The 116,617-nt window shown below is 50.9% G+C and overlaps 9 protein-coding genes, 2 long non-coding RNA genes and 1 pseudogene across 26 annotated transcripts; 7 read left to right on the top strand and 5 right to left on the bottom strand.

Moving 5' to 3' along the window:
- Nucleotides 1-5,762: 5,762 nt before the first annotated feature.
- On the bottom strand, nt 5,763-7,884 carry LOC118355068 (uncharacterized). Its single transcript, XR_004816752.1, has 2 exons — nt 7,573-7,884; nt 5,763-5,944 (listed from the first exon to the last, which is right to left on the bottom strand). It is a non-coding gene; the product is annotated as an uncharacterized LOC118355068 (long non-coding RNA).
- Nucleotides 7,885-15,306: 7,422 nt separating this feature from the next.
- Nucleotides 15,307-24,836, top strand: SLC12A9 (solute carrier family 12 member 9). 5 transcript variants are annotated; one of them, XM_049111102.1, is made up of 14 exons: nt 15,307-15,442; nt 16,183-16,402; nt 16,628-16,762; nt 17,218-17,349; nt 17,795-18,103; nt 18,748-18,855; nt 18,988-19,099; nt 19,642-19,799; nt 19,924-20,006; nt 20,175-20,299; nt 20,432-20,624; nt 20,793-20,967; nt 21,182-21,328; nt 23,539-24,836. In XM_049111102.1, exons 2-14 carry the CDS (start codon nt 16,222-16,224, stop codon nt 24,429-24,431), a joined length of 2,751 nt encoding a protein of 916 aa, XP_048967059.1. In that variant the 5' UTR covers nt 15,307-15,442; nt 16,183-16,221; the 3' UTR covers nt 24,432-24,836. The 5 variants fall into 5 exon arrangements, with proteins under 5 accessions (XP_048967059.1, XP_025281741.3, XP_048967061.1 ...); XM_025425956.3 differs by having other exon boundaries at nt 15,313-15,446; XM_049111103.1 differs by lacking the exon at nt 16,183-16,402 and having other exon boundaries at nt 15,319-15,446.
- A 142-nt stretch (nt 24,837-24,978) lies between these two features.
- Nucleotides 24,979-28,981, top strand: TRIP6 (thyroid hormone receptor interactor 6). Of its 2 annotated transcripts, none has more exons than XM_025425972.3 (9): nt 24,979-25,387; nt 25,645-25,772; nt 25,859-25,984; nt 26,268-26,645; nt 26,938-27,031; nt 27,141-27,310; nt 28,036-28,214; nt 28,479-28,599; nt 28,711-28,981. In XM_025425972.3, the coding sequence occupies exons 1-9, from the start codon at nt 25,279-25,281 to the stop codon at nt 28,840-28,842; spliced, it is 1,437 nt and encodes a 478-aa protein (XP_025281757.1). In that variant the 5' UTR covers nt 24,979-25,278; the 3' UTR covers nt 28,843-28,981. The 2 variants fall into 2 exon arrangements, with proteins under 2 accessions (XP_025281757.1, XP_025281758.1); XM_025425973.3 differs by having other exon boundaries at nt 24,984-25,387; nt 25,695-25,772.
- On the bottom strand, nt 28,709-29,810 carry LOC125755235 (uncharacterized). The gene is made up of 2 exons (XR_007411126.1): nt 29,736-29,810; nt 28,709-29,324 (listed from the first exon to the last, which is right to left on the bottom strand). It is a non-coding gene; the product is annotated as an uncharacterized LOC125755235 (long non-coding RNA).
- A 39-nt stretch (nt 29,811-29,849) lies between these two features.
- SRRT (serrate, RNA effector molecule) lies at nt 29,850-42,407 on the top strand. 5 transcript variants are annotated; one of them, XM_025425964.3, is made up of 20 exons: nt 29,850-30,157; nt 30,425-30,564; nt 34,499-34,627; nt 34,879-35,025; nt 35,283-35,471; nt 37,367-37,536; nt 37,669-37,853; nt 38,042-38,140; nt 38,225-38,342; nt 38,526-38,683; nt 39,366-39,427; nt 39,530-39,608; nt 39,866-40,054; nt 40,373-40,546; nt 40,637-40,790; nt 41,075-41,268; nt 41,433-41,589; nt 41,784-41,873; nt 41,991-42,114; nt 42,215-42,407. In XM_025425964.3, exons 2-20 carry the CDS (start codon nt 30,443-30,445, stop codon nt 42,288-42,290), a joined length of 2,616 nt encoding a protein of 871 aa, XP_025281749.1. In that variant the 5' UTR covers nt 29,850-30,157; nt 30,425-30,442; the 3' UTR covers nt 42,291-42,407. The 5 variants fall into 5 exon arrangements, with proteins under 5 accessions (XP_025281749.1, XP_025281748.1, XP_025281747.1 ...); XM_025425963.3 differs by having other exon boundaries at nt 41,772-41,873; XM_025425962.3 differs by having other exon boundaries at nt 29,895-30,157; nt 35,259-35,471.
- A 48-nt stretch (nt 42,408-42,455) lies between these two features.
- UFSP1 (UFM1 specific peptidase 1 (inactive)) lies at nt 42,456-43,304 on the bottom strand. The gene has a single exon (XM_049111107.1). It carries the CDS (start codon nt 43,302-43,304, stop codon nt 42,504-42,506), a length of 801 nt encoding a protein of 266 aa, XP_048967064.1. The 3' UTR covers nt 42,456-42,503.
- On the bottom strand, nt 42,456-49,536 carry ACHE (acetylcholinesterase (Cartwright blood group)). Of its 4 annotated transcripts, none has more exons than XM_025425969.3 (6): nt 49,420-49,536; nt 48,094-48,294; nt 46,710-47,793; nt 45,838-46,322; nt 44,895-45,064; nt 42,456-44,003 (listed from the first exon to the last, which is right to left on the bottom strand). In XM_025425969.3, exons 3-6 carry the CDS (start codon nt 47,766-47,768, stop codon nt 43,882-43,884), a joined length of 1,836 nt encoding a protein of 611 aa, XP_025281754.2. In that variant the 5' UTR covers nt 47,769-47,793; nt 48,094-48,294; nt 49,420-49,536; the 3' UTR covers nt 42,456-43,881. The 4 variants fall into 4 exon arrangements, with proteins under 4 accessions (XP_025281754.2, XP_035573545.2, XP_025281751.2 ...); XM_035717652.2 differs by having other exon boundaries at nt 46,710-47,790; XM_025425966.3 differs by lacking the exon at nt 48,094-48,294 and having other exon boundaries at nt 46,710-47,790; nt 49,420-49,531.
- Nucleotides 49,537-64,200: 14,664 nt separating this feature from the next.
- Nucleotides 64,201-69,776, top strand: LOC118354967 (mucin-3A-like). Its single transcript, XM_035717524.2, has one exon. The coding sequence runs from the start codon at nt 66,258-66,260 to the stop codon at nt 69,738-69,740; it is 3,483 nt and encodes a 1,160-aa protein (XP_035573417.2). The 5' UTR covers nt 64,201-66,257; the 3' UTR covers nt 69,741-69,776.
- LOC118354968 (mucin-3B-like) lies at nt 69,768-72,592 on the top strand. Its single transcript, XM_049111098.1, has 4 exons — nt 69,768-70,066; nt 71,074-71,189; nt 71,303-71,361; nt 71,980-72,592. The coding sequence occupies exons 1-4, from the start codon at nt 69,904-69,906 to the stop codon at nt 72,419-72,421; spliced, it is 780 nt and encodes a 259-aa protein (XP_048967055.1). The 5' UTR covers nt 69,768-69,903; the 3' UTR covers nt 72,422-72,592.
- Nucleotides 72,593-72,609: 17 nt separating this feature from the next.
- LOC112646054 (mucin-3B-like) lies at nt 72,610-75,292 on the top strand. 4 transcript variants are annotated; one of them, XM_035717528.2, is made up of 5 exons: nt 72,616-73,123; nt 73,328-73,506; nt 73,592-73,683; nt 73,974-74,026; nt 74,202-75,292. In XM_035717528.2, the coding sequence occupies exons 1-5, from the start codon at nt 72,992-72,994 to the stop codon at nt 74,241-74,243; spliced, it is 498 nt and encodes a 165-aa protein (XP_035573421.2). In that variant the 5' UTR covers nt 72,616-72,991; the 3' UTR covers nt 74,244-75,292. The 4 variants fall into 4 exon arrangements, with proteins under 4 accessions (XP_048967058.1, XP_048967056.1, XP_035573421.2 ...); XM_049111100.1 differs by having other exon boundaries at nt 72,618-73,123; nt 73,587-73,683; XM_049111101.1 differs by lacking the exon at nt 73,974-74,026 and having other exon boundaries at nt 72,610-73,123.
- Nucleotides 75,293-86,883: 11,591 nt separating this feature from the next.
- On the top strand, nt 86,884-103,111 carry MUC12 (mucin 12, cell surface associated). The gene is made up of 13 exons (XM_049111097.1): nt 86,884-89,307; nt 90,268-91,227; nt 92,187-92,343; nt 94,292-94,393; nt 95,040-95,167; nt 95,478-95,542; nt 98,099-98,250; nt 98,565-98,642; nt 98,754-98,916; nt 99,980-100,141; nt 100,758-100,834; nt 102,497-102,585; nt 102,776-103,111. The coding sequence occupies exons 1-13, from the start codon at nt 87,526-87,528 to the stop codon at nt 102,815-102,817; spliced, it is 3,957 nt and encodes a 1,318-aa protein (XP_048967054.1). The 5' UTR covers nt 86,884-87,525; the 3' UTR covers nt 102,818-103,111.
- A 9,349-nt stretch (nt 103,112-112,460) lies between these two features.
- LOC125755200 (dynein light chain Tctex-type 3-like) lies at nt 112,461-112,811 on the bottom strand (annotated as a pseudogene).
- Between the last annotated feature and the right edge of the window lie 3,806 nt (nt 112,812-116,617).

Genomic DNA, 116,617 nt, shown 5'->3' with positions numbered 1-116,617 from the left:
GGGACTCCAGGATCACTCCCTGGGCCGAAGGCAGGTGCCAAACCGCTGAGCAACCCAGGGATCCCCAAACTTAAAAAAAAATTAAAAAGTAAAAGAATGAGGGCCCCTGGGTGGCTCAATCAGTTAAGCATCTGCCTTCGGCTCAGGTCATGACCTCAGGGTTCTGGGATTGAGCCCTGCATCTAGCTCCCTGCTTAGCCTGCTTAGCGGGGAGTCTGCTTGTCCCTCTCCTTTTGCCCCTCCCCCTGTTCTCTCTGTCTGTCTCTGTTTCTCAAATAAATTTTAAAAATCTTTAAAAAAAAGAACCAAAAGAATTAATAAGATAAACCCTTTATTAAGTATCTGCTATGTGCCAAGTGATCACTGTGCTAGTTTGAAGATTTGTAAAGCATGGCTCCTGGTCTCAAAGATCTATATATAATGGAGCAGAAATCCCATTAGTTCCCCTTTTCATGGAGAAGACATCTGAGATTTGCACTCCAATGCTCAGAAGTGTCTATCCTGTGGGTGTGAGGTCATTTCCTCTACCCTCCAACCACCCAGGACCACTTTCCTAGAAAAGCTAATTCAGTATCCACTGTATTACATTACATAGATGAGCAGCCATGCCACTATCTGGATGGATGCTTGTCCCATAGACCCGAACAAATTCTCAGGCCCCCCCTTTCCTCATTATTAGAGCACTTTCACTATCCACCCACCTCGATATTAGGTGATCACCCAGTTCCCTGCCCGTGATCAGTATGCTGCAATCACTGATCCCCATGGCAGCACCTGTGTGGAGCACCACCCCCCTCCAACAGCTGTTTGGGCTTTTAGTTTTGTTTTTTTTTAGATTTTTTATTTTTAAGTAATCTGTACTCCCAATGTGGGGCTTGAATTTACAACCCCAAGATCAAAATCTCATGCTCTACTGACAGAGCCAGCCAGGGGTCCTAGGCTTTCTTTTTGCTATCTACACCCCGACAGTTAATTTGGAGCAGAATTGGAGTTAGGACTTTTCCTATATGTAGTGAACAACAAATCATCCCCTTTCACCATAAATTACAGAAGCTGTCACTCCTCTTCCCATATTCCAGCACCCTTTTGGGCTGGCCTCACCCTGTCACATCTGGAGTTAGGTTTACTGGAAGCCCATTAGGTTTAAGCTTTTGTACCCCTCATCCACCTGGCTCCTCCCACTGCCCTGGTTAATGAGTGCCATCTATTTAAACAGTTGTTAGGTGAATCCCAGCACAGAAATGTTTGAAGTGGCCTGAAATCTGGCTCTTACACAAAAGGAATTTGGTAGAGGTTTCCACACTGTCAAGAATGAGCTGTAAAGCACAGTGAAAACTTTGAGTAATGAAAGAAAAAAATTTCAACCAGCCATACTAGAAGGAAGACAGAAATAGAAAAGTAGGAAATATTACAAAGTCACTATCATATGAAGACGTAGTTCTGAGTACACCCCCAAGAAAAAGGTAGGACATGAATCTATTATACACGGATGTTGAGCAATTATTTACTATACCTATCCTGTTTTTCTAGATTTGACACTATTTATAGTATTTGTCACCCTAATTTTAGCAAACTGGCTGTGGTTTCTACATTTAAATAAACATTAATTTTTTAAAAGATGTTATTTATTTATTCATGAGAGACACAGAGACAGGGAGAGAGGCAGAGACACAGGCAGAGGGAGAAGCAGGCTCCGTGCAGGGAGCCCGACGCGGGACTCGATCCCGGGTCTCCACTATCACGCCCTGGGCTGAAGGCGGCACTAAAGCGCTGAGCCACCCGGGCTGCCCTAAACAGTAATTTTTTTTTCTAAACAGTAATTTTTATAACTAATTTTATGTTCATAATTTTGTTTTTATGGGCAGCCTGGGTGGCTCAGCGCTTTAGCGCCGCCTTCAGCCCAGGGCGTGGTCCTGGAGACCCGGGATCGAGTCCCGCGTCGGGCTCCTTGCGTGGAGCCTGCTTCTCCCTCTGCCTGTGTCTCTGCCTCTCTCCCTGTCTCTGTGTCTCTCATGAATAAATAAATAACATCTTTTTAAAAATTACTTTGTATTTATTTTCTTAGGATGGGCTCCCCAAGGGGTACCCGAGTGGCTCAGTCAGTTAACTGTCTGCCGTCGGCTCAGGTCATGATCCCAGGGTCCTGGGATGGAGCCCCATGTTGGGCTCCCTGCTCAGTGAGGAGTCTGCTTCTCCCTCTGCTCCTTGCCCTACTCGTGCTCTTGCTTTCTCTCTTTCAAATACATAAATAAGGAAAATCTTAAAGAGAAAAGAAAGAGTTCCCCAATCATATAAACTTCAGGGCTCACAAAACCTGAATCCATTCCTTGTCTGACCGCCACAAATCTTCCTGAACTCCTCATATGTGAAGTTGTAATAGACACATATGTCAAAGATCTCATTAATTAATTAGTGATTGTATTTTGATTGTGGCTCTGAGTTTCATGAAAGCAGGTACAACATACGTTGTGCTTGCTGCTAAATCCAGTGCAGGTCTGGCCCATAATTCATACTCAGTAAATGTATATTAACTATTTATTCCTTTAAATACTTTTTTAAAAGATCTTAGTTATTTTGACAGAAAGAGAGAGAGAGAGAGAGAGCGCGCGCGCGTGCACGCACAGGGGGAGGGGAAAGAGAAGCAGACTTCCTGCTCAGCAAGAATCTGATGTGGGGCTCCCAGGACCCTGGGATCATGACTGAACTGAAGGCAGCCACTTAACAACTGAGATGCCCAAGCACCCTTAAATCCTTATTCTTTAATTCACTTGGCAATTCTTTTTTTTTTTTTTTTTTTTAAGTTTTTATTTATGCCTGGTGGCTCAGCAGTTAAGCGTCTGCCTTTTGGCTCAGGGCATGATCCTGGAATCCCAAGATGGGATCGAGTCCCACAACGGGCTCCCTGCATGGAGTGTACTTCTCCCTCTGCCTGTGTCTCTGCCTCTCTCAGTGTGTGTCTCATTCATAAATAAAATTTTAACAAAATAAAAATTAAAAAAATTTTATTTACTTATTTGGGAGTGAGAGAGAATGAGTAGTGGGGAGGGACAGAGGGAGAGAGAAGAGAAGCAGACTCCTCACTGAGCAGGGAGCCTGACACGGGCTCGATTCCAGGACTCTGGGATCATGACCTAAGCCCAAGGCAGATGCATAACCAACTGAGCCACCCAGACACCCAGCGATTCTTTTTAAAAATGATTTATTTATTTTAGAGAGAGAGAGTGGGCGGAAGGACAGGGGGAGAGGGAGAGAGAACCCCAAGCATACTCCCCACTGAGCAAGAGCCACACACAGGGCTCAATCTCATCACCCATGAGATCATGACCTGAGCTGAAATCACAAGTCAGACACTCAACCACCTGAGCCACCCAGGTGCTCCTCCCTTATTGAGGTTTTGCTATGGACCAGGACTGGGGATCCAAAGTCATCCTTGACAGCCCAGGGAAAGAAATAGCCATGAAACTTCAACAGAACACAGGAGGCTGGGGCACCTGGGTGGCTCAGTTGGATGAGCATCTGAGTCTTAATTTTGGCTCAGGTCATGATCTTAGGGTTGTGAGATGAGCCCCATGTCAGGCTCCGTGCTGGGCATGGAGCCTGCTTAAGATTCTCTTTCTCTGCCCCTCCCCTCCCAGTGTGTGCACTCTCTCTCTCTCAAAAAAAAAAAAAAAAAAAAAGGCAGAAGGAATAGCAAATATAAGACTGTGGACATGGTGAGATTGCCCCTGAGCTGCCAGAGTTGAGGACATTAGGGTGTATATTTCAAGGACAGTGACAATGGATGAGCTGGAGAGCTGAGCAAGGACCAGTCTCTGCCATCACAGGACATTTCAGGAATGTAGGTTTGTCTTAATCACCTTGGGAACCACTGAAGGGTTTTAGGCAAAGAAGCAATCCCACTGGATTTGTATAGAAAGATCCTACTTGTGCCAATGGTTTGGGGTGCTTGGGTGGTTCAGTCCGTTAAGCAACTGCCTTTGGTTCAGGTCATGATCCCAGAGTCCTGGGATCCAGCCCTGCATCCCATCAGGCTCCCTGCTCATCGGGGAGTCTGCTCCTCCCTCTTCCTCTGCCTCCCCCTCCCCTTGTGCTCTCTCTCAAATAAAATAAATACAATTGAAAGAAAGAAAGAATAAGGGGACGTCTGGGTGGCTCAGCGGTTAAGTGTCTACCTTCGGCTCAGGGCATGATCCTGGAGTCTTGGGATCAAGTCCCACATCAGGCTCCCTACATGAATCCTGCTTCTCCCTCTGCGTCTCTGCCTCTCTTTGTGTGTCTCTCCTGAATAAATAAATAAAATCTTAAAAAAAAAAAAATCCCAGGACGCCTGGGTGGCTCAGCGGTTAAGCATCTGCCTTTGGCTCAGGGTGTGATCCTGGAGTTTCAGGATCGAGTCCCACATCGGGCTCCCTGCATGGAGCCTGCTTCTCCCTCTGCCTGTGTCTCTGCCTCTCTCTCTCTCTCTCTCTCTCATGGATAAATAAAATCTATTTTAAAAAATTCCATTTGGGGATCCCTGGGTGGCGCAGCGGTTTGGCGCCTGCCTTTGGCCCAGGGCGCGATCCTGGAGACCCGGGATCGAATCCCACATCGGGCTCCCGGTGCATGGAGCCTGCTTCTCCCTCTGCCTGTGTCTCTGCCTCTCTCTCTCTCTCTCTGTGTGACTATCATAAAGAAATAAAAATTAAAAAATAAATAAATAAATAAAAAATTCCATTTGTACAACTTCAGAGAAAAGATTGAAAGGGATCAAGACTGAAGGCAGAGAAATCACATGTAGTTCTCCAAATGACAAGACAGAAGTGTGTGTGGGCACACTAGAGCAGCTAGGTAGGAGTGAGGGAACCAGGGGAGGAAGATACGGGCAGGCTGAATTTGAGACCATGGTGTACCATCCAGACAGCAGGTCCAGCAGACAACCAAAATTGAGCTCCATTGGTCTGGAGCTCAGGGGCAGCTTTTTGGCTGAAGATACAGGTTCAGGAGTTACTAGTATTCGATGGTGATGGAGGCTGCCCAGTGTGAGGGGGGTTGGAGGAGACTATAGATCGGTAAGGCTGAGGAAAGCCTTACACTTCACCTTTTATTTATTTATAAAAGCAAAGATTATCATATTTAATTCATCATAAGAATTCTGTTAGAGAAAAAAAAAAAAGAATTCTGTTAGGGGCGCCTGGGTGGGTCAGATGGTTAAAAGTCTGCCATCAGTTCAGGTCATGATTTCAGGGTCCTGGGATTGAGCAGGGCGTCTCCTTCTCCTTCTCCCTCTGCTCCTCCCCCTGCACATGTGCTCAATCTCTCTTTCTCTCTCATAAATAAAATAAAATTTTTTTAAAAAGCTCTTTTTTTTTTAGATTTATTTATTTATTTGATAGAGAGGGAGAGTACAAGTAGGCAGAGTGACAGGCAGATGGAAAGGGAGAAGCAGGCCCTCCACTGAGCAGGGAGCCCAATGGGGGACTTTCAATCTTTTCTCCAAAGTTGTACAAGTGGGATTTTTAAAAAATATATTTTAATTAATTAATTAATTAATTATTCACAAGAGACACAGAGAGAGGGGGAGAGGCAGAGACACAGGCAGAGGGATCAGGACCTGAGCCAAAGGCAGATGCTTAACTGACTGAGTAACCCAGGCACCCCAATAAAATAAAATAAAATAAAATAAATAAAATAAAATAAAATAAAATAAGATAAAATAAAATAAAATAAAATAAAAATAATAAAATAAAATAAAATAAGAACTTTGTTAGAGAGGCAGGATGCACGTTATTCTGACATCCGCTTTATTTTTAAAGATTGATTTATTTGAGGGATGCCTGGGTGGCTCTGTGGTTGAGCGTCCAGCTTTGGCTCTGTATGTGATCCTGGAGTCCCAGGATGGAGTCCCACATCAGGCTGGAGCTTGCTTCTGCCTCTGCCTGTGTCTCTGCCTCTCTCCCTGTATCTGTCATGAATAAATAAATAAAATCTTTAAAAAATATATTTATTTATTTGAGAGAGAGCGTGGGGAGGGGTAGAGGGAGGGAGAGAATCCTCAAGCTGACTCCCCCTGCTGAGCGATGCAGGGCTCCATCCCAGGACGCTGAGATCAGGACCTGGGTTGAAATCAAGAGTTAGCCACTCAACTGACTGACCCCCCCCACAGGCACCCCCTTGACATCCACTTTAAAGATGAGACAGGCTCGGGTTAAGTGACTTGCTCGGGTTAAGTGACTTGTTCAGTGCACTCAGGATACAGACGGGCCTTCCAGCCCCGCCCCCAAGGACCTGTAGGACATTGCATGTCCTTTTCCTCCTTCATCCCTCACCCAGGCCAGCAGCCAGAAGGCATTTCCCTGCCTTGGCCCCTTTCTCCTGTGTAGTCCCTAGCTTGAAAGGGGGTGATTTCCATTCACTAGAGTTTTGCCCCCCACCCCACCCCCCGCCCCCAATCTTGGCTCTGGTGATAGAAGGGACAGAATTGCAGGGGACTGAAACAGCTAGGACTGGGAGCAAGCTAATAGGAAGGTGGGAAGGAGACCAGCACAGCTCACAGCAGAAGCCAAGGTACCAGAACTGTACAAGTTGGAGAGAAGGGACGTAAAAGAGCTGAAACCCAGCGCTAAACAGGAGAGGTGGAGGAGTGGGAGTAGGGGAGGAGAGGTATCGGGAGGTTCATTGTCCCAGCAGGGGGAAGTCTTTTGTTTCCTCTCTTCCCTTGGCAGCCTGACAGGATATGAGGCCAAGCCCCCCCTCCATGCCAGCATCCCCCCACCCACTGGATGTGGCCCTTCCCTTACCATTGTGTCCTCGACCCGGATGGGGGCAGGGGCATTGGCTCTAGGAGGGAATGTAAGGACTATTCGTGGCTGGGGGTTAGACTACCAGAGTCCAGAAGGGACCAGAAGACCCCGGGCGGCTGGTTCGTGGTTTAGCCGAAAAAGCTTTGTGCCTGGGGAGGAGCAGGAAGGCAGGCCTGGGTGGGGCCAGCACAGAGGGTACAGGTCGGGCCAGGGGGAGGTAGGCTGGGCCCCAGAGGAGATGACGCAGGGCTTCAGGCTTTTCCCAGCCCCCACCATTCCAGCCTGGGGGCCTGAGAGCTCACCTGAACCCGTGTCCCCGCCCCCCCCCCCCACGCCCTCCATTCCCCAAAGTTGACATCAACCCCACCGGGGCAGTTGGCATCTGGCAGAGCGCAGCAAACTCGGATGTCCTGTCTGGGCCCTCCACCTCCACTTTGCTGGAATCCCTCCCTCCGCGGGATCCAGGAGTCTGGCCTCCCACTCTGGTCCTCCAGGAATCCTGGAATCCCCTCCCTCCTGGACCATTTTGCTCCATCAGCTGTTCCTGCAGGAAGGGAGCCCGGCTCAGACTCGCCTCTCTTCCCGAGCCTTTTGTTTGCTGGGTCTGCAGGAAATTGCAGGGGCGGTGGCCCAGGGCTCATCTGCCCCTGGGGCCTGGGGGAGGAGGTCCGGATCCACCAGACTTAATCCTGGGGAGCACGCGGCGGGGGTGGGGAGGGTGGGTCGCCAGGGAATTCCCATTGAGGGCCTGAAATCGGAGTGGGACCCCTGCGGGCTGCATTGGACGTACTCGTTCCCAAGGGGCGGTTCCAGGGTGTTCGGAGGTGCCCAGACCTGGAGGCTGGACCGACACTCTGAGGTCACTTAATAGGCTGACCCCGGAGGCTGCACGAGAGGAGAAAAACCCTCATGTTGAATCCCAGAACCTCGTCCTACACGCCTCGGATGCCGGGGATCCCGCGGCGGAGACGCAGCAAGCAGGTCACACCAAGCACCCCCGAGAATGAACGAATTCCTTTCTCCTTAAAAAATGGTGGGGAGGAGGACCCGCACGTAGCCCCAGAATTCGCGCCATCCCAGGACGCAACCGCAGAGCTAGGCTAGGCGGGGACGCTCTAGCGGGCCGGCGCCCTCTCGTTGGTTGCCCTCTCTCTGAGGCCACCCCGGGCGCAGCCATCTTCCCTTCCCGGCGGGCGGGGCGGGGCCGCTGCAGTCACGTGAGGAGCACCGCCCCCCCCCCCCCCCCCCGCGCCCCTACCCTCCCGCCCTCTCCGAGCCGGGGAATGTAGAAGCCGCTGAGCTCCAGCGGCGAGGAAAAGCAGTTCTTGTTTCGTGGAGCTTAAGTTTCTTCTGGGACTAGGCAGTGAACGAGATAAACAACTGTATGACATAGATGGTGTCAACCCTATGGAGAAAAAAGAATATGGAAGGGGCAGGGGGTGGAGGGTGTGGTTCCGTTGAAATGGGACCGGTGGAGGAGATTTCACTAAGTCAATATTTGCGTCGAGCACACAACGGAAGCTCATGCTTTGTGGGCCACAGCCCGTTACTGGAGGAGGTTGGGGCAAGGAGATGAGGAGGGGTGAGGGTGGGATGCAGATTGGGGCTGGGCGGGGTGGGGGGGGGCGGGAGGAGTAGAGCGGCCCTGTGATGTATAGACAACCCTGGGTCCCCTCGGAGCAAAGGAAACCCTGTCAACAGTTGAACTCAGGCAACCTCAGGCAACAGGCATAAACTGTCTTCTGTAGTTGGGACTGTAGTTGAGGAATCATGAGATAACTGTAGTCATCCTAATTACTGAGGGTTTTTGGCTTTTCCAATGAAAAAATGGGAAGCTGTTGAAGAGTTTTTCTTTCTTAAAGATTTTACTTATTTATTCATGAGAGACATAGAGAGAGAGAGGCAGAGACACAGGCAGAGGGAGAAGCAGGCTCCATGCAGGGACTCGATCCTGGGACTTCAGGATCACGCCCGGGGCTGAAGGCGGTGCTAAACCGCTGAGCCACCAGGGCTGCCCTGTTGGAGAGTTTTGAAAAGAGAAACATCATGAACTGATTCTTGCTTTAATAGCATCATTTTTAACATTTTATTATTTATTTGTATTTTAGAGAGGGAGAGGTGGGGAGGGGCAGAGGGGAAAGGGAGAGAGAGAATCCCAAGTAAGCTCCAAGCCTAGTGTAGCGTACCAACATGGGGCTCAGTCCCACAACCCTGAGATCATGACCTGAGCTGAAATCAAGAGTCTGAGCTTAACCAACTGAGCCACCAAGGTGCCTCAAGACTTTAAGTAATCTGGGAAGCCCTGGTGGCTCGGTGGTTTAGTGCTGCCTTCAGCCCACGTTGTGATCCTGGTGACCCAGGATCGAGTCCCGCGTTGGGCTCCCTGCATGGAGCCTGCTTCTCCCTCTGCCTGTGTCTCTGCCTCTCTCTCTGTGTCTGTCATGAATAAATAAATAAGCTCTTTAAAAAAAAAGATTTTAGGTAATCTCACACTGATGTGGAGCTCAAACTTAACCCTGAGATCAAGAGTCACATGCTGTACTGACTGGCACCAGGCACCCCTTAATAGCATCCTTTTAACTCCTCTATTGAGGGTAGACTTCAGGGACAAAGGCAGAAGCAGGAAACCAGTTAAGGGGCTGTTGCCATAATGCAGGCAAGAGACAGTGGTAGCTTGGACTAGGGTGATAAGATGTGGTTAGACACTGACATATATATATATATATATATAATTTATTCATGAGAGGCACACAGAGAAAGGCAGGGGCATAGGCAGAGGGAAGCAGGCTCTCTGAGGAGAACCCGATGTGGGACTTGATCCCAGGACCCCGGGATCACAACCTGAACCAAAGGCAGACACTTCACCACTGAGCCACCCAGATGCCCAGACACTGCCTATATTTTAAAAGGAGCAAAAAGAATTGCTAATGGGTTGGATGTGGGGTGCAAGAGAGGGTATTTCATGCATAACTCCAAGGTTTTTTTTACCTAAGGAAAGGAAAAGGTAGGAAGACCACCAAAGGAGTAGATTGCAGGAGTAGGTTTAGGTGTTTGATTTTGGACATACTAACTTTGAGCTGCCTGTTTGAAGTCTAAGCAGAGATGTTAATATGTTGTTGGACATACAGTGTGGAGCTCAGATCTGGGCTGGAGATACACCCTTGGGGCACCATCATAGAGATGGTGTTTAAGACTATGAGATTGGGAGAGATCACCAAGGGAGTGGGTGTAAATGGTGAAAAGAAGTGTAAGGACTGGGGCGACCAGATGACTCAGTTGGTTGTCTGCCTTGGGCTCAGGTCATGATCCTGGGATCCTGGGATTGAGCCCTGCATCAGGCTCCCTAATCAGCGGGGTGGGATGTCTGCTTCTTCCCCTTGCTCTGCCCCTCTACCTCTCAAATAAATAAAATCTTAAAAAAAAGAAAAAAGAAGTCTAAGGACTGATCTTCCAGTCTTCTGTGGAGCCTCCAGTCCACAGTGGCATCTTGGCTGTTTCTCCAACATCTAGGGGTGCTTCATAGTTAAGACGAGAGATGTGAAAGCAAAAGAGACTGAGAAGGAGGAAATCCATGAGTGTGGTCTCCTAGAAGACGTGCAGAAAGTGGTGGAGGAAAAAGTAGTAATGCAGGCATTCTTCAAAGATATCACAGGTTTAGTTCCAGACTACCACGATAAAGTGAATATTGCAATAAAACCTGTCAAATGAATTTTTTGGTTCCCACTGCACATAAAAGTCATGTATACACTGTACTATAGTCTATTTTTTATTTTTTATTTTTATTTTTTAAAGATTTTATTTATTCATGAGAGACACACAGAGAGAGGCAGAGACACAGGCAGAGGGAGAAGCAGTCTCCACACAGGGAGCCCGATGTGGGACTCGATCCCAGGACTCCAACATGACGCCCCGGGCTGAAGGCAGGCACCAAACCGCTGAGCCACCCAGAGATCCCCTCTATTTTTTTTTTAAGATTTTATTTATTTATTCATGAGAGACACAGAGAGAGGCAGAGACACAGGTAGAGAGAGAAACAGGCTCCATGCAGGGAGCCCGATGTGGGACTCGATCCCAGGACTCCAGGATCATGTCTGGGCTGAAGGCAGATGCTCAACCGCTGAGCCACTCAGGCATCCCTATAGTCTATTAAGTGTACAACATCATTATGTCTAAAAACCATATACATACCTTTATCAAAAAATACTTTATTGTTTAAAAATGCTAACTGCCTGGGATGCCTGGGTGGTTCAGTCGGTTAAGTATCTGACTTCAGCTCAGGTCATGATTTCGGGATTCTGGGATCTAGACTAGGTCAGTCTCCAGGCTCAGCAGGGAATCTGCTTCTTCTTTGCCCTTGCTCCCCCCCACCCCCGCCTTGTGCATCCTCTCTTCCTCCCCTCAAATAAATAAAATCTTTAAAAAAAATGCTAACCATCTGGACTTTCAGTGAGTTTTAATCACTAATCACAGATCACCATAACAAATATAAAAATGGAAAAGTTTGAAATACTGCGAGAATTATCAATATGTGACAAACACAAAGTGAGCAGATACTGTTGGGAAAAATGGTGCCAATAGACTTGCTCAATGCAGGGCTGCCACAAACCTTCAATGTATTAAAAAAAAAAAAAGCAGTATCTGTGAAATGCAATCAAGTTAAGGGCATTAAAATACATCACATGATGTTGGTTTAGTAAAGTGAGGACTAAGCATCAACCCTTGGATTGACTGAATGGAAGTCACTGGTGACTTGATGAGAAGTTTCATTTTTGCTGAGAGGCAAAAGCCTAAGTGTAGTTACTTAAGAAAGAAATGAGAGGAGGACTGGAAACAGCTAGTATACACAACTAGTATACGAAATTTTGCTATAAAAAAAAAAAAAAGTTTTGCTATAGGGACACCTGGGTGGCTCAGTGGTTAAGTGTCTGCCTTCAGCTCAGGGCATGATCCCGGAGTCCTGGGATCAATTCCTGCATCAGGCTCCCCACCGGCAGCCTGCTTTTCCCTCTGCCTGTGTCTCTGCCTCTCTCTCTGTGTCTCTCATAAATAAATAAATAAAATATTAAAATGAAGTTTTGCTATAAAGAACCACAAAGAGGGCAGCCTGGGTGGCTCAGCGGTTTAGTGCCACCTTCAGCCCAGGGCCTGATCCTGGAGACCGGGGATCGAGTCCCACGTTGAGCTCCCTGCATGGAGCCTGCTTCTCCCTCTGCCTATGTCTCTGCCTCTCTCTCTGTGTGTGTCTCTCATGAATAAATAAATAAAATCTTAAAAAAAAAAAAAAAAAAGAACCACAAAGAGGGGCACCTAGGTGGCTTGGTGGGTTAAGTATCCAACTCTTTACTTCAGCTCAGGTTATGATCTCAGGATTGTGAGATAAAGCCCTGGGTCAGGTTCCACAAGGAGCCTGTGTAAGATTTATTCTCTCTCTTTTCCTCCCTCCCTCCACTGGGTTCCTGATTGCTCACGCTCTCTCTCAAAACAAAGAAATGAAGCAATAATGGGAGGAGTATAGTGTATTCAAAAAATCTTTTATTTTTTCCTCCTTTTTAAGACAAGGAGGGGGAAAAGCATGTTTGTATTCTGATGGTAATGATCCAATGAAAAAGGAAAACCAGATGAAATGCGAAGTATTAGCAGGTTGGCCTTAGCTGGGAGCATGGTCAATTCATCACTAATAAGAAGAGGGCACAACCAACAGTAGGTGGGGGGATAGGAGCTTTTAGTTCCTTCTGATGGTTTCTGTTTTCTCACAGAATTGGGAAGTGAGATGGTGGGCTGAGAGTGAGAAGGAAACACAGAGGGTTGAACAGAGAGGTGAGAATTTCGGTCATCTAGGAGTGCAGGAGAGTGAATGGATTAGAGAAATCTCTGAATGCTGGACAGCATTAGGGCCTACTTGAGGTTCGTAAATTTGAGAGGAGCTCCTGTAGGTGGGTGTTTTCTTCAGCCACATTTAGCTGCTTTGGGCTGGCTAAGGGTAGACCAGGAGTTGCATTTACCGGGGCTGTGGTTCTGTCAGGAGGCTAATAAAGTGAGAGAGGGACAAGGGAGTGCTTTTCACTGACTGTGAACTTTAAGCTGGGTAAGAAGGGAAGTGAGGGCAGCTTGTGTGGCTCAGCGGTTTAGCGCCGCCTTCAGCCCAGAGTCCCATGTTGGGCTCCCTGCACGGAACCTGCTTCTCCCTCTGCCTGTGTTTCTGCCTCTGTCTGTGTCTCTCATGAACAAATAAAATCTTTTTTTATTTATTTATTTATTTTTTTAAATTTATTTATTTATTTATTTATGATAGTCACACAGAGAGAGAGAGAGGCAGAGACACAGGCAGAGGGAGAAGCAGGCTCCATGCACCGGGAGCCCGACGTGGGATTCGATCCCGGGTCTCCAGGATCGCGCCCTGGGCCAAAGGCAGGCGCCAAACCGCTGCGCCACCCAGGGATCCCTAAAATCTTTTTTTAAAAAAGAAATCTATAGAAGGGAAGTGAGTGGGGGACAGTGGAAAGAGGGCAGATCAATGGATTGGGATCCAGTTCGGTGGAGGATTGTTGGGGTCAGGGCAACTTTCCTTGACCAAACTTCAGTGAGGCTTCTCTGAGCCCTCTTTGGACTTGGCCTTAACCTTGGCCCACATCCTTGTTGGGCCTGCCTAGCCCGGTTTAGGGAGAACTTTCCCTACCCTTGATATCTGATCACCCTGGCCTAACTTCAGCAAGAATTCTGTCTGTTTAGTCTTGATGTTTCCTCTTAATAATTTCCCATCACTGACTCTCATTATGCTCATTGGCTATAAATCCCCAGGTTCCTTTGTTGTATTTGGAGTAGAGTCCCATCTCTCCCCCCTATTGGAATAGTCCTGAATAAAGTCTTCCTTACTATTTGAACAAGTGTCAGATTAATTTTTTTTCCCTTGGAAGGCATACCAGAAAAAGGGAACAGAAAGAGGAGCTGCAGTCATTTACTGGCAAGGACAGAGTCTGGGCATAACTATTGGGTACTGCGGAGGATAAGATCTGTGCCGATCTGTTCAAGCGAGTTCAAGCAACTGCTACACCAGGATATTGGATATTGAAATGGTATATAGATATTGACATCATCAAAAACTGTGACAGGATGGTGTGGGAAATATCCATGAGCCAAACTCTGTCGTGGGCAGCACAGATGACCACTGAAAATGCCACAGTTCAACTGCTCAAGAGACTTCTGCTTGGCAAAGCCACATTTGGGCTGCTTTGAGGCCATTTCTCTCCTAGGGGAATGTTGCAGATAATCTGACAGCCAAAGACCAGTGATAGTAAAAGCAGTGTTCATTTCCTAAGGCTCAAGTGACAGTGTAGCCATAAAGGACTATATTACAGTTAGAGCAAATAACTTACCGTATGTTTCAGCATTGTTTTTTCTTTTTTTTAAAGATTTTATTTATTCATCACACACACACACACACACACACACACACACACACACAGAGGCAGAGACACAGGCAGAGGAAGGAGCAGGCTCCATGCAGGGAGCCTGACGTGGGACTCGATCTCGGGGCCCCAGGATCAGGCCCCAGGCTGAAGGCAGTGCTAAACTGCTGAGCCACCAGGCTGCCCCTGTTTTCTTTTTTAAAAATATTTTATTTATTTATTCATGAGAGACACAGAGAGAGAAAGAGAGTCGCAGGGACACAGGCAGAGGGAGAGGCAGGCTCCCTGCGGGATTTGATCCTGGGACCAGGATCACGCCCTGGGCCGAAGGCAGGCGCTAAACCACTAAGCCACCCAGGGATCCCCCAGCGTTGTGTTCAAGCGCCAGTTAGTTCATGGAACCCTCTCATAGCAACCTTTTGCAGGGTTAATCCCCATTAACCATGAGGAAACGTTGCCAGGTGGTGCTAATGTTGGTGGTACCTATAAAGAGTGAGAAGGGGAATCCCATCTCCCGAAGTTCACAAGTCCTGTCATCTCTGCTAGAGGGGACAACGCCACGCAGGGAGGCCCGAAGGCAGCGGGAGGACACTGCGGCCCGACGGTGGCCTGCGCAGTCCGGGCTCGCCGGGATCAGCGGCCGATGGCTCCCTCCGATGGCGGACGCCGAGAGCGCAGCCGGTGCACGGGACCGGGCGTGAGGGGCGGGCCTCCGTGGTGAGAGGGCTGAGGGCTGAGGCCGGTACCCTAGAGACATTCCCGGGTTCGAGAGGCTGGAGGAATAGGATTCCGGAAGGCGCCGAGCGACGTGGCTCCATGTTCCCGGCGACGCACCTGGGCCAGGTGTCACGGCCCCGCCCACCTGCCGTTGCCTTCTGCGGTCGCCGCACGTCCCTTTCAGTGGCGGCTCCTCCCGAGCTCGGGAGCTTGTTGCCACCGGGGTGATGGGCCCCTTAGGAGCCGTGGCCTACACGGTGGGCTCAGGGGCGACCCAGGGGCGCATCCCCGGCGCACGTGGAGCGGGAGCCCGAGCCGCCTCGGCCCGGGGAGCCCAAACTGGGAGGAGCTTCCTGGGCGCGCCCACGGGGCGGGGCTGGGCCCGGGGACCAATGGGGCGCGTGGGCTGGGGGGGGCGGACTCCGGGCCTGGCATCCCGGTAGCTGCAGCTGGCTTTTCCGGCACCCGCGCCCCCTCGGCAGATAGCGGACCCCCTCCGGCTCTCGGGGATCGCCCCCGGGCGGCTGAGTCCTCTGGGTGGGTGAGTGAGCGCCCTGCCGCACCCGGGCTGTGGGGATGCGCCTGGCCGGAGAGAAGCGGATCTCGGCCCCCTCCAACCCGCCCCGGGAGAAAGTGGGCAGGCACCGGTGGGGAGGGGGGAGGACCCACCTTGTGTTGCTGGCCTGTGTCTTTGTTTTAGTAGTCGAGGGGTGTGTTTGGGTTGGTCGAGATTGGAGGGCGTCTCGTGTGAGTGGGAGGAATCTGGTGAGGCTGGGGGGAGAGGGGCTGGTTTGAAATGGACTGAGGGAGAGGATTGATGGAGGGCAGGGCTTTGGAAGATTTGGAAATTTCGCGTTGCCTTGGGTGAGGTGATCGCTTGGGGGAGGTGGGAAGGGGACAGCTCAGGACTCTGGAGGAGGAGGTGAGGAGGGTTTCCTGCCCGGAACTCACTTCCCTTTTTGGGGGATTTGTTTTCCTCTTGCAGGGCTAGTTGAAAAGGAAGAGTATCTTTGCCTCTTCCGAAAGCCATTGCCATCCCTAGTCGCAGGGACATGGGGGGATGGGGTGGTCCCCAGGAGCTGGGAGGGAGACTTGGTACCCAAATGCTAAGAGTGTGGAGTCTGTCATGGTCCAGGGAAGTGGCAAGGACCAGTCTGTCCCTCAGGAACTCTCTGAGTTGCAGCTCTCCCTTTTGGGGAAGTTTTCAGGTGTTTGGTTAGAGATGTTTTGAGAGGCTCCATGGAGATGCTTTCCATTAAGCAAAGTGTCTTCTGCAGGCCTCAAGACCCATTCGTGGCTTCTGCGTGCTCTCTGCCATGGCCAGCGAGAACTCTCCCCTGCTGGCCTACCGGCTCCTGGGAGATGAAGGGGTTGCCTTCTCTGCCAATGGGGGCGGGGGCGCTGGAGGGGCATCGGCCCGGAAGCTCTCCACCTTCCTGGGTGTGGTGGTGCCCACTGTCCTGTCCATGTTCAGTATAGTTGTCTTTTTGAGGATTGGTGAGTGGGGTGGTGGAGCTTCCTCAGGGGTACAGTGGAGTGGGGGAGGGGTGGGACTGGGATGAGGTGGGGGAAGGGTCCTGGGAGAAATGGGTGGATGAAGGGCTTGGGGAGAGGGCTCCCCATGGCCTTGTGTTTAGCTCTGGCCCTGCAGGTAGCTGATGACCAGTGTGGTGCAGGGATGCATGAGCCACCCTCTGACCTGCTTTGCCACTCCTGTCCCAGGGTTCGTGGTGGGCCATGCTGGGCTGCTACAGGCTTTGGCCATGCTCCTGGTTGCCTACTTCATCCTGGCGCTCACCGTCCTCTCTGTTTGTGCCATCGCCACCAACGGAGCTGTGCGGGGGGGTGGAGCCTACTGTATCCTCCAACACTGATGGACTGGGGTCTGGGCTCTTCTGCCTGGTAGGGAGGAGGAGGGGCAGGGGCAGGGCAGAGGGAGGCAAGTTCTAATGAATGTTCAGCAGGCAGGCTGATATGAGGAAGGTGACCAACTTGGCCTTACGTTTGTTAGTGCTAGTCTCCTGTCCACCAGGTGTCTTCCCAGCTGTCATTTTGGTTCTCCCAACAGTCTTGTCAGTTAGGTAGTTCATTTTAACAGAAGAGGAACCTGGAGCTCAAGAGTATTCGTGACTTGTGTAGAGCCACGTGGTTTGGGAACAGCTGTGCTCGGCCAGCTTGACACGGGGGACAGTCCTGATGAATTCCTCTCCCTGGGGGAGACAGGGCTGCAGAGTGCTTTGTGCCCAAACCCTTTGTCCTGCTCCATTTCACTCTCTTTTCCCTTAACACTCACCCCCTGCTTCCACTTGTAGTCATGATCAGCCGGACCCTGGGGCCTGAGGTTGGGGGCAGCATCGGCCTCATGTTCTACCTGGCTAACGTCTGTGGCTGTGCCGTCTCCCTGCTGGGGCTGGTGGAAGCTGTGCTCGATGTCTTCGGGGCTGGTCTGTGCTCCAGGCGGCTCTGCGGGTTTGCAGGGTCCAGGGATTCTGGGATCATGAGGGAGAGAGCCCTCTTTAGAAGAAAGGCAAAGTGGTCCATGAGCTTTCTTGAGTTCCTCCTGTGATTCCAGTCTCATGTGGACATCTGAAAAGATTGTCCTGGCTCAGAGGCAGCTTACCATCTGGTTGGGGAGGCCACACTAAGACGCCTAAAGTCAACAGAGCGAGATTGGTGGTATCCACCAGGGAGGGGTAGGATGCTGGGGGTACAGTGGAGTTGGGGAGTGGGAGAGATAGCCTCTGAGGACAGTGGGGCCAAAGAGGGGGTTTGTTCCTGCTTTGATTCATGGTTGGGATCCCTCCAGGGGGTCTAGTCTTTTTTTGGGGGGGTCTGGTCTTTTTTTTGGGGGGGGTCTGGTCTTCTAAGTCTCTTCCTTCTTCTTTGTAGACTCCTCACCGTCCAGTGGGCTTCAGGTCCTGCCTCAGGGCTACGGTTGGAGCCTGCTCTACGGCTCCCTGCTGCTGGGCCTTGTGGGTGGGGTCTGCACACTGGGGGCTGGACTCTATGCCCGTGCCTCCTTCCTCACATTCCTGCTGGTTTCTGGATCCCTGGCCTCGGTGCTGGTCAGCTTTGTGGCTGTGGGGCCCAGGAGCATCCCCTTGGCCCCTCGGCCTAGCCCCAATGGCTCCTCCCCACAGCCCCAGGTCGGCCACTTCACTGGCTTCAACAGCAGCACTCTGAAGGCCAACTTGGGTGGTGAGCTGGGCACAGGGGTGACAGGGTTCTTGGGGTAAGGGGTAAGCCTGTGTGTGGGCCAGGCCCTTGGGATCCCCAGATGAGAACAGATATCAGAGAGAATCAGGGGCAGAAGGTCAGATCTCAGAACAGTGCAGGTTATTTAAGATCTGGATAGTGTGTTTGGCCCAGTAGAGTGCCAGAGTGACCACGAGACGGTTCCTGCCTTAGAGGAACTTTTTTAGCTGGAGAGATAAAACGGACATTCAGGAAATAATTAAATAGCACAATAAGACCGAGAATGATGCAAGTGGATGAGAATCAGGCGAGGAGTTGGGAGGAGGGAGGTCTCCAGTATGTGCTGGAGGTGGTTGGAGGTGGGTTGGGGAATTCAAATAGGAGTGAGAGGGAAGGTATCTCAGGTAGGAGCAAGGGTGAAAGCTGGGAGGGAAGAATAAAGAGAATGAGAGCTAGAGGGGGGCGGAGAAGGAGGTGATGAGGCCAGCTGAGCCAGGGCCAGTGGTGGGTTGGAGCCAGGGTCTTGGGGAGGGCAGTGGGGGATGCATGGGGGTTTGGGGCATATGAGGACAGGGTGGCAGGGCCAAGATTGCTGAATCCCTATGAGTGATACCAATGCCCTCTCCTCCTTGGGAACTATCCCTCAGCTGGCTACGCCAAGGACTACACCACGGGGGCCATGATGACCTTTGCCAGCGTCTTTGCTGTTCTCTTTAATGGCTGCACAGGCATCATGGCGGGGGCGAACATGTCAGGTGAGAGTCCCTGCCTGACGATGCCTGGGCCTGTGGGGTGGCCACCCCGTGCCCCTGTGGGAGTGCTCAGAGCTCCAGGATGTAGGGGATGGTGGGGGGCTGACATCTGCCCTTCTGTTCCTCTCCCTCCAGGGGAGCTGAAGGACCCCAGCCGGGCCATTCCTCTGGGCACCATTATCGCCGTCACCTACACCTTCTTCATCTACACCCTGCTTTTCTTCCTCTCCAGCTTCACCTGTGACAGGTGCCTGGGGAGGGGCCAGCCAGGTGCTCGAGGGGGTGGAGTGGGGCGGCAGAATGAGGCCGCCACACTTGAATCACCTAGGGCAGCAAAACCTGGGGGGCAGGCACCCCAATTGTCAGGGTGCAGACTGTTTTTCCCACTGGGAGAGAGAAGGAGCGGCCACCGCCACTGATGGGGACAGCTGCCTAAATGCTGGTAGCAGGCCCGTGGCCAGTATTTGCTGTGTCCCTCGGACTGTTGTAAGTGCTTGGCTTGGGGGTGGGGGATGGCTCTCTAATCATTCGGCATTTCCATAAATATTTGGTTTCTTGTGCTGATACTGTTAGGAACGTCCACCACGTGATTAAACCCAAAGTAGCCCAATGATAACCAGCAAATACCATGTCTTTCCCTCTGGGCACACATGATGTGGTACAATGGGCTTTGAGATCGGGGCTGGGTCAGTTGAGAATACCCAGCTCTTCACGTAGAGTCAGCACTTCTCTCACAGAGGCCCTGGGATGGATGCACATGTTATCCTGTCCTCCTCTCCCTCCCTCCAGGACTTTGCTGCAGGAGGACTACGGGTTCTTTCGTGCCATCAGCCTGTGGCCTCCACTGGTGCTGATCGGTATCTATGCCACATCGCTCTCAGCCTCCATGAGCTCCCTCATCGGGGCCTCCCGCATCCTCCACGCTCTGGCTCAGGATGACCTCTTTGGTACGCTGTCACTTCCTCCTTCACCTGCTCTGAGCTCCCACGTGTGCTACCCCACCCCCCCCATGTCTGTCTCAGTTTCCATTTGGTCCAGGCTGATGTGTCTGTCACATTTCTATTTGCACAGGAGTAATCTTGGCACCGGCCAAGGTTGTGTCTCGGACAGGGAACCCGTGGGGGGCTGTGCTCTATTCCTGGGGCCTGGTACAGGTAAGCCTTCCTTTCAAGCTGTCCTTCTCCTTCCTCTAAGCCCCTCCTGGTTCTGCTCCCAGGACCAGGAGGGGCTTGGGGGTGGGCTGGGAGAATGAACGAAGAGGCAGGACGCATTGGCCTTGGGGAGGGGATGCATGAATGCCCAGACTCTTGGTCCACGTCTAGCTGGTACTCTTGGCTGGGAAGCTGAATACACTGGCTGCTGTGGTCACTGTCTTCTACTTGGTGGCCTACGCTGCGGTGGACCTGTCCTGCCTAAGCCTGGAGTGGGCCTCGGCCCCCAACTTCCGGTGAGAGGAGAAGATGCCTGTGTCCCTGCAGACAGAGGGAGGAGTGGGATGGACTCTGTCCAGGGGGTGGAGGTTGGAGATAGAGTGGAGTGGCAGGCCCTGAGCACCCTTCCTTCTCTCCCCCTCCCCCAGCCCCACCTTCAGCCTGTTCTCCTGGCACACCTGCTTGCTGGGGGTGGCCTCCTGTCTGCTCATGATGTTTCTCATCAGCCCTGGGGCTGCCGGCGGCTCCCTGCTTCTCATGGGCCTGCTTTCTGCCCTGCTCACAGCTCGAGGAGGCCCCAGCAGCTGGGGCTACGTCAGCCAGGCCTTGCTTTTCCACCAGGTTGGGAGCCTTGGGAAAGGGAGTGGGGAGGAGCCAGTTTGGGAACACCCCTCTCCCCCAAGTAGGCCTCCTTTTGCCGTGGCTAGAGTCAGGGTTTTTGTATGAGAGGTAGTGAGTGGGGGCTGCCCCCTTGAGCCCTTCCTTTCCATGCCTCACCCCTGCCCTCAGGTGCGAAAGTACCTGCTCCGGCTGGATGTCCGGAAGGAGCATGTGAAGTTCTGGAGGCCCCAGCTGCTGCTTCTGGTGGGGAACCCCCGGGGTGCCCTGCCTCTGCTGCGGCTGGCCAACCAGCTCAAGAAAGGGGGCCTCTATGTACTGGGCCATGTCACCCTGGGAGACCTTGGTGAGTCCCCCTCTGTCCTCCCACCACCCCCAGCTTCCTTTGTCTTTCATCTCAGATGCTCTTGGTATTTATTCTTTGGGTCCAGAAGCCTCATGTTTCTTCCCCAGTGATGCTTCCAATCTTCCCAGACCTTTTTCTTTGGCCCGTTTGGGATTTGGATTCCAGGAGATAGTACATGGGTTTGGCTTACATCTGCTGCATCCTGTCTCTGCAGACTGCCTGCCCTCAGACCCTGTGCAGCCCCAGTATGGGGCATGGCTGAGCCTGGTGGACAGAGCCCAAGTAAAGGCCTTTGTGGACCTCACCCTCTCACCATCTGTACGCCAGGGGGCTCAGCATCTGTTGCGGATCTCTGGCCTTGGTGAGCTACTCCTCCCTGGGTCCCCTTGGCCCGCTCTGTGGCCCCTTTCAATCTCTGGTACCATCCCCCTGGAGAGTAAACCACAGATTGGAAAGCCCAAAAGGAACTCGGGGTCTAGTGCAGATAAGATGCTGTGCTCAAGTTCAAAGATAACAGATAGTGTGTGATAGTCTTGGAGGAGATGCTTAAGGACTGGAGATGGGTGCCATGGAGACTGTTTTTTTTTTTTTTTTTTTTCCTGACCCCAAAATTAGAGTATAAGCTCTGAAGAGCATGTTGTATTTCTGGGGACAATGGAGAATTATTTGAGGCTCGGGGGTTGCTCTATCACATCTAGGGCAGATAATTTCTAGCCATCCGACTTCAAGACCACTATGCACTGATGTGGCTCTTGACAAGATGGTATCTCAGCTGGGGCTTGGAAAGGGCAGAGAAGGAAGGCGTGGTATGACATGGCCTCCGGAGACCGCAGAGGATGCAGAGGGTTTGTGGGGCCAATACTTTCTGAGTGAGTGGGATTCCCTGCCTTATTACTCTGCCTCAGTGCCAAGGCCTCCAGCCTCAAACCCCAGCCTCCTGCAAATCCGTGCTGGGCTGCCACCTTCTTTCTCAGTCCCAGGCAGGTGACAGTTTCCTCCCTGAGTGCGTGATTCCTTCTCTGTTCAGATCTGGCTAAGGTTCAAGTGTTGGACAATATTCTGTTCAGAGTAAACCAGAACCCTGGATGATGCTCAGGAAGGGGTGACTAGTTTAATTTGCAAGATCTGCTGGAGTTCCCACCTGCAGGGGTGTTCTAATAAGTCAGGCATTATTAGATAGACTCTGAAGCATCTGAGACCCCTGGTCTCTTCTCAGACCCACCTTTTGTGGGGGAAGCTGTGCCAAGAGACCACGACTTCAAAAAAAAAAAAAAAAAGAGACCACGACTTCTACCATATTTATCCCGAGGAAAAATGATTCAAATGAAAGGAAAGGATTTCCTCTAAATAGTAAGTCTTCTTGGAGTGCAGAACTTGATTTATTGGTGGATTTTGAGCAACCCATTCGTTTTACGAGAAAAAGCCTTAGGCAGGATCTCAGAGTCTTTCTGTAAACTCAGCCCTGTTAAAGTGAGCCTGGGGGGCCAGTTATCCAATTTCACAATCAAAAATTTAAAAACCAGGGATCCCTGGGTGGCGCAGCGGTTTGGCGCCTGCCTTTGGCCCAGGGCGCGATCCTGGAGACCCGGGATCGAATCCCACGTCGGGCTCCCGGTGCATGGAGCCTGCTTCTCCCTCTGCCTATGTCTCTGCCTCTCTCTCTCTCTCTCTCTCTGTGACTATCATAAATAAATAAAAATTAAAAAAAAAAATTTAAAAACCAGGAGCTGTCAGCAGGGACTTGGGGCACTGTGTTTGCTACACACACACACACACAGGTTCAGAGGCTCAGAGAATGGGCTCTGGTGATGGGCACACTGTGTATACCTGTGGATCCCAGTATCTACCAGCTATGAGCCTTGGGGCAAGTGACTTCACTGCTTTGTGCTTCAGGTTGCTCATCCGTGAAAGGGGTGAGTAAAGAGTGTCTACCTCACAGTGTTGCTTTAAGGATCAGATGAGTTAAAACACAGTGCTTTCAGCAGGACCTAGCTCTTGGTTAGTGTGCAGACCGTAGCTGTTTCTTCCCCAGGGACCATGCTTTGGACCCGCCATCATTAGGGCCCTGCAGTGGTAAGAACAGACCAGGCCAGTTCTCATCCTCCCCCCAGCGGAGTCTGGGGTGCTGTTTCCCTGGGGGATGAGGCCACAAGCTTGACTATTGCTTGCTCAGGGGGTCTGGTCTACCAGTGGAGTCAGACCCTCATCTCCCATCATGAAAAAGAAAGGTGTGCTGCGAGAAGCTTGGGGTGGAGGCATCCTACTGCCATGGTCCAGAAGTGCTCATTAGTTAAGAAGAATTGCTCCTAAGGCAAACTTTGCGTTACGTTTAAGTGGGGGAACATTAGTCATGCAGTTACAACAAATAAAAGTATACAAAAGCATTAAGGAAAACTAAAAGTCATTATGCAAACGTGCAGCCTGGAGAGCCCAAGCACTGTACAAATGCCATACCTGATGGCTGACGTGTGTCGCTGTCAGCGTGTGCAAGTGGGTGCGTATTCGTGTGGTGTAAACTCAGCCTGTGAGTCTGATTCCTGTCTCTTCCCACCTCCCCCTCTCTGCTCCCAGGTGGCATGAAGCCCAACACTTTGGTCCTAGGTTTCTATGATGATGCTGCACCCCAGGACCACTTCCTGACAGACCCGGCTTTCTCCGAGGCTACTGATGGCACCCAGGAGGGTGGGTCCCCAGCCCTGAGCACTCTGTTTCCTCCACCCCGGGCTCCTGGGAGCCCCCGGGCTCTCAGCCCCCAGGACTATGTGGCCACAGTGGCAGACGCCCTCAAGATGAACAAGAATGTGGTTCTGGCCCGGGCCTGTGGGGCCCTGCCCCCGGAGCGGCTGAGCCGGGGTTCAGGGGGTACCTCTCAGCCACATCACGTGGATGTGTGGCCTCTCAACCTGCTGCGGCCCCGGGGTGGGCCTGGCTACGTGGATGTGTGTGGCCTTTTCCTGCTGCAGATGGCAACCATCTTGGGCATGGTGCCTGCTTGGCATAGCGCCCGGCTCCGGATCTTCTTGTGCCTGGGGCCTCGAGAGGCCCCCGGGGCGGCTGAGGGGCGGCTCCGGGCACTGCTGAGCCAGCTGAGGATCAGAGCCGAAGTACAGGAGGTGGTGTGGGGTGAGGGGGCTGGGGCTGGGGAGCCGGAGGAGGAGGAGGAGGAAGGAGACTTTGTGAATGGCAGGCGGGGAGATGCTGAGGCAGAGGCCCTGGCATGCAGTGCTAACGCCCTGGTTCGGGCCCAGCAGGGGCGCGGCAGAGGAGGCGGGCCCGGTGGGCCTGAGGGTGCGGATGGCGAAGGTGGGCCTGCCACAGCCCTCACTTTCCTATACCTGCCTCGGCCGCCCGCCGATCCTGCCCGCTACACTCGCTACCTGGCGCTCCTGGAGACTCTGACCCATGATCTGGGCCCCACGCTACTCATTCACGGAGTCACCCCAGTCACTTGCACTGATCTCTGATGCCCGGGGCCTGGAGCAGAGGGTGCCCAGGTCCGGTGACCTGCTTTGATCAGTGGATGCAGAAGGGAAGGGCAGCCTCCCGCCTGCTCCACGTGTGGGGTGTGGAGCCCTGTGGAAGTACTAGGGGATCCTGGGCTGGGGCACCCCTCTGTCCCTGTGAGAGGGGCTTTAGTGCACTAATGCAGGGCAGCTGTGTCCCCACCACGCTGGGGGAGAAAGGCAGCAGCCCTCCCCACTGGCCTCCCTTCCTTCACTGGTGCCTTGATGGAGGCTGGGTCTCTGCTTTGACTCTCGGCTACCTCAGTCTCCCCTTGCCCAACAGACTCGCAGACCCCTGAGGTTGTGATGTTTTTGTTCTGTTTTATTTTTCTAACCGCTGAACGTGAATAAAAGACCAAAACACTATGGGCTGGCCTGGCTGAGCACTGCTAGGGGCGGTAGGTGGGGCGGGAAGAGAGAGATCTGGTTGGGGGAGTGTGGGAAAGAGCCGCGCTGGAGCGCGTCCCAGCGGCGAGGTGGCCACGTGCGGGACTTGGGGCGCCAGTCTGGGGGAACGAGTGAAACGGAGGCAGCCTTGGAAAGCTCTCCCTGCTCGGCGGGAGGGGGCCGACTGGGGGAGGGACGGCAGTTTAGGGCCTAGGGGGCCACGTGACCCTCCCCCAGGAATGTGGTGACGTCACCGGGGGCGTGGCTGTCCCCAAAATTGGGGAGGAAGGGGAAAAAAAAGGCCAGAAAAAGTTTCTTTCCTGGAGTTCCAAACGAGGTGTGGGACAGAAGAAGGGGCCAAGACCAGAGTCTTGGGGCTACGTGGGGCCTGACCGCTGTCTAGAGTCTCCTGATCCCGGCCATGTCGGGGCCCACCTGGCTCCCCCCAAGGCAGCTGGAGCCTGCAAGAGCCCCTCAGGGGAGAGCACTCCCCCGAGGTGCCCCGGGGCCGCCGCCAGCCCATGGAGCAGGTAAGGCAGCCCCAGTGCCGCCAAGGAGGCCACTGGCCATTCTGAGCTCACCTTCGCCTTCTGGTTCCTGCCTCCTGCCCCTGGCTTGTCCCTGCCACCCCTTCCCTGAAGCCCTTCCGGCTTCCTGCTCCTGCTCTGTTCTGGGACTCCAAGTGTGGGGGGGAGGGGAGAAGAGTGACCCATGAGGGCGGCCTCCATAAGTGTCACCCTCCCCTCCTTCCCCATCCCCACCTTGGCTCTCTTTTCCCTCACCCTAGCACATCAGCCCCACCCCAGGGTCAATTTTTGCCCCCTCCCATCTGAGCAGTGTTACCAGGCCCCCGGGGGACCAGATGATCGGGGGTTCCCCTGGGTGGGGTGCCATGGAGCACCCCAGCGCTCACAGGTGAGAATTGGAATTGGGAGTGGGTGGGAGGTGGGGGCACCCGGGGCAAGTGACTTGAATTCTCCCTGCTTTTTCTTCATCTCCAGGGGCTCCCCCCAGACAGGGGGGCCTTGCGTCCAGGAAGTCTGGATGCCGAGATAGATTCGCTGACCAGCATGCTGGCTGAGTTGGATGGAGGTCGTGGTCATGCCCCACGGCGGTCAGACCGGCAGGTGACTTCCCTGTCCCACCCCTGTTCCTTGTCTCCTGCCCTCTTCCACACTCCCCATCCTGGTCCTTTCCCTAGATTCTCAACCTGGTACCCTTCACCCTTGCCCCCATGTGTGATACATGCAGGAGTATCACATCTTACTAGATTGTCAGCCTCTTGAGTGCTTGTCAAAGACCAGCACTACCTTGGGGACACACACACACACACACACACACACACGTGGGAGGGCCCACAAGTGTGTGTCCTGGAATGGGCCTTCTCACTCCTGGTCTGTTTCTCCCCAGGCTTATGAGCCCCCTCAGCCCCATGCCTACCGCACAGGCTCAGGCTCCCTGAAGCCGAATGGAGGGGGTGTTCCTATTCCTCCCCAACAGCTCTCAGCGTCTCCCTATGGGGGCCCCACTCCAGCCTCCTATGCTACAGCCAGCACCCCCGCTGGCCCTGCCTTCCCTGTGCAAGTGAAGGTGGCACAACCAGTGAGAGGCTGTGGCCCTCCCAGGCGGGGGGCCTCTCAGGCCTCCGGGGCCCTCCCGGGCCCTCACTTTCCTCTCCCAGGCCAAGGTGAAGTCTGGGGGGCTGGCTATAGGAGCCACCATGAGCCAGGGCCAGGGGTTAAAGAGGAGGCTGCAGGAGGAGGAAGAGGAGGCGCGTATGGGCCCCAGGTAAGCCCTAAGTATTGGGATGTGGGGTCCTCATGGACAACTGGACACTGATTGGGTGGGGTGGGGAGTCCTGGGGTGTTGGAGTTCTGGGTCCCAGGGATGTGGCGCTGGTCAGGAAATAGAAGAGGGAGGTGCTGGAGCTGTACACTGGCTCCTGGAGGTGCACCCCTGGGCCCCGGGCTGAGACCTCGTCAGATGAGCTTTCTGCTTGGAACTGCCTGGTCCCCTTCAGGAAAGTCTGACAGCATAGGGAGCTGGAGGTAGGGCTGAACCCCTGACTCCCCCCTTTCAGGTCCCCCTGAACCAGCCTCCTGAGGAAGAGCTTGAGAGGCTGACGAAGAAACTGGTGCATGACATGAACCATCCTCCCACCGGGGAGTACTTTGGTGAGCTGACCTGAGGTGGGAAGGGGGGCAGGGGACTGGGGAGTCAAGGGGACAGCGAATCCACCTTCCATTCTGCATGCTTATTGACCCTGTCCCTCCCTGTCCCCAGGGCGGTGCGGCGGCTGTGGGGAAGATGTGGTTGGGGATGGGGCTGGCGTTGTGGCCCTGGACCGGGTCTTTCACGTTGGCTGCTTCGTGTGCTCTACATGCCGGGCCCAGCTTCGGGGCCAACATTTCTATGCTGTGGAGAGGAGGGCGTACTGTGAGAGCTGCTATGTGGTGAGTGGGTGTGCTGGGGGTGGCCTGGGTGCTGGAGTCTGTAGCAGGAGGCAGGAGGCTTCCATCTAAGGTAGCAGGAGGCAGGAGGCTTCCATCTAAGGTGGAAACTAGATGTCTAAGCACATGAGAGGGACAGAATTCAAAGGTGGGGGATGCCTGGGTGGCCCAGTGGTTGAGCATCTGCTTTCGGCTCAGGTGGTGATCCTGGAGCCCTGGATTGAGTCCCGTATTGGGTTCCCCCCAGGGAGCCTGCTTCTCCCTCTGCCTATGTCTCTACTTCTCTCTCCGTGTCTCTCATGAATAAATAAATAAAGTCTTAAAGGAAAAAAGAACTCCAAGCTGGGGGACTAAACTGATGTGTAAGAAGGAAGGAATTGGGAAAGTAGTGAAATTACTGGCTGCTGGAGGGAAAGGACAATAGTTCCTTACAAATGTGAGAGGAGGAGGAAGAAGAGGAGGAGACCAGACTTATCTTGAGTTAAGGGAATATGTTAAATTTCCACACTGCTGCCCCTGTGAAGCAGCTGGTACTACTGTAGGAAACGGAAGTTGAGACTGGATCACTTCTGTAGGAAGCTACAGTGCTGGGACTTAGATCTGTTCAGGGCCACTTTTCACTGAATCCCTTGCAGGCTATAAAAACAGGTGGGTAGGCCAGCAGGGTGCCTGCCAGCCACGGACCTCCTCAGCCCTGAACTTGCCACCCTTCCTTTCTAATTCGCTAGGCCACCCTGGAGAAGTGCTCCACATGCTCCCAACCCATCCTGGACCGGATCCTGCGGGCCATGGGGAAAGCCTACCACCCTAGCTGCTTTACCTGTGTGGTGTGCCACCGTGGCCTCGACGGCATCCCTTTCACAGTGGATGCCACCAGCCAGATCCACTGCATTGAGGACTTCCACAGGTCAGACTGGGTCTCCCATCTTTCTCGAGACATCTGACCTTCCCCATCTTCTTCATTTCTCCTTTATGTCCCAGTACCAGCTTCTCCAGTTTCCTACCCCGGACTTTGTCTTTCTTGTTACCGTCACTCTCTCTTGTGAGAGCCAAGACCATCCATCCCTCTGGCCTCTCCCGTACCCTTGCATAGCCCACCTTCTCTGGGCTGCACTGTTAGTCCCCTCCAACCCAGGGGCTTGACAGCCTCCGTTGTTCCCTTCCACCCCAGGAAGTTTGCCCCACGGTGCTCAGTGTGTGGTGGGGCCATCATGCCTGAGCCAGGGCAGGAGGAGACGGTACGAATCGTTGCTCTGGATCGCAGTTTTCACATTGGCTGTTACAAGTGCGAGGTCAGGGGGCCCCGGCAAGGGGAATGGGAGATTCTTGGGGTCTGGGGTGCTGGGAATGGTAGAACCCAGGGCTCTGGCCCTGATAGAAAGCTCTTGCTTCTGTCTTAACAGGAGTGTGGGCTGCTCCTCTCCTCCGAGGGCGAGTGTCAGGGCTGCTACCCGCTGGATGGGCACATCTTGTGCAAGGCGTGCAGTGCCTGGCGCATCCAGGAGCTCTCAGCCACTGTCACGACCGACTGCTGAGCCTTCCCAGAACCACCTGTTACGTTTCCCCTTCCCATCAACTACCCTCCCTGACATCTATCCTGACAACTGTGTCACCAAGTACTGTCTCTTCTTCCTCCAATCATGAAATAATAATCCCTCAAGAGTTTACAAAACACTTAAGTGTATTGTCTCATCTGATTCTCACAGCAGCCTAATGCAAACACATTTGTGGTGACTGCGTTTTTACAGAAGCGATCTCAGGTTGCATGGTTTCCTAATGCAGTACCAAGATCAGAACCCGGGTCTCCCTAGACCTAGATTTTTGCAACTCCATTCTACACTCTTGCAAACGTGGTGTAAAGACACCCTTCCTCTCCGTGCTTGGAGTGAGGCTGCAGCATACTCCAAGGAGGCGGCCTTCCCTGTTCTTCAGCCTGGACACTCCACTCCCTGATCAAGGACTTGGTGTTCTCTCCGGGGGTGGTGGTGCGTTTTCTCTGGCGCAAGCCGGTCTCCGCCTGTTGATCAAGACCTCAACCTATAAGCTATCCCAACCAACTACTGGTTGGGGATAAGACAGACCTGCCGCCTTCGCCTCTTACGAAGAACAGCAGTAACAGGGTTTTGCAGGTGGTTAAATACCGAGGCGGCAATAAAGCTTGGGTCTCTGGCGCAGCACAAAATGGTGGGAGATGCTTTAAAATGGTTGCTCTATCCCGCTAAACGCCTGCATTCCCCAGCTCCCTGCCCTGCGCCAGAAGCAGGGGAAAGCAGCCCCACATGAGGGCAGGAGGCGCCCCGAGCTGGGTGGTCGGGGGGCAACAACGGGACACGAACTGGCTCAGATCCCCAGATCCCGGACACATCAAGCCAGAGGACGACCTTCGACCTCCGCGGGAGAAAGTTCTTTATACGCCCAGGGGCCCTACCGCCCTTCCGCGGCCTCGTTGGGTCCGTCTAGGCTTCCGTAATCCCTCCCGTCGGCGCAGTTTTCGTCCCTGAAAGCGCGCGAGACTTCCGAGTCCCCGCCCCCCTTCCCATCATCCCCCAGGGCTACCAGCCTCTCGCCCTGCCTGCGCTTTAAGTTCCAGTTCAGGCCGCGGGGGAGTAGCTTGTGGTTGGGGCCTCGTTCCGCCGGTGACGCAGGCGCTGCGCGAGCGGCGCGCGCCTACCGCCCATCCTCGGCTGTCCCACTTTCTCTTCGTCTCCTTGGCCTCCTCGCTGAGAGCCCCGCGTCTCCCTCTCGCCGTCCGCGCCGCCCTCACCGCGCGCGCGAAGCAAGAGGCAGGCCCAAGTCTCCTGGAAAACTAGCCTGCGGGAGCGCGAGGCTAACGGCCGCGACCGCTCCCAGGTGGGGGAGGGGCGGGGCCTGGAGAGCCGGGGCTGCGGCGGCAGGGCGGGAGCGGGTTCGGGCGGCCGGCGGGCGTGGGCTGGGAGACCCCGGGCGCCAGTGGAGTGCGGGGGCGGTCCTCCTGTGCGGGCGGCGAGCTCAGCATGGCGCGGACAGCGGAAGGCTGGCCTTTGCGGGGGGCGGCGGGCGTGCTGCTCCTGAGCGGCTCCGGAGCCTTTCTCCCCTCGTCATTGTTCCGCACCCTGACCACCCATGTCCGGGCTCCAGGTCCCCTCAGAGCGCGCCATGGGTGACAGCGATGACGAGTATGACCGAAGGCGCAGGGACAAGTTCAGAAGGGAGCGCAGCGACTACGACCGTTCTCGGGAAAGAGATGAAAGACGTCGAGGGGACGATTGGAATGACCGGTGAGACTTTTTCTCGGTTTTGCCCCCTTGCCCCGTTCTGTGGCTCTCCATTCTCATTGCATCATCGCCTTTATTAGTTTTATAGGGCGAACCGCATGCAGTCGTTTATACTGGACCGTTGCGCTGTTGGTAAAGAGCTAGACGGGGCTCCATTTTTGAAATGTTCACAAGGTCAAAGCAATAGACCTAACAGAGTTCGGGAAAAAGTAATATTTATATTTGTATTTAAGATGCATGCGTTTTATTGTTTGTAAGTTACACATCTAAAAGGTTGATTCAGAGAAAGTAATGTCTTAGAGTTGACTCCACTGGAGAGATTGTCAGACCAGACCTGTTTCCCGGCAGAATACGGTTGTATTTCTTGTGGTTGTCTTCTGTAAAGTCAGAAAGTGTTTGTTGGACAGGTAAGGTTTAGTTAATTGATTAGGTTTGACTCAGCTAGTCGTTAGCTTTCTGGGATGTTCTTGAGTTAAATATCATTAAGGTATTTCCGATGAACTAATCAAGATCAGAAAAACTGGAAGATTTTTTTTTTTAATTGAAAAGACATCACAAATACCAGCAATATCAGTGCTGATGGCACTTGATTTGGAAACATTACAGAATATTTTGAAAAATGAGTTCAGTAAAGCATTCAATCTGTATAGCCAATGTATTTCTTCACTGCGGAGATTATGTGGCACTTTTTTCCCTTGATGTTTTCTTTTTTTTTTTTTTTTTTAATTTTTATTTATTTATGATAGTCACACAGAGAGAGAGAGAGAGGCAGAGACACAGGCAGAGGGAGAAGCAGGCTCCATGCACCGGGAGCCTGACGTGGGATTTGATCCTGGGTCTCCAGGATTGCACCCTGGGCCAAAGGCAGGCGCCAAACCGCTGCGCCACCCAGGGATCCCCCTTGATGTTTTCTAAGAGAGAAAAAAAATCAAAAGTGTTCTGAATTGTGAAGATGGGTAAGAAGTGGTTATCGTGATTAAATAATTTATAGTTTAGGGCTTGGAGTGGGGGGAAAAATGGCCTTGGGTGTGCTGCAGTTGAGTATGTATGAGAGATCATCATAAAGATGGTTAAGTGTTGAAGGAGTAAATCTAAGGGAGGGAAGTAGTGGTGGAGGTGATATGTCAAAGAGCATGAGAGGAAGGTGACACTTGGAAAGATGACTAGGAATTCCCCCAGGCACAGTGGAGTGAACACTTTGGATTTGGGGACATAATATTGTGTGCAGAAAGGAGCCAATATTCTAATTTTTATTTATTTACTTTTTTTTGGTAGTGGTTCTCAGCCCCCCCGCCCCCCGTGGCTCAGTCAGTTAAGCATCAGACTGTTTATTTTGGCTCAGGTCATGATCTCAGTGTTAGAATGAGCACTGGGCTCCATGTTGTTCTTGGAGCCTGCTTAAGATTCTCTCCCTCTCTCATTGCCCCTTCCTTCTCCAAAGAAAAAGTAATTAAGTACGAAAACTTAAAACCATGATAGTACCAAATGCCAGCAAAATGGAGCATTTGGAACTCTCATACACAGAAGTGTGGTCCACAGACTAAAGATCTGCGATGTTAGAACTGATTTTTTTTTTTTAAAGGTTTTATTTATTCATTAGAGAAACAGAGAGAGGCAGAGACCTAGGCAGAGGGAGAAGCTGGCTCCCTGTGGGGAGCCTGATGCCGGACTCATCCCAGGACCCTGGGATTACAACCTGAGCCAAAGGCAGATGCACAACCACTGAGCCAGCCAGGTGCCTCTAGAACTATTTTTATAGCAGCTTTAAGGTAGTATTTTTTTCACTGTGTTGACATTTGCATTGTTGATGTCATAGTATTGGTGGGAAAACTGCTGGTGTCTTAGTACAAATTAAGGCAGTGACACAAGCAGTTTAAAAAGAAAAAAAAGCTGGTTTCACTTAATGTCCTTAATGAAGCAGTACAATTTTTAAATTTTATTAAGTTGGATACACACGATGAATAGGAAGTATGCATAGAGCACTTATATCACATTTGGGAGTACAGTGTTTTTTTTTTTTTTTTTTTAAGATTTTATTTGTTTATTCATGAGAGAGACACAGAGAGGCAGAAACACAGGCAGAGGGAGAAGCAGGCTCCATGCAGGGAGCACGATGTGGGACTCTATCCCAGGACTCTGGGACCACCCCTTTTTTTTGGGGGGGGGGGACCACCCGTTGAGCTGAAGGCAGGCACTCAACCCTTAAGCCACCCAGGTGTCCCCAAACTGTTAATTCTATATGGGTATTCGATATTTTCTTGGAAACAGACTAAGACTCTATTACTCCAAAGAAAATTGTTAGTTTTGTTGCTAGTGAGGAAGTGGAACTTTCCAGTGAAAACTAGAATTTTGGAAAACTTGTACCTGTGATTTTGACAACTGCTTATTACTTTAAGACTCTTTTGATGAGATAGGTAGTGATATTAACGAATATATTTTGATACTGTATAATGAGAAATGTCAAGAGCCACTCAAAGAGCAAGGTTAGAACAATGGATTTAAATGTAGTGGAGCACAGAACGTTCACTGATACTCAGATTCAGTGCTGCAATTTGCCTTTAAGAAACTTGTTGGGAAGCCTGGGTGGCGCAGTGGTTGAGCATCTGCCTTTGGCTCAGGTCATGATCCTGGGGTCCTGGGATGAGTCCGGCATCAAGCACCCTGCCGGGAGCCTGCTTCTCCATCTGCCTATGTCTCAGCCTCTCTCTCTCTCTGCATGTCTCTCATGAATACATAATATCTTTAAAAAAAAAAAAAAAAAAAAAAAAACCTCTCGTCATATCTTGGGTAGTATCAAAGAATATCCCCAGGTACCTCAAAAGACTGTTGATGAAAATATATCCTTTTCCAGTTGTGTATCTGTGAGGCTAGATTTTCAAACAACATATTACAACAGATGAATGTAGAATATGAAAATTCAGCTGTTTGTATTAAGTCAGGCCTTAAGAGGATTTGATAAATGTAAAAAACAATGTCACTTTTCTCATTAAAAGAAAGTTTTTTTGGAAATAGATATTTTTTTATAGAAAAGATGTAATTTGTGTTGATATAGAAGTTTAAAATTAGTAGGTTTTTTAAAAAAAATTATTCATGAGGGACACAGAGGCAGAGACATAGGCAGAGGGAGAAGCAGGCTCCCTCTGGGGGAGCCTGATGCGCGGGACTCATCCCAGGACTCCAGGATCATGGCCTGAGCCAGAGGCAGATGGTCAACCACTGAGCCACCCAGGCGCCCTACAGTAATTTTAAAGGATGTGAGGTGGGGGTGGCAGTCTCAAGACCCGAAGTTTGAAAACCATTGGGCTATAGTAAAGGATGTTTTTTATTTGGTTAAGGTTGGAATGGTGGTGGCTGGTAACTGGTGGAGGGACTGGAATGACAGCAGGAACCAAGGTTTTGAACAGTGTTGTATACTGGTATTTAGCAAGGAAGGGACATGGCATGATGATATTTGTGTTTGAAAACGATCACTTTGACAGAAGTGGTAGGGACCATAGATGAGTACACCAGATGCTATAGTTAAAGGAGAAATGACTAGGGTCAGGGCACCCAGATGGGGGCAGTTTGTGGACAGGGCAAGTAAGAGAACAGCTTAGATAGGCTCTGAGGCAGAGGATTAGCAAGCCAATAGCCCACATGAATAGTGAGAGTGACACTTGATAAGTTAGATATCTGGTTATGGTTGATGTCCTCGCTCTTGGGGAAACCAGAGGAGGGAAGCAAGCTTGGGCTCGAAGTGGTAGAAGTAGTAGCTCTGTTCTAAGATGTTGAATTTGAGGTGGCCATGGCTGGCTAGTTGGGGATTGTAAGGGTCTTTTTCTGTTTAGAGAATAATTTTGTAATTGTAAGCTTTTAGTTTGGTGTCTCAAGAGAGGAAGGGCCTGTGCAGGAGCATGACCAGCTTTATCTTCTTACTGTTACTCATTCTTATTGCCAGAGAGTGGGACCGTGGCCGGGAGCGCCGCAGTCGGGGTGAATATCGGGACTATGACCGGAATCGGCGAGAGCGCTTTTCTCCTCCGCGCCATGAGCTCAGTCCCCCACAGAAGCGCATGAGGCGAGACTGGTGAGGTGGCAACAGTTTCTCTGGCTTCTCTCCTTAGCCTCAGTTCCACCTGCCTGGCTCTCTTTCTTCACTTCCGTTGAGGACTTTGTCATTTCCTTTTCTCGGACTTCCTGTAAACCCATCTTTTTTTGATCTTTAAACCCTTGGGTGAGAGACCACATTGCATATTCCCCTTCCTCTGCCCCATCCTCCTTCGTGCTCTGGAGACATGATTCCCTTCTCTGTCTGACTTTTGTGTCCCTCACCCTCAGGGATGAGCACAGCTCTGACCCATACCACAGTGGCTATGAGATGCCCTATGCTGGGGGGGGTGGGGGCCCTACTTATGGCCCCCCTCAGCCCTGGGGCCACCCAGACGTCCACATCATGCAGCACCATGTTCTGCCTATCCAGGCCAGGTAAAGACCTGGGTTCTGGGGTTCTTGGGAAAAGGGAGATGTTCGGTTTGGGGGATGGATTGGGGTTGCCAAAGACCGTGGCTGGAGCCAGGGAGTGGGTTAGGTACAGAAAGGAGTGCCTATGTAGGGGGGTGGCAGTTGGTGCTGGGGGTGGTGTCCATGGTGAGCAAAGGAAGGGGGCAGCTGGCTACCTTGGCCCCCCCATCCCCCCACCCTCTTCCCCCACAACCAAGACTTCCTGACCGGGCCCCCCCCAGGCTGGGCAGCATCGCAGAGATTGACTTGGGTGTGCCACCACCGGTGATGAAGACCTTCAAGGAATTTCTTCTGTCATTGGATGACTCTGTGGATGAGACAGAGGCTGTAAAGCGCTATAATGACTATAAGCTGGATTTTCGAAGGCAGCAGATGCAGGATTTCTTTTTGGCTCATAAAGATGAGGAGTGGTGAGTGCCCCTATTTTCCTGCTGTCTGTTGCCTAGCATGTTTTCCCTGGCCCCGCCAGTGGAGCCTGCAGCCCTGTCCTCTTCCCATTTTCCCCAATCCAGAACTTCCTGGGGGTGGGGGATGGGAAGTACAACAGCATTTGCTGATGGGTTCTCCTCCTCACTTCAACGTCTGCCACGGCCTCCCACCCCACCTTGCTTCCCCTCTGTCCTCAGTGAGTGGGACACCTCCAGGCAGCTGGCCAGAGCCACCTGTTCCCTTGGGGCAGCAGACAGACTGCTTCCCACTTGCTGGTATTGGGTCATTGTCATCCCTGATCGCCGGGACCCTGTGTGGCTGTGGTGTTCTCCCAAAAGCAACGAGTGAATCCAGACAAGAAAAAGCAAAGATCTCAGGGTCGTTTGACAGAAAAAGAATTTTAGTTTTTTTCCTTTTGTGGATGTTTTAATTTTAATCAACCATCTTTTCCCCCCTTCCTGCTCCTCCTCCTCCTCATCCTCTTTCTGCTCCTCCTCCTTGAAAAGAGCCAGAACTGGGAACTACACCCGCTCATCGACGGAGCTCGGAGCAAACCCACCTCCACCCCCACCATACCCAGCCCATACATGAGCCCCCTGGGCTGAGCTGCGCTGCCCCGGCCAGGCAGACAGGCAGGGCACTGCTGTGCACAATGCAGCGGTTTAGCTGAATGTGATTGCTCAGGCAGCTAGTCAGTCAGGGCCCCCACCGCGGAGTCCCGCGGGGGTGGGTCATCTGGGCCGGGACGCCCCAGCCAGGAGCCAGCCGGTGGCCCACCTGCCAGCATGGGCCCTGGGCGCGGCTAGTTAAATCTTGAGCTCTGTTTGACCAAGCAGCCAAGGTAAAGATCCTGGAGGTGATGCCTGCGGCTTTCCTTTCCTCTCACGCTCAACTTGTGGTTCTGTTTTGTCTGTCACTGTCCTCTCTTTCTTCTTTCTCTGTGTCTTGGTCTCGTTCTCTCATGTACCTTTCATTCTTTCTTGGTCCCTGTACTTGCTCTTTGCCTAACACTTGTTTCCTCTGTTTTTTTTTTTTTTTTTCCCCCATTTTCTTTGGCCTTTAGTTTTTCCCTTTGTTTTCAATTTCTGGGACTTTGTCACACTTTCCCTTTCTGTTTTTCTCATACTCTTCATTTTTTTTGTTTTTACCCCCTCAAGGTCCTATTTTAAATGTTTCCTTTCCATGCTCCACCCTAATCCTGCACCTCTTTTCTCTCTCTCTCTCTCTCTCTCTCTCCCTCTCTCTCTCTTTCTCTCTCTCTCTCCCTGTGGGCAGTACCTGAGGTTATAAGGGCACTTCAGTTTCTCCCTTTGATCTTTCCCTGTCCCTTCACCATCTGCTTTTCTTCCCAAGGGGGGAGAAAACTCTCTGCCTTTTTTGGCTTTTCCTATCAGTGCATTTCAGGTTTCCCTCTGTCTTCCACCTAGGGATGGAGGGAGTTGGTGGGAGCAGTCCTGTTAATGACTAGCTCTTGGGTTGGCAAGGAGAGGGAGGTTCTCTGGGATCTACTATTTCCTTAGCCTTCCTCTTGGAAGCTTTGGGAAACTACAGTTTTTTAAGTTAGTGTTTCCCAGAGACACAGGGCAATCATTCTGCCTCTCTAACCCTGGCCTTCCCCTTTAGTTATGGCTTTTCCCAAATCCAGAGCTCTTAGTTCCTGGCTCTCCCACAAATCTTCTCAGAGCATAACCTCTGGTTCCTTTTGGGGGTATTGGGTGGTTCTAGTGTACCCTTCTCCCCAGTCTTTCTGCTTTCATGGTTTTTTGTGGGTGTGAGAGGATGGGGGCTAAGCCCTGACTTGCCTGGGCCCCTCCCCATGTCCTGGCCCTGGCATCCAGTGACTATTTTGTCTCTTCCCTCCCCACTTCCTTCCCAGGTTTCGGTCTAAGTACCACCCAGATGAGGTGGGGAAGCGTCGGCAGGAGGCCCGGGGGGCCCTGCAAAACCGACTGAGGGTATTCCTGTCCCTTATGGAGAGTGGCTGGTTTGATAATCTTCTCCTGGACATAGACAAAGCTGATGCCATCGTCAAGATGCTGGATGCAGGTATGTGGATTTGGGAGGGGAAGAGGGTGTCTGGTGACCCAAGATCTTGGTTTGGAAATAGAAGTCAGTTGATAAGCAAGAGGCTGAAGGCCAGGACCCTAGGATTGTGACCTCTGCTCCCTTTGTTGGTAGCTGTGATTAAGATGGAAGGAGGGACAGAGAATGATCTGCGCATCCTGGAGCAGGAGGAGGAGGAGGAGCAGGCAGGAAAGCCTGGAGAGCCCAGTAAGAAAGAGGAAGGCCGGGCTGGACCAGGCCTGGGGGATGGAGAGCGCAAGGCCAATGATAAGGATGACAAGAAAGAAGACGGCAAACAGGTCAGAGTGCTGGGCTCATTGGGTGCTGCCTCTGAGTTCCTAGGAGGAGGAAGGTGCAACTTCAGTGGTCAGGGGGCCTGGTGGGTTGTGTGCTGGGTCCAGGAGAGGTGGAGGGCTAGGGAGGGGGCCCTCTGATAAAGGTTGAAGGGGAGATGGACATGCCCGGGATTGTCTGTACCTACCTGCAGGCTGAAAATGACAGTTCTAATGATGACAAAACTAAGAAATCTGAGGGTGATGGGGACAAGGAAGAGAAGAAAGATGACTCTGAGAAAGATGCCAAAAAGGTAGGGTATCTCTTGCCAGGCGGTCATTGTCAGATCTGGGGTCCTGGTTATCTGACTCCCCTCCTCTTGCTGTGGCTCTCACAGACTAGCAAGAAGCGGAACAGGAAGCACAGTGGTGATGACAGCTTTGATGAAGGCAGCGTGTCAGAGTCCGAGTCAGAGTCAGAGAGTGGCCAAGCTGAGGAAGAGAAGGAGGAGTCTGGTAGGTTTTATCTTCTTTTAGTCCATTCTCTTCCTATTGAATAGGGGTAGGGGAGGTGGGAGTGGGCAAAATTGATAAGGGCCGGCCTTTGGGACATGGGGGTGGGGGGGAGTTGCACCACTTCTTTCTTTCCCTCCAAAATCAACAATAAATATTCACCAACTTCCAACACTTCCTGCATAGAAGAGGCACTAAAAGAAAAGGAGAAGCCCAAAGAAGAAGACAGAGAGAAGCCTAAGGACACTCCTGGGTTGGAATGTAAACCTCGGCCCCTCCATAAGACTTGCTCCCTCTTTATGCGCAACATCGCACCCAACATCTCTCGAGCCGAGATCATTTCTGTGAGTGGGAAAAAGTGGTACTGGCTGCAGGAATGGCATATTTGGTAGCAGGGAAGGGGAGCTGGTGAGGCGGGGGTAAGATAATATGGTTCTGCTTCTAACATATACCCATTTCTCTAACAGGGAAGCCTCTTCTCGTGGGCCCTTTGTGGGCTGGCCCTCGATTATACCATTTGCTTCTAAGTGCTTTTACTCTTTAAAAATTTATTCATGAGAGACAGGCAGAAGATAGAGGGAGAAGCAGGCTTCCTGCAGGGAGCCAGATGTGGGACTTGATCCCAGAACCCCGGGATCACACCCTGAGCTGAAGGCAGATGCCCAACTGCAGAGTCACACAGGCGTCCCTTAAGTGCTTTTATGATTATTATTTTTTTAAAGATTTTATTTATTCATGAGAAAGAGAGAGAGGCAGAGACACAGGCAGAGCGAGAAGCAGGCTCCCCACAAGGAGGCAGATATGGGACTCAGTCCCGGATCCTGGGATCACACGCTGAGCCAAAGGCAGGTGCTCAACTGCTGAGCCACCCAGGCATCCCAAGTGCTTTTATTATTAAGCCCTTTATTGGTTTTTCCTTACTTGAAAGATTCACAGGCATTTCTCAGGGTTCTTAGGACACAGGGATTGGAAGAAGTGAGAAACGCTGAATTACTCATTGGGGTTTCTGTTCCTCTGTTTTTCCAGCTTTGTAAAAGATACCCAGGCTTCATGCGTGTGGCACTGTCAGAGCCCCAGCCTGAGAGGAGGTGAGGAATGGAGACGAGAGTGACCCTGTATACCTTGGAAATAGGTACAGGGGGAGGCTAATGGCCAGTATCCCAGGGTTATGCTGACCGTTTCTTCTGTAGGTTTTTCCGCCGTGGCTGGGTCACCTTTGACCGCAGTGTTAACATCAAAGAGATTTGTTGGAACTTGCAGAATATCCGAGTAAGTGCTGGGACTGGGTTCTCTGTAATGTACGTCACCCGATTCTTATTTGATTCATTGGTTGTGCTCCCACCCATCTGTTCAGTCTGCTCACATTAACTGTCTACTGGTGTCTGGCCTAGGTGCTGTCCCTGATAAGACCCTCCTGGTGCATGTTCTTGGGGAGCTCATGTTCTAGTCACTGGTCTTGTCACTAGGGCTAGTCCCTTGAGCTGCTGCTTCTCGGGCACATTTGGTGAGCTCTGTGTTCTCTCTAGCTCCGGGAGTGTGAGCTGAGCCCTGGTGTGAACAGAGACCTGACCCGTCGAGTCCGCAACATCAATGGCATCACCCAGCACAAGCAGATAGTGCGCAACGACATCAAACTGGCCGCCAAGCTGATCCACACGCTGGATGACAGGACCCAGCTCTGGGCCTCTGAACCTGGGACACCTCCTCTGCCAACAGTCAGTGACTCCCATGGAACTTTTTAAAAAGCAGCCAATACCATATCGTCTATGATAGGCACCTCTGGTCTTGTCAATGTCTTGTAGCATTGACCCCCAGTTCTTATACTCTGTGTCTGCGCAGATACTCCAGCTTCCAACAGAATGGACTGACATTAGTTATGGTTTATTGGCTAGGATAGAATAAATAAAAGATAAATAATGAAGCAGTATTAACAGGCCAAGTGAACCCTGGATTCCTTTCTGCTTTAGCTTCCTGGGCTACCTGCCTCAAGAGTTTTCTCTGCTTCACTTGCCATTCTTCTTTCTCTCTACCAGAGTCTGCCCTCCCAGAACCCAATCTTGAAGAATATCACTGACTATCTGATTGAAGAAGTGAGTGCGGAGGAGGAGGAGCTGCTGGGGAGCAGTGGGGGGGCTCCCCCTGAGGAACCCCCTAAGGAAGGGAACCCAGCAGAGATCAATGTGGAGCGAGATGAAAAACTGATCAAGGTGCCAGCAAGAGCAGGCGGGCAGGGCCCTGGCTTGGGGCAGCAAGGGGGTTAGAAGAGTATGGTGAACTCAGATTTTTATTTCCCTCAGGTTTTGGACAAACTCCTTCTCTATTTGCGCATTGTGCATTCCTTGGATTATTATAACACTTGCGAATACCCCAATGAGGATGAAATGCCCAACCGATGTGGCATCATCCATGTTCGGGGGCCTATGCCGCCCAACCGCATCAGTCATGGAGAAGGTGGGCTCCCAGCTTCCCCATTTCTGATTCCCTTTGGTTTCCCTTTCTTCTCAGCTGCCTCTGGTCTTAGATCTGTTCTGGTAACGGTGCCTTAACCACCCTCTCTTTTTTTTTTCCTTAGAATTTAAAGTAATCTTTATAACCCAAGGTGGGGCTAAAACTCACAATCCTGAGATCAAGAGTCACATGCTCTGACTGAGCCAGCCAGGCACCCCTTATCCCTTCCTTGTTTCTTGCTTCTAATTCCCTTCTCCACTCCACTGTTCTGTGTTCCCAAACCACAGTGCTAGAGTGGCAGAAGACGTTTGAGGAGAAGCTGACTCCATTGCTGAGTGTACGGGAATCTCTTTCCGAGGAAGAGGCTCAGAAGATGGGTCGCAAAGACCCTGAGCAGGAAGTGGAAAAGTTTGTCACCTCTAACACCCAGGAACTGGGCAAGGATAAGTGGCTATGCCCTCTCAGTGGCAAGAAATTCAAGGTCTGGGATGTTAGGGAGTTCTGTGTTAGAAGTGTGGGTGGAGGGGGTTGAGCCAGGAAGCCTCCTCAGGCCTGGGGTCAAATTGGCTCTGGAAATGGTGGGCTGGGAGGTTAATTATCCCTTCCACATTGGTTGCTCTGCTCTGACCCTCTTTCTTTACCCAGGGCCCTGAGTTTGTACGCAAACATATCTTCAACAAGCATGCAGAGAAGATTGAGGAAGTGAAGAAGGAAGTGGCATTTTTTAACAACTTTCTCACTGATGCCAAGCGCCCAGCTCTGCCTGAGATCAAGCCAGCCCAGCCACCTGGCCCTGCCCAGAGTAAGATACGATCCATGAGGGTCTGCCACATTCCCTCTCCTTTGACTATTGAAGGACTCCTGGTTCTTATATCCTGGGATTCTCTGAAAACTTTCTATCCCACTCTCAGGAAGTGTTTCTAAAAGCCAGTTGTCATTCCCCATCTCCCCCTCCCGCAGTAATTCATGTTCCTGTCCATGTTGTACTCCCCCCAGGCCTGACCCCGGGACTCCCCTACCCGCACCAGACTCCCCAGGGCCTGATGCCCTATGGTCAGCCCCGGCCCCCCATCTTGGGGTATGGAGGTAAGTATAGGGGAGATGTGAAAGGGCTTAGTAGTGACTGAGGGCTGGGAGAAAGGAAGCTGAACCCAGGTAGAATTGAGGTCACAGGTTTCAGCTCAACACTGATCTCTTTCATAGCTGGTGCTGTACGCCCTGCAGTCCCCACGGGAGGGCCTCCATACCCTCATGCCCCCTATGGTGCTGGCCGAGGGAACTATGATGCCTTCCGAGGTCAAGGTTATCCTGGGAAGCCTCGGAATAGGTGAGAATGAGCTAAGATGTTCAGACTTCCTTGCCCCCTTCAGGCTCCCATTCAGAGAGCCTTAACTCTCCTCCCATCTTAACTCTTTTGTATCTCACAGGATGGTCCGAGGAGACCCACGGGCCATCGTGGAATACCGTGACCTGGATGCTCCAGATGATGTGGACTTCTTTTGAGCCATTTACTTTTCCTCACTCCTGGTATCGTCTAGAATTGTGACTGCCTCATCCCATCCAGCTGAGAATTTTTTTGTACGTCCAACCCTACTGCCAATAAAAGCACTTCCATAGTGATTGATTTATACCTCCCCAAATTCTCCCAAAGATTGGCTGGGGCCATGATTATGAGCTTCACCACTTTATTGATTCCAAGGGCCCAGGCAAGCTTTTTTATCTTTGAGAAAAGGGGATAGGTGAGTGTGTTCGGGGCCAGAGACTATCTCTGTTCTGGGATCCTAGTCTCAGTCCAGGGCATGCCTGTTGATGTTGGGAGTTGCGGCTCGTCAAACACAGGTTGTAGAAGGAGTTGGGGTCAAAGGCTGTGCCCACTTCTCTCCATCCCACCCAGCCACCCGCCTGTAGTTCACTGGGATTTTTTGGATCACCCCAGAAGTGAGGGTCCAATACCAGAACATAGGCTTCCGTGCCTGGTCCCAGGCAGACTCCCAGCAAGGCCTTGGATTGTGCATCTGCATCTCCCCCAACCATCACAGGCCCCCCACCCCCTGCGAAGTGGGAGTAGAGCTTCTCCAGTTCTCCCTGAAGCCCTGCTCCACGGGGTATGTGACACAGGCGCCCCTGGGGCCCTCCGAAGTAGTCGAGGCAGAGGCTGGCTTCTACACAACCGATCCAGCTCTGGGAACCCCGGAACCCGGGGGACTTGTCGCCCATGTCCTCCAGGGCCGCCTGCACGGCGGCCAGCCCGGGCACGCGCGCGGACCAGCCCTCTGGCCACGAGCACAGCGTCTGCAGAGTGCGGTAGCCGCAGCCCCAGCCCCGGTCATCCAGGCCATCGCAGCCGTAATGATAGTAAAGGTAGTGGCCCGAGAGGAGGGCCAGGCGAGCGGGCCCGCGGTCCGGCGGGGCTAGGCCCAGGTGGACGTCCTTCAGGGGCTTCAGGGCAGGCGGCGGGGAGGGAGGCCGAACGGACGCGTCGTCCTGGCGGCTCGGACGGGACTCCGGCTCCCGCATTTCGTCTCGACTCGGGGTCTTGAGCTAGCCGCAGGCAGGACCGGCGCGCGGGCTCCGGGGACGCTCGCCGGGTCTCCAGCAGCCACAGAAGTGCGAGCCGCGGCCTCGTGGAAGACGCCACCCTCCAGGCTCCCACAATGCACGCCGCGCCTCCGTCGCTACTGCGCTGGCGCGAGCTCCGCCTCCTGAGCGGAGTGTGAGTGGCAGGGCCCGGCCGGGGCTGGGTGGTGGGAGCCGCACGCTCCGCCCGGCTACAGAGATCGGCAAGTTTGGCTGGCTCTCGCGCCCGCCCCTCCGTCTACTCAGCCCCGAGGTTGCGGCCCGCTCCTCGCTCCCTAGTCGCGCATACTGCTGTGGCTGTAACAGTTTATTGGCGGCCCAGAGGGGCGAAGGCACCGCGGGGGAGGGGCTCGGCCCGAGACATGCAGAGGACGGGGAGCCTCCGGGGATAGTCGGTGGGGAGGGTGGACAGGGTCTAGGGCTCCTCTGTGTTATATCCCGGCCCTTAGATGAGTATATACAGCTAGGGGGCCGGGCGGGGCGAGCAGGGCGGTAAGACGTGGGGGTCCCGTCTGGGTCACAGGTCTGAGCAGCGATCCTGCTTGCTGTAATGGTCAAACTGGTTCTTCCAGTGCACCATGTAGGAGCTCCAGCGGTGGAACTCGGCCTTCCACTGGCGCTCCGCCTCGTCCAGCGTGTCTGCGGCCAGGGCGCCCAGCAAGTGGGTTGGAGGAGGACAAGGGGAAGAGCGGGGAACGTACATGGTGGGGGACGTCAGTGCAGGAGGATACAAGGAGAATGCAGGAGGGGTACCGAGGATGGTGGAAATAGGATCGGAGAAAACGCGAAAGACGAAAGACCAGAGGAGGGATGAGAGTGCGGGCGGGGCCAGAGAAGGATGGCGGGAAGGAAGGTGGGGGGAGGAGGAAATGAGCGGAAGACAGGGGGACAGAAAGGATCAGAAGGCGGAGGATCCGTGGATTGGTGGGGAAAAGAAGAGACAGAAATGGTTGGCTGTTACAGCTCCACTAGGGGGTGCTATCTAGCTCCCGGCCCTTCCTCTACCCCCCCCCCAACACCAGGCTCAAGCTCCAAATAATTTTATAAAAAAGAAAATTGGCTTTTTCGTTTCCATTTCAACAACAAAGGCGTGTGGGTCCCTGAGACGAGTCATAGATCACCACCCCCTCCCAGCCCTGGCCAATTTGAGTTTCTTGGTTTGAGGAGGGAGGGTGCTTCGGGTCGGAGATCCCTGAGTAGAGCCCTTGCCCACTGTCCGACCACTCATTAGAGGAGGGGCCCCTGAGGCCGGAGGGGTAAGTGGCCATGGTCACAGCCGCAGGAGCCCGGAGAGGTGGAAGAAGAGGAGAAGGGGCAGGGGAAGGCCGGGCCTGGACCTCCGGGATGCCTCCCCGTGGGCGGGGCCTGAGCAGGTGCTGGGAGCCTTCGAGGCTGACGGCGGGGGGTGGGGGGGAGGTTTTGGGAAAAGAGGGGTTACACCCGGCCAGCTCCCACTCCCCTCTGTTTGCGCCCCTTTTCTGCCCTCCGCCCGTCCTGCCCGCTGGCCCCTGCCCGCTGGCCCCTGCCTACCGGTGGCGCTGAGCAATTTGGGTAGGAAGCGGTTCCAGAAGGCGCAGGCTTGGGCGCGCAGCCCCCGGCGCACCTCCAGCGGCCGGAGGTTCAAGCTCACGTACTGCTGCGCTCCCGCCGTGTACGGTGGCCACTGCGGGACTTTGGGGTCCCGGGGGTCATTGGGGTCCCTTCGAAAGGAAAGGGAAGGCTTAGCCTCCAGCAAGCCGGCCCCGCCCTCCCTTGGGACTGTGGACTGGAGATGGAGAGCAGGAAAGAGGCAGGCTGTTTCTTGACCCGTGCCCTCTTAGGCTCTCGGGAGAACGCATCCCTTGCTTCCCACCTCGTTAACCCCTCTTTCTGGTCTCCGGGATCCCCCATCGTCTGGAGCCATCCCCTTCCTCTTGCTCTCCCTCTTTCTGCCTGTCCCTGGGCTTTACTGCTCCACCTTTGTCTTTGTTTCTCCCATCTAAAGCATCACTAGGATTTATGATCCCTTACTCTGTAAGCGGGCTCAGTTCTAGCTCTACAAACATCTTGTTTGCATCTGACAACACCCACGTGATGTCGGATTTATGGTCCCCTTCTTCGGACAGGTAAACTGGTGTGTGAATACGTATATATGCATGTGTGCATGTCATGCCTAATAAAATCACCACTGGCCCAACCAGACCCAGCTCTCTACAGTTTAAGCCCCAAAGTACTGTGATAACTCCTTTGTCTCCCTGTCTCTCTTTGCTCCGCTTCCCTCCCTTTCTGTCCTCGTCTCTTCTGGACTTGCCATCCTGCTTTCCTCTCCAATATCTCTTGGTCATTCTGTCTCCCTCTTTGTCTCCTTTCTTTTGTGAATGTTTCCATCCCTCTCTGGCCCCTTCTGTCTGCCTGTTTGTCTTCCTCTCTCTCTGTCCCCTCTGCTCTTGCTTCTCTGGCTCCTGGAGGCCCTCCTCCCCTCAGTACTGCTGACCCTGTGCGGGCGAAGTTGGCCCAGTATCTCATCAGTCGCTGGGCAAAGGTTCTCTCTTCAGCGGTATAGTTTAGCGAGGGTTCCAGAGGGAGCCCAAAGATGAACTCGATCTCGTAGCCGTGGGGCACCCCCATCCAGAGGGGCCAGGTGAGCGTGGACGAGCGATGTTCAAAGACGTAGGCATAGACCCGAGCCCCCTGGGCAGCCAGGCGTCCAGCCAGCTGGGCCACGGGGCACACGACGTTGTGGTCACCCACCACATCACTCATGGCCTCTCTCAGGCGTGCCGGGTCCTCAGGGTGCAGCCAGTCTGTGTAATGCAGGACCACAGCCTCGGCAGCTAGGTCACTCGCCTGGGGGACCCCGACCCGCACCCCAGCCAGGAACTGGGCCCGGCTGATGAGAGATTCGTTGTCTTTGCTGAAGCCTGGGGCCCCGTAAACCAGAAAATAGGAGCCCTCATCCTTCACCACACCCACCAGCACCTGGGAGGACAGGATAGAGAGATGGGGGGGGGGGGGCACAGACAGACAGGCAGACAGAAACAGATGAACAAAGAGCCAGAGAGATCAATAGTTATAGACCCCAGCACCACGGAGGAAGAGAGTATGAGGTTGGGGAAGGGACAGAGAGAAAGAAAATGTACCCACGTTTCCTTTTCTCTCTGCCCCACTGGCCACCCTGGGATCTGAGCTCTCAGGGAGGAGGGGGCGGCCATGAGGCCAGGAGCCCTGGCCTTTGGGATTTGGATCTCAAGAAGCCTTTTTGCCTGGGCCTGGGTCCCGGGGTGGGGGTGGGGGAGTAGGGGTTGGGCTGTGTGGGGGAGAACAAGCCTAGAGGAACCAGCTTCACCCCTTCCAGCCACTAGTCACCTGCAGCCCGTGGAAGTCTCCAGCACTGATGAGGGCCTCCGGGGTGTCACTGAGGAAGTCACCATCCACCACAGGCACGAAAGAGAAGCGGAAGACACTTTCCTGAGGCAGCACATGCCACTCGTGGTCCACCAGGTCCTGAGCTGGCCGTGTCCTCAGGCAGGCGACCAGCTCTGTGTCATTGCCACCGGCCCCCCCTGGGGGACAGCCCACCAGGCGTGCCAGCAGTGTGGCCCTGCGGCGGGCCTCTCCCACACCCACTGTGGCCCAAGGGCCGTTGGGTGCTCCACTCTGCAGCACAGCCCTGTGGAACAGGCCCCGGCTGGGAGGGGACAGCAGGTGCATGCCCACTGAGGCCGCACCAGCGCTTTCCCCGAACACAGTCACTGCCCTTGGGTCGCCCCCGAAGGTGGCCACATTCTCCTGCACCCACTGCAGTGCCAGCCTCTGATCCAGTAGACCCACGTTGCCTGGGGCCTCCCGGCTCCCTGGCAGGGCCAAGAAGCCAAAGGCTCCCACCCGGTAGTTCATGGACACCAGCACGGTCCCCTCAGCCTGGGCCAGGAAGCGGCCATCATATACGTCCAGGGAGGAGGCGCCACTGTAGAAGCCACCCCCATAGATCCATACGAGGACAGGGGTGGGTGATGCAGGCCGGGGGTATGGTGTCCACACATTGAGGTAGAGGCAGTCTTCACTCAGCTCACGGTTGGGGTTCCACATCTCAGTGCCCTCAAAGCCAGGGTATAAGGTGTCCACATATTGGTAGCAGACGCTTTGGAAGGCTGTGGCGTCCAGCACCCCTGACCAGGGCCGCTTGGGCTCTGGTGGCAGAAAGCGACGGGGGCCCACAGGTGGCTCTGCGAAGGGGATGCCCAGAAAAGCAGAGACAGGGCCCCCGGGGGCCATTAGGCGGATGCCCCGCAGCCGGCCCCCACGCACTGTTACCAGCAGCTCTGGGTCCTCAGCCTCTGCCCCTCCTCCCAAGAGGAAGAGGAGGAGGAGAAGGATTGGGGAAGCCGGGGAGGGCGTGTGCAGGGGACACCAGGGGGGCCTCATGGCTGCCAGGGCAGGCAGGCGTCTGCTGGAGAAAGAAAGGCAGAGGGTGAAGGCCTGAGGCTGCCAGGAGGGAGATTAGGTAACACTCTTGACCAGGGGTTATCACTGAGCTGCAGAGGAGGTGGGGCAGGTTGGGAGAGGGGAGAGAAATGGAGGGAGGGAGACGGGCAGAGACAAGGACACAGGGAGACAGGGAGAAGCAAGAAGGGACAGAGATCCAGCACACACACACCACCCAGACAGGGAGTGAGAGAACGAAGGGAAGAGAGGCGAGGCCTGCCAGGTGATCCCTTCCCCTGCCTCACAGAGGGCCCATCACTCTCACCTCCTAAGCTCCAGCTGGGTGGACTGGGTTGGGCCCAGCCAGAGCAGTGCGGCCACCGCACCAGAGGCCGCAATCCACACACAAGCTACCCGTCAGGGGCGGGGCCCTCACTGACGGAGGCGCCGATGGGGAAGCTCGCGGTGGCGTGAAGGCGCAGCCTCTCCTGAGTTGGCCGGGTCGGGGTGGGGGAATGGGGGGGCCCTAGAGAGTGGGTTGGGCATTCAAGGGTGTGGGAGCTACAGGCCCCGGCGCACCCCAAATCCTGCTTACTGCACACTCTGCCCCACCCTGCCTCTCCTCCTCCACTGTCTGGCATGGGGCGCCGGTGCCCGTGGGTACTGGTTAGCTACGCACTCGCCTTGCCTAGTCTTAGAGGTTAGGCTCGCCAGCCCCAGTCCCCCAGGACTCGAGTCCCCCATCCATCCGATGCTGCCGGGGCACGCTGCCGCCAGTGGGGGGCAGTAGAGACCGAGAAAAGGAAGGCGCTCCCCGCCCCGAGTCCGGGAGCCGGGAACTCGGGGCGGGGGTCTGGAGGCTCGCGGGCATTGCGGAGGGGTCTGGAGGGCGAACCGAGACGCCTGCGTCCTCCGAGCTCAGGAGATCCCCGGCCGCAGGGGCGAGGGCGCTATTTTGGGGCAGCAGCTGCTGCGGTTCCGGCGTCTCCAGCCAAGGGATCAAAATTCCCCGGGTCGGAACTCCCCCCTCGCGCGGCGGTCACCTCTCACCCAGCCAACCCGCCGCCCTGAGGCTGGGGTGGTGGTGGTGGTGGTGGTGGTGGTGGTGGTGGGGATTAACTAGGAAACCCGAGTGCGGCTAATTATAACTCGGGGCTTCCGCTGAGCCTCCCCTTTCCCCAAAATAGGGACGGAGTCCCCGTGGGAGGGGGACGCCTGGGCCTCCGAGGGGGCTTCGGCTGGGCGCCACGCAGGGGCGCTGGGGGTGCGGGATCCGCAGGGAGGGGAGCCAGCCTGGCGCCAGCAACCTGCGCAGCTCGGGTTCCGCCCCGAGCAGGGGGCGTCTTCCAGTGGCCCCGGACTTGGGGGCGGGCGGGGGAAGGGGCACTCGGGGGTCCCCACAGGAATTCGAGAGCAGAGGCTCTCGATGGCCCCGCAGGGTGCCGGCTCCCGCGCAGGCGACCGTTAAGTATGCGGCGGCGAGGCAAGAGTTAAGGATGAGTGTGGGGCGGCGGGGGGCGTCGCTGGGCAGGCCCGGGGGCGCGGTGGGCGTCCCGTTTGGGGGCCCGGATCCCTGCAGGAGCGCACATTTTCCCGGACGCGGAGTGGGCGGCGGGCCGGGGGAGGGTCCCGGCCGGGGCGGGAGACTCACCTGAGGCGGCCGAGCCGGGCCGGGCCGCGCCGGGAGCTGGAGGCGGCCGATGTTCCCCGGCGCAGGCTGAGCCGACTCTGACAGCCGCCGCCTCCGGCCCCCCGCACACACCCCTCCGGGCCGCGGCGCCCCCGCCCGCCCCCGCCCCCGCCCCCGCCCACTGTCTCCGCCCCCGCCCCTCCCCGCCTCCCCGGGCTGCCACCTCCCCTCCCTCTCCCTCCGTCCGAGCCGAGACCCAGAGACCCCGGGCCCGGACGGACTCCGGTGACAGACGCCGACTGAAGGACAGACACGGTGACACGACCGAAAGACCCGCAGCGCAGAGCAGACAGAGTGACAGACGGACAGAAGCCGCGGAGACAGACACGCAGACGGCCAGTCGCGGGCAAGTGACAGCTCCAGACAAACGGTGACCGACACTCACAGACGGACGGACACACGCACTGGGACACCCTGACAGCCTCAGTCAGGACCAGGGGCCCAATAAATGAACATCCTTGGCCACGACACAGCGAGGGTGGCATGGGAGGACCGGCACGTGAAAGTGAGGCTGAGGACCCCGCGGGGGTCCGAGTGGTACTGGCGGAGAAAAGGTGACGTGGGGCACTCCTGGGGGATGAGGGCACACCTGTGGGAATGAAGACGAGAACGTGAGATCACTAATGGACATGAAGGAGGGCCCCACGGAAGAAGACCCCCGGGGCAAGGGAGAGGTGACTCGGGGACATCCCAGAAGGCAAGACGTGGTGGCACGCGCAAGGCTCCGGGGTGAGGCCGCACTCCGCTGCCGCAGTGGAAACTTCCGGAACCCCCGCGGGTGGGTTTGCTCTGGTTCCCTGACGGGTGAGCTGGGACTTTCGTCACCAGGGTCCGGTCGGGGCATGACATCACCAGACCAGGCTCTCATTGGCCGCTGCGGCCGGCAGGTGGGAGCGGCCTGGCCCGGGAAGCCCCCAGCCTGTTCCGAGGGGCCTGGGCCGCACGGACCCCCACGACCCGCCCTCCAGGGGTCACCCATGGGAACAGTGCGACCGTGGCGGCGTCCCCACGCCCGAGGTGAGAGTGGAAAAGCGTGCAGCGGTGTGCCCGCACGAGTACGCCCCTCGGAACGGCCTTCCACTCCGGGAACCCGGGGCTCGGGCGCCCGCAGCCCGCTGCGTGGGAGACCGGCCTGCGCGGGCGAGCCTCGGGGCGTGCGTGCGCGCGCGCGGCGGTGCGGGATGCTGCGTGGGGCGTGCGGGCGCGCGCACGTTGACTCGGGCGCCCCGCGGCCGCCGCCGGTGGGCTGCAGCTAGAGGCCGGCGTCCCCGGGTCTCCTCGGGTCCCGGCGGGGGTCGTGCGGTCCGCCCGAATCCAGAGAGCTTCCGCGCCCCGTTCCGCGCGGTCCCGGCTCCCCACGCTGGGCGCCCCCAGCCCTCCCGCTCCGCGGGAACTGGCCCCCACAGGCCCGTGGACCCGCGCTGGGTCCACTCTCCGCTCGCGCGCGACGGCCGCCAGGTGGCGCCGAAGGGAGCCGCTTCGGGCGTCAGAGACGGGGACCGGGTTGGGGCTGGCGGAGACGAGCCTCACACGGTCTGTGCCCACCGTTTCCGCCCTTCCGGCTTCAGGCAACCCGGATGCCCCGCGAGGACACCGAGGCTCCCTGCATCCGGATTTCAAGGTCCTGGACCCACTGGTGGAGAGCTCCCCACTGATCAGACCCGTCTCCAGCTCCACTCCCTCAAGAGCAGGCATAAGGGCTGTGGGTTTGGGTGGGGGACAGAAAAGTGAACAGTCGGTGTTGCTGCGGGAGAAAAGGACCTGAGGCAGGTTTCTGCGCATGGTCATTATGAATTATTAGAATAATGAAAACAAACTGAATGAATGAGCAGAGGCCTGCTCCAGGCCCGAGGTGGTAGGGATTTGGGGCCTGTAAAAGGCCCTGGTAGTGATGGGGGCTTGTTTCCTTGTCACTTTCCAAAACAGGCGGTGCCACGCAAGTGGCTTTTTAAATCATGAGGTCCTAGGGAGGACAGGGACAGCTTGTAGCCCAAGTAGTTACGAACTAGTATACCTTACTGGCTTTGAAAGTCAAAGGACAAAGCATGTTGTAGGAGCTGGCCCAGCAGAGACCTCCTTGGAGAGGTCAGTGCTGACCTCAGACTGGACCTGCTTTTGAGTCAAGGACAGGATACCCAGGATGGGCTGGAAGCTCCCAGGAAAAAAGACCCTATATTTAGCTGGGTGGGAGTAAATGGATTTCACCAACAGAAAAGGTGCCCAAAAGCATCTGCAGGGGCTGGACTTGACAGCAAGGACCAGGGGAGTTCCTGCCTCCTTGGGCATGGCAACAGTGGGGCAGTACTTGAGGGGTTACCAATGGGAGGTAAGGGCAAAGCAGGTTGTGCAGTGTTCTGAAGTCAGAACTTTATTCTTTCCAGGAGCAGGAGTGGGCTATGGAAGTTCAGTCAGTAGGAGAGGGAGGAGGAAGTGGCATCTGAGGATGCTTGAGAATCTGGGGCAGGAAGAGATGCAGCCATTTATGTCAACACTGTCCTTCCTATTCTCCAGGTGCTGGGAGGGCAGGGCACGGCTGCACAGGGAGATGGGAGGAAAAGCAGGCAGGTCTGGCAGGTCTGATAGGGGGTAGGTTGGGATCCCAGGAGGGTGTCCTGCTCCTGGAGAGCCCCTGATGTGTCTCCCTAGGCCCTGGCTCAGGGAGGGGTCAGTTGAATGTCCAGCTGCAAGTCTGCATGGAGTTCTAGGGCATGCAGGTCCTGTTCCCACTTAAGCAGGTGTACCCAGGGCTCTGCAGCTGTAAGCAAATCTGAGAAATGTGCTGAGGGGCCACAGATGTGTCCTCAGCCTCAGTTTGTCCCAGGATTGTGAGGATGGGAGGAGACAATGCAGATTGTGTCCCACCTCAGTCTTTTTTTTTTTAAGATTTTATTTATTCATGAGAGACACACACAGAGAGCCAGAGACACTGGTAGAGGGAGAAGCAGGCTCCCTGCCGTGGGCCGTATCCGGGACTTGATCCCAGGACCCTGGGATCACGACCTGAGCCAAAGGCAGACGCTCAACTACTAAGCCATCCAGGTGCCCCTCAGACAGTCTTTAAATTAGCAAGGGAACCACCCAAGAGCGCCAGGACAGAGGATCCACATGGCATTGGAGTTAACCCTGGACTGGAATTCCTGATTACTGGGTTCTTGCTCAGTGCTCTGCTGTCAGTGAGACTTCTGAGAGTCCCATGCCTTTCCTGGGCCTCAGTTTCCCCATGTGTAAAATGGTGGGTTGGACTTGAGTGTACGTAAAAATCATGGAGTCCACTAGAGGGACTGATCCATCTGGTGTTGGATGGAGTCCTTAAAGTATGTAGATTCAGCAAGTCGTTAGGGCAGTCCCATGAGGTGGTCTGAAGATGGATCACATGAGGAACAATGCTGGACTAGGCTTCCCCACATTCAGTCCAAATTGGCTTGAGACCATGTGGATCAGAAGAAGGTGCTGTGGGTGCAAGAACTAACAGGGGCACCTCTGGCCACGAAGGGAGATGGTCAAGGATTTGAACCTCTTCTTAAAAAAGGATAGAAATTTCAGGAACAGTCCTCTTCTTACCTTGAGCTTTACCCTAACTTTTGTTAACACAGGGGACCACGACTTCTATTACATCCTTGCTCCACCTCTGCCAACAAAGAGGATTCTTTATCTCCTCTGTTTTTTGGTTAGGATTTAGTTCAGTTATATGAGACAGAAAACCAAACAATAATGGCATGAATGAAATACAATGAGGATACATTTCTCTCTTACGTAAAGGAGACCCAGAAGTACACCATGCAGGATTGACAGAGGACCCTTAAATGTCAGAGACCAGGTTCCTTTGCACAGAATTTTGTTACTTAAACATCTTTAGCAGATAGCTCCACTATATGGTGTAATATGGCTGCTGATGCATCAGTCATCACATCTGCATTCCAGCCAGCAGGCAGGAGGAAGGACTGATGAAGAGCATCACTTCTCCCTTTAAGGACATTGCTTGGAAATCGTACAGCACTTCGGTTTATATTGCATTGGCCACACCCTGGGATTTTTTTGTGACCTTTGACACCGCTGCCCCTCCCCGCCACCAGCTGCTTCTCCAAGGAAACGCAGTTTCTAGGGCCATCCGCTGGAGGGCGCTAGGGTGAAGACCTGGCGGGGCCGCGCCTCTGCTACTGGTGCTGCCGCAGGTGGTGGCGCTGAGCGTCTACGTGGCGAGCTGCCAGAGGAGCGGCGGTCAAGGTGAGCGCGCAGGAGTGGGGGTGAGGGCGGCCCGGCTCTGGCTCAGGCGGCGCAGCGCCCGGACCAGGGCCCTCCCACCATCCCTGCGTGCAAGCAAGGCGGAGGCGTTGGTTCCAGATGTCCTCAGGGGATGCCCGCTGCTTATGGCTGGAGGCGCCTGGTGAAGCCACTGCCCCTATCCCCAATAAGCGGGGTCGTTGACCTGAAGAACTGGGAACAGCAGCCATGCAAGAAACTCTCCTTCCCTCTCTTCACCCAATCCTCTGACCCGTTCTGCACCTTGGCCTAAAATTCACACTTGATCAAAGTTACATCGTTATGCATGAGTCCTGCTGGGAATCAACTATCCATCCTATTTATACCCTTTCCCCCTTTTTTGCTGGTTTTGAGCATTTCACACAACTTTTAGCCTGTCTCTGGATAGACTCATTTTAGTTTCACAATTCTGTTGAATATCTAACCGGTTTACAGTATTCCCCATGCAGTTCATCAAACATCCTTTGGTTTATCCTCACCCTTTCTCTGGCTGGGGGGAAGGTCAAGTGGGAGTGTCATACCCTTGTGCCCCAACTGATTCGTTACAGACATCAGGGGGCACCTGGGTGGCTCAGACAGTTGAGCATCTGACTTTGATTTTGGTTCAGGTCATGATCTCAGGGTTATGAGATCGAGCCCCACATTGGGCTCTGCCCTAGACATGGAGCCTGCTTAAGAGTCTCTCTGCCCTCTCCTCCCTCTTTAAACAAGTAAATGTTGAATCAACAAAAAAATTGCAGACATCAGCACAATTCTCGGGTTGGTCTCCACCCATGAGCCGTAATGGTCCAAAAGGAGTGAAACGTATCCTGTAATTCACCAGGAGTGTGTTTACCCTCATGCTTACCATTTTTTTAAAAAAAGATTTTATTTATTTACTCATGAGAGACACAGAAAGAGGCAGAGACATAGAGAGAGAAGCAGGTTCCCCATGGGGAGCCTAATGTGGGACTTGATCCCAGGACCCCAGGATCATGACCTGAGCCGAAGGCAGATGCTCAACCACTGAGCCACCCAGGTGCCCCTAAACACTTGGTTTTATTGTAGGAAACACTCTGCCTGCATAAAACAAACAAGGAGAGAGACACACACACAGAGGATTCATGGGAAAAATTTCATATGGAATAAACTTCACATGGAAACAGAGTTTCAAAAAATATGTTGAAAGACATTTTGCCCATGATGTTCCTATATCATAGACATACTACAGACATACAGATGACTGCAAAGTATATGTAAAGATGCTCAATATCACCCAGCATCAGGGAAATGCAAATCAAAACTGCAATGAGATCTTAACTTGCACCTGTTAGAATGGCTATCCTCAGAAAGACAAGAAATAACAAGAGTTGGTGAGGATGTGGAGAAAAAGGAATGCTTGTGTAATGTTGGGGGTGTGAACTGGCACTATGGAAACAGTATAGTTCCCTCAAAAAGTAAAAATCAAACTACCATATGATCCAGCAATCCCACTTCTGGGGGTTTATCAAAGGAAACAAAAACAAAAACTTAAAAAGATATCTGCAACCCCATGTTCACTTGGCTATTTACAGTAGCCAAGACATGGAAACAACCCATGTCCATTGATGGATGAATGGATAAAGAAAATCTCTCTCTCTCTCTCTCTCTCTCTCTCACACACACACACACACACACACACAAACACAAACAAGGTATTCGGCCATAGAAAGGAAGGAAATCCTGCCATTTGCAACAACACGCATAAACCTTCTGGCCATTATGCCAAATGAAATAGAGAAAGATAGGTACCATATGATCTCACATATATGTAGAATCTAAAAAACCTCAATAAAACAAAACTGATCTCATTGATACAGGGAACAGATTGGTGGTTGCCAGAAGTGGGGGTTGCCAGGTGGGTGAAATGAGTGGAGTGGGTCAAAAGGTACAAACTTCCAGTTACAAAATAAGTAAGTCCTGAGGATGTGACTATGTGACATGGTGACTATGGTTAACAATGCTGTACTTCATATCTGAAAGTTACTAAGAAGGGATCCCTGGGTGACTCATCGGTTTAGCGCCTGCCTTTGGCCCAGGGCGTGATCCTGGAGACCTGGGATCGAGTCCCACATTGGGCTTCCTGCATGGAGCCTGCTTCTCCCTCTGCCTGTGTCTCTGCGTCTCTCTCTCTCTCTCTGTCTCTCAGGAATAAATAAATGAAATCTTAAAAAAAAAAAAAAAAGAAAGTTTCTAGGAGAATAGACCTTAAAAGTTCTCATCACAAGAACAAAATCTGTTTAACTATGTGTAGTGATAGATATTAACTACACTTATTGTGGTAATCATTTCACTATATATATATATTTATATAAAAATATATTTATTTATTTTATGGGAGAAGCAGCCAATGCAATGGTTAGTCTTTATTGGAAAGAAGAAACTTTACAGCACATTTTGAGTAAGTTAGTGCTAAGGCTCAGTGGGTCAGCTGGTGGGGCACCAGCTTGTCATGGGTTCCATAGCTAGGGCATGGCTGAGTCTCAACGTTGTGCAGCCAGAAGCAGATGGTGGCAGTATTGTCCTCATGGTTGCAGACCACTATTCACTTATTGGTGATAGATGGGGACTAAGGGTCTCCCATGGTGCCTGAAGCTGCCTTTGGGGCTAGCATCTTGTATGGGTCCAGTCCCTTCTGTGCAGCCATCATAACCTCCCTCTCCAGCCCAGTTGTCTGCCCATCATCAGTAGGAACACCATCTCCAGATGCCATGGAGCAGTGGCTCCATTAAGACTGCGGTCCCTGAGATCCTGTGCATTAGTGTTCCAACTCTGTGAAGCAACCTTGAAGCCATCATGCCCACTACAAACAGCAGCACTTCCAGTATATACATATACTGAATCATTATGGTGTACACTTGAAACTAATATAATGTATGTCAATTATGTCTCAATTACAAAACAAAACAAAAATGTACTACAGAACATTTAAATAATGAACAAAAAGCATACTGTTAATCCTGAAAGTATCTTTGGAGACATTAAATATACAGTGCCCATGCGGATAGGGTTGAGCAATTTGTGTTTTATTAAGAATATTTATTTATTTATTTGAAAGAGAGAGAAAGAGAGAGAGAGAGAGAGAGAGAGCAGGAGGGGCAGGGGAAGAAAGAGGATCACAAAGCAGATTCCTCGTTGAGCCCAGAGCCTAGAGGAGGACTTGCTCACAGGACCTTGAGATCGTGACCTGAGCCCGAATCAAGAGTCTGCTGCTTAACTGTCTGAGCCACCCAGGGGCCTCCAATATGTGTTTTTAATTTTTATTTATTTATTTTTAAAAAGATTTTATTTATTTATTCATGAGACACACACACACACACACAGAGACACAGGCAGAGGGAGATGCAGGCTCCACTCAGGGAGCTTGACGTGGAACTCAATCCTGGGACTCCACCATCATGCCCTGGGCCAAAGGCAGGCACTCAACCGCTGAACCACCCAGAGATCTCCAATATGTGTTTTTTAAATATAAATTTGTAAATGCTTTTAAAAAATATTTTATTTGTTTATTCGCGAAAGACACACAGAGAGAGTCAGAGACATAGTCAGAGGGAGAAGCAGGCTCCCTGCCGGGCACCCAATGTGGGACTTGATCCCAGGAGCCCAGGATGAAGGTTGAGCTGAGGCAGATGCTCAACCACTGAGCCACCAGGTGCCCCTGTAAATGCTTTTTGTATATTACAGATACTAACCTATTATCTGTCATCCACATTGCAAAAGTTTTCCCCAATGTATTCTTTTTCTACTTTGTATTGTTTTAATATCTTTCCCTCATAAAAAAAAATGTTGCTTTTTTATGTAGTAGAAAAGTGGAATTTTACTTTTGTAGTAGAAAAGTGGAATTTTGAAATGGGGTTTCTCATTTAAAATACTTTCCTTACACTGGGTGTTATTCTGTATGTTGGTAAATTGAACACCAATAAAAAATTAATTTATTAAAAAAAACAACAAAAAAATAAATAAAATATTTTCCTCAGCTCTCAAGTTATATGAAGAGCCTCTTAGATTTTTCTCTAGAAAGTTTATTTTTTTCTTATATTTTTGATTGAGCTTGCCTTTTATTTTATTTTATTTTATTTTATTTATTCATGAGAGACACACACAGAGAGAGAGGCAGAGACACAGGCAGAGGGAGAGGCAGGCTCCATGCAGGGAGCCCCATGTGGGACTCGATCCTGGGTCTCCAGGATCACACCCCAGGCTGAAGGCAGCGCTAAACCACTGAGCCACCGGGGCTGCCCTATTGCTCATTCTTATCATAACATTATACTGTTTGGATTGCAGTCATTTTATGATATGCTTTTAAAACTTAAAATATGCTTTTTGGGTTTTGTTTTAACTTTTTGGTTTTGTTTTTTCTTGTCATAAATTTTAATATATGATGAGGCAAGCCTCCTTACAATTATTTTTCACAATTTTCCAGTATATCCTTAGACATTTATTCACCTACATGGGCTTTAAGGTAATTGTGTCCATGAAGAAAATTCAACCCTGTTGGGATCTTCATTAAAATTGCATTGAATGTATACATTAATTTTAGGAGACTCAACATATTTTTGTTGTAAAAATCTTTTATTTATTTATTAAAAAAAAAAAAAAAAAAACCTAGGGATGCCTGGGTGGCTCAAAGATTGGGCATCTGTCTTTGGCTCAGGACGTGATCCCAGGATCCGGGATCTAGTCCCACATCAAGCTCCCTGTGAGGAGCCTGTTTCTTCCTCTGCTTGTGTCTCTGCCTTGCTCTTTCTGCGTCTCTCATGAATAAATAAATAAATCTTAAAAAAAAATCTCTACACCCTGGGGCACCTTGGCGCCTCAGTGGTTGAGCGTCTACCTTCTGCTCAGGTCATGATCCTAGGGTCCCAGGACGGAGTCCCTCACTGGGTTTCTGCAGGGAGCCTACTTCTCCCTCTGCCTATGTCTCTGCCTCTCTCTGTCTCTCATGAATAAATAAGTAAAATCTTTAGAAAAAATTTAAAAATATCATTTAGATTAGCCTTTAAAAATTTGCATTATGGAGTCAAATTATATATATTCTTCTGTGAATTGATTGTTATCCTCAATATTAACCTATTTTAAGATGTGAAATATCATGTTCTACCCGTGAAAGATCAGTACTAAAATTCTTTCCATTGCTGTCTTATCTCTTCTACAGAATGTCCAGAAGTGATGCTAGGTGCTACCATCTCGGCTTCTCACACCATTTTCTGTATTGGCACAGGACCCAGTGTTGAAAGTACCTCCTTCCCATTTTTTAAAAAGATTTTATTTATTTATCCATTAGAGACACACACAGGGAAAGAAGCGGAGACACAGGCAGAGGGAGAAGCAGGCTCCATGCAGGGAGCCCGATGTGGGACTTGGTCCCAGGACTCCAGGATCAGGCCCTGGGCCGAAGGCAGACGCTTAACTGCTGAGCCACCCAGGGATCCCCTCCTTCCCATCGATAGTATTCAATTCTGGTGCTTCTATGAGCACATTGTCAAATCTCCTCAGTTCTGGGAGGTCCCTCCCTCTCCCCACTTTTCAAGCATAACTTTTCCATTATAGTACTTTCTTCTCCTTCACTATGGGTGGTTCTGCCATAACCCTGACTACTGGGTTGAGCCCACCAGAACCCTTAATTCTATCATCTCCATTAACACTGCTTTAAGAAGCACACAAAGACCTGCTGCAGGGGGTGGGTACCTGGGTGGCTCAGTTGATTAAGCGTCTTCCTTCCACTCAGGTCATGATCTGGAGGTCCTGAGATGGAGCCCTGCATCAGGCTCCCTGCTAGTGGGGAGCTTGCTTCTCCCTCTTCCTCTGATCTTCCCTCCACTCATTCTCTGTCTCTCTGTCTCTCTCTCTCAAATAAACAAAATCTAAAAAAAAAAAAAAAAAAAAAAAAAAAAAAAGACACATCAGAGGTTTGATCCTGTATGCCAATGTCGCTGATGGCTCTTTAAAAAAAAATTTTTTTTTTTTTGAGAGAGGGACAAGGTAGGTGGGTGGGGCAGAGGGAGAAGGAGAGAGGAAATCTTAAGCAGACTCCACACTCAGTGCGGAGTCAGTGCAGAGCTCAATCTCACAACCCTGAGATCATGACCTGAGTTGGACGCTTAACTGAGCCACCCAGGCGCCCCACTGATGACTCTTGATTAGCATAAACCATGGCTACTGCCAGGATCCCAGCGGTGGCAGGTTGTGTTATTGTTCAGTATATTTGCTTTCCCTCCCTGGGGTGGATGATAGCTTCCGGAGTCACTGATAGCAGGCTTGGCATCAGATGTGTGGTGCCTCTCCCTGATGAAGGATTTTACATTCTTGTCCATCAGACTCAGGGCAACCATACGACTTGCTTTAGCCAACAGAATGTGGGTGGAAGGTGTGTGATGTCATGTCTGGAAAGAAGCTTTAGGAGGCAGCTCATGATTTTGTCATCTGTCATTTCCCACCACTATGGGACTGGCAGTGTCCCAGATAGGGGCTGCTCCATCAGTCTGGGTCCCTGAATGAACAGCACAGATGTTAGGATGGGCAAGTAGCGTAAGTGAGAAAGAAGCGTCTGCTGTTGGAAGATACCGAGTCTTTAGGATTGTTTATCCAGCATTTCCTGATCTTTCCTAATATGCCAACCATCACTGCCTTTCACTTGTCACAAAGCCAATATCAGCTTTTTATTTGCCTTCATGCAAATCGATGCCCCCTCCCCCACCTATCATGACTTCAGAGATAACTCTGGTCTGCACCTTGACTCCTATCCCCTGACACCATCCATGATAATTGCTATCATAATTCAGATTATGACACAGTGGAGGGGATGGTGAGCACACATATCTTAACCTTTTCAGCAAGCTTGACTCATTCATGAGGAGAAAAGGAGTGACCTGCTCCTGGCCTTATCTTTACACTTTGTCCCTAAACCTTGGCTTTTGAAGGACAGTCCCAGCCTGTATTTTCCTGGATTTATATCTCTCCCCAAGTACCTGTGACAATGGTGGGACCTTGGAGAAAGACCCGTACCCCTCGTCATTCTTCAGCTTTTTTAAAAATTATTTTTAAAATATTTTATTTATTTATTCATGAAAGACACACAGAGAGAGGCAGAGACACAGGCAGAGGAAGAAGCAGGCTCCATGCGGGGAGCCCGATGTGGGACTTGATCCCAGGACTTCAGGAAGGATCATGCCCTGAGCTGACGGCAGATGCCCAACTGCTGAGCCACCCAGGCGTCCCTGCTTTCCTGTTTCTTTGTATGCCTTGTGATTTGTTGTTGTTGTTGTTGTTGTTAGACACAGAATATTTGAATCTAATGGTGTGGTTAACTCTGGAACTCAGGTTCTCCTTCTTCCTCAGAGTTTTCTATTATTGTTTTTGTTGGTTATTGTGTGTCTCTGTGCTTGGGCAGAAGGTATACACTAAGATCTTCTTAGATTTGTTCTAATTCTTTTCCTGAGCACATGGTCATTTTCTAATTTTCCCCACATATGCAATTGTTTCTGAATGTCCTAGTCTTTAATGTGCAACTCCCAAAGAGGGAAAAAGCAAAGACTGAAGTGGGGGGGGGGGGAAGGTCAGTTTTTTAAATCCCTTGGAACTAATTTCAAATGGTGGGGAGGGGCTTGTAAAAATGGCTGTTTGCCTCTGTCTATACCTTTGTTATCAGAAGCTGTAATCAGTGATCAAAGTGTTACATCAGATAGATTGTGCCAGTGCCATTGCAGTTGTTACCTAGGTGGGGAGATGGAGTCCTGGTTCCTGATCCAAGTCTCCAGAATCCTCCCCCTCCTCCTCCCCCTCCTCTCCCCCTCCTCCCTCTCTCTTCCCTCTCTCTCCCTTCCCTCCCCTTCCCCCTCTCCTCCTCCTCCTCTTCCTCCTTCCTCCTTCCTCCTCCCTCCTCCTTCTTCCTCTTTTTCTTCTTCTTCTTCTTCTTCTTCTTCTTCTTCTTCTTCTTCTTCTTCTTCTTCTTCTTCTTCTTCTTCTTCTTTTTCTTCTTCTTCTTCTTCTTCTTCTTCTTCTTCTTCTTGATTTATTTATTTATTTGAGAGAGAGAGAGAGAGCATGAATGGGAGGAGTGGGAGGGAGGGAATCTCAAAGCAGACTCTCCACTGAGTGGGGAGCCAGATGCTGGGCTTGATCTCAAGACCCCAAGGTCATGACCTGAGCTGAAATCGAGAGTGGGACACTCAACCGGCTGAGCCACCGAGGTGCTCCCAGAATCCTCTTCTAAATTATTTTTACATTACTCTCAAAAGCATAATATCATATTCAAGTTGTCAAGGATAAACTAAGCCAGACCCTAGTTAAAGTGGTAAGGACAGATTTTAACCAGTAACATACTTTTGCAATAGGAAAGAGTCCAGCATGAACCGAACTCCAGTTTGCACAGAGGTCACTGGATGATTTAAGGGAGAGTGAGGGAGGTGGGGAGGGAGGGAGTGCAGCTCAGGTGACTGTGGGAGTGAACAATTACAAGAAGAGTAGGGGATGTCTCCTCAGCTTCCTCTGGATAATCAGGGCCTCTTTTTTTTAAGATTTTATTTTATTTTTTTAAAGATTTTATTTATTTATTCATGAAAGACACACACACACAGAGAGAGACAGAGACAGAGACAGAGACAGAGACACAGGCAGAGGGAGAAGCAGGCTCCATGCAGGGAGCCCACAAGGGACTCAATCCCGTGTCTCCAGGATCAGGCCCTGGACCTAAGATGGCGCTAAACTGCTAAACTGCTGAGCCACCCAGGCTGCTCAATGTGGTCCATTTGAAACCCATCTGGGTTTGCTAACTGGTGCTTAACAAAGTTAGGCTATTACCCTTTCCCAGAGGCTGGGAGGCAGGGGCCCTATCTTCGGGTGTTGGCTGGGACAAACAGTAAATTCTTCTGGTGGCCTTGAGTTTTCTCAGGCAGGCACTTTAAGGGAGAATGGGGTCAGCCTAGGGATGTGACCTTGAGCCCTTAGAACAGGGTTAGTGATGGTTCAAGTCTTTATAGGTCAGGGTTGAGGCTTAGTTGGGAAGAGGGCTCAGGGGAGCCTGGTTAGAGTTTGCTCAAGGAGAGAATCTTCGTCAAAGTAAAAATTGAAAACTATAGATAGAGCTAATGTTCTCTGTGTTCTCTGATTATCATTTGAATCTTAGTTCCTTCTCTCTTCTCTGAATTAATTTTAACCCTGTTATTGGGGCAGGTGAGCTTTTTTTTTCTTCAAATTTTGAATGCACTTACCTGTGTGTTTGTATATGTGTGTGTATTCATAGGAAATACATATGTGTGTGGGTTTTAACAGAACTGTGTCCGTTGGTTTCACTGAACAAGCCAATCTGAGAATCTGTCCCTTAGGGTACTATTCTTTCTGATTCAAGCATGGTAGTCTATAGTGTGACTATTTCATAGTCATTCTAGATTCCTATTGAGGGATGTGTAGGTTGTTTCCAGTTTCTATTGGAATCTCAATAAACTGGATGGCATCCTTGTGAATGCCTCTTTGAAGTACTTCTTTTTTTTTTTTTTAAGATTTTACTTATTCATTCATGAGAGACACAGAGAGAGAGAGAGAGAGAGGCAGAGACACAGGCAGAGGGAGAAGCAGGCTCCATGCCGGGAGCCCGACGTGGGACTTGATCTGGGTCTCCAGGATCACGCCCTGGGCTGAAGGTGGCACTAAACCGCTGAGCCACCAGGGCTGCCCTGTGAAGTACTTCTTGAACACAGAGATAGCATGGTGGAATTACTGGGTCCTTGAGCATGCATTTAAAATTTTAATAGATGTCACCAAATTGCCTTTTTAGAGTAGGCCGACACATTTACACTCCCACCCACTGAGTAAGAGTATTCTTCACAAGTTTCCCAACACTGAGTGGACTCAAACTTCCTAGTAGTTGCTAATCTTCTGGGTCAAAACATCCTTTTGTTTGATTATTTCCACTGGCCATCTGTATTTTTTTTTTCTGGGACCTGGCCCAGATCCTCAGATATTAAAATGACTTAAAAATATTTTATTTATTTATTTGACAGAGAGAGAGAGAGAAAGAGAGCGAGAGAGAGAGAGAACACGCAGGGAGAGTAGCAGAGGGAGAGGGAGAAGCAGTCTCTCTGCTGAGCAGGGAGCCCAATACAGGGTTCAATCCCAGGACCCTGGTATCATCACCTGAGCTAAAGGCAGACGCTTAACAGACTGAGTCACCCAGGTGCCTCTAAAATGACTTCTGATTGAATGCTGCATTGTTCCCATAGCTTTGGTTATAGGGTCTCAGCCCAAGTCATGCTAAGGGCAGGATGGAGAGAGGGAAGAGCAAGGGGCAGAGGGAGTGAGAACAAGTTTTCACCTCCCTCTCCTGAAGCTGGGACTGAAACTAAGGAGAGACAGTGAGAGCCAGCCCCAGACTCCAGAGTCCAAGGTCTTGACCAAGTGTATTCTTCATCCAGTTTTGCTGGTTCTTGGTGGGGGGTAAGGGAGGGAAAAGGCAGGGTCTTAGGAACTGCTCTGAATGGGTCAGGTCAGCTAGGGGTTGGACCACCAGCAATGCTCCCTGTATGACACCTCTTGGGCTAGTCCAAGTTTCTTGGTGTCCTTCCCACAGCAATGAAGTCAGAGACAGGGGGAAGAGAAGTGAGGTGGGTGGTGCAAAGGTGAACCTATGCTTAGCCCCCACGTCAAGCAGAGCAGATAACCACTCCTTTCAGTTCCATCTGGGTGCTTCTGTGTACATAGTGGCTGCCTCCTGTAGCTATCCCCAGTGCTGGCGCCTGCTCTACCCCCTGCACCAGGCCCATGCAGCTGCTCAGTCTCCTTAGCTTCCTCTGGATGCTCAGGGCCTCCACGGGGGCCAGAGGTGAGAGGGCAGGTGAGAAAAAGGCTGGAGAGACCCTCCTAATGTTCTAGAGTGGAGGTGTGTGGGGAAGTGGCTCTGAGGCCGAAGGGGAGACTGAGGAGGGATTCCTCAGAGCTTTGGGTGCAGGAAGCATTAAGGAGAAAGGAAGCTGGTTTGAGCCGGTGCTGCTTTCAACCCAGGACCAAGCAGGTTGCAGGGATTGGTGCTTGCATTGGGAGGGTGGGCATAACCTTTTTCCAGAGGAGTGTTCTTCCCTTTGATTTGGTTTTCTGAGCCCCCATTTCTCTTCTGTCCTTCCCCCCACCAACTCCAGTGCTCCTTCTACTCTGGACTCTTCCTTCACTTCCCGTGGTGCTCTCTCCATGACAGTTCCACCTCTTCCTGGGGTTCTCTCCTCTCTCTGGAACTTCTCCACCTTTGGTCCCCTTCTCCAGCTCTGCCTCTATCTCTCCCTGCCCCCACCTAGCCCATGTTTCTGGGCACAACTGTCATTGGCAAGGCTGGGCTGGGGAGATCCTGAATGCTCCCAAAGGGTGGGTGTGTACCACCCAGTGTGGGGCCCAGGGCTTTTTCTTTTCTATCCCTTAGAGAGCCCACAATTCCTCTGTATTTCTCTTCCCTCTGTTTCCTGGTGTCTGTTCCTGACCCCCAGTCCTATACCTTCCCAACCTAGAGGCCCATGGACCACCCTTTTGCTTACCTCTAGGGCTATCTCCTGGCTCTAAGTGTTCCAACTCAGGAATCTTCATAATCCCTCCTCATACCTCCTTCACACACTAGTTAGGGCTGAGAAATGAAATTTCAGCTCTCAGAATGAAGATATCCTGGGTCCAAAGTTAGGAGGAGGCTAATGCTGAGTGGGCAGGAGGTCTGGGTCCTTTTTGCTTGCAAATGCTGTGGCTTCAGAAATCTCCCACCACTCATCCCCAGCAGTATGAGATCTCTGACCCTCACTCTTACCCCCTGTAAAATGGGGTTGATGATATCTATAGAGTGAGAGGTTCATGTTTGTAAACTAATTAGCCCAGTGGCCAGAACAGAGTGGCTGAAAACATGTCTGTTTTTATTAACAGTCAATGCTAAACATTAAGGTCTTTGGAACTCATGCCTACCTTCTGAGTTAATACTTTCTGGAAGTTTCTTTCTCTGTCCTGTTCCTCATCCTGTCAGTGTGGTCCTCTCTTCCTGTCCCTCAATCTCAATAGAATCTGAGCCTGAATCTATGGTTTTCCCTTTGCTGTTCTCTATGCAAAGTTCCCCTCTGACCCAATGGCTCTAGTGTCCATGATGTATCCCTACCCCCAGCCCAGGCTTGGCTGGGTTCTCCTTGGAGGAGAGTCAGCCCAAGAACAGTGTGTCATAGGGAGAAGGAGAGAGGAAAGCCAAAGGGTGGGGACTTTGGGCAGCAGGTGAGGGAAGAGTAAGGAAAACATGTATGTATGGAGAAAGGGGAGGGGAGGGAGGACCCACAGCTGAACCTGCATGCTCAGTGTAGCTCAGAAGAGGAGGGCAAAGGACTGAGGGTACCCCCTTCAGAACCTGAAAGGCTCTAGCTCCAAATTGCTCTGATGGAGGGATAAGCAATGAAATGTCCTATATTCTGTGATACTATCTGGAAAATAGGGTAGTGAATAATCTATGTGGTGTTTGTGGTGACAAAGTGATCTGCAAATGAATCCTTCTGTTCTATACAGGCACTTTCCCCATGACCGCATCCACCTCTACTGAGCTTTTTCCCAGAGCAGAAACAGCTCACTTTGTTCTCAGCAATTCCCCACACTCCAAAGACACAGCAAGGTGGCCTCTCAGCATCCCTAACAGGACCCCTCCAGCTCCCGACAGTAGGGAACACACATTTACAACTCTTCCCACCTCCCCCCACTTTAAACCTATCTCTGAGGCATCACTGAAAACTGCAATCAAGTCCAACACCTCAACAATTCCAATGTCCAAGTTTGTCATCAAGGTTGAAACCACTCCACCCACCCTCATTGTCTACATGAGCACCACAAAGTGCATCAATCCCATGAGCCTTATAATCACCACTTCCTACCCCACCACCTGCATGACCCTGACTACCACTGAGAAAGTTACCTCAGCCGTGACCTCTCTTCCCACTACCACAACCACTCTGGGTAAAACTCCCACAACCATGGCCTTACTCTTTTCCTCTGTCCCAACCACACACACAACCTCCCATACTCTGATACCCTCTACAACTGATACCACAGAAAGGGCTGGCCTGACTATGGCAAGCATTCATACAACCAGGTCTCTTACCCCATTAATCACTTCTACATCTATTACCCCTTCTCTAACTGCCATGAACATCTCAGCAACAGTAACTGATAACAACTCTTCACCTACCACCAGTAGCACCTTGATTACTGCCACAACTTCATTTCCTAACACCAGCAGTACATTCAAAACAGCAACTGCCACCATTCATGATCCCACATCAACAAATCTATTAACAACACTTACAACACAAAGTATATCTACTTCTACTGAAGCAACCACTACACTGATTACACCAACAACAATTACTTTGAAAACAATGAGTTCCATGAAAATAAAATGTACTCTGAGGAGAGACAGCCCTAGAGAAACTCCCAAAACAGGAATTACTTGGACTTCTCCAATCACATCATCAATCACTTCAACAAATACAATGGCTTCCACTGCATCTACCACCTCTGAAACCACCCTGGAACCCACTAACACCAATATTAACATGACATTCACAACCACAGAACCACACTCCTCCACTGCAGCAGCTACACACACAGGCAAGATGACCATCACATCTTCTCATGCCATACCTACCTGGAAAGCTACACTTATTCCTACAAAAGATGCTTCCACAGTGTCTCTCATGACAAAAATTACTTCTCCCACAATGACATCATTAATTACACTCAGGAATACAGTCAATTCTACAACATCAGTCTCTTCTATTCCAGTGACTGTGAATACCTTGACATCAGCCACTAGTATGCATCTGTCTTCTCTACCTGCTCCATCCACAAAATCAGTCTCCAATTGGACCACAAACACTACCCACTTGTCCACCTTGATTACTACACTCCTTACAGCCCACGTTACGTCCACCCCTATACTTTCCACTAGTACTGGGCCCACGGCCACAACTGCAATCACCACTCCTACCAGGATTTCAACCATTGCCACCTTGAACACAGCCTCTTTGCCCACTTTCTCCACTCCAGAAACTACTACCACAATTGTAACAACACCCACCCCTACAACACCACACAGCACCCCGGGTGTTACTTCTTCAAACATGTACCCTACAGGATGCACAACCACATCAGCAATAACCTCAACTCCCTCTACCACTGGTACCCCGAGGATAACCACCACCATAAACTCATCCTCTGTTAGTAGAGGCATGCCTACCTCAAGACTGACAACCATTATCCCTATATCCAGTGGTACCACTGGTTCACTGACTACCATTACTGACCTCACCTCCACACTCACTGCTTCCAGCATTTTGGCAACCCCCACATATATCATCCCATCTATCCCCACTGTACAAAATACAGGCATACCATCCAGTGTCATCACAACCTCTACCACAGTGCCTACTATGGCATCCATGCTCACAAGTACCCATAGCACCTCATCTCCCATCCTTGCCATACACATTCCAGGTACTTCTGCAGGCTCCTCTTCCACATCTACAAGCAGTACCAGAATCACACAGACAGAGAATACCACTTCATATGCAACAAGCACAAATACATGGCACACAAACACTGACACACACACAACATCTCCAACTGGACTATCCTCCTCTACTACATTTACTACATATACACGCAGGATGACTGTCACACCCTCTCATGCCACATCCACCTGGAAAACCACACTAACTCCTACTGGGGATGTTTGGATGCAGTTTCTCACCACAGAGATTACTTCTCCTCTTGCAACTACATCATCAATCACTCTCACGAATATAGTCTATTCTCAAACATTTACCACCCCTACTCCAGTGACAGTGACCACCAATACCTTCACATCACCCATGAGTATGCCTCTGTCTTCTCCACCTGTTCCAATCACAGAATCAGTCTCCACTTTGACCACAAACACTAGCCCTTTGTCCACCTTGATCACTACACTCCCTGGTACCAATGCTGCGTCCATTCCTATAGCCGCCATGGATACAACTGACATCACCACTCCCACCAACACTTCAATCTCTGCTACCTCTATCACAGCCACTTCACCCACTCCCTCTATCCCAGAAACAGCCACGAGTGTTGTTACTACACTGTTGGTAACAACACCCACCCCCACAGTACCACACAGTACTTGTGTTTCTCCAGCATTATCTTTCCCTAGTCTGAGTACATCTACAAATGCAATAACTACTTCTTTTGGTACTATTATCTCTTCTTCAATATCCACAGCAATAATGTCCTCTTCTCTTTCCTCCAGCAGTATAAATTCAATGCTCACTACCACCACTAACTCTCTTTCTACATCCTCATTTCTCTCTAGTATGGAAAATACAGGGTTCTCTCTCACTGCTTTCATTACTTCTTTTTCATCTGAAACTACAAGAACATCTCCAAACACATCTTCTCTAAATATCTTTGCTACTGAAACAACTACCATCTGTTTTATTTCTTCCACTACCTCTTGTCCAGAATCTATATCAGTTACAATAGTGCCTGCCTTTCCCACTACTTCATGTATGGAAATGGGTCCAAGTAGTGAAGTTACTTCTATGCCCACCATCCCACTGTCAGTGTTTACCTCTACTACTGAGATGGCCACTTCTAGTTCCATTAGTATGACAACTGTGTTTCCTATGCACATGGACACTTCTACTGTTCTGGAAACTCATCCTACCAACAGCATAACAGATGCTTTTAGTTATATCAGTACTGGGACTGCCCCCAGTTACACAGTTTTGACAAGCACTCAAAGACCTACGAGTGGATCCTGGATGAGCACCAATTCTGTAACCATCCCACATATGCCTGGATTCACTAGCCTCCCATTGACCACAAAACTAAGTAGCAGCTTTCCAACCACCATGGTGACTTCAATCAAGTTGACTCACTCCACCCTACTTCAGAAATACCGGTGGTCACCCCTCAGACTACCACCACCCTTACATCACCCAGGACAACTTCGACTTCTACTCAGATGAGCACACAGTCTAGGTTGACCGCCACCCCAGGTTAGACCTCCTGCTTCCCTGTTCCCTCTTTTCTCTCCTCTGCTAAATTTCTGTGTCATCAAGGGCAAACCCTATTCTAAACTTCTCTTTCTTCCTATGCTGCCCAGGTACCTGTGACAATGGTGGCACCTGGATGCAGGGCCTCTGCCACTGTCCCTTGGGGTTCTCTGGGGACCACTGTGAGCTCCAGGAGATCAGGTGCCAGAATGGGGATAAATGGGATGGCCTCAAGTGCCACTGTCCTAGCACCATCTATGGGTCCCGTTGTGAGTTTGCGGTGGAACAGGTGGATCTGGGTGAGTTGCCAGAGCCTTGCCTCTGCATTTTCTCCTGGGAGGTGCCACTGACTCTCCCTGGGCCCAGTCCTATGGTTCACTTGTTAGCACTCATGTCATTTTGCCTAATTCCTCCATCCCTGCCTTCTCTCCCATGCTTTCCTCTACTCTATGTCATGCTTCCTTTCCACCCTCACCTTCAGGAGGTGGTTGGGACCACACTCCTTCCTCTGGTCTCCTTCCCAGTCTGGCCTGCTAAGAGCTGTATTAGCTTCTAATTGCTGCTGTAACAAATTATCACAAAATTAGCAGCTGAAATAATGCAAATTTATTATCTTACAATTCTGTAGATAGGAGTTTGACATGGGTCTTGCTGGGCTAATATCAAGGTGTTGCCAGGCCTGTGTTCCTTCCTGGAGGCTTTAGAGGAGAATCCATTTTTTTTTTTTTTTTTTTTTTTTTTTTAGGTTCTGAAGCCTCTCTTCTTTGTCTCAAGGCTCCCTCTTTCCATCTTCAAAGCCAGCAGCATTGCACTCTGGCCTTTCTTTTATAGTTACATCTTGTGACTGATTCTGACCTCTTCAGCCTCTCTTTTCCACTGCTAAGGACTCTGGTGATTATGTTGAGCCCACCCTGTAACCCACGTTAATTTCCCCATTTTAGTCAGCTGATTAGCAACTTTAATTCTTATCTGCTTTAATTCTTATCTTGCTTCCTCCTTGCCATGTAACAAACATATCCAGAGGTTCAGGGGATGAAGACATTGGCATCTTTGGGAGCCATTATTCTGCCTGCCACTGGGACACACAGAGGAGAGACCACAGGCCTCCTTACCTCTAATCTTTCCCATATATGTCTAGGCACAATTCATCCTAGAAATCCTACCTCCCATCCTCCTACTGTTTATGTTTAATCAGTCCTCAGAGAACATGGACAGGGGCAATGGGAGGAAACTCTGGGTTGTGGTGGTGGTGATGTCAGTCAGAAGTGGTTGGTGAAGTGACCAGAGAAGGGCACTCTGTGTGCAGACACTGTGGATGCTGAAGTGGGCATGGAGGTGTCTGTTGACCAGGAGTTCTCCCCGGACCTCAATGACAACACTTCCAAGGCCTACAAGGATTTCAGTGACACCTTCCGGGATCAGGTGACAGGGAAAGGGAGGGAACTCACGGGTCCTACCCTGAAACTGAACTTGGGCCCCTGGGTGCACGCAGGTCACAAGGTTCAGGTTTGAACCCAAGGATCTTGGCATTTCAGATGCAGAAGATTTATCAAAATGTGCAGGGGTTCAAGGATGTGGAGATCCTGTCACTGAGGTAGGAGACCCTTATGTGGCTGTGGAGGTAGTGTTGGGTGGGGCAGGGAGGCACACAAAAAAAGCTGGAGAAGCCATCTTTTCCTTTTGGAATCATCAGATTTCAGAAAGAGGGAGGTGGAGGGAGGAGGTAGGGGAACCAGTCACTCCATGGGGTATTTTTCCAGTCATTTTCTGTAGTCATTTCTCTGTTGGAGAGATGCCACCGCTCCTTTTTAACCATGATTGGAAGGAGAGAGATTACATGGGACATGCAAGGAGGTGGCGCATGAGGGTTTGTGGGAAGCCTGGTGTCTGGACAGTAGCTAGTTTTTCTCTGGCTGGCACCTGGCCTACTGAGTGGGTCAGCATGAGCAAAGAAGAGAGCCCAGGAGGGCCTGGTTTGGTAATGGCCTGATGCAAGGCAGGAGCATGTCAATCATTCCTTGTTTTGCTTTCCGGGCTAAGTCAGGGATGCTGGTGGTTCCTGCAAATAATGTCTGGAATCCCAACTTGTTGCTTCTGCCTTCCTCCCAATACCAGTGTACTTGTGGTTAGTCCTGGAGGAGCCCTCCTAAAGACTTACATGCCCCTGGCTTGAGAACCTTGTAAGACCCCCCAATCCTCTTGATCCCCTCAGGAGTGGCAGCATTGTGGTAGACTACGTGGTCCTGCTGGAGTTGCCTTTTAGCCTCCAGCTGGAGAGCGAGTACGAGAAAGTGAAGACTGTCCTGAAGGAGGAGCTCCAGAACCTCAGCCATAAGGAGGACAGCTCCCAGAATAACCAGAGTGAGCCAAAGCTGGAGGGAGGAGTGAGGGCCAGTGCTACCAGCTTCGATAGGAGCCTTTGGGCTGGGGTGCCAGCCCTGGGGTCCTTTCAGCAGATTGGGAGAGGAGGGAGTTTACAGCCAACTGGGTCAAGGATGGGGCTAAGGAGGGGCTTGCCAGAACCTGGGTGTGGGAAAGACCCCTTGACAGTTCTGCTCCAAGTTTTCAGGATGACTGAGGACCCTTGCTTATTAGGGGGAAATGAGGGAGACAAGAGGAGCCTTTCCTTGCAGCCACTCCACATCCCCCCTTAGTGACAGAATCGTCTCTGCCACTCCCAGGACTGCTTACCTGTCCCTGAGCCCTTAGCCTCCTCCCCCAGTTCCACCTATGCCTGTCTCCTCCCGCTCCGCCCCCCCGCCCCCCAGCCTTGTGTTTTAAGCCTGATTCCATCAAGGTGAACAACAACACCAGGAAGGAGCTGACTCTGGAAGGTAAGGGTGGGCAAAGGGCTGAGTGGCCCAGGAGACCATGACCCTCCCACCAGAAACATTTGCCCATTGAAATTCCCTGGGGAGGAGGAGATCTCTCAGGGAGGCAAGTGATGTGGTCCCGGGCAGGGCTGCCCTTCCTGGCCCTTGTTCATAGATTCCATCTGAGGACAAGCAGGCAAGGTAAGGGGAGGGGAGGGTCCTGGGGGTCTGCCCTTCCCTCATCTAATCCTAGGGTCTACTCCACAGAGACCCCACTCTTGGGAATGTAGTTTTCCCCATCTATTTTCAGAGTCATTATAACCAGGCCCCTGAGTAGAGTGGGTGAGGTCCCTGTCCTGCAATCCCCTGCTCACCCCCTAGCCATTTGTCGCTGCGCCACTGCGAAAGGCTATGAGGATTTCTACTTCCCGGTGGTGGAGAAGAACAGGCTCCGTTGCGTCACCAAATGCGCTTCGGGCGTGGACGGCGCCATTGACTGTCACCAGGACCGATGCCTTGTGCAGAGGAGGGTCCCGCTTGCGGGTGAGCCCCGCCCACCACCCGCTGGGCCCACCAGGTGGCCGCTCCCCCGCGGCCCCACCCGCCTCGGCCCCGCCCCCGCGGCCTACGGCGGAACCCCGCCCCCCCCCCCCCCCCCCCCCCGCCGGCGCCGGAGGGGCCCAGGTGTGCGAGGGGACCCTGCCCGGAAGGTGGTGAGGGCCTGTGACCTGGGACCCTCTGTTCCAGCTGCTTCTCCACGGACACGCACTGGTTCTCGGGGCCGCACTGCGAGGTGGCCGTCGCCCGGCGAGCGCTGGTGGGGGGCCTGGTGGGGTCGCGGCTGTGCTGCTGCTGCTGCTGCTGCTCCTGGTGTCCCTGAGCGTCTTCGTTGCGCGCTCCCGGAGAGGCGGCCAGGGTGAAGGCGGGTGAGCGCGCTGGGGGTGGGGGTGAGGTCGGCAAAGGGGTCCCAGCTGGGCGGCCCTGCTCTGACGGTGCGTTGCCCCAGCTCAGGTCCTGGGAGGACGACAGGAAATGGTTCGAGGTCTGGGATGAAGACACTGTGGGAACGTTTTCAAACTTGGACTCGGAGAACAACCGAACAGGTGAGTCCTGCCTCCTGGGCAGGGGGAACAGGGGCTTTTCTGGGCATCACTGGGGCCTGGGAAAAACCCAGCGTCCTCCCTTGTCCAGGGCAGACGCGTACTTCGTGTACCTGGAGCAGGGAGTCTCCCCTTCCCTGGGCACCTCCTGAAGACGGCCCAGGTCCTGGACCGGCCATCCCTACAAGACAGGCACCGGGGCACAGGAGCCCCCCTGCCAGGCCTTGCCTTCCCCACCTTTCTTGCCCCTTCTCTCCTCTCTTCTCCTCCTGTTCCCTTTTCTCTCTCTCTAGTCAAGGATGAATACCTCCAGGCGGCCTTGAAGAATGTGGACACCAATGTGAGGGTGAGGGGGCAAAGGGGGGATGGTAAGGAGCTCTCCCGGGTCCAGGTCCAGATGCCCTCTTTCCACCCACCGGGGCAGGGGGCTGGGCTAGCACCAGGAGGCAGTGACCTTCCAGCCAGCCTGAGCAGGGTGGTTCCCTGTCCTCACTACCTCTTTCACACATACTCTGTGGCAGGTGCACATCCAGAGACCTGAGGTGGCCTCGCCCTTGCCGTGAGTCCTGCACTTCATGAACCTCTACCCTGCCTCTGACAGTGAGAAGAAACTGAACCACATCTATTTCAAGGGATTGCCCAAGGACTCATGCAGCTCTGTCTCCTGGTTTCCTTGAGCAAAATCAGACTATCTCCCCGACCCTCATCCTTCTCCCCACTTGGGTGAAACTCACCTGGAGATCCAGTTCAAATCCAGACTCTTCTACTGTGGGACCTTGGTCAAGTCAGTAACTTCTCTGAACCTGCAAAATGAGTAGAGCATACTTGTCCTGATATCTCGTAGTTACTGTGAAAACCAGAGGTGTTGTAAGATCTCTATCCCAGTGCACCTCCTGTATCAGCCCTGTGCTTATAGGTGGTCTCTCTCAGATCCCCAGCCCCAGATCCTTCCAGGGACTCAGACCTCGGTCTCTGTTCTCTCATGCTCATCCCTGTGCCTGTTCCCCACCTGCGTCTATAACCATCCTCCTACCTGCTCCTTGCTCCCACCTTCAAATCTCCCCCTGTGAACCCACTTCTTAAATCACTCCCCATCCCAGCCCCAAGTCTGCTCCCATTTGTTTCCGCCCCCATCCTTATAATCTCAGCCCTAAATCTTTACCCCTTCCCCCATTCCAGGGCCCCAGTCTTAAATCCTCCCTCCTCCCTCCACATGCCATTCCCAGCTAGGTATGGATGTCCTCTGCCTCTCAAGTCCCCTAGCTGGTGCTTCTCAGGCCCTGGTCTGCCATTCTGAAGCCCCATTCCCCCTTCTTGCTCTGAAGGGCCTGGATCTCAGTTTTCTGGGGCCTCAACGGGAAGCAGAAGCAGGGCCCTGAGGTGGAGAAGCCCCCTCAGCCCTTTGTCCTCATTCCCCCTTCCCTCTGATCCCCTATGACCTCACCCTCCCCCACCACTCCCCTTTCCTCTCTTGGCCTCACTCCCATCGCTGCAGTAACCTCAGAGGTCAGAAGTCCCCAGCCCTCTTCATAGGAACATGTCTTTTGGGGAAGAAAGTCTTGCAGCCTCCAGTTCTCCCATGTGAACACAATCTAGCATTATTGGAAAAGAAGTTGCTCTGTGTCTTTCTTATCTCATGGCATCTCCACTCAGAGAATGGGGACTTCCAGAGGATGTGTGGGAGGGTCAGGGAGCACCAGTTTCTCCCAGCAAGGAAGGGAGGGGTCTAGGTCCTCCTAAAGACTGGGGGGCCCATTTTTGCTACAGAGTGGGTGGTAGCGGGGGGGGCCTCCAGATCAGCCACAGGTGGGGACCTGTTGGGTTTGTCATCTGTGTCCTTCTTCCCTTGACTTAGGGAGCTCAGGGCTGGGTCAGGGGGGTGAGTGACATAGGCTAGGTCAGCTGCCATTTGTGCTAATGGGTAAAGCTGGGCCTCCCAAAGACCTTGAGCCTCTGTGAGCCTTGGTGGCAGATACACTCACACCAGGCCTGCCATGCTTGGGCAGGGGACCCTCCTGTTCTCATTATTGTGAGTAGCTGGACTGGAGTTGGGGGTGGTTGAGGCTGACAGAATGAGAGGGCTTGGAAAAAAGCACCTGGGGCCTTTGCCCTGGATGGGGGAGGCACTGGCAGTGGCTGGGGGTGGGGGCCAGGACCATAAAGCCTCTGACGTGAATAGGATTCTCAGGTGGGAGAAGGGGTAGTGGTCTCAGGCCTAGAGGAAGGCACTGGAAACTTTGAAGGGGTCAGCTTGGGGTGGGTGAGGGAGAAGGAAGGCTGGAAGAAAGAGGAGCTTCTCAAGGGTGGGGATGCAGGGGCCTTCGCTCAGCCTGGCCTGTGGCTGGCTGCTCCTTCCAGGACTGTCACCCCTCCCTCCTGGCATTTCTTGGCCCCCGCCCCTGGCTAATTGTCACACACTCACGTCCCTGGCTTCCTGTCCCACCCTCTTGTCCTGCCCCACCTGTGACTCTGGCTGGAGAGACCCTAGATGTGGGCGGTCAGCTTTCATGAAGTTAGAGGGGAGGGTTGACAGGCTGCCCTTTGGCCAACTCTCTGTGGTCACCACATACCATCCACCCAGTCCCATCACCGCACTCCCACCCCAAGGCAAAGGTCTCTAGGGTCCTTTATATAGCTGATACCTCCCTGGGAGCTCTCATTTCTTGGTCCCTCCTGATGAGGGGAGACCCTGCAGCCAGTACCCCATCGGGAGATGCTGGTGATCTGGATTGTGACACTGAGTCTCTGGCTCGGGCTACCTGCTACAGCAACACAGGGTGAGTGGGACCTGGGCTGGCACTCCCTGGGGGTCCAATGTGTGCCAGCCTCTTCATTCTTTTCCCCCAACTCACTTTTTAGGGGAAGAGGCTGCCAAAGACCTGGGCTTTCTGCCCCCTGGGCTGTGACCTAATTCTGCCTTTGGGGATGCAAAGGGTATTACCTTGGAGATGTGTGGGTACAGGGCAAGGAGCATGGCCTGTGGTTGTACAGTTGATGGCCTATGTCAAGCCCCTGGCCCAGGAGCTGAGAGTGGGCTGGCATCCCACAACCCTTCTCCTTTGGCCTCCCTCTACTCCACTGGGGGAATAGGGACTCTTTCTTCACCTAGATAGTGACCTCTGCCTGCCTTCATCCTGCGGGCTACATCTGCCTGGAGGGCCAGGTCTTTTCAAACCTCACAGAGGCACTGTGCAGCCAGTCAGCCCTGGCCAAGGAGGGAAGGATGGGGCATCCAGCAACTTCTTGTATGGGGAGAACTCGGGCACCTGGGAAAACCCTTCTAGTTAGAAACAGTTGAAGGGCTGAGTGGGAGACACAGGCTCTGGGGTCTTTGTTGAACCTGTCTTGGCCATTTCTCTGGAAAGCTACTGGTTACAAACTGATTTTCTGTGGGTTCCCTCGCTCAGAACAGACTTTCTGATCCCCACTCTCCCAACCCCGGAGACCAGGAAGAACCGAGGGCAGGGGTGGACAGGACAGTTGCTGGGGTGAGCGGTTCTGGGGGAGTGAGCCCAAGGCCTCAGGTGGAAGAGGGGGCTCTTGAGTTGAAGGCCCTGTAGGGTATGGGGAGTGGCTAGGGAGTGGTGGGGAAGGGAGTTTTTGGTACCCTGCAGGGTGGAGTGAGATAACCCACATAGGGAGTTCTGAGACCCCAGTCACGAACACAGTCTGTAGGTGGCCACCTCAGCCTTCCACCGTGCCCTCACATACCTCCTTCTCCCCTGCCTAGATATGTTCAGGGCCCAGCAGGGCTGATGGGAAAGGATCGGGAGCAGCGGTCATGAACCGTGTGGATTTAGGGACAGTAAGAAAGTATACTAACTATAGATTATTATAATTATTAATTATTGTTATAATTATATAAATATAATTATAGATTAGCTTTAAGGTAAAATACAGAGAATAGGGGCACCTGGGTGGCTCAGTTGGTTAAGGGTCTGCCGTAGGCTCAGGTCATGATCCCAGGGTCTTGGGATTGAGCCTCATGTTCAGGTCCCTGCTCAGCAGGGAGTCTGCTTCTCCCTCTTCCTCTACCCCTCCCCTGGCTCATTCTCTCTTTCTTTCTCAAATAAATAAATAAAATATTTTTTAAAATACAGAGACTAGGAAGCTATGGGCAGGTCAGCCTTAGGAGGGGTCCAACCCATCCCTGCTCCCCAGGCCGACTCCAGGCATCCCTCTGATCAGGCTGTTGGAGGAGAGAGAGGAGGGTGGTCGTGGTGGTGGTGATGATGATGATTATGATGATGATGATGAAGAGCCCCATAGCCAGCAAGTGCATTGTCTTCGTGCACCTTGCTGTGAGTTGGAGATAATCACCAGTACAAGCAGAGATCCCTATTCCTAAGGTGCTTGGTATTGTGTGAAAAAGATAACACTGACATGAGTGAGCCCAAAAGCATGTTAGAGTCAGAAAGCATCTACCTCTAATAAGTGCAGAAGGCTGTCAGGAGTGGAGACATCAGGCAGTAGGGCTATTCCAGAAGGCTCCAGAAGGTCTGATGATACCCAGAGCCCCCTCCCCATCTCCCACCCACAGTGGACTCTGCTCTTCACAAACTCATTTTACAGCAGGTAGTTCATGTGGCTCTTGTGATCTTGTAAGGGAGTTTGTGTACACAAATGTAGGCAGATAGGAGATTGAGGCTCAGAGAGGGTGAGTGATATACCTGGGGTCACACAACAAATTAACATGACATCCCCATTCGACAGAAAGTATGTATGCCACATCCCTGAACTGGAGGACCTCGGCCCTCTGCAACATCCCTCACCCCCTGCTTGTATTCTAGGTCTTTGGTGGGGGGGGGTTTCAGGTGTCAGATCAGAGACCTCATTTGGCATCTATAGTTTTCTTTCTAATCTGCACTATCCTCTGGGTTCTCCAGTTCCCTGTGAGGACTAATGAGGTTTTAGGCAAGCAAACAGTAGGGAGAAGGAATGCTGACCTGAGAAGGTAGGAAAAGCCAAGAGGATCCTGGGTAGGAAAAGCTATGTAGGGTAGCTGACACGAGAATGCCTCAAAGGTAAGGAGGTGTGTAAGGGAGCACCCCTGGGTGACCAAGGTGTTGAGGCCAGGTGGAGGCTTGTAGATACCAGAGGACCTCTTTGGACTGAGCAGGGGTGAATTGCCCTGCCAGAGCAGACCTTGTTTTGCCCTGAGAGCTATCTTGGCATGGCTCCAGCTGGGAACCCCACTTCCCTTGATGATGGACTATGGTGGCACCAGGATAGACTGTTCTAGAGCCTATGTGAGTGGGAGGGCAGGAGCCTTTTTCTGGTGGTAGACAGAGGCCTTCTGGCAGACCTGTTGCATTTGAGGTCACCATGGAGCTTCGAGATGTGGCTGTCCTTCAGGCTGGGGCTCAGAGGTAGATGCGAATTAGGCACTGCCTAGAATTCTACATTCTCCATGTGCTACAGGGGTCACAAAGACCAGACAATGCTGTGGATCAACACAAGGATTGGAGTCCGTGTCCTATTTTGTGTACATGAAGTTCTAAAGTGTTCACAGGAAAGGTGGGGGAAGGGAGCTCCTCCAAATGGCAGGGGAACAGGATAGAAGTGTCTGTCTTAGAGGGGCTGGGGCAGGGCCCTGAGGAGTCAGAGCTCTGTGGTCTAGAAAGGTGAATGCAGAAGTAGAAAATGCTCAAGCACAAAATCAAGAAGACTACGATGAAGATGAAAACAGATTTGTTCACAATAGACAAAGGGACAACCTTTGAAACTTGCATGGCATAAATTTAGAGCAATTAAAAGGAAGTGCTGTTTTATATGGAAAGTAATAAACTTACTCATTCAGCAAACACATGAGGCCTGGCTCCACCTGGGCAGGTGCTAGGTGATCTGGATGAGGCATGATGAATAAGCCAGTTTATAGTTAAGTTTATTAGGTGGGACCATGGTAACAAGGCAGGAAGAGTGACAATCCAAGTTGGAGCTCTGAGAGGGGCCGATGGTGGAGGAGTGCAGGTGGGGCTTCAGAGGCTGCTCCTTCCCCCTCCTCATCAGGGAGGCCCCAGGGAGAGGTGGCATTGCAGACTGGTGGCTGTCAAGGAGTAGGGCCAGAAGGAAGTATGCACCATGACACATTCCAGTGGCCCTCCCACTGCTTCTCTTGTAGAATATTCTAGAGTGAGCAATGTGGTCAGGGCAGGCATCATCGATCTGCATTTCCCAGAGAGAAATGGAAGTTCAGGGAGGTTAATTGCAAGATGTCCTTCAGTTGTGCAGTGGCTGATCCTGGAGGTGCCCCCGGGCCCCACTCCTACCACCCCAGCCTTTGGGGATGCTCCTGTGGACCCCAACTGACTGAGTTCACCACAAGCACAAATGTGTTTTGGAGATGGCAGGAGGAAATGGTCTCACATCATGGTGGTGGTCTTCAGACTTGCTTCCTAGGGCTTTTCCCCAAGAATGCCACCAAGTGAAAGACTTGTCCAGTGAACTGTCTGCCTTACTCCAATGTGTATCTTTTTAAGAAAAATCTAGGGACACCTGGGTGGCTCAGTGGTTGAGCATCTACCTTTGGCTCAAGGTGTGATCCGGGAGTCCTGGGATTGAGTCCCACGTCAGGCTCCCTGCATGGACCCTGCTTCTCCCTCTGTCTGTGTCTCTGCCTCTCTCTATGTGTCTCTCATGAATAAATAAATAAAATCTTTTTTTTAAAGAAAAATTTAAACACACATATTGTAAAGAAGCAATAAATCTACCAAGAGGGCAGGAAAGTAGCAAATTTTGCTTGTTTGGTATGAGAGCTGGTATCTTTGGTGATGAGTGTGTGACTGCAACACAGGCAAATACAGCTGACTGACCCTTGAGAAGGGGTTAGGGGCACTGACCTCTGTGCCTTCAAAAGTCCACATATTACTCTTGACTCCCCCAAAACATATCTACTCATAGCCTTACTGTTGACTGGGAGCCTTACTGATAACATAAACAGTCAATTGACACATATTTTGGGTGTCATGTGTATTATATACCATATCCCTACAATACAATAAGCTAGAGAAAACAAAGTGTGATTAAGAAAATCATAAAGAAGAGAAAATACATTCACAATGCTGTCCTGTAAAAAACCCACATGCAAGCAGACCCGCATAATTCAAATCTATATTATTCAAGGGTCAACTGTAGATCATTTTTCTTAAGCATTTTGACCACAAAGAGGGGGGAATCCCGGCTTGAGAACCATTAATTATGAGTGATTTTTCCCTGTATTTTCTGAGGTTTTGGATATACCTAACCTTTTATTTTTATGGCATATATGTTTTAAACATCATAACATGAATGCATATTTGTTGTAGAAGACTGAGAAAGTGTAGGCAAATGAAAGAAGAAAATTTTGCTTAACCTTACCACTTAGAGCAACATCGTGAGCATTTTCATCTATTTCTGAATATGTGTTTAAATTTGTTCTAAGGGAGATGTATTTATTTTTAAAGATTTGTTTATTTATTTATTTTAGAGAGAGAGAAAGAGTGCATGAGCAGGGGGAGGGAGAGAATCTCAAGCAGACTCTCCACTGAGCGCAGAGCCTGTTGTGGGGCTCAAGACCCTGAGATCTTGACCTGAGGTGAAGTTGGATGCTTACCTGAGTCACACAGGTGCCCCTGGTTAGTGTATGTTTTAATGGCAGATAAATATTCCATTCTATGGACCAGTCTCTTATTCTTCTATTCTTGGACACTTTTAGACCATTTTTCATCATCATAAATAATGACCTAATAAAATTCTTGTATGAAAACTTAAAATAATCTGCATCAGGTTATTTTATTTTAGAATCAGTGTCTAGAAATGGAATCATTAAGAATGGTATGAATCTGCTGATGGTCCCTGGTACGTGTTTTCAAATTTCCTTTGAAAATCTGGTAATAAGCGAAGTCCATGGGCATCCTATGAATGCCCCAACCAACACCTGCTATCATTATCATTTAATATCACAGAGGGGGTGCAATTTGGTAGGTAAAAATAAATCGCATCTTGCTTTGTTTTGAGTTTTTTTTGTTTACTGGTGAAGTTTATTTATTTATTTTTGTTCCTGTTGACCATTTGGATTTCTTTCCTTGGAGAATAGCTATGCTTTTTTATTTTAAGATTTTATTTATTTGGGACGCCTGGGTTGCTCAGTGGTTTAGCGCCTGCCTTCAGCCCAGGGCGTGGTCGGAGTCCAGGGATCAAGTCCCCTATTGGGCTACATGCATGGATCCTGCTTCTCTCTCTGCCTATGTCTCTGTCTCTGTCTCTCTCATGAATACATAAATAAAAATCTTAAAAAAAAAACACACACACAGAGGCAGAGACATAGCAGAGGGAGAAGCAGACTCCCTGCGGGGACCCCGATGCAGGACTTGATCCCAGGACCACATGTCCTGAGCCAAAGGCAGAGCTCAGCAACAGAACCACCCAGGTACCCTGGCTATGCTTTTCTTTTTCTCAGCTTCCTAGGGGAGCATCCCTGATCCTGGAGGTTGACTTTGGGAAGGACAACCTCACCTGCTCTGCCAATTCCTTTGGGGACACCATCGCCACCAGAATCCTGGGCTGGGAGAGATCTGAAGCTCTTCACCCAGAGCACTGTTCAGGATACTGTTTCCTTGTACCTTCCAGGAGTGAGTGAAAGCCTTGAGCACAGAAGAGATTGCCTTCCAGGAGGTGGAAGTTGTGGCAGAGCTTTTTCCGCGGGGATCCCTCTTAGTGAACAGGAAGAGTAGCAGGACCAAGGAGAAGGATAAATGGGGTGCGGTGGTATCTTGGAACCCTAAAGACATGAGAGAAAGGTAGGAGGACAGCCGAGTGAGATGGACAGGGATTCAGGTACTTGGAGCTGATCAGTGTGCTCTGACAGACAGTTGTAGTTGTGGATGTGGATGTTTTAAGGATAGATTGAATGGCAACTAAGTTAAGTAAATGGTATGAATCCAGGAATAAAGATGAAAGACAACAGGATGTCCAGAATTCATTCCAATGAGTGTCCCAGCCTTTGTTGGGGTCCTGGGTGGACCAAACACCATGTCCCTGAAGTGGCTTCATCAGTTTTCCTGCCTCTACCCTTGCTACCCCCTTCACTCCAGGGCCGCCTTCTTCTTCTCCTTCTCCTTCTCCTTCTCCTTCTCCTTCTCCTTCTCCTTCTCCTTCTCCTCCTCCTCCTCCTCCTCCTCCTCCTCCTCCTCCTCTCCTTCTCTTCCTCCTCCTCCTCCTCCTCCTCCTCCTCCTCCTCCTCCTTCTCCTCCTCCTCCTCCTCCTCCTCCTCCTCCTCCTCCTCCTCCTTCTTTTAAAGGGCTCTCTGCTTCTAAGGCACAGTTGGGATCATGGCCTTTTGCTGGACATTCTTCACTGCTGCTCAACAAAGTCCAAAGCGGGCCTCACACCTACTTCACTAGCCTTCCCTCTGCCTCACTTATCTCTCTACCCTCTTGTTTTTTTTTTTTTTTTTTTTTAATTTTTATTTATTTATGATAGTCACACAGAGAGAAAGAGAGAGAGGCAGAGACACAGGCAGAGGGAGAAGCAGGCTCCACGCACCAGGAGCCCGATGTGGGATTCGATCCCGGGTCTCCAGGATCGCGCCCTGGGCCAAAGGCAGGCGCCAAACCGCTGCGCCACCCAGGGATCCCTCTCTACCCTCTTGGATTCTAGCCTACCAGCTAGGCAAACTTGGAGAGAATTTAACTCTCCGAACTGCAGTTAACGTGTGAGACAGAAACAGCAATGCCTGCCTCATAGGATAATATTAAAATATTAAGAAAAAGAGTCTGGTGGACTTTTCAGTATTCATTCACTCATTTATTTCAGAAGTGCTCACTGAGAACCTACTCTGGGTCAAGCTGAACAGGACAGAAGTGTTCTTTGTAGCCATGGAGACTCTGCTTTGGGTGGTGGGGGAGGGGGTGTCAGCGGATTGTGTAGGCTGTTCTCTACATAACTGCTGAGTTACAATTGTGATAAGGCTAGTATGGGTTGCTGATGGGTGGCCAATAAATGCCAGCTCTCCCCACCCCAATTCGTTCTTTGTGATTCAGTTAGAGACACGACCATAAACTGCCTTTATGTGTCTATTCATTGTTTGACTTGTCACAACAAACAGTCTACGTTTATAACTTAAAAAGTCCAGTAAAATTTATAATGCCTAAATCCATGAAACTCTTCTTAAAGAAAGGGAAACGGCAGTTCAGATATTACTTTCTGGCTGTTTCCTTCTTCCATCCCCACACCCCCCCTGCTGGGGTCACCGCCACCTCCCTTCATGTGGGCCTTGACTACCTCTACCTTGCACTGGCAAAGGAATGGGCAGGAGCCCCATCAAGGTCAGAGGGCTGAGTGGTCGGCCATCCCCAGGGCCTAGCACAGTCTCAGCAGTTACAAGGACAAGGGTGGGGCAGAGCTGAGTAGTGGTTTTCCCATGGGCACACGAAGGTAGGGAGGCTGAGGACTGTGGTCACCTCTGGGTGAAATCAAAGGGGGCTTCAGAGGCGTGAGTCAGAAAGCACCTTCAGAAGCCAGGAGGGCAGAGTGGCCCATCCTTCAAGGAAGGATGATAGGAAAGAGAAGGCAGCTCTGAGGTCCTAGAGCCAGGCTTAGGTTACTCTGAGCCCTGCTATGCTTTGTTTTGTATTGTCCAAAGCCCCTGAGTGCTGCCTCTTTCTGATCCTCTTCATACCCATGATTCAGGGATGCCCCCCACCTTGGTAGCCTCTCCAGCTTACATCCTCTACTCCCACTTTGCCAAATTAGACAAAATCTAACTCACAGGCAAGAGGATTGGGCAAAATAAACATATCTACTGACTTAAAAAAAAACAGCCAAGAAAATCTTTTCAATGTTTCTCATTAATGTAGAATTCCAAAAGTCTTAGACATTATTATAGTTTTGACCTGAAATCATGGATCAGTGGATTGCTAGTGCTGTTTCCTAAATATTCTGATGGTGGTCTTCAAAACCAAGGATCTAGAGCTGTTGATGTGAATGACCTGTCTTGACTAATTGTCCACTCCCTGCTTACCCTGGCTTCCAGTTCTTGTCCAGCTTCTGGCCTCTCCCTGTGACTGTCAGGACCTTGTGAAAATGGGGTGTCTGGAATGGCAGAGGCCACCATGGTCCTTTCTGCCAGTGGCAAAGATCCATCCTCATGAGAGGTGAGAAAGTCGCAGCTCTAAGGCATCTTGGGGTGGAGTGAGGTACTGACAGGAGACACGGAAAGCTGCATGCTCTGCCCTTTTAAACAAGTCCCCTCATACCATCCTGTAGAATTCCTAATACTCCCTACTTTACGGCACTATTATCACAAAGATTCTTTTCATATTTGATCTTATTCATCTCATAGGCAGGAAAGAGGAGCCAGGATTATAGTCCCATCCTATACAGGTGAACAGAGTCTTACACATGTAATTGCATGTTCTAAGTGGCAAAGAGATGACATAATGAGACCTCCAGTTGCAAGATGAATTCCCAGCACTCTTTCTCTTAGACAACTGTGGTCTATTGAGTAGGCTATGGGGCCAAGGAGTAGGAGGAGCTCACTTGGGCCAGAGAGTGTCCAAGTAGAGGTGGTCATATGGCTAGCCCTTGAGTAAGTGTGTCTGGAGAGAATGGACAGGGGGTGAATTATCCATAGTAACATGCCTTAGCTCTCCTATTCCTCCTGGGTCTGTGTGAAATGCTAGGATAGAGTAGGGGTTCTCACATGTAAGAGATGGGGAAGAGAGACTTGTCAATCTAAGTAGCAGCCTGATGACTCAAGGTAACCAAGTGGTCTGGAAATCACAGAATATGAGGAGCAAAAGGAATGTGTATGGGGCATTTATGTGGTACAATTGCCCTTTCATATTTATGCCAAAGTAATAAAACACGTCCCAAAGTGCTTAGGGAAGAAGGTATAGGCTTTGGGGCAGAATATATGTATTTCTGAGCAGCCATACAGATTTGTCAAAATCCGTAACCATACAACTAACTATCCAAGTCATAAATCACAATCAACGTCCAGAACCTTATCTAGTGACATCTTGCCCTCTAGACAAACTAGTGTATTCCAGAAGAGACAAAAGTCTAGATCATCACTGGTAAGTTGTCCAAATAAGCAGGTTCCTCTGATACTTGCTATACCTCTGAAAAGAGTTGTTCTTCAGCATCACAGGTTGACCAGCTATCTGGGACAGATTGTCACTAAATTCATTGACAAATTCACAGCATTATCTCTGATTTTTTTCAATCCACAGAGTCATCTACAATCATCTCTACCAACGATGCATCCACATCGAATTCCAGTGACCCCTCTACTCTCTCTGCCACATCTATTTCTGAAAAATCCACTGTCATCACAGCTGGTTCAAACTCATCAAATTCTACAGTCTCATCTTCTACAAGTTCTTCTAATTCTTTGAGCCCCAGTGGATTTTCAACCACAACTATGAACACTGGTGACAGCATGACAGCTTTTACTGAATTGACTTCTGCCTTCACAACCAGTCCTGAATTGTCCAAATCAACTGTTTCCTCTGGGACCTCTTCCACCTCGGAAGATAGAAGTGCTGCATCTTCTTCTAGCTCTGGTCACCTATCTACCACCCTTACTAGCTCAGCACAGACAGATTCAGACCTCACAGAAGGATCGATTTTGTATACAGGCACCCCTAAATTGTCCAAGCTTACAATGACCTCACACAGTACCTTTAGCAAAGAGGATGAAATGTTGGCTTCCACATTAGGCTCTAGAGAAACTTTTACCACCAGAGATGATCATGGAATTGTGAACAGATCCTTGTTTCAGGAGGTGTCCACATTGACATCTTTTACAAACTATTCCTACAGCACAGCAAAGGAAATTCCTGCTTATTCATCAAGTCCCATTGAACACTATACCCTCACTACAGATACAGAAAAAACCACCACACCTCTGACACGGGTGGCAAGCACCTATACCACCGTTTCTGATTTGTCTATATCCACTGATTCATCTGAGCATTCTCACGTTGTAGACAAAGGAAGGTCTGAAAGAACATTGAGACCTAGAGAATTATCTACAAGTCCAGTAGACTCAGAGCTGAATACCAATGAGGTGACTCAGAAAAACAGAGACAAGAACATGATTTCTGATTCTTCTGTAGCCACAGGCTCACCTACAACCGTGAACAAAGAAGAATTCTCAACATCAATGTATTCTTCTAAAAATTCCTATAAAACAAATGACGGAAGCTCCGCGTCCCTTCAGGTCCGGGCCAGCTGTCGACCACCGTCTCTGTCTCAGCACAGACGACCACGGGCCTCGTGGACGGATCCAGTGTGTATCCAGGCACCCCTCACTCATCAGAGCCAACGGGTATCCCACACAGCACCACCAGCGGAGAGGATGCAGTTTCTGCTTCCACACCAACGACTGCTGGCCCTTTTACTACCCATGCTGATGGCGGACACACAACCACATCTCTTGCTGCAGGGTCCACGATCTACACCGCCACGGCCCCCTCAGAGTTGTCCACACCATCCTTTTCCACTACTGCCTCCCACAGCACAGATAGTGAGATTCCCACCTCCACATGGAGCCCCAGTGAGCTCTCTACCCACACTGTGGTCACTGGGCAAGCCGGCTCCACTCCCACAGGCGAGACAACCATCATCCCCACTGTGCCAGCTTCATCTGAGCCCACGGCGTCAACCCACGTTTCCCATACCACAGACGCCGGCCGTTCCACTGTCCCATCGAGGCCAGGAGACCTGTCTACCAGCCCGGCTGTCTCAGGACCGACTGCTACTGGTGTCCCCCAGGAATCCACGGACCACGGCACCATCTCTGATTCTCCTCAACCCCTGGACTCATCGGCAACCACTTTTACCAAGGGTGATGCAAGTCCCATGTCTACGTCAAGTCCCACCGAGTCTTTAGCCACTTCCCCGGGTTCGGGACCGTCAGCCTCACCCAGTGCTACGGAGTCTACTTTCTCCACGATCGTCTCAGAGTCATCGGAATACACAGTGGCTTCCTATACTACAGGCTCTCCAAGTCCCTCAAGCCAGGAAGACTCTTCCACCACCACCCTGACCACTGGACACAGCACTACCGCCCTTTCAGCGTTGCCCTCCGTCTTCACAACTGTGTCTGCTTTGACTGAAACGACCGTTACTTCAGAAACCTCCTATACGGTGGGTGACGGAAGCTCCGCGTCCCCTTCAGGTCCGGGCCAGCTGTCGACCACCGTCTCTGTCTCAGCACAGACGACCACGGGCCTCGTGGACGGATCCAGTGTGTATCCAGGCACCCCTCACTCATCAGAGCCAACGGGTATCTCACACAGCACCACCAGCGGAGAGGATGCAGTTTCTGCTTCCACACCAACGACTGCTGGCCCTTTTACTACCCATGCTGATGGCGGACACACAACCACATCTCTTGCTGCAGGGTCCACGATCTACACCGCCACGGCCCCCTCAGAGTTGTCCACACCATCCTTTTCCACTACTGCCTCCCACAGCACAGATAGTGAGATTCCCACCTCCACATGGAGCCCCAGTGAGCTCTCTACCCACACTGTGGTCACTGGGCAAGCCGGCTCCACTCCCACAGGCGAGACAACCATCATCCCCACTGTGCCAGCTTCATCTGAGCCCACGGCGTCAACCCACGTTTCCCATACCACAGACGCCGGCCGTTCCACTGTCCCATCGAGGCCAGGAGACCTGTCTACCAGCCTGGCTGTCTCAGGACCGACTGCTACTGGTGTCCCCCAGGAATCCACGGACCACGGCACCATCTCTGATTCTCCTCAACCCCTGGACTCATCGGCAACCACTTTTACCAAGGGTGATGCAAGTCCCATGTCTATGTCAAGTCCCACCGAGTCTTTAGCCACTTCCCCGGGTTCGGGACCGTCAGCCTCACCCAGTGCTACGGAGTCTACTTTCTCCACGATCGTCTCAGAGTCATCGGAATACACAGTGGCTTCCTATACTACAGGCTCTCCAAGTCCCTCAAGCCAGGAAGACTCTTCCACCACCACCCTGACCACCGGACACAGCACTACCGCCCTTTCGGCATTGCCCTCCGTCTTCACAACTGTGTCTGCTTTGACCGAAACGACCGTTACTTCAGAAACCTCCTATACGGTGGGTGACGGAAGCTCCGCGTCCCCTTCAGGTCCGGGCCAGCTGTCGACCACCGTCTCTGTCTCAGCACAGACGACCACGGGCCTCGTGGACGGATCCAGTGTGTATCCAGGCACCCCTCACTCATCAGAGCCAACGGGTATCCCACACAGCACCACCAGCGGAGAGGATGCAGTTTCTGCTTCCACACCAACGACTGCTGGCCCTTTTACTACCCATGCTGATGGCGGACACACAACCACATCTCTTGCTGCAGGGTCCACGATCTACACCGCCACTGCCCCCTCGGAGTTGTCCACACCATCCTTTTCCACTACTGCCTCCCACAGCACAGATAGTGAGATTCCCACCTCCACATGGAGCCCCAGTGAGCTCTCTACCCACACTGTGGTCACTGGGCAAGCCGGCTCCACTCCCACAGGCGAGACAACCATCATCCCCACTGTGCCAGCTTCATCTGAGCCCACGGCGTCAACCCACGTTTCCCATACCACAGACGCCGGCCGTTCCACCGTCCCATCGAGGCCAGGAGACCTGTCTACCAGCCTGGCTGTCTCAGGACCGACTGCTACTGGTGTCCCCCAGGAATCCACGGACCACGGCACCATCTCTGATTCTCCTCAACCTCCGGACTCATCGGCAACCACTTTTACCAAGGGTGATGCAAGTCCCATGTCTACGTCAAGTCCCACCGAGTCTTTAGCCACTTCCCCGGGTTCGGGACCGTCAGCCTCACCCAGTGCTACGGAGTCTACTTTCTCCACAATCGTCTCAGAGTCATCGGAATACACAGTGGCTTCCTACACTACAGGCTCTCCAAGTCCCTCGAGCCAGGAAGACTCTTCCACCAGCACCCTGACCACTGGACACAGCACTACCGCCCTTTCGGCGTTGCCCTCCGTCTTCACAACTGTGTCTGCTTTGACCGAAACGACCGTTACTTCAGAAACCTCCTATACGGTGGGTGACGGAAGCTCCGCGTCCCCTTCAGGTCCGGGCCAGCTGTCGACCACCGTCTCTGTCTCAGCACAGACGACCACGGGCCTCGTGGACGGATCCAGTGTGTATCCAGGCACCCCTCACTCATCAGAGCCAACGGGTATCCCACACAGCACCACCAGCGGAGAGGATGCAGTTTCTGCTTCCACACCAACGACTGCTGGCCCTTTTACTACCCATGCTGATGGCGGACACACAACCACATCTCTTGCTGCAGGGTCCACGATCTACACCGCCACGGCCCCCTCAGAGTTGTCCACACCATCCTTTTCCACTACTGCCTCCTACAGCACAGATAGTGAGATTCCCACCTCCACATGGAGCCCCAGTGAGCTCTCTACCCACACTGTGGTCACTGGGCAAGCCGGCTCCACTCCCACAGGCGAGACAACCATCATCCCCACTGTGCCAGCTTCATCTGAGCCCACGGCGTCAACCCACGTTTCCCATACCACAGATGCCGGCCGTTCCACCGTCCCATCGAGGCCAGGAGACCTGTCTACCAGCCCGGCTGTCTCAGGACCGACTGCTACTGGTATCCCCCAGGAATCCACGGACCACGGCACCATCTCTGATTCTCCTCAACCCCTGGACTCATCGGCAACCACTTTTACCAAGGGTGATGCAAGTCCCATGTCTACGTCAAGTCCCACCGAGTCTTTAGCCACTTCCCCGGGTTCGGGACCGTCAGCCTCACCCAGTGCTACGGAGTCTACTTTCTCCACAATCGTCTCAGAGTCATCGGAATACACAGTGGCTTCCTATACTACAGGCTCTCCAAGTCCCTCAAGCCAGGAAGACTCTTCCACCAGCACCCTGACCACCGGACACAGCACTACCGCCCTTTCGGCATTGCCCTCCGTCTTCACAACTGTGTCTGCTTTGACCGAAATGACCGTTACTTCAGAAACCTCCTATACGGTGGGTGACGGAAGCTCCGCGTCCCCTTCAGGTCCGGGCCAGCTGTCGACCACCGTCTCTGTCTCAGCACAGACGACCACGGGCCTCGTGGACGGATCCAGTGTGTATCCAGGCACCCCTCACTCATCAGAGCCAACGGGTATCCCACACAGCACCACCAGCGGAGAGGATGCAGTTTCTGCTTCCACACCAACGACTGCTGGCCCTTTTACTACCCATGCTGATGGCGGACACACAACCACATCTCTTGCTGCAGGGTCCACGATCTACACCGCCACGGCCCCCTCAGAGTTGTCCACACCATCCTTTTCCACTACTGCCTCCCACAGCACAGATAGTGAGATTCCCACCTCCACATGGAGCCCCAGTGAGCTCTCTACCCACACTGTGGTCACTGGGCAAGCCGGCTCCACTCCCACAGGCGAGACAACCATCATCCCCACTGTGCCAGCTTCATCTGAGCCCACGGCGTCAACCCACGTTTCCCATACCACAGACGCCGGCCGTTCCACCGTCCCATCGAGGCCAGGAGACCTGTCTACCAGCCCGGCTGTCTCAGGACCGACTGCTACTGGTGTCCCCCAGGAATCCACGGACCACGGCACCATCTCTGATTCTCCTCAACCTCCGGACTCATCGGCAACCACTTTTACCAAGGGTGATGCAAGTCCCATGTCTACGTCAAGTCCCACCGAGTCTTTAGCCACTTCCCCGGGTTCGGGACCGTCAGCCTCACCCAGTGCTACGGAGTCTACTTTCTCCACAATCGTCTCAGAGTCATCGGAATACACAGTGGCTTCCTATACTACAGGCTCTCCAAGTCCCTCAAGCCAGGAAGACTCTTCCACCACCACCCTGACCACCGGACACAGCACTACCGCCCTTTCAGCGTTGCCCTCCGTCTTCACAACTGTGTCTGCTTTGACCGAAACGACCGTTACTTCAGAAACCTCCTATACGGTGGGTGACGGAAGCTCCGCGTCCCCTTCAGGTCCGGGCCAGCTGTCGACCACCGTCTCTGTCTCAGCACAGACGACCACGGGCCTCGTGGACGGATCCAGTGTGTATCCAGGCACCCCTCACTTATCAGAGCCAACGGGTATCTCACACAGCACCACCAGCGGAGAGGATGCAGTTTCTGCTTCCACACCAACGACTGCTGGCCTTTTACTACCCATGCTGATGGCGGACACACAACCACATCTCTTGCTGCAGGGTCCACGATCTACACCGCCACTGCCCCCTCGGAGTTGTCCACACCATCCTTTTCCACTACTGCCTCCCACAGCACAGATAGTGAGATTCCCACCTCCACATGGAGCCCCAGTGAGCTCTCTACCCACACTGTGGTCACTGGGCAAGCCGGCTCCACTCCCACAGGCGAGACAACCATCATCCCCACTGTGCCAGCTTCATCTGAGCCCACGGCGTCAACCCACGTTTCCCATACCACAGACGCTGGCCGTTCCACCGTCCCATCGAGGCCAGGAGACCTGTCTACCAGCCCGGCTGTCTCAGGACCGACTGCTACTGGTTTCCCCCAGGAGTCCACGGACCATAGCACCATGTCCCATTCCTCTGCAGTCACACACTCATTTTCAAGCACTTTTACTGAAGTGGATAAAAGTTACTTCCCCACATCAAGTTCCCGTGAGTCTTTTACTACTTCGGGAGGTGAAGGGGAAACAATCTTTCCCCCCGGTCTGCTTTGAGTGCCCTAACTTCAACAGTGTCAAGCGCAATTATTCGTTCCCCTCCTTGTATAGCACACATGAGGCACATTCTGCTTTCCCTTCTCATCCCAGTGACCTCTCTAACCCGACTCTAATCTCTGAAATAACCACTATGATTGTCACAGAAGAGCCGACTGTGTACACCAGTGTGTCTGATTTGTCAAATCTACTGTTTCCTCTGAAACTTCTTTTACAAAATTGGAAGCAAGTTCTGTCTCCTTTCAGTTTCCGGCCAGCTTTCTAGTACCATGGGTGTCTCACATCAGACATCCTTAAGTCTAAGTGATCCGTCTACTCTCTATTCAGATACTCCTGATTTTTCCATAGTTACAATGAGTTCCGACACAACTCTTTCCAAGGAGAGCACAAGTTCTGCTTCTACTTCAAGTTCAGGGGGATCCATTTCCACTACAGGTGGATATCAAGAAACACATCAGATCCAACAGTTACACATGATACCTTGTATACTACTCATAATGAAAGTCATTCTTCCCCATCTGGTCTCGATGAATTAATTTCCACTATTCCTGTCTCTGGGCAAGTACCCACATTCCTTCCTGAAGCATCCACTGCCCACACAACCCTATCTGTTTTGTCTCACTCCACTGATTCAGTGGTTACCTCCTCTACCACTGTAAATGGAAGTTTTATTTCCACACCAAGCTCTGATGAATCATCCACTACTATCTTGGTCTCTGCACAAACGGCCACAATTTTCACAGAAAAGCCAACCATCTACACCATTTCTGATTTGTCTCATTCTGCAGTTTCTATTGCCACTTCCTCTACCACTCCTAGTCGGGGTTCTACGCCCTCATCAAGTTCTACCATCACAACCATCACTGAGGAATCCAGTGTCTTCACCACTACCACTTATTCCTCCAAGACAACTGATTCATCTCATGCACCCAATACCACTGAAGATCTTAGTCCATTATCTTCATCAAGCCCCATCCATTCCTCTTCACTCCCAGCCACCTGTGGACTAATGCCCACCACCTTGAATGAGAATTCCACTCTCTTCATCACCAATAGTGATTCTGCCAAACCGATGATTTCTACTTCCATCCCCTCTGCCACAGACAGCCCTAGTTCTACATCCCCATCAGCTCTAACTTTCTCTTCTACAACTAGAGTCTTCTCCAGACCAACAGCTACCACCCTCAGTGGAGGATCTACTATCTTTCAAAGCAGCACAAGGTCACCAAGCATACCAATATCATATGACAGCTCCCGAACTATAGTCCCTGGTGCTTCTTCAGCCTCAGCTATCCCTGGTTTTTCCTCCAGGCCAGTCTCTGACTCTTCTTCAGCCATTACAACTTCCTCTGGTTTTTCTCCTCTTCTGTCCTCCACTCTACCTGGCTTTTCCCATACCTCAGTCCCTGGGGTCACTACTTCTTCAACTCTCCATCCCCTGTTCACTAGCACACACACAACTGTGATGACGACCCAGTCTTCAGCTACAACAGTGAGTAAGTATTTCTGCATGTCACTCTGTGTGCCTCTCCTGCTCATCAGCTCTCCTTTCTCATCAGCTAATCAGCTTTGACCTCTTCGTGGTCTTGTTCCACCTCTCCAGTGTCTTCTTATTGTCAGTGAATGTCGTCCACATGGATAATGTTGTCTTGTATTTTCTCTTTTTATTTTTAGAGCTCTTGCTTTCTTTGCTCATCCCCTCTCATTTCTTGTTTCCGTATTCCCCATTGTCCTTCATCCTTTCTATCCCCTTGAAGCTTGAGGTTATGGTAGAGGGTTCTATTCTCTATCAGCACAATGTCTGAATGACAGGACCTGGATTGGGGGCCAGTATTTTTGTCCCTTGGACTTCCATGTTGACTGCTGTGAATTCTATCCCTTCACAGGGCAGTGCCACAATGGGACCATATGGAATGGAAAAGAGTGTGTCTGTGCCCAAGGCTTCTTTGGTTACCAGTGCAAGTCCCTTGTGGACTCATTCTTCATCGGTAATGAACTTTTCTGAGACCTACAAATTGTCCCTAACCATTTAAATAGGAGGGCAACACTGGAAGGATTTTCTGCTACTGCTACCTCATTGTGCAGGTAGAGGAAAAAATATGATATTTACCTAGGCCCAAATGCCTACGTAGAGGATGGACCCTTCTTCAGGGCTCTTTTCACTAGCTTATATGTCCGTTGGATCAAGATGTTTCTAACCCAACTCTTTCGGAGCCCTCCACTTAGCTTTCTCTGGGTCATGATCCTGGCCATTAACTCCTCATGGTGTTCAGAGACAAGGGGCAGGAGTTTTAGTGACTCTTTTTTTAAAAGATTTTATTTATTTATTCTTGAGAGACACAGAGAGAGAGGCAGAGACATAGGCAGAGGTAGAAGCAGGCTCCATGCAGGGAGCCCAGCATGGGACTCGATCCCAGGACCCTGGGATCACGCCCTGAGCCAAAGGCAGATGCTCAACCACTGAGCCACTCAGGTGTCCCAGTTTTAGTGACTCTTACTTGCCTCTTGAATTTCCATCCACCCTCCTATTCACTTTCTTTACCTCTATGAGACCAGGAGGCAGAGAATTAACCAATCCCAGAAGACATTATTGGGAGGTTGCTATCTCATGCATAATATGACCTATTCCCACAGAAATCCCGGAAAAAATCAATGCCACCTTAGGTGTGACAGTGAAAGTGACTAATAGGAATTTCACAAAAGACCTGAATAACATATCCTCCCCAGTCTACCAGAATTTCACTCAACTATTCAAGAGTCAGGTAAGAGCGGGAAAATCCCAGATTCCCCAATATGGATGTCCAATGTCATTGGGATACAGGAGCTCATTCTGATTGACTTTGGAGTTTCTCAGCCCATGGATCCCTTCAGTCTTCCCAAGTCCCGAGAGGGGGTCCTCTTAGAGCCCCTTTCCTTGAGCACCACCTCACCCACATCCTAATGGAGGGAGCATCCCTATACCTTTCCTTCCTTCTTTTCTGTGAGCTAATACCTTGGGTTCCCTGGGGGAGGGGGCCCTGGGGCTTCCTCTGAGATGGAGCAGGGGCTGCTCAGCTGCCTCATTTCTTTCAGATGGATAAAGCTTATATGGGCAAAGACTTTCCCCAGTACAGAGGCGTGATCATTAGGAGACTGTTGTGAGTATGTGTGTGTGTGTTGGGGGCAGGTCAGATTTATAGTCTGTGGGAAGCCCCCCTCTCTGCTCTCTTGTCTTCTCCCATCTTGAATGAGTATCAGTACCTGGCTGGGCCAGAGGGAACCCCCCCACCCCGCAGCCCACAGGCAACACCAGAAGGCTCTGAACCATTCATTTATTCATTCATTTATTTATCCTTCATCCATTCAACAGCTTGTATTGAAAGCCTACCCTGTGGTAGGTGCAGGGAATGCAGCGGTTCTGGTCTTCATGGAGCAAAGGGTGGCAGAACATAGTAAAATAGTTGTGCAATATGGTTAGAGTTAACAGTAAAAAACACACAGGGTGCAATGGGAGAGGCTGAATGCAAGCTGGGTAAGGTGGAGGGAAATCTTTTGGGAAGACATGATAGCTAAGCTGAGGCTTGAATCATGAAGAATAAGCCATGTAGAGGGAATTGCTGATGAGGAGCTTAGAGGTAAAATAGAGGAGAGTTGATTGCAGAAACATAAAGAACAATTGGCAGCTTGAAATCATGGTGGGAGAGGAGGTGGAAAGATGACCCATACCCAGTTACTTAATCTTTAGGCATCAGTAGTTTTGGTCCATGTGGGAAGGTATCTTATTTGCACTTCAGAGAGTTCAATCTGGCTGCAGGACTGAGAATGGTGGACAGGGGAAGGAGATTATAGTGGCCTGGACCAGAGAAGTGACAATGCAGAAGAAAAATAGTCCAGTGTGAAAGGTCTTTAGGAAGCAAGACCAGCAGATCATGGAGATTTGATGGGTATTTGCAGAGAAGGAGGAATGGCACCAGTTTTCTGGGCTGCTGGGAGTATAGAGTACCCTTTGCTGAGATGAGGAAGGTAAAGAGGAGGGAGGTGGGAAAGAAGATGATGAGTGGGCCATATGGAGTTTCAAGTGCCCAGGGCCCAGCCACATTGAATGGTTGAGTAATAGAACAGCATGTGGTGGAACATGTGATAGAAAGTGTCTGCAGCAGAGACTCTGGTGTTGGTTTCCCTGGATAGAAGTTGCTGGAAGTCCTAAGAGTAGACCATATGGTGGCTTGGGGTTCACAGCACAGGGGTGAACATTTCCCAGGAAAGAAGCATGTCAAGCACCAGCATCTAAGGGATAGGCAGGAGAAGCAGATCCCCTAAAGGAGAGTGAAAAGTAGAAGGGAGGGAAGGGAGCCTGGAGGGTGTCTTGCCCAGTAGGAAAAAAGGCATATTCATACTGTCAAGGGCCCATGCGCTTCTATGTCTCGGTGTCCTCTACCCTACCCTTACCCCTTGCCCAGGACCAGCGCTTGTTTCCATCTCCATTTTGGCACAAGCCTTTGTTGGGTTTTGTCCTCCTGTCTTCTCTGATAATGGCTGTGACTGGTGACAGATCTTATCTTAAGATCTCTCGGTGTCCCACTGGCCATCTAACAAGGAGCTTCTGGATTGGAATCTTATATTTCTTTTTTTTTTTGCGGGGGGGAATCTTATATTTCTAAAGTGACCTCACATTTTTTTTCATTTCTAAAAGCATACTTATTTGGTTTTAAAATATAGTCCAACAGCCTCCATTTAAAAAGTTTTAGTTTAAAATATTTTTTATGGTGGTAAAATAGCCATAATATAAATTTTGCCATTAACCATTAAATTAATCACTTTAAATGTATAGTTCAGTGGCATTAAGTACATTAACATTGTTGTGCAACCACCACCACAGTCCATCTCCAGAGCTTTCTCATCTTCCCAAACTTAAGCAAAACAAAAACTTTAAACAAAAACTCTCAACTCCTCCTCAACCCACCTCAGGCAACCCCCATTCTACTTTCTGTCTCTAGGAACTGGATAACTCTAGGGACTTCATATTAGTGCTCATGTAAATATTCATACAGTATTTATCCTTTTGTTACTGGCTTATTTCACTTGGCACAATGTCCTCAAGGTTCATCCACATTGCAGCATGTGTCAAAATTTTCTTCTTTAGTAAGATTGAATAACATTTCATTGTACTGTATACCACCTTTTGTTTATCCATTCATCCATCAGTGGACACCTACTTAGGTTGCTTCCACCTTTTAGCTATTGTGAATAATGCTTCTATGAACATGGGTGTACAAATATGTCTTTAATCCCTGCTTTCAAATCTTTTGGGTAAATACCAATAAGTGGAATTGCTGGGTCATATGGTAATTTTATTTTTAATTTTTTGAGGAGCTGTCATACTGTTTGCCGCAGTGGCTGTACCATTTGACATTCTTGCCAACAGTGCCCAAGGGTTCAATTTTGCTACATCTTCACCCAAGAGCTTCCATTTTTAGGAATGAATTTTATCCAATGGCATTTCTTGTGATCACTGATATTTTGGAATCTTAGATCATTTTACTCTGCAGCTTCTGTCTAGGATGTTAACTCTTGGAGGGAAGAGTCCCTAGTCTGTTCTGCATCTGAGTCACATAGCTAACTGTCTCCCATCACCCTTCTTGCTTTGTGGGCCCCACTTTCTGGGAGGGTGGGTGACCCAGAGTGACTGATGAATCATTGACTCCTGATTCTAGCAATGGCAGTGTTGTGGTGGAACATGATGTTGTCATGGAGACAAACTACACTTCAGATTTTCAGAAACTGTTTGAAAACCTCATTGAAATCATAACGGTCAAGATTATGAATGAGACCAAAAGGCTACCTGGTGATTCGGAAGAGTGCAGAGGTAGGCCCTGATGGTGGTAGGGAAAGGATGAGAGGGGTCCTATAGGGAGGTCTCAGCCTCTGACTGCCCTGCATCTCTCCTCTTTTCTGGAACTCCAGAGACTTATCCATAGGGATCCAGAAGCCCCCCCGGGTGTCTTCCTTAGACTCTGCAGTGTGCCCCAGCAGCTGCTCCTGGTCTCGGGCTCAGGTTGTCACCAGCCCTAATGCCTCTATCTGAGTCTGCTAACAGGCCCAGCTGCATCTAGGGATAGGCCAAGACTCTAGTAGGGTAGAGAGCAGTGTTTATGTTTTGTTCTTTCCTGCTATGCTTAGCAGCCTCCTTACATCTGTGCTACAATGAGGAAGCCACCATTGTGAACAAGACTGTGAAGCTGGGCTTTGACCTGCAGGGTAAGCACCTCCATAGAGTGGTGGGTGTTGGGGGACAAGTGTGGGCAGTACATATGGAGGCTGGGGGTGCTTTAACCAGGCTGATGCTTGCTGCCCACTCTTCACCCCCAGAGCAATGCACCCAGAAGGCTGCAAAGGACTATGCCCAGTTCTACTATGTGGATGAACTGGATGGGAAGCTGGCCTGTGTGACCAAGTGCACTTCTGGGACTAAGTCGCAACTGAACTGTCATGAGGGTGAATGCCAGTTGCAACGAAGTGGCCCCCGCTGTTTGTGAGTGTCCAGTCCCTCTAAGGCCAGCACCCACTCTGTCTCGTGGTAGGACTGTACCTTTCACCAGTCATGGAGCAGGGGTGGGGAGGGAGAGCTCCTCTGCACCATCCCTCTTTCTTCTACCTGGGTTTCCCTTCACTCCTAGCCCCCACCAGAGGGAGGAGGAGGTGCAGGTTATAGACATGAGTGTCTTAGGACAGAACAAACCCCTTCCTGAGAAAGTTCCAGTTACCAATTTCCAATTCTGTATCTATAGATCTCTATATCTACATTTCATTTTCCTTTTGGTATCCTAGCCACAGTGCCATTATCACATCTAGTTATAACTGGGGCACTACATTTGGGAGAGCATAAATTAAAGCATAAAATAGGGGCAGCTCTGGTGGCCCAGGGGTTTAATGCCGCCTTCGGCCCGGGGTGTGATCCTGGAGACCCGGGGTCGAGTCCCGCGTCAGGCTCCCTGCGTGGGGCCTGCTTCTCCCTCTGCCTGTGTCTCTGCCTCTGTCTCTGTGTCTCTCATGAATAGACAAATAAAATCTTTTAAAAAAAAAAAGCTTAAAATATAGGAGCACTTGGGTGGCTCAGTGGGTTAAGTGTCTGCCGTTGGCTCTGGTTATGATCCCGGGGTCCTGGGATTGAGCCCTGTGTCAGGCTCCCTGCTCAGAGGGGAGCCTGGTTCTCCCTCTCCCATCTGCTTGTGCTCTCTCTCTCTCCCTCAAATAAATAAAAATAAAAAATAAAAATAATTTAAAAAGCATAAAATATAAAATTGGTAACAGGCCAGTCAAGTTGCCAGCTAGAGATTAGATGGGTGGACATCACATTCCTAGGACAAGGCATCCAAAACTCAGATTCTGAATCCTTCTCTGTACTAGGGCATCCCCCACCCCCTCACTGCCCTTTAAGTGTTAGGGAGCCTCCTAACCTGGGTCCTTCCTAACCAATGCCTGTCCTTGGAGGGAGGGAAAGCCAGTTTCCAGTGGTTTGGCATTCATTTTTCTTTTCTGGGAGACTGGGTGTGAGGGATGTTAGCTGGCTGTCCTGATCTTGGGTGTGTTCCCAGATGCCCGACCTCAGACACGCACTGGTACTGGGGAGAGACTTGTGCATTGAGAACCAGCAAGAGCCTGGTGTATGGGAGTGTGGGAGCTGTGGGAGCACTGCTGGTGGTCATGGTGGTGGTCCTGATCGTCCTCCTCGGCCGATCCCAGAGAAAATTGCACAGGTGAGCTTCTGGGGCTGGGCCCAGGGAAAGGGGAACACAGTTGGAACATCCCAAGGTTCTTCTTCCAATTCAGCATTTGGAGGCCTGATGGGGACTCAGCCCCTCTCAGCTCTGGGTAACAGCAAAAGGCAGCCTGCTGATCTGACCTGATCTGTTTGGCAGAGAAGTGCATCTCAAAACTTGGGTCCTGAGATTGGATTATGTAATGACATTACCTGGTGTTATCACTTTGGCTGCCACAGAGCCACGTTGTTGCGCTGGGACACTGGGGATGAGCTATCCAGTGTCGCTTTCTCAGCTGTAAAATGGGAGGAGATCCACCTAAGAAGATTGAGGAACAATGGGCACAGTGCCCCTGATGCCTCTGATATAGTCAGAGGGAGTTGCTCTGATTCTGATCTAATGCTCCCTTCTCAAAGATAAGGGAACAGAGGCCTACTGAGGGAGGGGCAGGCCACGGTGATGTTGTTTCGTTTTCTGCTACTGCCCTGGGGACAGGCCCCTCCCTGAACCAGGGCTTGGCTGAGGTAGCCCTTTCCAGAAGCCAAGGGTCAGGGCTCTAGGCTCCCTCCTCCACCTCCCTGCCGCCAGCTGTTCACCTCGTTTCTGTTGGCAGGCAAGAATACAAACTGTCTCGGGAGTGGCAAGGAGAAGACATTCCTGGCAGCTTCCAGAACACAGGCATCTGGGAAGGTACTTCTCACCAGGAGCAAGCTAGTGGGCGGAGAAAGGCCGAGAAGGTGCTGCAGCCAGATTCAGTGTGGCTGTGGGTGCCAGCTGGGTTTGTGTGTCCTGTGGCTGCCCGGCTCTGCCAGCTTCTCTGCGACCTCCTGACCCTGAACCTTTACGCTGCCTCTGCTGACTTTGTCTTTTCTCAGCTCCTCTCTAACACTCCCATCTGTGTGGGGCTGACGCTCACCTTTACCTTCTTCATGCTTTTGCGCCTCCTGCACCACTGTATGGAGGGTTCCCCTCCTTGGGGGCTCTGTTTCCAAGGTCTAGTTCAAACACCTGCCCCTCCATAGAGCCTCCTGTGTGTTCAAGCTCTTCTGATTCTCCGCTGCCGTGGAAAACCACCGTGTCACATCTGCTAATCTCTTGCTGCACTGAGATGAATGATCGCAGTCCCTGGGCAGGTCCTGCCCTACCAGTTCCTTCTGACAAACACCATGGAGGGTCAACAGGCATGGCTGAGTCAGATCCTGCCCCCCAGAGACCAGCCCCTGTGAGAGCTTCAGAGGCACACACAGTCAGTGGGAGGACAGGGCCATGCCTTGGGCTCCAGGGGCCCAGAAGTATGTCCGCCCCAGCCAGGGTGGGGAGGGATCAGAAAAGACTGCAGAGGAGGCATCACCTGAGCCAGTCTGCAGGCTGGGGCAGTACTGCGAGCTGGTGAATAATCTGCTTCCAGGAACACAGATCCCAGGGAGGTTGTGGAGGTCTCTGTGATCTGTAATGAGGGGGACACACTGGAAGGGCTTTAAGGGAGGGAGTCCAGGGATACATTTTGAACATCTTACTTAAGTGGACTTGGGGAGGGACAGCCCTAAAGTGGGGGAGACCAATGAGATGGCTCTGCAGTATGCAGGGGATGGAGGATGCAGCTGAGTTGGGGTAGGAGGGATGGGAGGAATGGACAGCAGAAGATGTAGTTTAGATGCCAGTGAGCTGGGCCGGGTTGTTCCTCACAGGCTGGAAAAGGGAGAAGGCCTGGAGCACTGCCTGGCAGCGGAAAGAGGCAGCAGGTGGGACACACTGTGGGCCAGTGGAAGGAGGCACCACCAGCTCTGGTCTGAACCCTGGGGAGAGGTCTCGGCCAGTGGGCAGCTGGGAGTGGTCAAGGAAGCATACAGGCATGGAAGAGGGCAGGGTAAAGGGCAGAGTCCCCGGGAAGACTTTGAAGGAAACAGAAAGGCATGATCATGGAGGCTGAGGAGGGTGGGATGTGCAGAACTGGGAAACTGGCTGCTGAAAACATGCCAGCTCTAAGAGAAGATTCTGGGCCCTGCTGGTTTCTGCTTGCCCTGGTTCCCATTGCTGTGAGGGTGTGTGAGCTGGTGACCCCTGAGCAGTGCCTTCCTCCCGGTCCACTCTCACCCAGATCATCCCCAAGCCTACCCATGGTCATGACTTCTGACCCTGAAGCATGTCAGGGGGCTGTGGTTCCCTCTTGTCCTCTCATCCCATTGGGCCAGCTCCCCAGGCACGCTTCCAGAGCCACCTCATAGACTGGCTGCAATGGTGGAAGGATTGTTGGGCAGTGGGAGATACTTTAGGGAAGATACTGGAAGAAGTCTCCCTCTATGCCTCTCCAGCCTCCCCCAGGCTCACTCAGCCTGGCCCCTCTTTCTGCAGATGAGAATCTGAAGGAGGACAGATTCAGCCTTGAAAACATCTATGACCATTTCCAGCCCTCCCTGGAGAACGTGGATCCCACCATGGAGGTGATTCAGGGGCCTGTCCTCAGCTAGGAGCTCTACCCTCCCCATCCCCCAACCCACTACCTACCACCCACCACCCACCCCTGGGGCTGCCCAGGGACGGTCAGCACCCTGGTCCAGAGATAGGTAACTTCCACCGGACATGGCCATAGCTGAGGGCCTGTTGGCCTCACTTCCTCTCTCCCACCCCCAGTTCCACATCCAGAGGCCCAGGGTGGTGACCACTGTTCAGTGAGCGAGGCAGAGGCTCCTACTCCTCATCCAGATTTGGACAAGACATCGGCAGAGAGAGAAAACCCACCACTGTGCTACTCCTCAGCGCCCTCGTTGGTTAAAAGGAAATAGAGCATCAGGGCTCAAGGTGGCCCTCTCAGAGCTGGTGGGCCTGGCCAGCCCCTGCTGTGAGCCCCTCTCCCCACCCCCTCACCCTCCAACCAGGAGCCCCGGGGCTGCCCAGACACTCTGACATCTTTGCTCCAGTGACTTCCCACTCTGAAATTTCCCTCCCAATAAAAGAGCAAGGTTTAAAGCAGAGTTGTGTTTTCTTTCTCTACCCTGCAGGGGGGCCTGCCCCCCACCCACACACACCTGGGGCTCCAGAGATCCCTTCTTGGAGAGAATGCACTCCAACCAGGATTAGATGCCATATCTGGACACGGGACACTCTGCACTCTCAGCCCCTTCCTGGGATCACATGTTGAACGTGCAGCATGGATCCTCTCTGCTGCTCCAGGCCAGGGCAGGATCAGGTCCCCTCTGCCTGAGGTCACTGTGGCAGGCAAGCCTGAGGCCAGACTTTGGGGGCCTCAGGCCCAGGGAGTGAGGAGTGGAGGCCCACAGAAGGTGAAGGAGTGAGCACTTGGCTTTGTTGACTTTGGAGGGGGGACAAGGTCACTCCGGATGGCCATGGAAGCTTGTGCCCACCTGTGAACTCACAGATAGATGTCAGGAATGCAGCCATCCTGGAGCTGGGGCACTGGCTCAGGTGTGGCCATGATTTACATCCCATGTCCTGGTGGGGTACCTGCAGGTAGAGAACTTGAGGGGAAAGGGAGGGGGAGCGTCCTTACCGGAGGCCGGAGTTGAAGCTTCTCCTCCCTGGTACAGGCCCAGCGTCTTCTGCTCCGTCCCCCCTGCCCACCGCCTCCCCCCACGGGTCTTCCCTGTTCTTGCAGGTTGCTTCAGGCCCCTGTGCCTGCCCTTTTGTTGGGGCGAAAAATTGGACAGCTTGTGTGCTTGTGTGTTGCCTGGCAAGGGAGGGGCTCCCCTCCCTCTGCCCTTTGGCCTGAAATAAAGTCCGCACCCCCAATGATGAGAAGCTCATACACTGACTCAGGTGGGCTGGCCCAGTTCTCCAGTCTCAGGGATCAAAGGGCTCTGGGGCCCATTTATTACTGGGGTTCCTTGGCTGACACTCATTTGCCCTTTCCTGCGAGGGTACACAGCAGGTCCACTACCCTCAGAGCTACGATGTCAAGACTGGTGACTGTGATGCTCTGCCTGCTGCTCCTTACCATCCAGCTCCTGTTCCCTCATGCTGCTGCTGGACTCAGTGAGTGAACCCCGAGTCTGCCCAGGCCTGAGGGAGGGCTGCTTTCTGGGGGGCACGGGTCGGGGGATCCTCTGCTCGGAGCTCAGCTCATGCCCATCACCCTCTCCTCCTGGTTATATTCGGGAGAAGAGCTAGGCCTTTGGGTGCATACAAGTTAGTCTCTCAGTCTGCTTAGTCTCTAAAATGAGAATAAGAGCTCAGACTTGTCAGGACCGGAGGATTAGCACAGCCCCTGGCATATGGCAGATGCTTCACTGATGTTAGGGTCTGCTCTTACCTTGTGGACGTGGCCCTCTGACCCCTGGTCACCTCCCACCAAATATCTAGGCCTTCCCTGCATGACCGGGACAAATGTCTGAAGTCTCTGCTATGACTCTCGTCCTGGCCATTTCTGTATCACCTCATCCCTGCCTAGTACCCTGAGGATGTCCTAGGCTTGTTGGGCAGCCAAGAACAGGGAAAGGGCCACTGCTGTAGCCAAAGGGGCACAAGATGGGGTTTTGGGAGCCCCAGATTCCTTTTTTCTAAAAGATTATATTTATTTATTCATGAGAGACAAGAGAGAGGCAGAGACACAGGCAGAGGGAGAAGCAGGGGCCCTGTGGGGAGCCTGATGTGGGACTCGATCCCAGGACCCTGGGATCACGACCTGAGTCAAAGGCAGACACTCAACCACCGAGCCACCCAGGCACTCTGGGAGCCCCAGATTCTAATCTTGTGGTGAACCAGCTGTGCGCCATGGTGCAATTCAGATTATCTCTGGCCTCACTGTCTTCCCCTAAAGGACAAGGCAGGGCGCTGAGGGGAGCACTTGACGGGATGAGCACTGGGTGTTATTCTGTATGTTGGTAAATTGGACACCAATAAAAAATAAATTTATTATTAAAAAAAAAGTACAAGGCTTGAACCCTTTAAGGGTTCCATGGCCATGGGGACTGGGGTCAAGTTGGCAGAGGTTGACAAGGGGTTCTGGTCAGACCCTTCAGGACTTTCCTCTGCCACTCCCCTGTCCTTAGAGAAAGAAGGAGGGGAAAAGGCAGAAACCAAACTACAGGCCTCAGGTTCTCACTCTCTTGAGACGCCATCCTGGGATGGCCGGGGTGGGGTTAGCAGTGGACTTGGAGGCAAAAGTAGGGGGCTCATGCTGCGCCCTGTAGATGCCACTCAAACTGCCATGTCTTGGGCTTTGCCTACCCTAAGCTCACTATACCAGGAGCAGAAGGGGCTCCCAGTCACCTGGCCCCAGACCTTGGGCAACTCTTCTCCAAAGAAGGAATGGGGTGAGGGCAGGGAGCCAGTGGCCTCCTTGGCTCAAACCCACTCACAGGAGGCAGGGCTTTCTCTGGAGACCAGCCTGAGGGCTCTTGGGGCAAAAGAAGAGGTATGGGAGGAGGACGGGGGGCTGCAGCCTAGGGCAGGGTGGGGCAGTGAGTGGCTTGGTTTAAAGGGCTGGTTCACTGACCTGAACCCTGCCATCACTTGGCACAGACTCCCAATGTGATGGCACCTGGAGCTGTCACCTTGTTAGTAATAAGAATGACACCCTCTTCCTAGGCACTGACTATGCTGTCCAGATTCTTAGTGCCTTATCTCTAATAAATGCCATTTTAGGCACTGTGATGGCCCTTATTTCGGGAAGATGTTTCCAGCTCTCTCGTTCCTCCACCACCCTGCCCTCCTCTTTTGCTTTCTGTTTCATCTTTCTGGCCCATCTTTCCCCTCCTTCTTCCTCCCCTTTCCTCCTTCTCCCCTCTCCTTGGCCTCTTCCACATTCTGCGTGCTGTGGCTCATTGCACTTCTAACCTCGGTCTTCCCCTTGGTAAAATGGAGCCTTACAGATTCTCTGCTCCTGTTCTCTGGTCCCCTTTGTGAGCTTGGCATCAGCTGGTCTGTAGAGCCATGGCCAGCTTTGAGTGGCATCTGAATCTCTTGTGTGCCCTTCCTGGGGACGCAGAGCCACATCCCTTCTCAGGTTACTGGGCTGGGGATGTCTGAGTGGGGCGTGGGCCTCACAGAAGAGCCTAGTGGCCTTCACCTGGCTCCTCCAGGTAGGCACACCTTCTCATGACCACCTGGCCCTTCCTTCCAGCACACCCTGGTTAAATTGCTTGTCAATGAAACACAACATCTTGGGTCCAGTTTGTCTCTGTCCAGCCGTGGCAAGTCCCTCTCACCTCTCACACCCAGCACAAACAGGTCAGAGGCATGGGTGCTCAGTCATCTCCCTCTGCCCTCTCCTCTCCTCCCCATCCTGAGTGCCTTCACCCACATCCTCACCACCACCCTACTGTCATCCTCCCAAGGGAGTGTAAGAAACAAGCACTCAGTGGTTACCCTCCCCCTCCCCATCAACAAGGTCTATGTCTTCCTCTGAGCCTTCCTGGGGGTCACGACTGACTTCTCTCCCCTGGAACCCACTGCTGTGACCACAGGTGCCTAGAAAGAGTCTCTCCCCCTGGACTACCATAACAAATTAGCACAACCTGAGTGGCTTAGAACAACAGAAAAAAATCTTGTCTCATGATTCTGGGGGTCAGAAGTCCAAAATCAAGAAGTCAGCAAGGCCATGATCCGTGTGATGACTCTAGGGGGAGATCTTTCCTCCTGTTTTCTATCTTCTGGGCTTGCTGGCCATCCTTGGGGTTCTGTGGCTTGAATATGCATCCCCTAAGCCCCCTGGCCATCTTCGCTCTATGTGTCTTCACGTTGTCTTACCTGTCTGTGTATGTCTGTTTCTGGGCTCCAAATTTCTGCCAATTTTGTTTTGTTTTGTTTAATCTATTCTATCCATCCCCTCACCCATTTCTCCTCTGGTAACCATCAGTGTATTCTCTGCAGTTAGCGTCTGTTTCTTACTTTGTCCCTCTCTCTCTGTTTTTCCCTTTATTTGTTTTGTTTTTTAGATTCCACATATGAATGAAATCATATGGTATTTGTCTTTCTCTGGCTTATTTCAACTTAGCATTACACTCTTTAGCTCCATTCGTGTTTTGCAAATGGCAAAATTTAATTCTTTTTTATGGCTGAATAATATTCTGTCATATATATCCCATCTTCCTTATCCATTCATCTGTCAATAAGATACTTGAGCCGATTCCATCGTTTGGTATTGTGAATAATGCTGCAATAAACACAGGGGGCATGTATCCCTTTGAATTAGTGTTTTTGTAATTTTGGGGTAAGAACCCAACAGTGTGATTGCTGGATCATAGGGTAGCTCTATTTTTAACCTTTAAGATTTTTTTTATTTATTTTATTTTATTTATTCATAGAGACAGAGAGAGACAGACAGACAGACAGACACACAGGCACCATACAGAGAGCCCGACGTAGGACTCGATCCCGGGTCTCCAGGATCACGTCCTGGGCTGCAGGCGGCGCTAAACTGCTGCACCACTGGGACTGCCCTTATTTTTAACCTTTGAGGAACCTCCATACCGTCTTCCACAGTGGCTGCACCAATTTGCATTCCCACCAACCATGCATAAGGGTTCTTTTTTTCTCCACATCCTCAACAACACCAGCTGTTTCTTCTGGTTTTGGTTTTAGACATTCTGACAGGTGTGGGGTGGTACCTTATTGTAGTTTTGATTTGCTTTTCCCTGATGATAAATGATATTGAGCATCTTTTCATGTACTGTTGGCCATTTATGTGTCTTCTTTGAAAAATGTCTATTCATATCTTCTGCTCATTTTTAAATTGGATTATTTGTTTTTTGGGTATTGAGTTTATATCAATCCTTATATATTTTAGATACTAACTCTTTATCGGAGATGTTGTTTGCAAACAACTTCTCCCATTCCATAGGTTGTCTTTTAGTTTTGTTGATTATTTCCTTCACTGTGCAGAAGCTTTTTTATTTTGATGTAGTCTCTGAATTTCTCCTCTTTATAAGGACACCAGTCATAATGGATAGGGCCCCCCCTAATAACCTCATTTTAACTTGATTACCTCTATAAAGGCCTATCTCCCAATGAGGTCACATCCTGAGGTCCTGTGGGTTAGGAATTTAATATAATTTTTTAAAAATATTTTATTTATTTATTCATGAGAGACACACAGAGAGAGGGAGAGAAAGGCAGAGACACAGGCAGAGGGGGAAGCAGGCTCCATGCAGGGAGCCCAACGTGGGACTCGATCCCGGGACTCCAGGATTATGCCCTGGGCCAAAGGCAGACGCTAAACTGCTGAGATACCTGGGATCCCTCAAAAGAATTTTTTAAGAGGAGCCAGGGGGATGCAATTCAACCCATAGCAATTGCCAAGAATCAAAAGGCTAGGTAGCCATACTGGTTGTCGAGAGTGTGGAAAACAGGCACTGCCACAGATTGGTACAATTCAATAGAAAGTCTTTGAGAAAGAAATAACACAATATCAAAGATGCATGCTCTTTCACCCAGCAATTTCTATTTGTAGGAATTTACCCTATGGATACACTCACATACCCATACAAGTACAAGGATATCCACATTCACCCTAGCAAGTGACAAGACCTGCCTTTGTTGGTTTTCTCTAAGTCCCTTCTGCTCTTGCCCCCTGATTTTAAGGGCTCCTGTGCTAGTGTTGGACCTGCCCTGAAAATCCAGGACAATCTTCCTCTTTGACCTGATTAGTCAACTGATTGGTAACATTATACCTACCAAGTTCCTCTTGCCACGTAATGTAAGATAGTCTTGGATTAGCATCAGAGGGCATAGATCATGAGGACCAAACTTCCACCCACAACACATTTAATGATTTAATGATTTAATTAGCACCAGAGGGGATAGCTCATGGGGAACAAACTTCCACTCACCACACATTTAATTATTTCATTATTTAGTTATTTAATTAAATAAATTATAGTATATCCATACTATAGAGCTCTGTGTAGTTATTCCAAAGAAGGAGACAGCTTAATATGTGCTGCTATGGGTGTTCAAGATAATAAATGAAAATAGCAAGACACAGAGCCATGTGTATGGTGTGCAACCATACATTTTTAAATAAAGGTTTTATTTATTTATTCATGAAAGACACACAGAAAGAGAGGCAGAGACATAGGCAGAAGGAGAAGCAGGTTCCCTGTGAGGAGCCCAGTGCTGGACTTGATTCCTGGATCCCGGAATCACAACTTTTTTTTTTTTTTAAAGATTTTATTTATTTATTCATGAGAGACAGAGAGAGAGAGAGAGAGAGAGAGAGGCACAGACACAGGCAGAGAGTGAAGCAGGCTCCATGCAGGGAGCCCGATGTGGGACTCGATCCTGGGACTCCAGGATCATGCCCTGGCTCGAAGGCAGGCACTAAACCACTGAGCCACCCAGGTGTCCCAACTATACATTTTTTAAGTGCTTGTAGATGTATATAATATCTGAAAGCCTTCACAAGAAACTAGTAATAGTAGCTGATTTAGAGAAGGATAATTTGGATGTAAGGTAGGAGAAAGTCTTATTTTCTAAGTTTTGTATTATGTGCATACATTGATTATTCCAAAACCAAACCCCATCTTCTCCTCCTTTTCCTCTTGCTATTTTTTCTTTTTCTTTCTTTCTTTCTTTCTTTCTTTCTTTCTTTCTTTCTTTCTTTCTTTCTTTCCTTCTTTCTTCCTTCCTTCCTTCCTTCCTTCCTTCCTTCCTTCCTTCCTTCCTTCCTTCCTTCCTTTCTTTCTTTCTTTCTTTCTTTCTTTCTTTCTTTCTTTCTTTCTTTCTCAGCATAGGAAGATAATCTTTACTATATTTTAAATAAAAATGGAGCAGGGGCACCTGGGTGGCTCAGTTGGTTAAACGTCCAACTCTTGATTTTGGCTCAGGTCATGATTTAACGGTTGTGAGACTGAACCCTGCTTCAGGCTCTGTACTGGGCATGGAGTCAGCTTGAGATTTTCTCTATCCCTCTCTTTCTATCCCTCCTCTTATTTTTCTCTCCGTCTCCCTCTCTAAAAAAGATTTTTTTAATTAAAAAGTAAAAGCACAGATAGCAAGTTTCTGAGGCATTTTTTATTATTATTCTTTTAAAATCAACCTTCAATAACAATAATCAAAAGCAAGCCTTAACTACACAGATTATTTTGATCATTATGGTAATTGTCAAGGGCACAGAAGCCAGCAGCATGAAGTAAAATATGGGTAATGGCTGTGAGAATTTTAGACATGCCCAAAATGTAGATCACTGCATGAAATTCTATCCTTGTATTTTCTCAACATTCCTCTTAAATATGGAACAATTATTGTATCTTTTTTTTTAAAAGATTTTATTTATTTATTAATGAGAGACACACAGAGAAAGACAGAGACAGGCAGAGAGAGAGGTAGGCTCCCTACAGGAAGGCCTGATGTGGATATTGATCTTGGGACCCCAGGATTACACTTTGAGCCAAAGGCATATGCTCAACCACTGAACCATCCAGACATGCCTACAATTATTGTTTCTTTGCCAAATGTCGAACATGCACATAGAATTCTGACAAGAATATTATGCTAATATTGTCAGTACTAATACCAAGCCCTTCTTTCTCCCCAAAATGCAATGAATCATGGTTCCACTCCCTGTATGTGTTAGTATTAGTGATAATACATACAATTAATTTTGTTTTCCAGGTCAAATAAGCAGATTGACTTCATATTTTGTGACCAGCTATGTACTCTAATTTTTATCTTTTATTATCTTAATAAATTTAACTATATTTCATAAGCCCTGAGATGTTTGTTAACCTGCTAATGATTGTATACTTTTATTTTATTTTACTTATTTATTTTTAAGTAGGCTCCATGCCCAGCATGGAGCTGAATGTGGGTCTTGAACTCATGACCCTGACATCAAGGCCTGAGCTGAGATCAAGAGTCAGATGCTCAGGGGGATCCCTGGGTGGCTCAGTGGTTTAGTGCCTGCCTTCAGCCCGGGTGTGATCCTGGAGACCTGGGATCAAGTCCCACATCAGGCTCCTACATGGAGCCTGCTTCTCTCACTGCCTGTGTCTCTGCCTCTGTGTGTGTGTGTCTCTCATGAATAAATATAATCTTAAAAAAAAAAAAGAGTTAGATGCTCAACTAACTGAGCCACCCAGACCCCCTGGTTGCATACTTCTAACTTATAGTCTACTTATTCTACTCAATTTGAACTCATGTAATAACTGTTTAAATTATTTACAGATGAGGAGTGCCTGGTAGCTCAGTTGGTTAAGCATCTGACTCTTGATCTTGGCTTAGGTCATGATCTCTGGTTGTGAGACTGGGCTCGAGTCTGGCTCCATACTCAGCAGGGAGTCCGTTTGGGATTCTCTCTCTCCCTCTCCCTCTACCCCTCACCCATTAAAATAATAAATTAATATTTAAAAAATTATTTACAGATGGTTATAATTAAAACAATGACAAAATTTACTACTTCCTTGGCTAGGCTGCTATTAATGCCTTTAATTAAGAGTTACATATTTTACGCATTTTTTTTACTTGCTAGCAGCAACTTTTAAAATGACATCTATAATTCTCTGTGAGCAATAAGTGATTTTCATTTTGCTTACTTCTATACAGATACTCAGATTCACTTTTTTCTTACTGTAAGGCAACTCTTCCCCAAATATGTTAGCTGTCCAGCTAACAAGTGCTAAAAGATACTCAGAATTTGAGCAGTACACTGGTAACTATAGTGCTAAGAGAGAAATATGGTCATAATAGGAACTCAAGAAATGAACTCTACATGAAATGAGTGAATTGTAAGGCAATTATTAGAGCCATGTACTTTTAATCACATAATTTTGTTTAACTAGGGAATTCAGGTTCTCAGATTTATTATTTTTTAAAAGACTTTATTATTTATTCATGAGAGATACACAGAGAGAGGCAGACACAGGTAGGAGAAGCAGGCTCCTCAAGAGGAGTCCGATGTGGGACTTGATCCCAACCTGGAATCATGCCCTGAGTCAAAAGCAGATGCTCAACCACTGAGCCACCCAGGTGCCCCAGGTTCCTGGATTTAATTTGCCCTCAAGTGTAAATTCAAGAATTTGAAATTTTAAAAATCTCTAGCTGAAAGGGAATTTTATCATTTGAATGGATTTCCCCATCTCCATAGGTACACGTTAGCAAAAAGCTGGTGAAAATAGGACATTGTATTTTTATGTTGTGCCACATTTCTGTATTCATTTTTGACCAACATAAAATTTTTCTTTTTAAAATGATGTCACATAGAATATGAGATAATCTGCCATTTTGCTATGAGATTATTGATAACATTGAAGCGTTTCTTGCATGTTTGTCATCTAGCACATTAAGTAACCATTATCCTTTTTAGAAAGGATACAGTGACAAATTTTTAAGTTAATGGCTTTGGCTGAACACTGTTAGTCTGTCACAGGACAATAGCAGTGGTGAAAACATTGACTATACAGTTCATGGCTGGGTTCTCCCATTTTACAGTACAGATTCCATCAGATGCGCATGATCAAAACATGAGCTGGCTGTGTGAAAGCCATATGCACTCCTCTGAGCCACTGCACAATGGTCACGATATATTTATAGGCTTTTCCCAACTTAACCAAATGTGTTTAGGATTGCTCCATTATGCCTGCAGTCCATTGGTTGATATTGTTTTGGTTAGTATCTTCACCACCCAAGACCCTGTCTATATACTCTTCAACGATATAGTTGGCTTTGTCAGCTTTGAAGCCAACCTGTCACAGTGGCGGTGGCACTCCTCCATGTGTGGAGCAGAGCTTTCTCTCTCTCTCTCTCTTTTTAAAGAATTTATGTGGAGGATCCCTGGGTGGCTCAGCGGTTTGGTGTCTGCCTTCAGCCCAGGGCGTGGTCCTGGAGCCTGGGATCGAGTCCCGCATCGGGCTCCCTGCATGGAGCCTGCTTCTGCTTCTCTCTCTCTATCATGAAAAAATAAATAACATCTTTTTTAAAAATAAAGATTTTATGTATTTAATTGTGATAGAGCACACAAGCACAAGCACCAGCAAAGGGAGAGAGAAGGGGAGAAGCAGATTCTCTGTTGAGCAGGGAGTCTGACATGGGGCTCCATCCCAGGACCCCAGGATCATGATCTGAGCTGAAGGCAGATGCTTAACCAACTGAGCCACTCAGGAGTCCCTTCTCTTTTTTTTTTTTTTTTTTTTTTTTTGAGATTTTATCCATTTATTCATGAGAGACACACAGAGAGAGAGAGAGAGAGAGAGAGAGAGAGAGAGAGAGAGAGAGAGAGGCAGAGACACAGGCAGAGGGAGAAGCAGGCTCCACGCAGGAAGCCCGACCTGGGACTCGATTCCGGGTCCCCAGGATCACGCCCCAGGTGGAAGGCGGCGCCAAACCGCTAAGCCACAGGGGCGGCCGGTTTTTGTTTTTTTAAAGGATAATTCCTTCTGCGAGTTCTGAGACATCTCAGTGTAGAGCTGTATTTCCTAGGACTGAAGCAGGATCTTTCTCCTGAGTTCTCTGTCCCATTCCCTGAGAATTACAAGTTTTCCAATTTGGCTGGTGGGAACAGCATTGTTTCCGTCCCTATGTGAGAGCCAGGTCTCATTCCTTCTAATCTTTCCCAGTGGGACTACCTGGATCTTGGGTAGTTGCTTCATAAGCACATTCTGATCAGTACAGCTCTTGATGGATATCCAGGGGCCCCTTTGTGTAAGTCTGCCTCCCCAGTAATCTGTCCTGTGAACTCCAGCTGCCTTAGTCTCTCAAGATGCTGATTGGCATCCCCTCAACCCAATAGAGCTGCTGGGCTCCAGCTGTGTTCTCCCTCGGGGCAATCTGCCTGGAAGTCTTCACAAGTCCATAAGATAGGGCCATCACAGGGCTCACTTTGTTTGTTTCCTTGTTTATCTCTCAGGAACCACTGTCCTTTGTTGTCTGATTTCCAGTGTATTGATGATCATCATTTCATATCTTTGTATGGTGATATGGTTATCTGGGGACTGGATATTGTTTCAGGTAGGAGGGTGAGTCTGATCGCTGATATTCCATCTTGGCCAGAAGCATAGGTACAATGGTTTGATAAGGGTCTTTGATTAGTGTTTAATCTATTTTATATACTTGGCCAATTAAATCACTTTAAACATTTTAAGTTACATTTATAAAATTAATACACTTCCTATTGAAAGACTTCAGTTATTTGATTAATAAATAAAATCTTTCCAAGGACTAAAGAAATTCCATAAATCTAATACATTAAATGTAGATTTTTTAAAACTTCCCCCAATTTTTAAGTCTAATACATTATAAATACCTATGTGGTGGATCTTAAGTTCTCGTAAGTGTTCTCATACTGTTTACAATCCTAGCATGATTTTATTTTTTTAAAGATTATTTATTTACTTATTTGAGAGAAAGCAAGAGAGAGTGAGAGAGCACAAGCAGGCGGGAGAGGCAGACTCCTCTCCATCCCATGGGGCTCGATCCCAGTACCTTGGGCTCATGACCTGCGCTGAAGGCAGATGCCTAACTGACTGAGCCACCCAGATGGTCCTCAATTATATATTTTAAATTGAAACTACAAAGTTGGCACATTAGGCCAAATTCTCTTGAACATTACAAATATCTTAAATCCCAAGTGCTAAGAGATTATTTGATACAAAGGGTTTAAATTTCTTAAAGATGATTAGAGTGAGTATATCTATTCCTAGCCTTAAATGAAACTCTTTCCCATATTAGTTAGGATATTTTTGTATCTGCTATAACAAGTATGTTCCAAGGGTATAATTGCTCAACCACAAAAAGTTTTTTTTTTTCCTTTGGCTCATATAATATTACCAGGCAGACATTCCTGGTAGGCAAGTAGCTTTCCTTCATATGGTTATTTGGGGACCTAGCTTCCTTCTTCCTGAGACTTCTCTATTCATTCTCTTGTGCCTCCTTGTCATCTGCCTCCAGCTGGCAGAACAATGAGGACCACCAGGGGGAGTTTCTGGGCTGGCCTGGAAGAGGCATGTTCAGTTGTGCTCAGGTTCCATTGGAAGGGACTTAGTCTTATGTAAATACTTTCTTGATATCTGACTCCTGACTGGGCAGGAGCTCCTTTCCTACCTGCACAAATCAACCTCTCAAAATCTTCAAGATTTATCCCTGAAGCCCCGGCTTTCTGCAATCACCTTTGTGTGAACTAGGTCCTGACACTTGATTTCTAAATCCTGAAACAACCAAGGTAGCCCTTTCCAGAGGAGGTGGGGCTGAGGGTAAGGGGAATCACAGGGGTTTTGAGAGAATGAAGGAGTCCCAAAATGGGAAGAAAAGTTATAGCTCCAGGGGACTAACTTCACTTTATCTCTTTCAGATCTCCGAGAGGACAGGGCTATATGGGATGGAGGAGGGTGTTTGTCCCAGGAGAACCTGCAGGACCCTCAGTGCCAACAGATACAAGTCTTCTATGATACAGGTGAGGCACAGCAGCTCTGGAGATCTGGGAGGGGGCACATTTCTGCTAAAGGAATGGAACAGCCCTCAAAGGCCCAAAAATTCCCTAGATTTTACAGTCTATGACCATATGGCTTCTAGGGCCTTATAAAGATTCTTAAGGGTAGATGGGAAGCAGCCAGAGTCTACGGAAAGGGGATAAAGTATGGCCCAACTCAAACACTCTAGAGGAGAGGAAAAGTGAACAGAATGTATGTACCAGCAACAAATATTTTAAGTTCATTTAAACAATTGATTCTGACACAGAATTTCTCTGAAAAAAGAGGAAAAAAAAGGGCCCATTTAAAGGCAAAGACCCACCTAGACACCTAAGGGACTAGAATATTTTCACAATCACTGATTAAGGTGAAAAAATGTGACAACTTTTACAGGACCTGGAGAGAAAGAATCATATTCTACTGAAAGTAAAAAAGCTGTGGCGATCGTTGAAAATACAGGGGAATCTGTAGGAATATTAAATCACAACATGGCAGTGTGGATGCCTAGAAGACCTGAAAGGACTCAAACATTTGGGAGACCTCAAACATACCATGTCTCAGGTCACTTGGTGCCTCACTCTATATTAAAAAGACACATCGAAGATACTACTTACAATGCCAAAAACACACCACCTGTGAGAGAGGGAAACAATTGGCAAGGAGAGTCCACTGGCTCCAAGACAAACTCAATAAATATTTCAGGCAAGTATATATCAACAGTGTCTCAAACTGGGACCATGTCAGAAACTTCTCCAGTTGTGACCACATCAATATCTTTTCCAGATGGGAACACATCAACAGCATTTCCAGACACCAGCACATCAACAGGATCTCTAGACATGAGCACATCAACAGCTTCCCCAGTCATGAGCACATCAACGGGGTCTCCAGACACCAGCACATCAGCAACATCTCCAGATGTGACCACATCAGCATCTCCAGACATGACCACATCAACAGCCTGGCCAGATGCAAGCACATCAACAGCTTCCCCAGTCATGACCACATCAACTGCATCTCCAGACACGAGCTCATCAACAGTTTCTCCAGACAGCACCACATCCACTGCTTCTCCAGATGCCACCACATCAACAATTTCTCCAGTCGCGAGCACATC

The sequence above is a fragment of the Canis lupus genome, chromosome 6 (genome assembly GCF_003254725.2).
Source record: "Canis lupus dingo isolate Sandy chromosome 6, ASM325472v2, whole genome shotgun sequence".
Classification (NCBI taxonomy): domain Eukaryota; kingdom Metazoa; phylum Chordata; class Mammalia; order Carnivora; family Canidae; genus Canis; species Canis lupus.
This window is presented reverse-complemented; position numbering and strand designations above follow the sequence as displayed.

Excerpts from the sequence above, each read along its gene's own strand:
- SLC12A9 (XM_049111102.1), top strand. The coding sequence starts at position 16,222 with ATGGCCAGCGAGAACTCTCCCCTGCTGGCCTACCGGCTCCTGGGAGAT. Across the intron at positions 16,763-17,217 it reads GCGGGGGGGTGGAGCCTACT|TCATGATCAGCCGGACCCTG; the intron begins GTATCCTCCAAC and ends TTCCACTTGTAG. Across the intron at positions 20,625-20,792 it reads AGGCCTTGCTTTTCCACCAG|GTGCGAAAGTACCTGCTCCG; the intron begins GTTGGGAGCCTT and ends CCCTGCCCTCAG.
- TRIP6 (XM_025425972.3), top strand. The coding sequence starts at position 25,279 with ATGTCGGGGCCCACCTGGCTCCCCCCAAGGCAGCTGGAGCCTGCAAGA. Across the intron at positions 26,646-26,937 it reads GAGGCGCGTATGGGCCCCAG|GTCCCCCTGAACCAGCCTCC; the intron begins GTAAGCCCTAAG and ends CCCCCCTTTCAG. Across the intron at positions 28,215-28,478 it reads TGCATTGAGGACTTCCACAG|GAAGTTTGCCCCACGGTGCT; the intron begins GTCAGACTGGGT and ends CTTCCACCCCAG.
- SRRT (XM_025425961.3), top strand. The coding sequence starts at position 30,443 with ATGGGTGACAGCGATGACGAGTATGACCGAAGGCGCAGGGACAAGTTC. Across the intron at positions 38,684-39,365 it reads CTCGAGCCGAGATCATTTCT|CTTTGTAAAAGATACCCAGG; the intron begins GTGAGTGGGAAA and ends CTGTTTTTCCAG. Across the intron at positions 40,055-40,372 it reads GGACACCTCCTCTGCCAACA|AGTCTGCCCTCCCAGAACCC; the intron begins GTCAGTGACTCC and ends TCTCTCTACCAG.
- UFSP1 (XM_049111107.1), bottom strand. The coding sequence starts at position 43,304 with ATGCGGGAGCCGGAGTCCCGTCCGAGCCGCCAGGACGACGCGTCCGTT.
- ACHE (XM_025425969.3), bottom strand. The coding sequence starts at position 47,768 with ATGAGGCCCCCCTGGTGTCCCCTGCACACGCCCTCCCCGGCTTCCCCA. Across the intron at positions 46,323-46,709 it reads GAGACTTCCACGGGCTGCAG|GTGCTGGTGGGTGTGGTGAA; the intron begins GTGACTAGTGGC and ends CTGTCCTCCCAG. Across the intron at positions 44,004-44,894 it reads CAAATTGCTCAGCGCCACCG|ACACGCTGGACGAGGCGGAG; the intron begins GTAGGCAGGGGC and ends CCCTGGCCGCAG.
- LOC118354967 (XM_035717524.2), top strand. The coding sequence starts at position 66,258 with ATGACCGCATCCACCTCTACTGAGCTTTTTCCCAGAGCAGAAACAGCT.
- LOC118354968 (XM_049111098.1), top strand. The coding sequence starts at position 69,904 with ATGCAGGGCCTCTGCCACTGTCCCTTGGGGTTCTCTGGGGACCACTGT. Across the intron at positions 71,190-71,302 it reads GTGACACCTTCCGGGATCAG|ATGCAGAAGATTTATCAAAA; the intron begins GTGACAGGGAAA and ends TTGGCATTTCAG. Across the intron at positions 71,362-71,979 it reads GTGGAGATCCTGTCACTGAG|GAGTGGCAGCATTGTGGTAG; the intron begins GTAGGAGACCCT and ends TGATCCCCTCAG.
- LOC112646054 (XM_035717528.2), top strand. The coding sequence starts at position 72,992 with ATGAGGATTTCTACTTCCCGGTGGTGGAGAAGAACAGGCTCCGTTGCG. Across the intron at positions 73,124-73,327 it reads GAGGAGGGTCCCGCTTGCGG|CTGCTTCTCCACGGACACGC; the intron begins GTGAGCCCCGCC and ends CCTCTGTTCCAG. Across the intron at positions 73,684-73,973 it reads CTCGGAGAACAACCGAACAG|TCAAGGATGAATACCTCCAG; the intron begins GTGAGTCCTGCC and ends CTCTCTCTCTAG.
- MUC12 (XM_049111097.1), top strand. The coding sequence starts at position 87,526 with ATGTCTACGTCAAGTCCCACCGAGTCTTTAGCCACTTCCCCGGGTTCG. Across the intron at positions 89,308-90,267 it reads TCCCATCGAGGCCAGGAGAC|CTGTCTACCAGCCCGGCTGT; the intron begins CTGTCTACCAGC and ends AGGCCAGGAGAC. Across the intron at positions 95,543-98,098 it reads GTGATCATTAGGAGACTGTT|CAATGGCAGTGTTGTGGTGG; the intron begins GTGAGTATGTGT and ends TCCTGATTCTAG.